The following is a 143,681-nucleotide window of genomic DNA, read 5'->3' as shown; positions in this document are numbered from 1 at the left end:
CAGTAGCGTCCTTCACGCGCCTCCTCCACAGAGGCCGATCTTGACACAGTTGGTACCAGTCATCGGCAAGTCCACTCAGCTCCACGTCCTCTCTTCACAACTGCCCCATCACCAATTGGGAGTTGTGGGGGTGGAGTGTCTGATGGTACAATATATCCAGGCAGGTGCTTAGTTTTGGTGGGGCTGATGGTAAGGCCCAACCTCTTAGTGGCACGCTCCAGGTTCAACAGCAGCACCTCCAACTCCTCTGCTGTAGCAGATGGACAAGGCGATAATCCTTGCCAGGACCTTTCCCGGCACACTGAGGAGTGATATGCCCGCTGTAAACTTAATTTGGAGCTTTCGTGACTGCAGGAATTATTCTTTGGTTCTTGAGTTACTAACAGCAAGTAATACATTACAATTCTACGTCGTAAAAATTATATAATATGCTTCCATCTAAACTTTATTCTCTTACATCACACGAGCATACACCGTACTATATACTGCCATAGATAAACCCAACATTAAATTATATACTGTATTGCTATAAACCACCCTATACCTTATACATTTTAATATAACACTATGTATAATACATAGCTTATTGTAGAGTATAGTAAGTATACTGATGGTGCTATGCAGTTTATACTTTTGTTTTTTATGTAGTTTATACTTTAGTTTTCTACGTGGTTGTTTAGTAACTGCAGCTACATACTATTAACATTCCATTCCTTTGTTAATGCTACTCCCTGCACCCTCCCTTGGTGCTGCTGATCCTGCATAATGCATGGGCATAATATGACTTTGAAACCCCCCCCCGCGCCCACCTCCTACGCATTTGCCATGAATATGCTAAATTCCTCTTCATATGCACATTCTTTTTGTTAAGGCGCTCTTCCACCTCCAACCCAGCTTATATATAAGCTCCTAGCTTGGTAGTGTATCATTCTTCACCTGAAGACGGCTGCTTGCGTTGTAGCCGAAACGTCGTGAGAATTATTTTATTTTATTATGTTTTATTTTTATTATTTTATTACTTCCCTTCTACATGACTTTACCGAAAGAACCAAGAAGATGAATCCCTGCAGTCACGAAAGCTTTAAATCGAAGGGGGTGGACTTCTTCCAATATTTGAGGCACTGCATCATCAGCAGGGTCATCCCCACTCTCATGATGTTTTTCCAGGCTTAGGGATTTCCCTTTCCCCAAGACCTCACAGAAATGCTCAGCAAACCTGCAAACCTGTTTCTGGGGGTCAGAGATTGGATCACTGTTCTTTCCCCTATGATGGTAATGGGTGTGGCGCTGCAGGTTACTTTTTAAATGGAGTCAAAGAGTGATTTGTGATCACGGGCCACTGAGGCAGATTCCATTTCCTCAGCAACCTGTGACCACCACCTATCCTTGCAGTGCCTCACGGCTCTCCGAACCTCCGAGCGAAGGCTGCGGTAAGCCTCCTCATTCTCTGACATGGGATGCTGTCAGTCAGGGCCTCTGGGGAAGTTTGGACCGTGTACCCAAAGCAGCCATTGCAGCTGCATGAGCCACAGTTCTAAACCTCGCCCATTTCCCCTTGGCATCAGGAGGAGTAGGGACGATGCCAACCCCAGCTGCAAGCAATGATGAAATTCTTGCTTGCAACTTTAATCAGCTAGCTGAGACCAGGCCACTGTGGGTTTGAATAGGGTCTTGGGTGTATATCCACCACCAGAGTGGAAGAATGGCAGACGCATCTTACAGATAACAAGTCGATGGTCAGTGGGCAGATCAGCTCCACGGTAGGTCCTGGTGTCAAGGACATGGGCCCGCTGTTCCGTCACTATATAGTCCAGCATATGTTCTTGTTTGGACCCGTCATATATGGGCTGCACAAAAGTCTCCTACCGTTGTTATTGATCTGATCTGGCCCATGCCTTCCAATCACTCCAGACCAGGTGCCAGCATCATGACCAACTCGGGCATTGAGGTCACCCAACAAGATGACTCTATCCCGAGGGGCCACTTTAGCCAGCACCTGTGACAGGTCATAGAAGGCATTTGACTCATCGGCCTTGCCTGCATCCCTCTACGGATGTTCGTCTTCGGTGGGGGCATAAGTAACCACGACCACCACTCCTCACCTCCGGTTGATGGGAAAGCTTCCCACACCTCACCGCCACGCTCCCACGCCCCTTCCATTCTTTTGTTCAGAAGAAGAGCCAAACCCTCACTTGAGGCTGAGTCGACCTGGGAAAGCCCAGCACCAGTTCAGATAATCACCACTGGTGTTGACCGTGAGTGGGAATGGATCTCGGTTCGCCGGGTTCGTACAACACAACCACCACCGCCACCACCACCACGTGTTGCAAATCCCCACTCCACCCAACTCCCCACCCTAACCCCCTAACCCTGGTGATGGCGGTGGCGATGGTGGTTGTGCTAGTAGTGAAGATGGTTGTGGTGGTAGTGGTGATCTTGGTGATGATGATGGTGGTAGTGGAGATGGTGGTGGTAATGATGATGGTGGATAGTGGAGATGGTCATGGTGGTGGTGGCGGTAGTGGAGATTGTCATGGTAGTGGTGATGGTGGTAGTGGTAGTGGAAATGGTCGTGGTGATGATGGTGGTGGTGATGGTGGTGGTGGTGATGATGATGGTGGTGATGATGGTGGTGGTGGTGGTGATGATGGTGGTGGTGGTGATGATGATGGTGGTGGTGGTAGTGGAGATGGTTATGGTCGTGGTGGTGTTGGTGGTTGCAGTGGTGATCGTGTTGATGGTGGTGATGGCGGTGATGGCGGTGATGGCGGTGAAGGTGGTGGATGCGCGCCACTCACGCTGGAGGTAGAAATCGTTGTGGTCACGCCGCACGTCCACCATGGCCTGCAGGATCTGTAGCAACGACCACGCGCAGAGGAGGGGCAACCACCCACGCCACCCATTAACGCTCACCCATGCTCTCCCGCAATGCTCGCCCACGCTCACCTGCAACACTCACCCACGCTCGGCCGCAACGCTCGCCCACGCTCACCCATTAATGCTCGCCAGAAAACGCACGCAATGTTCGCTCACATGGGGGTGGACTAGTTGTGGTTGTCCACTATGTCATGCCCCAAGCCACGTGGCGAGATAATGCCTGGCGATGGCATGGACGTTTCTGTGTGGTGAGTCTATGGGTCTCTGTGTGAGTTTGTGGGTTTTTGTGTGAGTCTATGGGTCTCTGTGTGAGTCTATGGGTCTCTGTGTGAGTCTATGGGTCTCTGTGTGAGTCTATGGGTCTCTGTGTGCGTCTATGGGTCTCTGTGTGCGTCTATGGGTCTCTGTGCGAGTCTGCAGGGGTCCATGTGAGCCTACGGGCGCGTCTGCACTTCGCACCTGCTGCGGCAGCTTGAAGCTGTACGTCACCAGCTGCAGCATGCGTGCCACCTGCGCAGGCGAGCGCGGGATCAGGGAGACGCCGGTGAAATCGCCCGCGGCCTCGGCCGCCCGCAGCTCCCCCACGAAGCGGCTCTCCGTCGGCGCATCCAGACCTGGGGGGGGCGGGGGGACCGCGGCGTGGTGCCGACATGTTCACCGTCACGCTGGTTCCATGGGCACGTCACCGCCACGATGAGCGTGGCGCCCGTCAGTGCGGCGCTGTGAGTGAGCGAGGCTGCGTGTCGCACCATAAGTGTTGTGCTGCGTGTCGCATCATGAGTGTTGTGCTGCGTGTGGCACTGCACCCACCGGCGGGACAAATGAGAGTGAGTGTGTGGACATCCCCGGGGTGGGTGGCTGCGTAGACACCGGCGACGCCGCCACCCATGGACGTGCCCAGGAGATGGAACGGAGCCGCGTCCAGCCCCACCGCAGCCACAAACTGTGCAGGGCAGCGTGGGTTAGAGAGCTCGCGATCGTCACGCACGCTACAAAGGTCCCCCGAGAAGCCTCTTAACAGACTGTAGTGGCAAGTGCCGTCAGCGAGCGGCGCCCATGAAGGCCGGCGCGACACACGAGAGGGTGGGGGGCCAGCACCACGCCCGGCCGAACTTTGTCTTCCCGTTTCAAATATTCGTCACTGTTATTGGCCGTTATTGGGAATCAAACTCGGGTTGCCGGGTCCGTAGCGCAGCGTGCACCACCACGCGCGCACACCCCCACACACCCCACCTGCTTGACGCGGATGACTTGCCCCTGCAGGGAGTAGTCATCACCGTGTGCGCGCGTCGTCCCTTCGTGACCCGGCATGTCCACACACACCACGTGGCGGTCACGTGGCAGGAACTGCGGAGACAAAGACACACCCCCCCCCCCCCAACCATGCAGTGGTCAGTCACCTACATGGTCACTCTTCTAACGCCGCTACCGCGGTCACTGTTCCCGTAAACTTAACGTGCTGATTCCTCCTCCAACTGTTGCTGCCAGACACTTTGCTATCTTATCCACCGTGGTCAACAAGCACCACAAACTCGACACTCATTCACGCACACACTCTACAGAACTTACTGCTGTGAGGCACAAGCGTCATCACTGCGCCACCACCTTGTGCCACCCCGCACCACCGCCTCGGCACTACCACCCTGAGCCACCACCCCAAGCCACCACCGAGCATTACCACCACCCCACACTACCACCACGAGCCACTACCCCTGCATTACCACCCTGAGCCACTGCCCCAAGTCACAACCCCGAGCCACCACCCCCGCACCCCCACCAACCGGCCCCGCACCCTCACCCGCAGCAGGGGCAGCCACATGTCCTTGTTGGCGGAGAACGCGTGCAGGAAAAGGAGGCTGGGCCGTGTTACGGTGGCACCACCACCACCATCGCCACTGCCGGCACCGCCGCCGGCACGCCGGCCCAGCTCCGAGTAGCAAAACGTGAAGGCCCCACAGCGGCACTCGCGTATCTGGAAGCCCAGCTGGGTTCGCCAGTACCTGACAGGGAAAGGGGAACACGGGGCGGGGGGCATGGGGGGGACACAAATGGACACGGAGGGGGTGGGGGGCACACGGAGACACCGTCATGGTGAGTGGTGCAGACACGCGGGGACGCTGTGGCTTAAGAGGACCCCCCCCCAGTGGCAGCCGTCCCTGTGCGGCCTGCAGGGGGCACTCGGCACCACCCCAACAGGGGGGGTGGGGAGGGGTCACATCGCGGGCACGGGGCTCGGGGTAGGGTCAGTGGGGTCAGGGTGGGGTCAGGGTGTCAAAAAGACGAGGGTGGGGTGTGGAGTGAGGGCAGGATGATGACAGGGTGAGTGTGGGGTGAGTGTGGGGTGAGTGTGGGGTGAGTGTGGGGTGAGTGTGGGGTGAGTGTGGGGTGAGTGTGGGGTGAGGCCAGGATGATGATAGGGTGAGTGTGGGATGATGATAGGGTGAGTGTGGGGTGAGTGTGTGGTGAGTGTGGGGTGAGTGTATGGTGAGTGTGGGGTGAGTCTGGGGTGAGTGTGGGGTGAGTGTGGCGTGAGTGTGGGGTGAGGGCGCAAGGGGTCACCCACCAGTCGTGCAGGTAGAGGAATGCCGACGGCTGGAAGAGCCAGTAGTACGCAAAGAGTAGCAGCGGCAGGGACAGGGTCAAGGTCATCGGGTCAAGGGGCAGGGGCAGGCCCGACAGGGACTCCAGCATCCTGATAGACATGGGGACACGGCAGGGGCGGACACATCACGGGGTGAGTGGGTAGATGTGTGGGGGGTGAGTGGGCGAGTGTGTGACTGTGTGGGCGAGTGGGTGTGTGAATGGGTGGGTGGGGGGGTGAATGGATGGGTGTGTGGGTGAGTGTGTGAGTGGGGGGTGACTGGGTGAGTGGGTGTGTGAGTGAATGGATGGGTGTGTGTGTGCCTGTGTGGGTGAGTGTCTGACGGTGTGAGTGGGTGGGTGTGTGGTGAGGGGGGGGAGGTGATTGTATGGGCGAGTGGGTCGGTGTGTGGGGGGTGAGTGGGGGGCATGTGTGTGTGGGTGAGTGGGGGGTGAGTGGGTGGGTGGTTGAGTGTGTGGGTGACTGCGAGTGTGTGGGTAACTGTCTGGGTATTTTGTACCATCGGACACTCCACCCCCACAGCTCCCAATTGGTAATAGGGCAGTTGTGGAGAGAGTGGAGAGTTTCCCAAACCTTGGCAGTGTGCTCATGACCGGCTCCGGTTTAACAGCAGAGGTCTCACTCCAAATCAGTCGAGTGGCATTATGTTTTCATCGGTTGCGTAACGCTGTGTGGAAGCTACCTGGTCTATCGCTCCACACAAAGCTTCAGGTATTCTCGGCCACAGTCATTCCCTCCCTTCTCTACGCTTGCAGAATGTGGATCCCCCTAATGGAACATTTTCGCTGGTTATAAACATTTAGACTGGTCTGCCTACAATCTATCCTGGGTTTCACCAGGCTGGATTGTGTGAGGAGCTCTCAAATCCTTGAAAGATGTGGACAAAGTCCCATCGGTGAGCTGCCCGAGAGGCAAGGCTGCATTGGCCTGGTCATGTAGCCCGCATGCCCAGCCACCGCATGCCTGAAAAGCTTTTGTTTGGCCGGATCGAGGGGGCTAAATGGGCACGGCACGGGCTAGAGAAAAGATGGAGTGATGTGGTACAGGAGGGCGTGGAGCTGAGTGGACTTGCCAATGACTGGTACCAGCGATGTCAAGATCGGCCTCTGTGGAGGAGGCTCGTGAAAGACGCTACTGGGCAGTTGGAGGCAGTCGCCCTCCAACAATGGAGGGCGGATGAGCGACGCTCACAACAACGAGCGGAGCGCCGGGTGGCTAAAGCACAGCAAGTTGGCACAGTAGGGGGCACAGGTGGTGCATCAGCCAGTCATCTCGGTCATCTCGGTCAGTCGTCCCATGGCACCTGGGTCTGCCCCGTGACCTCCTGCCAGCGGGCGTTCGACACTTCACGTGGCCTCAAGGTGCACATGGCCTGGCACAAGCGTCGTGGTGACGTCACCGCCACTTAGTGGCAAATGGCGGTTGTTGTTGTTGTGGGTGACTGTGTGTGTGTGGGTGACTGTGAGTGTGGGTGACTGTGAGTGTGTGGGTGACTGTGTGTGTGTGGGTGACTGTGAGTGTGGGTGACTGTGAGTGTGTGGGTGACTGTGTGTGTGTGTGACTGTGAGTGTGGGTGAGCGGTAGTGTAGCAGTTAGCGCGCTGCGCTATGAACCTGGCGACCCGGGTTCGATTCCCGCTCACGGCTAACACCAGTGACGATTATCTGAACCGGTCCTGGGCCTCCCCTAGGTCGACTCAGCCTTAAATGAGTACCTGGTGCGGTGTGTAAACATCGCCACTGGGGATACAAAGGCGGTCGGGCGTGGTGCTGGCCACCCAAACCCCTCGTGTACCGTTCTGGCCTTCATAGGTGCTCGCTAACAGCACTTGCCCCTACAGTCTGTTAAGGCTATACGGGGGACCTTTGTCTTTATCTTTGTGGGTGTGTGAGTGTGGGTGACTGTGAGTGTGTGGGTGACTGTGTGTGGGTGACTGTGAGTGTGGGTGAGTGTGGGTGACTATGTGTGTGGGTAACTGTGAGTGTGTCGGTCACTGTGTGTGGGTGACTGTGTGTGTGTGGGTGACTGTGTGTGTGTGACTGTGTGTGTGGGTGACTGTGAGTGTGTGGGTGACTGTGAGTGTGGGTGACTGTGACTGTGAGTGTGGGTGACTGTGAGTGTGGGTGACTGTGTGTGGGTGACTGTGAGTGTGTTGGTGACTGTGAGTGACTGTGAGTGTGGGTGACTGTGTGTGTGGGTGACTGTGAGTGTGGGTGACTGTGAGTGTGTGGGTGACTGTGAGTGTGTGGGTGACTGTGAGTGTGGGTGACTGTGAGTGTGGGTGACTGTGTGTGTGTGGGTGACTATGTATGTGGGTTACTGTGAGTGTGGGTGACTGTGTGTGGGTGACTGTGAGTGTGGGTGACTGTGAGTGTGGGTGACTGTGAGTGTGGGTGACTGTGAGTGTGGGTGACTGTGTGTGTGGGTGACTGTGTGTGTGTGGGTGACTATGTGTGTGGGTAACTGTGAGTGTGTGGGTCACTGTGTGTGGGTCACTGTGAGTGTGTGGGTGACTGAGAGTGTGGGTGACTGTGAGTGTGGGTGACTGTGAGTGTGGGTGACTGTGAGTGTGGGTGACTGTGTGTGAATGACTGTGTGTGTGGGTGACTGTGAGTGTGTGGGTGACTGTGAGTGTGTGGGTGACTGTGAGTGTGTGGGTGACTGTGAGTGTGGGTGACTGTGAGTGTGTGGGTGACTGTGTGTGTGGGTAACTGTGAGTGTGTGGGTGACTGTGTGTGGGTCACTGTGAGTGTGTGGGTGACTGTGAGTGTGTGGGTGACTGTGAGTGTGGGTGTGGGTGACTGTGAGTGTGTGGGTGACTGTGTGTGTGGGTAACTGTGAGTGTGTGGGTCACTGTGTGTGTGTAACTGTGAGTGTGGGTGACTGTGAGTGTGGGTGACTGTGTGTGTGTGTGACTGTGAGTGTGGGTGACTGTGTGTGTGTGGGTGACTGTGAGTGTGTGGGTGACTGTGAGTGTGTGGGTGACTGTGAGTGTGGGTGACTGTGTGTGTGTAACTGTGAGTGTGGGTGACTGTGAGTGTGTGGGTGACTGTGTGTGTGTGTGACTGTGAGTGTCGGTGACTGTGTGTGTGTGTGACTGTGAGTGTGGGTGACTGTGTGTGTGTGGGTGACTGTGAGTGTGTGGGTGACTGTGTGTGGGTGACTGTGAGTGTGTGGGTGACTGTGAGTGTGTTGGTGACTGTGAGTGTGGGTGACTGTGAGTGTGTGTGACTGTGAGTGTGGGTGACTGTGTGTGTGGGTGACTGTGAGTGTGTGGGTGACTGTGAGTGTGTGGGTGACTGAGTGTGTGGGTGACTGTATGTGTGGGTGACTGTGTGTGTGGGTAACTGTGAGTGTGTGTGACTGTGAGTGTCGGTGACTGTGTGTGTGTGTGACTGTGAGTGTGGGTGACTGTGTGTGTGTGGGTGACTGTGAGTGTGTGGGTGACTGTGTGTGGGTGACTGTGAGTGTGTGGGTGACTGTGAGTGTGTTGGTGACTGTGAGTGTGGGTGACTGTGAGTGTGTGTGACTGTGAGTGTGGGTGACTGTGTGTGTGGGTGACTGTGAGTGTGTGGGTGACTGTGAGTGTGTGGGTGACTGAGTGTGTGGGTGACTGTATGTGTGGGTGACTGTGTGTGTGGGTAACTGTGAGTGTGTGGGTCACTGTGTGTGGGTCACTGTGTGTGGGTGACTGTGAGTGTGTGGGTGACTGTGAGTGTGTGGGTGACTGTGATTGTGTGGGTGACTGTGATTGTGTGGGTGACTGTGAGTGTGGGTGACTGTGAGTGTGGGTGACTGTGTGTGTGAATGACTGTGTGTGTGGGTGACTGTGAGTGTGTGGGTGACTGTGAGTGTGTGGGTGACTGTGAGTGTGGGTGACTGTGAGTGTGGGTGACTGTGAGTGTGGGTGACTGTGTGTGTGGGTGACTGTATGTGTGGGTGACTGTGTGTGTGGGTAACTGTGAGTGTGTGGGTCACTGTGTGTGGGTCACTGTGTGTGGGTGACTGTGAGTGTGTGGGTGACTGTGAGTGTGTGGGTGACTGTGATTGTGTGGGTGACTGTGATTGTGTGGGTGACTGTGAGTGTGGGTGACTGTGAGTGTGGGTGACTGTGTGTGTGAATGACTGTGTGTGTGGGTGACTGTGAGTGTGTGGGTGACTGTGAGTGTGTGGGTGACTGTGAGTGTGTGGGTGACTGTGAGTGTGGGTGACTGTGAGTGTGGGTGACTGTGAGTGTGGGTGACTGTGTGTGTGGGTGACTGCGACGTTTCGGCAGGGCGCGTGTTCTTCCTCACAAGCGAGGGAACTCACCTTGGCAGGGGCGACGCGTGGCCTCAGGTCTCCGTCTCTCTCTGTCCCCGTGTCTCTGTCCCCGTGTTTCCCTGCGTCCCCGTGTCTCCCTGTGTCCCAGTGTCTCTGCTCCCCGTGTCTCTCTCTCCCCGTGTGTCTCCCCGTGTCTCTCTCCCCGTGTCACCCCGCGTGTCTCCCGGAATCTCCGGCGCGAGCGACTTTTACTCTCAAGCGTCCAGCCCCGCCCCCTCCGCGGGCCCCGCCCCCCCTCCGACTGGTGGCGCGAGGCAGGCAGCCAACGGGAAGGCTGCCTCGGTTGATTGACGGCACCGCGTGAGGGTGAGACCCAAGGTGGTGGGGGTGGTCTCGGCCGTGACGTCACGCAATATCGTATCGCGATGTGGAGATCCACGATATGGTCATTATCAGCTTCGTTGCAACGGCGCCCTTCGCAATTGCGCGCATTGAGTCACCATCTTTGAGTTTGATCGCTTGCACAGTGTTCTCTTGTTGTTGTTATTATTGTGTTGTATATTATTGTGTTGTTATTATTGTGTTGTTATTATTGTGCTGTTGTTATTGTGTTGTTATTATTATTGTATTATTATGTTGTTGTTATTGTGTATTGCTGTTGTTATTCTTGTGTTGTTATTCTTGTGTTGTTATTATTGTGTTATTATTTTGTTGTTATTATGGTGTATTATTGTGGGAAGCGGTTAGTACTTCGCTGCGCTTCTAACCCGGCGATTATCTGAACCTGGCCTGGGCCTCCCCAAGGTCGACTCAGCCTAAAATTAGTACCTGGTGCGGTGTGTAAACATCGTCACTGGGGAGAAAAGGCGGCCGGGCGTGGTGCTGGCCACTCACCTCGTGTGCCGTGCCGGTCTTCATAAGTGCTCGCTAACAGCACTTGCCCGAACAGTCTGTTAAGGCTATAGAGGGATCTTTGTCTTATTGTTATTATTGTGCATTATTATTGTAGATTATTATTGTGTATTATATATTATTGTGTGTATTATTGTGTGTATTATTCTTGTGAATGATTGTTATTATTGTGTGTATTATTGTGTATTCTTGTTATGATTGTGTGTATTATTGTGAATTATTGTTATTTGTGTGTATTATTGTATATTATTGTGTGTATTATTATTGTGAATTGTTATTTGTGTGTGTATTAAAGTGTATTATTGTATATTATTGCGTGTATTTTGTGTGTATTATTGTGTATCATTGCGTGTATTAGTGCATGTATTATTGTGTGTATTATTATTGTGCGCATTATTATTGTGTATTATTGTGTTGTTATGCTTTTGTTTATTATTGTGTATTATTGTGTTGTTATTCTTGTGTTTATTATTGTGTATTGTTGAGTATATTATTGTATATTATTGTGTGTATTATTGTGTATCATTGTGTGTATTAGTGCGTGTATTATTGTGTGTATTGTGGAAGATTGTGTGTGGTATTATGTGTATTATTGTATAGTAGTGTGTGTATAATTGTGTGTATTGTGTATAAGTGTGTGTATTATTGTGTATAGTAGTGTGTATTGTTATGATTGTGTGTATTATTGTGTATTATTGCGTGAATTATTGCGTGTATTGTTATTATTTCGTATTATTGTTATTATTTCGTATTATTGTGTGCATTATTATTGTGCGTATTGGTATTGTGTATTATTGTGTGATTATTATTGTGTATTATTAGTGTGTGTATTATTTGTGTGTATAATTGTTATTGTGTGTATTATTGGGTGTATTACTGTGTATTATTGTATATTATTGTGTATTATTGTGTGTATTTTGTGTGTATTATTGTGTATCATTGTGTGTATTAGTGCGTGTATTATTGTGTGTATTATTATTGTGCGTATTATTATTGTGTATTATTGTGTCGTTATTCTTGTGTTTATTAATGTGTATTATTGTGTATATTATTGTATATTATTGTGTGTATTATTGTGTGTATTATTATTGTGTGTATTATTATGATTGTGATTTATTGTTATTTTTGTGTGTATTATTGTGTATTATTGCATATTGTGTGTATTATTGTGTGTATTATTGTGTATCATTGTGTGTATTAGTGCGTGTATTAATGTGTGTATTGTAGAATATTGTGTGTGGTATTATGTGTATAATTGTGTAGTAGTGTGTGTATTATTGTGTGTACTGTGTGTTATTGTGTGTATTATTGTGTATAGTAGTGTCTATTGTTATGATTGTGTGTATTATTGTGTATTATTGATAATATTGCGTGTATTATTGCGTGTATTACGTGTGTGTTATTGTTATTATTCTGTGTTTTATTGTGTATTATTGTGTGTATTATTATTGTGTATTGTTATAAGTGTGTGTATTATTGCGTGTATTATTGTGTGCATTATTATTGTGCGTATTGGTATTGTGTATTATTGTGTGATTATTATTGTGTATTATTGTGTATTAGTGTTATTATTGTGTGTATTATTGCGTGTATTACTGTGTATTATTGTATATTATTGTGTATTATTGTGTATCATTGTGTGTATTAGTGCGTGTATTATTGAGTGTATTATTATTGTGCGTATTATTGTGTATTATTGTGTTGTTATTCTTGTGTTTGTTATTGTGTATTTTTGTCTGTATATTGTGTATTATTGTGTATTATTGTGTGCATTATTGTGTAGTATTATTGTGTGCATTATTGTAATTAGTGCGTGTATTTTGTGTAGAATTATTGTGTGTATTATTGTGTAGTATTAGTGTGTATTATTGTGCATTATTGTGTAGTATTATTGTGTGTATTATTGTGTCTTCTTGTGTATTAGTGTGCATTATTGTGTCTAGAGTTGTGTATTATTGTTTGTATTGTTGCGTGTATTATTGTGTGTATTATTGTTATTAGTGTGTATTGTTGTGTGTATTATTGAGTAGTATTATTGTGTGTATTATTGTGTATTATTTAGATTACTATTGTGTGTATTATTGTGTATTGTTGTTATTATTGTGTGTATTATTGTGTATCATTGTGTGTATTATTGTGTGTAGTATTATTGTGTGTATTATCACTACTACCGTGCTGTACCGTTCAGTACTTACTGAAAACCGGTTCAGATGGACAGACTAGTAAACTATTTAACAACTCGGCCTTTGCCCGTCCAAGGACGGGCGCATTGCGGTAAATCTAAAACTTGCAAGCGAAAAGCAGAGAGCGACGTGATATATTCACTGTATTAATGTGTGTGCAATTAGTGACACAGACCTATTTCATGTAAAGTTGTAATCCCTTGTTCATCATGACGTCCTTTTTACTCTGATGTCTCAACAGCTTGACGGAGATCGCGTGACGTGAGGGTTCTGACTTTATAGTGAGGGTTGTAAGTTGACGCTGAGGAGGGGGGAGGAGGCGCCTCGCCCCTCCCCCCCATGTGGAGTGACGTCACCCGCTAATTATTATTAATGGGGGGGGGGGGGGGTGTCCATTTGGAGGACGTTACTTCATCATGATTATTAATGTGTGGGGCTGTTCGATGTGGAGTGACGTCACCTGCTCATGATTATTAATGAGGGGGGTGGGAGTCCATGTGGAGGACGTCACCTGTTCATGATTATTAATGAGGGGGGCTGGCCGACATGGAGTGACGTCACGCGCGGGACACACAGACATTCTTGGCTCATTCTAGTAGTGAATATATTTTATTTTACCAGGTAAGGCCCACTGATGTCCTACTTTTTCAGTAGTGACCTGACCACCACAAATGACAGCTCATCGAAGTGGTGCCTTATCATCATCATCATCATAATGTGGAAATTTATAGCAGCAGGAAAATACTCTCTAAACGTGTGATGTTGATTCTAACTGTGGACGCGACCACGGGGAGAGACACGCAAACTCCAAATACACAGTAGCAGGCGTCAGGGTCGGGATCGAACCCACGACCTCCTGCAAACTAGGCGAGGTCGTTAACATCTCATAGCCACCACGAGAGTGGGGGGGCGACTCCGAGGAGGAGCCAGAGACGGGCGCGGAGGAGCCAGGGCTGCCAACAGTTGCCCGATCTCTGCAAACCTCTCCATATGAGCGTATTGGGCGGTACCATTGCGGCGTGGAAGCAGCAGAACAAATATGCACCGGGGTGCTCATGAAACAGTCCAAATTCAACATTTGAATCGGCAAATCTATTTTTATCAGTGTCTTCAACTGACCCTGTCGCCGCCTCCAAAGTTTGACGCAATTCGAAGGTTTATTCGGTCTACTGAAACTTTCTAAAAACAAATAAAGTCCTTAAAAAAAGTTTTTTTAAAAACAACAGTTTTATTTTAAAGTGCACTGAAAAGTGAAGAATATATTTTTTCAGCCGTCACCAGCTGATCAGAATATTTTTCGACATTTGTAACTAAACATAAAACCGTAGGGCGCTCCTTTAATGTGTGTATGCATAATTAGTTACTTTCAAATTTTTTAGTTTCATAAAAGTTTATTTGCGTGATACAATCTATGTCAAAATTATTGTCAATCATTAGTAGTAGAAGGGAAAATGTTGATAATTATGTAATTTAAGTTTGCCATGAAGTGTAGAACATTTGCAAGTATTTTGAGTATAATTACAAATTCCGTATTGCTAGCTATTTCTACTCGTATCCGTGTTGAAGTGTTTTTTTAAGAACAGTTGACTGCAAAGTGATGAAAAGTTTACCAAAGCCCATTATTCTTTTCTCACCTTCCTATGGCAACGTCTATTCTTGGTGAGATTATATTAGTCGAAGGGAAGATAAGTACATAAACGACATGTACATGTAATTGCTATATATAGATAATAAAATATATCTTTGGTTATCCCAAAATATAATAAAAGCGTAGTAGATTTACACTATGAGACATCTCCTTTACCAGTGGCAAAATATAGTAGTAGGTTTTTACCCTTTAAACTGGTACAAGTGTAATAAAGGACTCTTAGGCGATGTTGGTCTCCATCTGTCCTTTATTGGGTTCTTGTCTCGCACCCCGCGATGTCCCCGGTCGGACCCGCACCTCTTCCATCGCGTGCCCTCCGCACGCCGTTCGAGTCCTCTGCTCTTTCTGCAGCCACACCGCTGCCCGTGTGCCCCGCACACTCTGCAGCCACCCCGCTGCTCCGTTTAACTCCGCACACTCTGCAGCCACTCCGCTGCTCCGTGTGCCCCGCACACTCTGCAGCCACTCTGCTGCTCCGTGTGCTTCCGCACACTCTGCAGCCACTCCGCTGCTCCACGTACACCGCTGGCCGACGGTGCCGTGACTCCGACCACGTGGCAATTCGTGCCACTCCTCCGCCAGCACCCCGCGTGGCTTCTCCTATCTTCACTCTCTCTCGACTCCCGATCCCGTTCTGGTTCTCACCCTATATCCTCCTCCTCACGTGACCCTGACTCCTCCTCCTCCTCATGTGACCCTGACTCCGCCCCCACTCACCCCGACGACCAGGCTCCACCTCCCCTAAAACTCCGGCCCGCGTGAGTGGTGCGGAGGCAGCGCCCACCCTGTCCTTGCTCGCATTACACAAGGACAGTGTCTGATCAGCTAGTTGTGCCTCAGGCTTGTTCCATCTGGCCCGGCCCTCTAGCTGCTACCGTAGGCGCACACCAGGCTCAACATCCTTGGTGAGTCGGTACAGTCAGCAGCTGCCAACGCCGAACCCCGGGCGGCGGTTAACTAACCCGGAAAACTCAGCTTGTCTGAGCCTGGGCGTGTGGAATCCCTGGTGGAGGAAATTCCACCAAAACGGGTCTTTGGACCTTCCACTGCAACCAGGACCATCTCCAGTCGTCTTGACTACGTCTTGCCACTGGGTACAGATGCGGCTGGTCGAGAGAGTGAAGTTGAATGCTGCGCAAATCACCCTCACTTAAATCCAAGTTCTCTGCGCAAGTCATGGCACGTTTTTACCATCGTCATTATCCAAGTCCTGTGGCGATGGGTGAGCGACGAAGCAGCAGGCACGGATATGCTGGAAGCTGTAGCCGCAAACCTGCACGCAGGCGGCTCAGGATATTGGTCGTTCCCTCACTGGACCGAAGCAGCAGTGAAGTCCGGCAGCACCCTGAGTGACTGAGCAGCCCTATTCAGGATCACACTGCTCACCTGCGTAGTGAGGAAAGGGTTAGAAAAGGTACCCTAAACATTGTCTGCTACAAAACATCCTGGCCACCCTACTGCAGCTGGCGGGATCCCATACTTGTGGTCGAAAAACAAAAAGAAAAACAAATACAATGAAAAAGACCAAAGTGATACCACTCACTGTTGGCGCCTGGAATGTGCGCACTTTGATGGACACATCTGGATCAAAAAGACCTGAGAGACGCATCGCCCTCGTGGGCAGAGAGCTAGCAAGATACAACGTGGATGTTGCTGCCCTTAGTGAGACCCGACTGGCCGATACTGGACAAGTGACTGAAGTGGGAGCAGGTTACACATTCTTCTGGAGCGGACGAGGCCAGGAGGAGAGACGTGATGCTGGTGTTGGTTTTGCAGTAAAAAACCACGTGGTCAACCAACTGGCAAGCCAACCCAAGGGGATAAACGACCGTTTAATGACCTTACAGCTCCACTTATTGGGTAAAAAGGCGGCCACCATCATCAGTGCCTATGCCCCTACCATGACCAACTCTGACGAGATCAAAACCAAGTTTTATAATGACCTGGAAGTCATTATTGCTGCCACAGCCAGCTCGGACAAACTCCTGATACTGGGTGATTTCAACGCCAGAGTTGGAAGTGACCATCAATCATGGAATGGAGTCATAGGTGCACATTGCATTGGAAAATGTAACAGCAACGGTCTTCTACTGCTGAAAACATGCTCTGAATTTGACCTGCGCATCACCAACACGATATTCCAACTACCAAAGTGCAAGAAAACTTCATGGATGCATCCTCGTTCACACCACTGGCACTTGATTGACTACGTCATCATGAGGAGGAGCGACCGGCACGATGTCAGGGTGACCAAGGCAATGTGTGGTGCTGAATGTTGGACTGACCATCGTCTCATCATCTCCAAACTTAACATCCGGATCAAGCCTAGCAGACGCCCACAAGGAAAAAGACGTGTCAAGCGTCTTAACATCACTCGCCTACAACATGAACACACCAGACTGGCCTTTGTTGAGGCTCTGGACCATCACCTGGAGTCTCTAAGCTTCGAGCATACAGACGCTGAGGCAGACTGGACTGCTCTCAAGACCGTGCTGCATTCTACAGCCCTTGAATCACTTGGTGTTTCATTACGTACACATCAAGATTGGTTTGATGAGAACGATGCAGAAATCCGAGCACTCCTTGGCGAAAAACACCGCCTGCATAAAGCATATCTGAATGACAGCAGCTCAAGTTTAAAGAAAACTGCCCTCCTCAACATTCACAGGATTGTCCAGCAGAGACTCAGAGTCATGCAAGACGCCTAGCTGTGCGCAAAAGCTGAGGAGATTCAATCCTACGCTGACAGTAACAACACCAAGTGCCTCTATTATGCACTCAAGCAGGTCTATGGTCCGCAACACTCAGGAACTGCACCTTTCCTGAATGCAGATGGAACAACACTTCTCACGGAGAAGGACAAAATACTTGCAAGGTGGGTCGAACACTACAGCGCGGTCTTCAACCGACCATCATGCATAAATGAGGAGGCAATTGCGAGACTGCCTCAAGTTGAAATAAACCAGTCCCTGGCTGTTCTACCATCCATTGAGGAAACCAGAAAAGCCATAACACTCCTCTCATCAGGCAAAGCTCCAGGGTCCGATGCCATTCCAGCAGAAATCTACAAGGCTGGAGGGCCTTGCTTAGTCGAGAAACTGACCGACCTCTTCCAGTCTCTCTGGAAATTAAAAGCCGTTCCCAAGGAGTTCAAGGATACTACTATAATCAATCTATATAAAAGGAAAGGCAATCGGCAGGACTGCGACAACCATAGAGGCATCTCCATACTATCAGTCGCTGGCAAAATCTTGGCAAGAATCCTTCTGAACCGCCTAATTGTCCACCTAGACCAGGGTCTGTTACCTGAGAGTCAGTGTGGTTTCAGAAAAGACCGCGGAACCACTGACATGGTATTTACTGCCCGGCAGCTACAGGAGAAATGCTAAGAACAAAATGTTGATCTATATATGGCTTTCGTTGATCTAACAAAAGCATTCGAACATAGTCAGCCGGGAGGGCTTATGGAAAATCATGGCTAAGTATGGGTGTCCAGACAAGTTCATTGGCCTCGTGCGCAATCTTCATGATGGCATGATGGCCAGCGTCAGAGACCAGCAAGAACTCTCTGATCCGTTCCCAATCACAAACGGGGTGAAGCAAGGCTGCGTTTTAGCGCCAACGCTCTTCAGCATGGTGTTTTCTGCCATGCTGCAAGACTTATTCCAGAATCACAACACTGGGATTAACTTCATCTACCGTTTTGACGGTGGGCTATTCAATCTGCGGAGGATGCAAGCCAAAACTAGAGTGGAGGAAGTCACTGTTCGAGAACTTGTGTTTGCTGATGACTGTGCTCTGGCTGCTGGCTCAAATAAAGATTTACAGGACAGTATGGACCACTTCTCCTCAGCTTGTAACAACTTCGGCCTAACAATCAGCACAAAGAAGACTGAAGTCCTATACCAACCTGCTCCTGGGAAACCCTACACTGAGCCAACCATCTTTGTGAATGGGCAAAAGCTTTCAGCCGTTGACAAGTTTATTTACCTTGGTAGTACACTGTCTCGCGCTGTGCACATAAATGATGAAGTTAACATCAGGATTCATCTTCTTAGGTTTTTTCGGTAAAGTCACGTAGGTAAAACATCAAAATGAATGAAAATAAAATAAAATAAAATAAAAATTCACGACGTTTCGGAGGCAACACAAGTCTCCGTCATCAGGTGGGACCGTCACAGCCAGATTAGCTGCATCAAGTGAGGCAATGATTCAAGATGTAATCCCTTAAAAGCGAGTTGAGGGGGGGAGGAGAGGGAGGGGGAGCTCATCAGACTATGGTAGCCAATGAATGGAACGTATCGGGAGGGAGGGGGGGGGCGAGGCCAAAAGGGTGGGCGGCGGCGTGCACGCGATTGTGCGCAAGCGGCTAATTACTGCACACGCCAACACAATGGAGCGATTACGCGCAAGCGGCCGACTGCCGCACACGCCAACACAATGGACAGAGAGGGGGAGGGAAGCTCTAATACACATGATAGACAAAAGAACGAAAATGTCCATGTTTATACCAATGCTGGCTGAACAATGAAGAGAGCACTGCTAAAAAACAACTGGGGATGTTAACACTCGGTAAAGTAAAGTAAAATAGTGCCTGTCAGATAAGATGGTCCAAAAAATTGTAATTAAGTCTTTTTTGCGTGGTTGATAACATCTTTCCAATGATTACTAAGTTTGTACCCATCATCACGGTTGAAATTATGTCTGTGTTTGTATATTTGTATGGCTTCGTGTACAAACCTTTGATGGTAGCCGGGAGGTTTGCAGAGAACCTTGGTCTCGGAAAAGACAATTTCATGAGAGCCCACCGAGTTGTAGCAATGATCGGCAACGGCAGAAGAATCAGTTCTGCCGTGTTTCAGATCTGACTTGTGCTCGCGGACACGATCAGAAACATGAAGTTTCGTTTCTCCAATGTAGCAATCACCACAAATGCAACTCAATTTGTAGACTCCAGGATACTGTAAGTCAGGAACGACATCCTTCACAGATGGAATCAGATCACGGATTTTATGTACTGTACTGAATCGGACTTGGATCTTATGTTTGTTTAGAATTTTGGAGATCTTTTTGGTCACGCCAGCTATGTATGGTAACGTGATGGTTTTGGTCGGAGTTTCATGTGGCTGTTTCTGTGTGGTGGGAGAGACAGCTTGGCGGATAGTACGGTCAGAGTATCCGTTCATCCTGAGGGCCCGATGTACATGTCTTAATTCACCAGTCAGGTGGTGTTTGTCAGAAATGCCATGGGCTCTGTGGTATAGCGTTTTGATGAGAGAATTCTTTTGAGATGGGTGGTGGTGGGAATCCGGTTTCAAGTAGGAATCTGTGTGGGTGGCTTTTCTGTAGACAGAATGTCCCAAGGATCCGTCAGGCCTCCTCTCAAACAGAATATCCAAGAATGGTAGTTTACCGTCTTTCTCCACTTCCATGGTGAATCTGATGGATGGGTGTCTGGAATTGATGTGGTCCAAGAAGTGGTTCAATGCTGGGAGGCCATGTGGCCAAATGACGAAAGTGTCATCCACATACCTCTTCCACAGGGAAGGACGTAGGGTGGATGTCTGGATGGCGTCTGATTCAAACTTTTCCATGAACATGTTGGCTATAACTGGTGACAAAGGGGAGCCCATAGGGGTACCCTCATTCTGTTTGTAGAAGGTGCCATTCCAGGTAAAATAGGTGTTGGTGAGGCAATGCCTAACCAGGCATTGCCTCACCAACACCTATTTGCAATGCCTGGTAAAATATGTGTTGGTGAGGCAATGCCTAACCAGGTAAAATAGGTGTTGGTGAGGCAATGCCTAACCAGGCATTGCCTCACCAACACCTATCATTGGAAAGATGTTATCAACCACGCAAAAAAGACTTAATTACAATTTTTTGGACGATCTTATCTGACAGGCACTATTTTACTTTACTTTACCGAGTGTTAACATCCCCAGTTGTTTTTTAGCAGTGCTCTCTTCATTGTTCAGCCAGCATTGGTATAAACATGGACATTTTCGTTCTTTTGTCTATCATGTGTATTAGAGCTTCCCTCCCCCTCTCTGTCCATTGTGTTGGCGTGTGCGGCAGTCGGCCGCTTGCGCGTAATCGCTCCATTGTGTTGGCGTGTGCAGTAATTAGCCGCTTGCGCACAATCGCGTGCACGCCGCCGCCCACCCTTTTGGCCTCGCCCCCCCCCCTCCCTCCCGATACGTTCCATTCATTGGCTACCATAGTCTGATGAGCTCCCCCTCCCTCTCCTCCCCCCCTCAACTCGCTTTTAAGGGATTACATCTTGAATCATTGCCTCACTTGATGCAGCTAATCTGGCTGTGACGGTCCCACCTGATGACGGAGACTTGTGTTGCCTCCGAAACGTCGTGAATTTTTATTTTATTTTATTTTCATTCATTTTGATGTTTTACCTACGTGACTTTACCGAAAAAACCTAAGAAGATGATTCCTTGCAGTCACGAAAGCTTCAAATCTAGAATTAACATCAGGATTGTCAAGGCCAGTGCAGCCTTTGGACGTCTACGTGACTCGGTATGGGAAAGGAGTGGCATCAAGCAGGAGACAAAACTGAAGGTTTACCGGGCTGTTGTCTTACCAACTCTTCTGTATGGGTGCGAAGCCTGGACAGTTTACCAGCGCCATGCCAAGAAATTGAATCATCTCCACTTGAGCTGTCTGAGAAAACTGCTGAGGATCAAGTGGCAAGACAGAATCCCTGACACGGAAGTCCTCAGCAAGGCGAATATCCCCAGCATCTACACCTTGCTTGCGAAGGAACAGCTTAGATGGACTGGCCACGTGACCAGAATGCCCTACGCGAGACTTCCAAAACAAGTCTTCTTTGGCGAGCTGAAGAATGGCAAGCGAGCACAAGGTGGCCCCAAAAATCGCTACAAGGACACCCTTAAAGCTTCCTTGAAGAGCTTTGGATTCGACCTGAAAAGCTGGGAATCCCTAGCACAGGACCGACCTGCCTGGAGAAGAAAAGTACAGGACGGTGCAGTACTCTGTGAGAGTAGGAGAAGCTCCTGTGCTATCTTGAAGAGGCAGCAGCGCAAATCTACCAAGGAAGGACGTGTGGCTGCACTTCAGAGCTCTACATCCTCCCTTACCTGTCCAGTGTGCCACAGAGAATTCCGGGCTCGGATTGGCCTCTTCAGCCATCTGCACACTCATCAAAACCCAACAAAATGACAAACGTGCCATGGTCATCATCAACTTTGATGGACGAACAAGAAGAAGAAGCATATCATTATGATCATCAGAGTTGTTTCTTTTTGTTTGCATTTTGACTGCTTGTGTTGTGGTTATTGCAAACATGATGCCTTGTATAAAGGTGTCAGTTTTTGTACCAGTTTAAAGGGTAAAAACCTACTACTTAACGTAGTAGATTTGTAACAAATTATTTCGAAGGTATTTGTCAAGTCTTTATAATTGTAATTATTTTAGCTATTTATGCATTTTTAAATTTCCATATCATAATCAAGTTGACATGTGCGTTTCAATTGCTCCAAATACTTATTACTTATGTTGTTAAGTTTTCACTTTGATAAGTAATGATTGCTCGTCAAAATTAGCAGATCAATGGTGAACTTTCTATTATTTCATACGAGGCTTTTTATTATTGATAGGTGATATTCCATATCACGCATATTCTACATTGCCTAGGACCTTACCTTTTTATTGTGAAATCAGATAGCACTGCCTTCATATTGTGAGACTTTAGTTTACAAGGGAACACTAGAAGCTATTTCATATTATAGTTTGTTCGAACTGTTCACAACCTAAAGACTACAATTTTAGCATGGAATAGGTTAGATGATTCCAAACGTGCTACTAACACATCAAGCCATGTCAATCAACTAAGTACCATCATGACATTGTTAATAGCAAATAGAGATATCCGCGATATATTATTAGAAATGTTATAGTATTTTGTTATGCTATTGAGTAACATTTTTTGATAAATTTCTTTAGCAATTCTTGGTCATCGATGAAGATATAACTGATATTAAAGGAGCACCCCACGGTTTTATGTTTAGTTACAAATGTCGAAAAATATTATGATCAACTGGTGACGGCTGAATTTTTTTCACTTTTCAGTGCAGTTTAAAATAAAACCGTTGTTTAAAAAAAAACTGTTTTAAGGAGTTTATTTCATTATTTTAAGTCTTTATTTTAAGAATTAATTTTTCACAAGGAATATTTTGATAGCTTTAAAACATACTTGCAAAAAATTGTCAGTTTAAGGCTATGGTTAGTATGATGGTGAACCTGACACTTTTTAACGAGCTCAAAAAGCTCAGAACTCCCGTCAGACTTTTTTTTGCTGTGCACACTTGATCAATTTGATTGATTGCCTCAGGTATATTGAATGAGGGATGATCTTCTATCCACACCAGCATGTGTAGAGGTGGACTTGCACGATTTTGGAACTCGATTCGCCAGCAGTAATTCTTCAATTGACCACCAAACACTTCATGATTATTTGTCAAGAATTTCATAAGTGCGTTCAATCAAATAATGAAGTGTCGAGTGACTATGACAGGATACTGTTCGATCAATCGTTGTGTGGCATATATGTTGAGTTTATTTGGATCTTCATCGGGTCTTTCATCAGCTATTAAGAGTGACTTTGCGCATAGCAAGGCAATTCAAATGGCTGCAACTGAATGTCGCGAAGTGTGTTGGTGGTCCTATTGAACGTATTTGTCAGATCAATTAATTCAGCACTGTTTGCCAATATGCAGCTGATCCTCGAAGGTTGTTAAGGTAGAGGTGAAGATCTTCTACTCTAGCATCTTGTCCTTGAACCTTCTTTCCACAAGGTGATATGTTAGATTGGATGCGATAATACTCGAACATTGATAATGCGTAGAAGGGGTAGTTGTTTCGTTGAAATCGTGTTTCACTACGCAGAATTCTGAATTGAAATAAGTCCAATGGAGTGATTCTGACAGGTCTTACTTCTTTGATTCCGTTGCTTCATTTTGGGAAGAGGTAGAACCATGCAAACTCTTCAGCTTTCAACTCATGTGCTTCGTTCAGAATGTTGTTGGCTGTTTTACGCCTTATTTCGTGTGTATTATCAGAGACTTCATATTCATCTTCAACATTTGGCTGATCACAATCTATCGAAGCCATGACTGTGTACAGGTGTAGGGGTGTTAGAGAGAGAGCCGTTATGCATGGCAGCTTATGGGAAACAAACACAGTGGGCGGGGCTACGTGAGTGCACGGGGGGGGGGGTGCTCTCAACAACGTCTGCACCAGGCAGCCCGGGGCCCCACCCCTCAGCGGGGGTTGAGTATAAAAAGGGATGTGTCAGAGGGCTCGGGGCAGAATGTTAAAGCTAAACCAGTGAAGACCGAAGATCGTCTAGCTAGAGCCCTGGACTCCCCTGGGACGCCGCCCTTGTCAGGGCCGCGCAGGACCGAGCCAGCGGCGTGGTCCCGAGAACCAGAGCTAGTGCTCTGGGACTCCGGGTACCGTAGCCCGACTTACCAGTGTCGGGCCAGACAGCCTCCCCTAGCCCGTTAGTGGAGGACTAGGAGGTAGGTCAGAGATAGCTAGCAGTGTATTCCCAGCTAGCCGGGTGAGGGGGCCGATACCCCCTCCAGTATTGTATGTCCGCGGTTGTGACAACTGTTGCGGAATAAATACGTGTGCCTCAACCCCGGGTGTCCAAGAGTCCTCAACGGTATTACATCTGGTGTCAGAAGTAAAAATCTATGAACATGGACACGCGCCGGTCAGCTCGGGTCAGGATACCGGGGGCGGAGGACACCGCTGCGGTCGGAGAGCCCGGGACGGGTGAAGAGAGCACGGAGCAGTCGGGGCCAGATACGGCTACGCCGCAGCAACAGGAGGGTGGAGAGGTGTCGGCAGATGGGCTGAGGCAGGCGCACGCCGAGCTGATGGAGCTGCTGCACGCCGCTGCCAGCATGCTGGACCACATCACTCAGCTGGGGTCTGCTGGACCGCCACGGGGCGACGAAAGCCGACGACCACAGCGCCTTCCCGCCATTTCGGCGGAACACCAATTTGAAAATCCCGCCATCACCGCAGCTGCAGTTGAGGGCGTGGCCGGCCTGAGCATCGCGTCCAACGGCGGGCATACAGTACCTGCCGCGTCATCGCCAACGGACGGGACGTCACCACGGGTGCGACCGGCGATGCCATCGGTCGTGCGCGCCGAAGCAGAGCCGGGTGAGGGGGACGAGGAAGGGCGACCTTCTGCGGCAGCCGCTGCGCTACATCAGCGACTGCCTCCACTCAAAGAATTTGTGGGCGAGGAAGGCGACTGGGGCGGCTTCCAGCGGCGCTTCCTCGCTCACCAGGAGATGGCGAAGTGGACGGACGCCGAGGCTCTCCGCGCGCTGCCAGCACTCCTCGACAGCGACGCCCTCGCCACTTTAATATCGGCACCGAAGGAGAGGCGCTCTACGCTGCAGACGGCGATGCAGGTGCTGGCTGCAGTTTACGGTCCGCCGTCAGACTGTCGCCAACTCTTCTACGATCGCCAGCGGGGGGCAAAGGAGTCGCCTCTGGCGTACCGCACAAGCCTCCTGGCACTGGCAAAGGCGGCCTTTCCACGGATGGACAACGAAGGTGTCGACGCCATGGTTACAGAGAAGATACTCCTGCTGGCGGACGACTTGGAGATCGTCATCGTCGCACAGGACGACGCAGAGATGTGCTCCCTCCAAGCAGCACGACTCCTCCACACAAACCTGCTCGCGCAACGACGCAAGGCCAGCAAGGCGGCGAGCGGGCGTACCGTCGCCGCAGCCACCCTCCCGGCGGAGGAGATCTGCGCCATCGACCACCAACGGCGGCAGGGAGCGGGAGTACGGGTGGACCGGGGCGGCTCGAGCCATCCCGATCATCCGTCGTCGTCACCAGCGCTCCCGCGCTGCTACAACTGCGGCATCCGGGGCCATGTCGCCTCGGGGTGCCGCTCTCCTCGGCAGCGCGGGACGACACCTCGACGGGACGCCGGCCCTCTTCCCAAGCTCCATCATCATAACCCGGCGAGTCGCGGCACCTCACATGTTTGGCCCACGCACACACCCGCCACACACTCATACACCGCACCGATTGGGGGGCCAATATCGCGCACCATCGCACCAACACGCACCGCTCTGGGTACTCAGATTGAACCCAGCCAGTGGTCCGTGTTGGCCCATCGTGTTGTAGCCGCGTCGTCGGGGTCGTCGGCCGTTGTGGGGCACATCGACGGGGTCGAGGTGGGCATCCTGGTCGATACGGGAGCATCGGCGACCATTATTTCGGAGTTAATTTACAATATTCTCCCTGCCCAGAGCCGTCCTTTGATGCCTGTTAACGTGCCATTCTTTGCTGCTAACGGGGGCTCACTTGGCATCATCGGACAGATTCGAGCCCTAATTTGTATCGGGGATATTAAATTGTCTGGGCCGATTTTTGTTTCCTCCTCGCTGGCGGTTCCGTGCCTGCTGGGGACGGACTTCCTGGCCAAAATGCCGATTAGGATATTAATCGACCAGGGATGCATTGAGCTCCCGTCGGGCCGACGCATGGCGTTTCTGCCATCCCCCGGTACGAGTCGGACAGCGTTCGCAACGGTGCCGGCGTTTGTAGATAGAACGGTGCGCGTTCCTCCGGGGGCACAAATGTTGGTTCCTTTGAAACTTCGGCGGCCCTTCGCTAAGGGCATTGGGGCCCAAGGGGTTCTGCTGGGGCCATCTAGGGCCGGGGTTAGTGGACCTCATTTACTTCCGGCCCAGACCAAGAGGGGACGGAGACCCCTTCATCGCGTTCCTCAATGTGGGCTCACAGACGGTGGTGGTCCCGCAGGGGACCGTGCTTGCTCATGCGACGCCGGTGTCCTGTGAGGAACCCATCGCGAATCACGTGAGTGCTGTCCCTGCGCCGCGACCACATTCGGACAGCGATGAAGGGTGGCTCGAGGCGCTTTGTGCGGGATCGACGGACCTGTCAAATTCAGAGCGTCAACAGCTTAAAACGCTACTGCGGGAATTTTCCGACGTTTTCAGTTGGGACAAATACGATTTGGGTTGCACTCATCTGCTGCGTCACCATATTGATACGGGTGACAGCGCGCCAATACGCCAGAATCCGTTTCGGTTAAGTCCCGCCAAAAAGGACCATGTGAAATCGGCTATTGATGACATGTTTGCCGCCGACATCATTTCTCCTTCCACCAGCCCTTGGGGACTGCCGATCGTCCCGGTTAAAAAGCAGGACGGCTCGTTGCGGTTTTGCGTTGATTTTCGGCGCCTTAACAAAATTTCGGTTGCCGACGCATACCCGCTCCCACGGATGGACGAATCGCTGGACGCCTTGGCGGGAGCGCGATTCTTCTCCACATTGGATTTACTTTCGGGATTCTGGCAGCTTCCTCTGGACGATGATTCAAAGCCTAAAACTGCTTTCCGTACACCGCACGGCCTGTTCCAATTCAACCGGTTGCCGATGGGACTCCACTCAGCGCCGGCAACTTTCCAGCGTTTGATGGAATTGGTTTTGGCTGGATTGCAATGGGATTCGTGCCTGATTTATTTGGATGACGTTATCGTCTTTAGTAAAACTTTTGACGAACATCTCCAGAGGTTGCGGGCGGTTTTCCTAAAGATGCGGGCTGCTAATTTGAAATTCAAACCCCAAAAATGTCATCTGTTACGCGATTCGGTGCATTATTTGGGACACATCGTGGGGCACTCAGGTATTGCTACCGATCCCGCCAAAACGCAGTGCGTCAGCTCCTGGCCGACTCCCACCTCGGTGGGAGAGGTCAGGAGTTTTATTGGCTTCGCGTCATATTACCGACGTTTCGTCGCAGATTTTGCGACGATTGCGAAACCCCTACACGCTTTAACATCAAAAGGGGTTCGGTTCCACTTGGGTCAGGAGGAGGAGGCTGCTTTCTGCTCCCTTCGGGACGCCCTGGTAAAAGCTCCTCCCTTGAGTTACCCCGATTTTTCTAAGCCTTTTTTGCTCGACACCGATGCGAGCAACACAGGTATTGGGGGCGTGCTTTCCCAGGTGGTTGACGGCATGGAACGGGTGGTTGCGTACGGCAGTCGGGTGTTGTCTCCGGCGGAGCAAAGATATTGTGTCACCCGTCGGGAACTGTTGGCAATTGTCTATTTCATCCAACAGTATCGCCCATATCTGTACGGTCGGCATTTCACCGTCCGCACAGATCATGCGGCACTGCAGTACGCTCTGCGAGTTCAACAGCCATTGGGACAATTGTCCCGATGGTTGGAGATCCTCCAGGATTTTGATTTTGAAACCACCTACCGTAAGGGCGTTCGCCACACAAATGCTGACGCTCTGTCGTGCATGCCAACCACCTCCGAATGTGCATGCCTCCTGGGGTCGGGACGTTGCAGGCCAGCAGGGGACATACCGGTTCCGGTCCTGGCGGCCGCCGGCCATGATGAAACATTGGTTCCAAATTCAATCGCACAACAGGGAAAAGATTCCCTGTTGGGGATGCCCGTCAATGAATGGGGGCGCCTCCAGATGGAGGATACCTCTCTCCTCGGGTTGCGTCGTCGCGTCGGCTGTGCTGGGCAGGGCAGGGGTGATGCCGACGCATGGGAATTGGTGCATGGTCTGCTGATGCACTGGGACGGAAAATCCCATCGACATCGGCTGGTGGTCCCTTCGGGATTGCGGGGCAAGGCGGTGTGGGCCGCACATGAGCGCCTCCTACACCTGGGGACCCAAAAGACCCTCGCCTTACTCCAACTCGATTATTTTTGGCCAGGCATGACGAAGAATGTCGGGGATTTACTGGGGTCATGCCCTCGGTGCGCGCAACGAAAACCGCCAGCACGTGTGTCTAACCCACCCTTGCAGTCAATCAATGTGTCCAGAGTTAACGAACTCATCGCGCTGGATATTTTGGGCCCATTCCCCGCCACACCCAGGGGCAATAGATATTTGTTAACTGGTGTGGAGTATTTTACACGCTGGCCTATGGCCTGGCCCCTTGCCAACCAGTCGGCAGCAGCCATCGTGGAGGCCTTTGTTCAGGGTTATGTCCTGGACAAAGGTGCTCCGGAGCGGCTGCTGACCGACCAGGGCAAAATTTTTTCCGGTAAATTGCTCAAAGAAGTCTGTGAGCTCCTGGGCACGAAGAAAATTCGTACCTCCCCGTATCACCCACAGACTGACGGGATGGTCGAGCGTCTGCATCGGACCATCGCGTCAATGTTGTCACAGCAGGTGTCGGACTCACAGACCGATTGGGACTTGCAAATTCAAGGGGTATTGGCGGCGTACCGGATGGCCCCCCACGCAGCTACGGGATTTTCACCCTTCTACCTCATGTACGGCCGCGAACCTGACCCGCCTGTTCGTGCCCAGCTGCAGATCCCCGCGCCTCAGGGAAAAACTAAATTGGCTGACCATGTAAAATTTAATTTGGCCAAATTGACAGAGGCACGGGATGCTGCCATACAAAACTCTGACCTCCGTCAGAAAGCGAATGAGCGGCTCAGACTGGGTCGGGCGCACATGCTGCAGTGGAAGCCGGGGGACAAGGCATGGCTGCACTGTCCCCAGGTGCCACTCGCAACCTCCTCTAAGCTGGTGTGGCCGTGGCGGGGCCCTGTGGAGGTGGTCGAGGTTTTGCGACCGCAGTGCGTGCGCATCAAATGGGGGAAGCGGCGGTGGTTTGTCCACCCCTCTAGATTAAAACCCTTCGTTGCGGTACACATCCCCACTTCACACACGCGTGGCCAAACATGTGGGGGGTCGACCGACTCACTGGGTCCGTCTCCGTCGCGCTCACCTAATGCCTTGCCGGCTGTGCCACCTCCAGGTGCATCAGGAATGACGAGCTCACGCCCGATCACCCCTCCTGGGGATGCCAAGGGTCACGCGGCGTCGGATGAGGACTCACTCCGAGACGGACAGTTGCCACCTGACGGTCCACCACCCGGGGTTACCCCGTGTGAGGGGCCCGCTGCATGGACACGCGCTAAAATGCGCAGACTGTCGTGAGGCCGGAAGATGTGTACATAGGTTGTGTTCATTGCGTGTTGTGTGTGTGGTGGGTTCCCTGCAAATTGTGTATAGACTGTTTTTACGGAATTCGTATTTAATCGGGGGGGTGCGTTGGGTTGTTTTCTCTTCTTGCTGTTGCGTTCTTGTTGTGTTGTTCTTGTTATTGTTGAAAAATAGTGAGGCACACGCGCGGTCAGGGGGTAAATGCGCTTTTATTGTCGTTTTTTTTTGTATGTTGGCAGCCGGGACGGCTGCAAGCTATGCGGGGGGGGGGGGGGGGTGATGTAGGGGTGTTAGAGAGAGAGCCGTTATGCATGGCAGCTTATGGGAAACAAACACAGTGGGCGGGGCTACGTGAGTGCACGGGGGGGGTGCTCTCAACGACGTCCGCACCAGGCAGCCCGGGGCCCCACCCCTCAGCGGGGGTTGAGTATAAAGGGGGATGTGTCAGAGGGCTCGGGGCAGAATGTTAAAGCTAAACCAGTGAAGACCGAAGATCGTCTAGCTAGAGCCCTGGACTCCCCTGGGACGCCGCCCTTGTCAGGGCCGCGCAGGACCGAGCCAGCGGCGTGGTCCCGAGAACCAGAGCTAGTGCTCTGGGACTCCGGGTACCGTAGCCCGACTTACCAGTGTCGGGCCAGACAGCCTCCCCTAGCCCGTTAGTGGAGGACTAGGAGGTAGGTCAGAGATAGCTAGCAGTGTATTCCCAGCTAGCCGGGTGAGGGGGCCGATACCCCCTCCAGTATTGTATGTCCGCGGTTGTGACAACTGTTGCGGAATAAATACGTGTGCCTCAACCCCGGGTGTCCAAGAGTCCTCAACGGTATTACACAGGCATCGATTCAACTTATGCTGCCATATTTTCTTGCATTGCCTCTCGCAGATGTGCCGATGAATCTTCTTCTTGCATTCCTGGACCGGCAATGTAATATTTCTGATTAACATCTATGTATTACTGTGTATTATTGTGTGTATCATTGTGTAGTATTATCGTGTGTATTATTGTGTTTATTATTGTGTATTCTTGTGTATTAGTGTGTATTATTGTCTAGTGTTGTGTATTATTGTGTGTATTGTTGCGTGTATTATTGCTATTATTGTGTGTATTATTGCGTATTATTGGTATTGTTACATGTATTATTGTATGTATTGTGTATATTACTGTGTATTATTGTGTATCATTGTCTTAATGTGTGTATTATTGTGTAGTATTATTTTGTGTATTATTGTTATTAGTGTGTGTATTATTGCGTAGTATTATTGTGTGCATTATTGTGGTGTATTATTGTGTGTATTATTGAGCATTGTTGTGTGTATTATTGTGTGTATTATTGGTATTATTGTGTGTATTATTGAGTAGTTTTATTGTGTGTATTATTGTGTATTATTGTGTGTATTATTTAGATTACTATTGTGTGTATTATTGTGTATCATTGTGTGTATTATTGTGTGTAGTATTATTGTGTGTATTATTACTACTACCGTGCTGTACCGTCCAGTACTTACCCTGGCGTCTACAAACTAAGTTGCCTCTGTGGTAGCAGTTGCATTGGAGAAACCAAACGACATGTCTCGGACCGCATCCGTGAACATAAAGCAGACCTGAAACACGGTAGGACAAACACCTCAGCCGTGGCAGATCACTGTTACAATTCAGTGGGCTCACATGATATTGACTTCTCCAAGACAGAGGTTCTCTGCAAGCCATCTGGCTACCATGAGAGATTCGTTCATGAGGCGATCCACATATACAAACACAGAGTCAATTTCAACCGAGAAGATGGATTCTGGCTCAGCAATTATTGGAAGGACGTAATAAACCATTTGGGATCTTAACTGATTGTGTTCACGTTTACGGTGACTTCCAGACCGCAGTCCACTCACTGGCATGACTATATATCTTGTATTCTCCGCAGGGAATGGGTTCTTTGCTCCGCTGCAAGTCTCCTACTACCACTCTTCCATTGATATATTTCGTTGCTTCCTCTTAGTATCTTTCACTCGACGGTCAATGGTATAGTGTATAGCAGATTGTATAATAATAAATAGTATAAAATTGTAATGTTTAATACAATGTATAAGGCAATATATAGTATCGTAATTGTATAGTGAATATACAGCAGTGTGATATACAGTAGGGTGGATAGAATAATACATAGTGTAATATTACACTACGTATTATTCTAAGGTATAGAGTGGTGTATAGTAATACAGTATATAATTCAATGTTGGATTTGTCTATGGCAGCATATAGTACGGGGTAGACCCGTGTGATGTAAGGGAAAAAAGTTTAGAATTATAATGTATTACTTACTGTTAGTAGCTCAGCTTATTGGAGAGTATATTTAGTATACTGATGATACTATGTAGTTTATACTTTAGTTTTTTACGTGGTTGTTTAGTTACTGCAGCTACATACTATTAACATTCCTTCCCTTTATTAATGCTACCCCTATCCCCTCCCTTTGATGCTGCTAATCCTGCATAATGCACGGGCATAATATGACTTTGAAAACCCCCCGCCCACCTCCTACGCATTTCACAAGCAGTACTAATCACATATCTGCATTTCCCATAACTATGCTAAATTCCTCTTGGTATGCAAATTATTGTGTCAAGGCGCCCTTCCCCCCTTCTAACCCAGCTTAAATATACGCTGCCAAGCATGGTGGTGCCCATTCAGACGCTGGCTTTCTGACAGACCTGTTCTTCACCTGAGGACGGCTGCTTGCGTTGTGGCCGAAACGTCGTAAGAATTGTTTTATTATGTTTTATTTTTATTATTTTAGTATTTCCCTTCTACGTGACTTTACCGAAAAAACCAAGAAGATGGAGATTAGTACATACACTCTGCTGCTGTAGGAGGGGGAGAGATGGAACAGATGGAGATTCGTCCACACACTCTGCTGCTGAAGGAGGGAGTGAGATGTAACAGATGGAGATTAACCCACACACTCTGCTGTAGGAGGGAGTGAGATGTAACAGATGGAGATTAGTCCACACACTCTGCTGTAGGAAGGAGTGAGATGTAACAGATGGAGATTAGTCCATACATTCTGCTGTAAGAGGGAGTGAGATGGGACAGATGGAGATTAGTCCACACACTCCGCTGTAGGAGGGAGTGAGATGGGACAGATGGAGATTAGTCCACACACTCCGCTGTAGGAGGAAGTGAGATGGAACAGGGGAAAGGAGTTTCACAGCGACCCATCTGTATGTGATCCGCCAACCCTCGTTGCGGCCTATGCCTCTGTAATAATTCTCCGGAGACGGATTCGGAATCGGTCTTCTTTATTTTCACTTCACGGTACACTTGTTCCCACACGCTCCGTTGCTGGCAGACAACGGAGAGCGGCAGACTCCCACAACTCCCACCGCGCACGTGGCACCCGGAGCCCCGTTCGCGCGTGGCCCTCACCCCGTTCAGTTCCTCGTCTCCTCTCGATCATCCCTCTCTCCTCCCTCTTAATCCCTTCGTCACGTGGTCCCCCCAGCCAATCCTCCATGGGCAATCTCGACCGTTCTCGATGGTTCCCTGTCACTCCCGGGACCACGCCTCTTATCCGGATCCCCATTAGCTGGGGCCCCAATGGCTGGGCCAATCACCCCTGATGACATGCCGTGATCACGCCGGCCCCACGCTCCCTATCTCGACCCTTATTGGCTACAAGCAGGACCGGCAAGCCAATCCCCCACGTGAACCCACTATAGCTGTTATTACATCACCCCCCCCCCCGGTGAAAAAAAGTAGCCGTCTCGGCTGGGAAAGGGTGATAAACCAATTCCGAACACATTATTAGGGCACCAAGGTGCATTTAACGATACGAGGGTGAACCGGCGTCCCTGCGCCCAACAACATTTAAAAAAAAGTCACCCATACAACAAGAATCACCACATACATTAGGGCGCCCCTGCAGCGCAGTAACAACAGGGAAATAAACGAACGATCAAACGTTAACGAAACGGAAGAGATTTCGACCGCGTACGCGACGCGGGACCCCCTCCACTTCCAGCGCATGATCCCCTTGCTTCCGGATGGACAGGAGGTGGTAGGCTCGAAGAAGAAGTAGGTTGTTGATGCTTGGTCACGTCCAGGGCAGGTCTCATTGGAGGGGGGGCGGCTGGGGCCGCCTCAGCCCTCAGAACCTGTTCATCTGTAGGAGGCACAACACAGTCCCCCTTGGGATCAATGGATGTGACAATCGGCGTGGTCGGCTCGACGGAACCCGGCAGGTCAACTAGTGGGGATGAAGGTCCGACACGCGCGTCAACATAGGGTTTAAGCCGTGAGGAGTGGACATACCACCGCCGATTTTCGTACTGAACACGGATACTCTGCAAGTTCCGAACATCCACTAGTGTCACAGGCCCTCGCCACGGCCTGTGCAGCTTGGGGGATGTGCCCGCCGGTACCTGGGGGCAGTGGAGCCACGCCCGGTCCCCCACTGACCAAGACATGTGAGTATGCGATTGACGCGCATAACGTTCGTTCCTTGCCTGAGCACGGGCCGTCGCACACCGGGCAGCCTCTCGCGCCTCCGTCACTCGTTCAAGCGAGTCACGCACGTGGTCAGGCAAGGAACGGGACGGTCGCTTACTCGGCTCACCCAATTGCACATCGATGGGTGGAACATTTTCACGGCCATACATCAAAAAGAATGGTGAGTATCCCGTGGACGTGTGTGGAACCATGCGGTAAGCCGCTAAGACGCCTGGTATGTGCAGGTCCCAATCGGTTTGCTTTTCACTGACCGTGTGACAAAGCATTGCCGAGAGGGTGCGGTTGAATCGTTCCACCATACCATCTGTTTGTGGGTGGTAAGGAGAAGTGCGAATTTTCTTCGTACCCAACGCGTCACAAACTTCCTTAAGCAATTTGGAAGAGAAATTCCGCCCTTGATCTGTGAGCAGCCTCTCAGGTGCCCCCTTGTCCATGACATACCCGTTCAAGAAAGCGTCGGTAATGGATGCTGCCGTCTGGTCGGGCAGAGGCCAGGCCATCGGCCATCGAAAAAAATATTCCACCCCGACGAGAAGGTATTTATTGCCCCTCGTCGACGGGGAAAATGGGCCCAGAATATCGAGAGCAACCAATTCGTTAATGCGGGACACCTCAATGGAACGTAACGGTGGTACATAGGGGTTCCGAGGCGGCTTCCTCTTTGCACAGTCCTGGCATGAGCGAATAAAGTCCTTGACGTCTGCCGTCATACCGGCCCAAAAGAAATCCTTCTGCAGCGCGGCCAAAGTCTTTTGGACACCGAGGTGCATCAACTTATCAGCGTGCAGAGCACGAAGCAGGTCGTAGCGAAGCGAAGTAGGCACCACCAAGCGTGGTCGGTCAGACAACCCGTCAGTACACATTAACAATCCCGACTTGCCTCGGAACATCTGCCATTTCCAACCCGCCAATTGAGATTTTTGTTTCCCTATCAATTTCCGTAGCGGAGACAGCGAGGCATCAGCCTCCTGCTCACGTAGCCAGACCGCGTGTGGTAGCCGTAAGATATCATCCGTGTCCACCGACCCTTGCTGGTCGTCCTCCTTCGCTTTCGCCCCTGCATCCTCATCCGCTATCGCCCCCATAACCGGACAAGGCGAGGTGGCTGGTGCCGCACAGCGGTGCGTGCCCGTCAGGCAAGTGCACGGAGGAAGGGGCGGCAGCCGTGAGAGCGCGTCAGCGTTCGTGTGACGGGTCCCCTTCCTGTATGTAATATCAAAGGAAAATTCCTGTAGCGATTCCAACCACCTAGCCAATTGGCCTGACGGTTGATCTAATTTCAAGGAGTATTGTAAAGCCGCATGATCTGAGCGAACTAGGAATTTCCGTCCATACAGGTACGGCCGGTACAATCGGATAAAGTGAACAATTGCCAAAAGTTCCCGTCTTGTCACACAATAGCGTGTTTCCGCAGGGGACAAAACCCGGCTGCCGTACGCCACTACTCGCTCTACCCCGTCCTTACGTTGCGACAAAACGGCCCCAATGCCGATATCACTAGCATCCGTATCGAGGATGAACGGCTGTGAGAAATCTGGGTAATCCAGCGTTGGCGCCGTGGCGAGGTAGTCCCGAAGTGCCATAAAAGATTTTTCCTCTTCCGCTCCCCATTTAAACCTTTGATTTTTGCCAGTCAGAACGTGTAATGGCTTTGCCAACGTCGCAAAATTTTTAACGAAGCGGCGATAATAGGAAGCGAACCCAATAAACCGCCGAACATCTCCCACCGAAGTGGGTGTGGGCCACTCTCGTACACATTTCGTTTTCAGAGGGTCAGTGGATACGCCGTCCGAACTGACAATATGACCCAAGTAACGGACAGAGTGTTGCAGAAGGTGGCATTTTTTAGGTTTAAATTTAAGGTCAGCCGTACGCATTCTTTGAAAAACCGCCTCTAGACGTTGGAGGTGTTCTTCGAACGTGCGGCTGAAAACAATTATATCGTCAAGATATATGAGGCACGTTTCCCACTGCAGTCCCGTCAACACCAATTCCATGAGCCGCTGAAACGTCGCCGGTGCCGCATTCAAGCCCATAGGCAACCGATTAAATTCAAAGAGACCTTGCGGCGTGCGGAACGCCGTTTTTGCCTTCGACTCATCGTCGAGGGGAAGCTGCCAGAACCCCGAGGACAGGTCAAGGGTGGAAAAAAACTTAGCACCCGATAAAGCGTCCAACGAATCATCCATCCTCGGTAAGGGGTATGCATCTGCCACCGAAACTTTGTTTAACCGGCGGAAATCAACACAAAATCTTGTACCACCATCTTTCTTCTTTACCAGAACGACGGGCGCGGCCCAAGGGCTGTTGGACGGCGAAATGATGTCCGCCGCCAACAATTCATTTACCGCTCCGCGCACGTGATCCCTTTCCGCCGGGCTCATGCGATGAGGGTGCATACAGATGGGAGGCGTCGCACCGGTGTGAATATGGTGCGACAAAAGCGACGTGCGGCCGAGGTCCAAATCATTTTTACTGAAAACATCAGTGTACTGTATCAATAATGAACGCAGGGCGTTCCTTTGTTCGTTCGACAAGGAAGAATTTTCTCCGCACAAATCAGCGATCCAACGTTCTTGAGAGCGATCGTGTGGGGGCCTACCAGCGGGCATTCGTGCGCGCGGCGCTGCGTTGCAAGAGGCGAAGTCGGTAGTGGCGTGAGCCAACACCGACCCCTCCGGAACAATAACGCGGTCAGGTCCCCCATTTAACACCTGTATAAAAGGTGCTTGACCCGGTCGCACGATCGTTTGTGCCGCCGCTAAAGAAAAGGATTTAGATGCCGAATTCGATGGGGATAGCAGCACGCCTTCTGCACCCTTCCCCATTCGAAGGGGTTTACGATAACGCAACGGTATTAGCATCTGTGCTCCCGGTGGTACTTCTACCGTAGCAGCAACAACGGCAGTAACTGCGTTACTTGCAGGCGCGCTGGCCAGCAAGGAAGGCAGGAACGCCATTCGACGACCCCCCGGCATTTCCAAACAGTCCTGGTCGACTCGTATTTTCAGCGGCATCCGACGCAGGAAATCAGTACCGAGTAAGCATGGAACAGCTAGCGAGCGAGAGATCAATACAGGTCCTGCGGTGGTAATATTCCCGATAGTGATGCTCACATCTGCCTGGCCACAGATACCCATGCTTCCCCCATTCGCGGCGACACACGCATCATTAACCTTACGTATCTGCGACGCAGGGATGGACAACAAATGAAAAATAACATCAGAAATGATGGTGGCCGACGCGCCCGTGTCCACCAAGATGCGCACATCAACGCTGTCGATGGTACCGCGTACCGTCGACGAGCCCGAAGCCGCAGCTACAACCCTGCGAGCCAATTTTTTCCACTGCGTAGCAGAGCGCGTAACTGTAGCAGGGGAAGTAAATTTTTCCTGAGGAGTGTGAGAATGAGTGCGAATGGATGGGTGATGTGACAGGACCTGCCGGGTGTCCGATGTGTGCCGACTCGCCCGAGGTTGTTGCGGCTCCGCAGTAGGTGGAGGAGATGGAGGTCCCCTCGTCGGAGGAGGCGACAGTAGAGGTCGACAGCGGCAGTCACGGGCGAAATGGCCCCGTCTGCCGCACTTGAAGCACGCCGCCGACGTCGGCCGGCGGTCGGACGACCCGGCCCTTGCACGCGGACGGCCCATGTAGTTGCCACGCTGGTCGCGCAGCCGCCGTCCCGGAATCCCGTGCGAAACAGCAGCAGCCAGCATGTCGTCGTCGCCCGAGTCGTCGGAGCAGTGGGCCACCAGTCGTGGAGACCACCCCAAAGGTGGCCCGTCGATCTCTGGTTTCCCCGTCCACGCCGCCATCTGGTCCCAACGCCTGATATTAAATTTTGCGTCCAGGCAGCGCGCCACCCATCGCGATGTAAGTGGTTTGTGGCCGCAAACTGGCAGCAAAATCTTGAGTTCCTGAGCCAACTCCAGCATACAGGAGAGGATGAGAGGATCCAAATGGTCGGCCGTCGCGTCGGGGTAGGCAGCCATGGCCAGCGCCATCAACGCCCCACGATAGGCCAACGGCGATTCCTCCGATGCTCGGCGACGTAACATAAATTTTCTGGTGGCCGACGTCGGTGGGTCATAGAATTCCGCCATCTCCGCAGTGTCTTCTTCTTGGCCGCCGGGATGGAACGGAAGACCCCCAGAGAAACATCGTCGAGCAGTGTAGGTAGCGCTCCCAGCGCTTCATCCTCCGTCCAATTGACGGATCTAAAAGCCGATTCAAAGCGCCATGTGAAAGCACTCCAATCACCCCCGGCGATGAATTCTTCGATTTGTGGAAGGCGATGCCAGCAGTGGCAAGCGCGCGCCGCGGGCGTCTCCGACTGACGTTCCCGCTCTCCACCCGTATCAGGCAAAATGGCGGCCGGCGGCCGCGTGGTGGTAGGCGCGCCCAAAATGGCGGCCGACGGCTCCGGCGCAGCCGCTCCACCCAGAATGACGGCGTCCTCCCGCGTAGCAGAAGGAATGGCGGACGCAGGTTCTTTCACCGGACTCCTTCCCGCGGCGTCCAGTCGATCGGCAATCTGGCGGCCCGCGGCTGGTGAGGATGCCACCGCGGTCACCAGACTAAGCAGAATGGCGCGTAATGACTCGATCTGCTCCGCCATCAGCCGCCACTCGCCTTTTGTTCCTGCAGCGGTCGCATCTTCCGTCGGTCGACGCTGAGAGACGTCGAGAAGTACATTTTCAGCAGGCGGCATAGGGGCTGTAGCTCCCAACAGCTCATCTTCATCCGTCTCGACCTCCTCCTCTGATAAAGGCACAGGTAGGTTCTTTTTTCTGGGGTGCTTGGACATCTTGACGATCGTCCAAACAGTCGCAGAAGTACTTCTGACACCAATGTAATAATTCTCCGGAGACGGATTCGGAATCGGTCTTCTTTATTTTCACTTCACGGTACACTTGTTCCCACACGCTCCGTTGCTGGCAGACAACGGAGAGCGGCAGACTCCCACAACTCCCACCGCGCACGTGGCACCCGGAGCCCCGTTCGCGCGTGGCCCTCACCCCGTTCAGTTCCCCGTCTCCTCTCGATCATCCCTCTCTCCTCCCTCTTAATCCCTTCGTCACGTGGTCCCCCCAGCCAATCCTCCATGGGCAATCTCGACCGTTCTCGATGGTTCCCTGTCACTCCCGGGACCACGCCTCTTATCCGGATCCCCATTAGCTGGGGCCCCAATGGCTGGGCCAATCACCCCTGATGACATGCCGTGATCACGCCGGCCCCACGCTCCCTATCTCGACCCTTATTGGCTACAAGCAGGACCGGCAAGCCAATCCCCCACGTGAACCCACTATAGCTGTTATTACACCTCCATAACAGTGCTGGATGATTAAAGTCAGCTACATTGCCACCGCCGCCGCCCGGATGCCCGGTTATCGGGCATCGGTAACCGATTTTCAGTAACCAGTTATGGATAACCGGTTATCGGTAGCCAGTTATGCAAACCATTATGATGATGCTGACCATTAGAGGGGCGAGCCCGGCTCGGGATGGGAGTTACACCATCCAGCAGCCGATAGACCACGGCCAATATTGATTGCAGGGCGCTGGTGACCCAGTGAAGATGCCAACGTCAGCCCAACCTTCTTCGTAGCGCGTCCGACGCTTGTTGCAGCGCTTCGCAACCAGTCCTGGGACGCCGCGTCGGCTCGGAGATCTTGACTACCTCGCCTGGTACACAGGAGGGCGTGGGTTCGATCCAGACCCTGACGCCTGCTGCTGCTGTGTATGTGGTGTTTTCGGTGTCTCTCCGGGTTCTCCCTCCACATTTAGAACCAACATCACCGCGCCTTCAGAGTATTCGGCTGGGGTTTTAAATTCCCACGTGATGACGATGACGAACCGCCACTTTGTCGCAGTATCGTTTGTAATAGACAGGTCGCTTCTTTAAAAACACGAGCTGTGTAGCTCCTGGTAACAACAACAAATCGTGTTTGTTTAATTTTTGTTGGGGTATTTTTAGTGCTCCTTACTCCGCGTCGCCACTCGCGGAGGACGGGGAAAAAACGATCCCCGTGGCCTCCCTCACAAGAGCGTGGCCACGGTGTGCCGCACGCCTCGATGGTGGCCTCCGACGCTCACAACAAAACGAGCGGAGCGCCGGGCAGCTAAAGCGCAGCAAGTTGTCACAGCAGGGGGCACAGTTGGTGCATCTGCCAGCCATCTCAGTCAGTGAACCCATGGCCGATCGGCCGAATGATCTCTCTTCCAACCTTCGACGCGTCCCGCTGTTTACCCACCCCTGTGCCAAGAGACCCCCATACCCCCCCCATGTGATCGTCATCGGGCACCGAGCAAAGACATCGCCGACATCATCGCCCGCGTGGCCTCGCGATCGTCGTTATTTGGCCTCGATTCTGTCTGCCGATGTCTCCTCCATCGCCGCGCTCGCACGCCTCTACAACCGGGGAAGGTCCAACTTGTGATTTAAAACGTTGGACCAAACGTCGCTGGCACGCGGTCCGGAACCGTTGGCATAACGTTGGAACTGAACGTTGGGGCGACATTCGATGTTTATCGTTGGCAGGGCTCTCCACCTTCGCTAACCTGCACTGATCTGCGTGGTGAAATATGGTCAAATAGCAATCGCCGCACCGCGCTCTCTACGAAGTGATGCAGCACGTGTCACGAGTCTACTTGCTGTGCTGCCCACTTGCTACAGAGAGGAGATGTCAGGATCAGCTGAGTCAGGGACGCGACGTCACGCATTGAGATCGTGTAATCTCACAATGCACATCAACACCTGAGGCTCTTTGTCGAACAGATCCCTCTGCACTAGAAAATGTACAACAGGCAACGTTTCGGGTAGTGGCCCATCTTCGTGGCACATAGACTGGTCAGGAGAGAGAGTGGATAATGGCTGTAATAGTCAGAGGAACTTTGTTTCGGTAATTACGTAACGATTTTAAACAGAAATCGGTGTAATCAGAGAACATGTTTCAATAAAATTGTCACCTCCAACTCTCATTACGCTCTCCCTCTCTCTCTACGGAGTATCTCAGTCCACGTGCTGTCAAGAAGGACTGTTGCCCGAAACGTTGCCGACGAGATATGTGTTCGTCTTGTTCTCCTTCTTAAGCTACGGCGGTGTTTTGTTGTTGTCGCTGTTGTTGTTTTTGTCGCTGTGGCTGTTGTTGTCGCTGTGGCTGTTGTTGTTGTCGCTGTTGTTGTTATTGTCGCTGTGACTGTTGTTGTTGTCGCTGTTGTTGTGACTGTTGTTGTTGTCGTTGTGACTGTTTTTGTTGTTGTCGCTGTGGCTGTTGTTGTCGCTGTGGCTGTTGGTGTTGTGGCTGTTGTTGTTGTTGTCGCTGTGGCTGTTGTTGTGGCTGTTGTTGCTGTTGTTGTCGCTGTGGCTGTTGTTGTCGTTGTGGCTGTTGTTGTTGTCGCTGTGGCTGTTGTTGTTGGACACGGCGCGTGTTGTGAGGCGACGTTCGCTGTGCTCTGTGCACCACTGCCAAACGCAGCAGCCAGCGTCGTTAAAGCCAGTCTGTCTCTCTATGTCGGTCTCTCTCTCTCTGTCTCTCTGTCTGTCTCTGTGTGTCTCAGTCTGTCTCTCTCTGTCTGTCTCTGTCTCTGTGTGTCTCAGTCTGTCTCTCTCTCTCTCTGTGCCTCTGTCTGTCTCTGTGTATCTCTCTCTGTCTTTCTCTGTCTGTCTCTGTGTGTCTCAGTCTGTCTCTCTCTGTCTGTTTCTGTGTGTCTCAGTCTGTCTTTCTCTGTCTGTCTCTGTGTGTCTCAGTCTGTCTCTGTGTGTCTCAGTCTGTCTCTCTCTGTCTGTCTCTGTGTGTCTCTGTGTGTCTCAGTCTGTCTCACTCTCTCTGTCTTTCTCTGTCTGTCTCTGTGTGTCTCAGTTTGTCTGTCTCTGTGTGTCTTTCTCTGTCTGTCTGTGTGTCTCAGTCTGTCTCTGTGTGTCTCAGTCTGTCTCTTTCTGTCTGTCTCTGTGTGTCTCTGTGTGTCTCAGTCTGTCTTTCTCTGTCTGTCTCTGTGTGTCTCAGTCTGTCTCTGTGTGTCTCAGTCTGTCTCTCTCTGTCTGTCTCTGTGTGTCTCTGTGTGTCTCAGTCTGTCTCACTCTCTCTGTCTTTCTCTGTCTGTCTCTGTGTGTCTCAGTTTGTCTGTCTCTGTGTGTCTTTCTCTGTCTGTCTGTGTGTCTCAGTCTGTCTCTGTGTGTCTCAGTCTGTCTCTTTCTGTCTGTCTCTGTGTGTCTCTGTGTGTCTCAGTCTGTCTCTCTCTGTCTGTCTTTCTCTGTCTGTCTCTGTGTGTCTCAGTCTATCTGTCTCTGTGTGTCTTTCTCTGTCTGTCTCTGTGTGTCTCAGTCTGTCTCTGTCTGTCTCTGTGTGTCTCAGTCTGTCTTTCTGTGTCTGTCTCTGTGTGTCTCAGTCTGTCTCTGTGTGCCTCAGTCTGTCTCTCTCTGTCTCTGTGTGTCTCTCTCTGTGTGTATCTGTGTGTCTCAGTCTGTCTGTCTCTCTCTGTCTGTCTTTCTCTGTCTGTCTCTGTGTGTCTCAGTCTATCTGTCTCTGTGTGTCTTTCTTTGTCTGTCTCTGTGTGTCTCAGTCTGTCTCTGTCTGTTTTTCTCTGTCTGTCTCTGTGTGTCTCAATCTGTCTCTCTCTGTCTGTCTCTGTGTGTCTCAGTCTGTCTTTCTGTGTCTGTCTCTGTGTGTCTCAGTCTGTCTCTGTGTGTCTCAGTTTGTCTCTCTCTATGTCTCTGTGTCTCTCTCTGTGTGTCTCAGTCTGTCTGTCTCTGTGTGTCTCAGTCTGTCTCTCTCTGTCTGTCTCTGTGTGTCTCAGTCTGTCTTTCTCTGTCTGTCTCTGTGTGTCTCTGTGTGTCTTTTTCTGTCTGTCTCTGTGTGTCTCTGTGTGTCTCAGTCTGTCTCTCTCTGTCTGTCTCAGTCTGTCTCTCTCTGTCTGTCTCTGTGTGTCTCTGTGTGTCTCAGTCTGTCTCTCTCTGTCTGTCTCTGTGTGTCTCAGTCTGTCTCTCTGTCTGTCTCTGTGTGTCTCTGTGTGTCTTTCTCTGTCTGTCTCTGTGTGTCTCAGTATGTCTTTCTCTATCTATCTCTGTGTGTCTCTGTGTGTCTCAGTCTGTCTCTCTCTGTCTGTCTCTGTGTGTCTCAGTCTGTCTCACTCTGTCTGTCTCAGTCTGTCTCAGTCTGTCTCTCTCTCTGTCTGTCTCTGTGTGTCTCTGTGTGTCTCAGTCTGTCTCTCTCTGTCTGTCTCTGTGTGTCTCTGTGTGTCTCAGTCTGTCTCTCTCTGTGTGTCTCTGTGTGTCTCAGTCTGTCTGTCTCTCTCTGTCTGTCTTTCTCTGTCTGTCTCTGTGTGTCTCAGTCTATCTGTCTCTGTGTGTCTTTCTTTGTCTGTCTCTGTGTGTCTCAGTCTGTCTCTGTCTGTTTTTCTCTGTCTGTCTCTGTGTGTCTCAATCTGTCTCTCTCTGTCTGTCTCTGTGTGTCTCAGTCTGTCTTTCTGTGTCTGTCTCTGTGTGTCTCAGTCTGTCTCTGTGTGTCTCAGTTTGTCTCTCTCTATGTCTCTGTGTCTCTCTCTGTGTGTCTCAGTCTGTCTGTCTCTGTGTGTCTCAGTCTGTCTCTCTCTGTCTGTCTCTGTGTGTCTCTGTGTGCCTTTCTCTGTCTGTCTCTGTGTGTCTCAGTATGTCTTTCTCTGTCTGTCTCAGTATGTCTTTCTCTGTCTGTCTCTGTGTGTCTCTGTGTGTCTCAGTCTGTCTCTGTCTGTCTCTGTGTGTCTCTGTGTGTCTCAGTCTGTCTCTCTCTCTGTCTGTCTCTGTGTGTCTCAGTCTGTATCTGTGTGTCTCAGTCTGTCTCTCTCTGTCTGTCTCTGTGTGTCTCTGTGTGTCTCAGTCTGTCTCTCTCTGTCTGTCTTTCTGTGTCTGTCTCTGTGTGTCTCAGTCTGTCTGTCTCTGTGTGTCTCAGTCTGTCTCTCTCTGTCTGTCTCAGTCTGTCTTTCTCTGTCTGTCTCTGTGTGTATCTGTGTGTCTCAGTATGTATTTTTCTGTCTGTCTCTGTGTGTCTCTGTGTGTCTCAGTCTGTCTTTCTGTGTCTGTCTCTGTGTGTCTCAGTCTGTCTCTGTGTGTCTCAGTCTGTCTCTCTCTGTCTCTGTGTGTCTCTCTCTGTGCGTCTCAGTCTGTCTGTCTCTGTGTGTCTCAGTCTGTCTCTCTCTGTCTGTCTCAGTCTGTCTTTCTCTGTCTGTCTCTGTGTGTCTCTGTGTCTCAGTATGTATTTTTCTGCCTGTCTCTGTGTGTCTCTGTGTGTCTCATTCTGTCTCTGTCTCAGTCTGTCTCTCTCTGTCTGTCTCTGTGTGTCTCTGTGTGTCTCAGTCGGTCTCTCTCTGTGTCTCTGTGTCTTTCTCTGTCTGTCTCTGTGTGTCTCTGTGTGTCTCTGTGTGTCTCAGTCTGTCTCTCTCTGTGTGTCTTAGTCTGTCTTTCTCTGTCTGTCTCTGTGTGTCTCTGTGTGTCTCAGTCTGTCTGTCTCTGTCTGTCTCTGTGTGTTTCAGTCTGTCTCTCTCTGTCTGTCTCAGTCTGTCTTTCTCTGTCTGTCTTTGTGTGTCTCAGTATGTATTTTTCTGTCTGTCTCTGTGTGTCTCTGTGTGTCTCTGTCTAAGTCTGTCTCTCTCTGTCTGTCTCTGTGTGTCTCTGTGTGTCTCAGTCGGTCTCTCTCTGTGTGTCTCTGTGTGTCTTTCTCTGTCTGTCTCTGTGTGTCTCAGTCTGTCTGTCTCAGTCTGTCTCTCTCTGTCTGTCTCTGTGTGTCTCTGTGTGTCTCAGTCTGTCTCTCTCTGTCTGTCTCTGTGTGTCTCAGTCTGTCTCTGTCTGTCTATGTGTGTCTCTGTGTGTCTCAGTCTGTATCTCTCTGTCTCTCTCTGTGTGTCTCAGTCTGTCTTTCTCTGTCTCTCTCTGTGTATCTCTGTGTGTCTCTGTGTGTCTGTCTCTGTCACTATGTCTCTCTCTCTCTGTCTCTCTGTATCAATCTCTCTCTCTTTTTCTCTACTGTATATATCTTCTTCGAATGCTGGGGAACCGGTAAAGCCCTCCGTACCACGGTACCAGCGTGAATGGCACCCTCACGTTCACCTTCTTAGGCGCTCGCTCGTCACCGTGGCGTGCGCGATGACCACCACCACCGATTGACTTTTCTTTCGTGTTGTGCGCGGTGCATTTAGCGCCACAGAGCGTGAAATTTCGCGGTTGTTTTATTTGTGTTGCTGGTGACTTTGTGTATTTCATATCGGATTCGCCTCCAGTGCTGTTGCTGCTGGCGGCAATAAAAGTGGTTTAAAAGTCAGTCTCTATATCTCTCTGTATGTCTGTATCTCTGTCTCTCTCTGACACTGTCTGTCTGTCTCTTTCTGTCTCTCTCTCTGTCACTGTCTCTGTCTCTCTCTCTGTGTATCTGTCTTTCTCTGTGTGTCTCTCTCTATGTATCTGTGTGTGTGCGTGAAAGCGACCGAGCGACATGGCACGCAGACTCCGGGTCTCTCACTCGCCACGTTCTCGGCTTATTTATTGGGGGGAGACATTCCCCTCTCGCTGTCTTGCACCCCCCATATCCGTCCGTGTGTGTGGGGTTTCTTTTTTTGATATTTACTTCGGCCGGTTAGGGTTTAAAATCTCAGTCCTAGTGTGCACGAGACGACCAGAAAACAACACGCGCGCACACAGACAGACACACACATAAACAATTACAATCAACCATAGTTAGGCCCCGCACCCCTAACCCCCCTTCTCCCCCCCCACTCCTCCTCCCGCCCCCAATCCAGAAAATGTTTGTTTTTTATACTGTTCTGCAATTGAGTGTAAATTAATTCCGATGCACGCCTCACGAGCCAGATGATTGGTACACGCGCTGCCAGTCGCCCAGGGCGAGCGCAACGCGCCGGGGTGGGTGGACGGCCGGCACCACGGGCGCTGGCCGCCTTTGTCTCTCCCGAGTTATGTTGGTGTCTAAACGTCCCGGCGCGTTCTCGTATTATTAAGGGGCCGAGTCGACCTAGGGGCGGCCCAGGACGGGGCTAATCAAATGATCGTTGCCGATGCTTGACCCCCCAGGGGAAACCGAGTTTCGTGTGTTCCTTTGTGCAGCGCGCCAACGACCGCACCACTGCTTCTCCACGCGCGCAAACGCACGATCTCCGTCGACTTTACTCGGTCCTCTCTTCACATTGGCTAACGTCGGACGCGTTTACCAATCATCAGACTCGTGCAGCGTGCATCCGGTTTTCATTTTGCATATGGAAGAGAACCCAAAAAAAACAGTGAACTTGGAGCAGCGGCGGTTCGCAAGGACTGAAGCCAGAATTGGAGTCAGGACTGGAGCCAGGACTGGAGTCAGAACTGGAGTCAGAACTGGAGTCAGGGCTGGAGTCAGGACTGGAGTCAGGGCTGGAGTCAGGACTGGAGTCAGAGCTGGAGTCAGGACTGGAGTCAGAGCTGGAGTCAGGACTGGAGTCAGGGCTGGAGTCAGGACTGGAGTCAGAGCTGGAGTCAGGACTGGAGTCAGAACTGGAGTCAGGACTGGAGTCAGGGCTGGAGTCAGGACTGGAGTCAGAGCTGGAGCCAGGACTGGAGTCAGAGCTGGAGTCAGGACTGGAGTCAGAACTGGAGTGAGAACTGGAGTCAGAACTGGAGTCAGAGCTGGAGTCAGAGCTGGAGCCAGGACTGGAGTCAGAACTGGAGTCAGAGCTGGAGTCAGAACTGGAGTCAGAACTGGAGTCAGAGCTGGTGTCAGAGCTGGAGCCAGGACTAGAGTCAGAACTGGAGTCAGAACTGGAGTCAGAACTGGAGTGAGAGCTGGAGTCAGAGCTGGAGCCAGGACTGGAGTCAGAACTGGAGTCAAAGCTGGAGCCAGGACTGGAGTCAGAGCTGGAGTCAGGACTGGAGTCAGAACTGGAGTCGGCTGGAGACAGGGCTGGAGTCAGGACTGGAGTCAGAGCTGGAGTTAGAGCTGGAGTCAGAGCTGGAGTCAGGACTGGAGTCAGAGCTGGAGCCAGGGCTAGAGTCAGAACTGGAGCCAGGGCTGGAGTCAGGGCTGGAGTCGACCACAGTTCCAGGTTGACCCGCGTGAATGTTCAAAGTGTTTGTTTTGGTCTGGGTAATGAGCATTTACCAAAGTGTAGTCTGAGAAAATCTACCCACCCAAGTGGGCAGCCACCCCACCACACCGCCTCCCCTCCCAGTTCGCAGGCAACCTTGGACAAACCACGTGTCAAAGCTTGGCTGACGTCTGGGTAACGTTGGCATGTGGTGGTAACTGTTGGCCTAACGTTGCGTGTTCGTAGGGACGTGCGCTCCAATGGGCAACCATAGACATGCGCGGCGATCAGAGACCCATCAACCATCGACATCGGTCAGCTCCGCGTGGGCCCACTGAGCAAGCTACTTCCTACGACGCGTACATTATCTCGATTGGTCTGATCACGAATATAGATCTATAACTATCATCAATCATTTATCTATCACCATCATCAATCATAGAGATCTAATGTATCACCATCATCAAACGTAGAGATCAATCATCATCGAGAACTATCACCTGCATAGCCTTAGCTCGATGAGAATGAGTGGAGGTCACGTGAGTTGATGGGTATCTGTGAGGGTGAGTGGAGGTCACTTGAGCTGATGGGTCTCTATGAGAGTGAGTGGAGGTCACGTGAGCTGATGGGTCTCTGTGAAAGTTAGTGGAGGTCACTTGAGCTGATGAGTCTCTATGAGAGTTAGTGGAGGTCACTTGAGCTGATGGGTCTCTGTGAAAGTTACTGGAGGTCACGTGAGCTGATGAGTCTCTATGAGAGTTAGTGGAGGTCACTTGAGCTGATGGGTCTCTATGAGAGTAAGTGGAGGTCACTTGAGCTGATGGGTCTCTGTGAAAGTTAGTGGAGGTCACGTGAGCTGATGAGTCTCTATGAGAGTTAGTGGAGGTCACTTGAGTTGATGGGTCTCTATGAGAGTGAGTGGGGGTCACGTGAGTTGATGGGTCTCTATGAGAGTGAGTGGGGGTCACGTGAGTTGATGGGTATCTGTGAGAGTGAGTGGAGGTCACTTGAGCTGATGGGTCTCTATGAGAGTGAGTGGAGGTCACGTGAGCTGATGGGTCTCTACGAGAGTGAGTGGGGGTCACGTGAGTTGATGGGGATCTGTGAGAGTGAGTGGATGTCACTTGAGCTGATGGGTCTCTATGAGAGTTCGTGGGGGTCACGTGAGCTGATGGGTCTCTATGAGAGTTAGTGGAGGTCACTTGAGCTGATGGGTCTGTATGAGAGTGAGTGTGGGTCACGTGAGCTGATGGGTCTCTATGAGAGTGAGTGGAGGTCACGTGAGCTGATGGGTCTCTGTGAAAGTTAGTGGAGGTCACTTGAGCTGATGAGTCTCTATGAGAGTTAATGGAGGTCACTTGAGCTGATGGGTCTCTGTGAAAGTTACTGGAGGTCACGTGAGCTGATGAGTCTCTATGAGAGTTAGTGGAAGTCACTTGAGCTGATAGGTCTCTATGAGAGTGAGTGGAGGTCACTTGAGCTGATGGGTCTCTGTGGAAGTTAGTGGAGGTCACGTGAGCTGATGGGTCTCTATGAGAGTTAGTGGAGGTCACTTGAGCTGATGGGTCTCTATGAGAGTGAGTGGAGGTCACTTGAGCTGATGGGTCTCTGTGAAAGTTAGTGGAGGTCACGTGAGCTGATGGGTCTCTATGAGAGTGAGTGGGGGTCACGTGAGTTGATGGGTCTAGGGGCGTTTCAACCAGCGGTGCAGAGGTTCTTCTCGTGAGTGTGAACAGTGATGGAGGCGTCCCTCGCAGAACGCGGCCACTCGCGTTCCTGAACTAAGAAAGAAAACACAGCGAATGGCGCTGTACAAAGCATGTTTTCCGCATGCATATGCATGTTATAAGACATGTTAAGAGACATGTTATAAGACATGAATGTTATGAGACATGAATGTTATGAGACATGCATGTTGTTATAACACATGTGAAGTATTGGAAAATGACGGCAGGAAACTCCTTGACGGGAACACACTTCTTTTATTAAATCTTGACTTGTAACAATACAACGCGTGGCCTCTCTTCTTCACAATGCGCTTCTCTTGACTCTGGATTCTGTGCTGCCGGCTCTCTGTGCCTCGTGTAGACTCCGCGCCTCGGCTACACTCCTCTCTCGCCTCGTGTAGACTCTGCGCCTCTGCTACACTCTCCACTCGCCTCGTGTAGACTTTGCATCTCTCTCTCTGGCTACACCGTATGCATACTCGGCTCGTGTAGACCTTCCTCTCTCGCTGGCTACACCGTATGCATACTCGGCTCGTGTAGACCGTTCTCTCTCGCTGGCTACACACTATACATTACTCAGCTCGTGTAGACCGTTCTCTCTCGCTGGCTACACACTATACATTACTCAGCTCGTGTAGACCGTTCTCTCTCGCTGGCTACACACTATACATTACTCAGCTCGTGTAGACCGTTCTCTCTCGCTGGCTACACACTATACATTACTCAGCTCGTGTAGACCGTTCTCTCTCGCTGGCTACACACTTATACCTTACTCTCCTCTACTCTCCATTACTCTCCTCTCCGGGCTCTATCTCTGCACCTTCGTCTTCATTCTTAGATGGTTCCACTTCTGCCCCTGCTCCTCTGTGCATCACCTTATATACCCCTTCTTCCCGGGAGACGGAGCGGATGCGGACCTCAACGTCGGCACCGCTCCTCAGTTACCCAATCCCCACGCGCTATCCCTACGATCCGGTTCCGCTCAGCGCGTGTTTCCACTCCCCGACCAATCACACCGCGCTGCTACCCGATCACTCCCTCTGGGCGCGTCACCGGCACACAGCCAATCAGCAGCACTACCCCCACCCGCGCACTGACGCCTGCTCCTCCCCGTCAGCGCGCGTCACCACACACACCCGTACATACGCGCTGGCACACGACATATACACCCAGCGCGTATCACCACTACATCACCCCCTCCCACATAGCTCGCAGCCGGCCCGGCTGCTAACAACAACCAACCGCGACGATAAAACGACAACCAACAAAAAAAAACCCCGTAACCCCCCGAGTGTGCCCCGTAACATAACACAACAACAACAACAACAAGAATAACTATGTACAGATTGACAATGAACCCGAAAAGTCAACAATAACACGATACGAGCAAATTCGAAACGAACGCGCCCCACGTCCCTGCGACTACACGCAGTGACGAGGCGCTCCAACTGCCCCGACTCCTCACGAGGCAGGTCATGCAAAGTAGCACGACCTGGCGCGAGTCCGTCTGGCTGGTCCATCGTATGGGGCGGGACACTGACGACCGTCCGGCGGTTCCGGCTGCTCCAGACGGCGCGGAACGGGCCTGAAAGGGCCGGCCCCGCCGCGGAGATCCGGCCGCCGGTGATCGGCAGCTGTCAGTTCCGAGACACCTGGGAGCAGATCAGGCGAAAATACGTGTGGATCAGGCAGAGACATTTCCCCCTCTGGGTCGCCGGTCACGTCACACGCCCGGCCATCACGACACACGGGGAGGCCATATGGAGGCGAGAACGGTTTCAGTCGGGAGGGGTGAACGTACCACCGGCGCTTTCCCCACTTTATCTGAACGCACTGGGGCCGTGCAACGCGCACGACCTCCACGGGTCCCCTCCACGGTCTCAACAATTTAGGCGACGTAGCCAAGGGTGCCTGAGGGCAATGCAGCCAGGCCCTGTCACCTGGTTTCCATTCGTGCATGGACACCTTCCGTGCCCGCAACCGTTCATTAGCAATTTGGCGAGCCCGCGAATTAAGCCGCGCGGCCTCCCTCGCCTCTGTCAGCTTGTGAATATTAAACTTAATATGTTCTGCCAAATTAGAATTAGTTCGTGGAGCGGACAGGCCAAGTTGCGTTTCTATTGGCGGGTCAGCTTCCCGACCGTACATCAAATAGAATGGGGAAAACCCCGTAGCTGCATGGGGGGCCATTCTATACGCGGCAAGGACTCCCGGGACCTGCAGGTCCCAATCTACATGTGCCTCGCACACCTGCTGGCACAGCATGGAAGTCAAGGTTTTGTGGAGTCTCTCCACCATCCCGTCAGTCTGCGGGTGGTACGGGGAGGTACGCACCTTCTTGGTACCCAACAGATCGCACACCTCTTGCAACAATTTACTCGAAAAATTTTTACCTTGGTCGGTCAGCAGGCGTTCGGGAGCCCCCTTGTCCAGGACATAGCCCTGGACGAAGGCATCCGTCACAGCCGCTGCCGACTGGTTAGCGAGAGGCCACGCCATAGGCCATCGGGTAAAGTATTCGACCCCCACTAACAAATATTTATTCCCTCTCGGCGTGACTGGGAAGGGCCCCAAAATATCGAGTGCAACGAGCTCGTTGGTACGCGAGACCTGAATAGATTGCAGCGGTGGATTAGCTGCCACGGCCGGTGGTTTACGCCTGGCGCACTCAACGCACCCCTTCAGAATATGCACCACATCACTTCCCATTCCCGGCCAGTAATAGTCACGCTGAAGCAGGGCAAGCGTCTTGTTAACTCCCAAGTGCAAGAGGCGTTCGTGTGCCGCCAAGACAACCCTCCCCCTCACAGCGGAAGGCACCACGAGTGCGTTCCGCCGGGACAAACTGTCCCATTTCAATAACACGCCCCGCTCAAGTACATAGGAGCCGGTACGCTCCTGGTCCCCCTCGGGACCCCCAACCTTGCGGCGCAATGCTAGCAGCGAGCTGTCCGCCATCTGGAGGCGGCCCCATTCGCTGAGCGACAGCGAGAGCAGCGAGTCCCGACCCTGAGAGGCAGTGGAATCATCCCCGATCGGTGCGCCCGCTGTCGCAGCCAGTGCCCCCATCTCCCCCGCAAGCGTCGGTTTACAGCGCGCCGATCCCGACAAACACGCGCATTCATCACAAGGCAACAACCGCGACAAGCAATCGGCATTCGTGTGTCGCAACCCCTTACGGTACGTAGTCGTAAACTGATAGTCCTGGAGGACTTCCAACCAACGCGACAACTGGCCCGAGGGCTGGGTGACCCTCAATGAATACTGTAGCGCCGCGTGGTCCGTTCGGACTGTAAAGTGACGACCATAAAGATATGGCCTAAACTGCTGCACAAAAAAAACAATGGCAAGCAGCTCGCGACGGGTGACACAGTAGCGCTGCTCCGCCGGAGACAACACCCTACTACCGTAGGCGACAACTCTTTCGACACCCCCAACGACTTGAGATAGCACCCCCCCAATGCCCGTGTTGCTAGCATCCGTGTCCAGCAAAAAGGGACTGGCAAAATCGGGATAACACAAGGGTGGGGCACCCACCAAGGCGTCCCGGAGGGAGCGAAACGCGGCCTCCTCCTCCGGTCCCCATTTGAACTTCACTCCCTTCGCCGTTAGAGCGTGCAAGGGTTTTGCAATAGTGGCGAAGTGCTCAACGAACCGCCGATAATAAGAAGCAAACCCGATGAAACTACGCACGTCGGAAACGGACGTAGGTGTCGGCCACGAACCGACACAATCCGTCTTCGCGGGATCGGTGGAGATCCCCGAAGAATCGACAATGTGACCCAAGTATCTAACGGACCTACGAAGGAGGTGACATTTGGCCGGTTTAAATTTCAACTTAGCCGATCGCATTCGCAAGAACACCCCTCTCAATCGCCGGAGGTGTTCCTCAAACGTTTTACTGAAAACAATGACATCGTCCATATAAATCAAGCATGTATCCCACTGCAAGCCCGACAAAACCAGCTCCATAAGTCGCTGAAACGTCGCTGGAGAGGAGTGAAGTCCCATGGGTAACCGGTTAAACTGGAACAGCCCCCCTGGAGTCCGAAATGCTGTCTTAGGTTTCGACTCTTCGTCGAGCGGCAACTGCCAAAACCCCGATAACAAATCAAGAGTCGAAAAATATCGCGCACCAGACAATGCATCGAGGGACTCATCCATCCTGGGGAGCGGATACGCGTCAGCCACAGAGATCTTATTCAGGCGACGGAAATCAACGCAGAATCGCAGGGACCCGTCCTGCTTCTTAACCAGCACAATAGGCGCTCCCCACGGGCTAGAGGAGGGCGAAATAATATCGGCTTCTAGCATATCGTTAACAGCCGACTGAACATGTTCCTTCTCCACGGGACTCAGTCGGAAGGGATTTAGCCTGACCGGCGCCGCATCGCCCGTTTCAATGTGATGGTGCAACAAATCCGTGCACCCAATGTCATACTTATGTTTACTGAATACATCAGAGAATTCAATGAGCAACTCGCGCAGCGCACCCAACTGCGCCGCCGACAAATCGTCCGAGGCGGCACATAACGAATGGACCCACTCAAGGTCTTCCCTTGGCTCAACGTTCCGCGCGGGGCTCGAGCCCACCTGCGCAACCAACCCATCATCCCCAGGGACCTGCGCCGCGTGAGCCAGCACGGTGCCCTGCGGAATGACAGCTGGTCGCGACCCCGCGTTCAAAACCATCACAAACGGATCCCTGTCAGCCCGCACCAAAGTGTGAGCCACCGATAAATCAAGACCCCCGACAGCCTTGTTAGAAGGACCCAAAAGCATACTCTGTCCCGAAGCCTCCCTCACCCATGGTTTCCGCAACCGGAGGGGAATCAACATCTGTGAACCCGGGGGCACTTGCACTGTCTGCGTCGCCACCGCTTGTATCGTAGCGCACGCCGTCCGAATGTCAGTAGGGCCCGTCAAAAATGAAATCCGGCGACCCGATGGCAGTTCAATGCATCGTTGATCGATAAGAATTTTAATGGGCATTTTAGCCAAAAAGTCAGTGCCCAAAAGACACGGAACTGCCAAAGAAGACGAAACGAAAACGGGTCCCGACAATTTGATATCTCCAATGCAAATGGACGCCCTAACCTGACCGATAATGCCCAACGATCCCCCATTAGCGGCGTAAAATGGCACATCCACTGGAAGCAGCGGACGACATTGGACCGGAAGAATATTATAAATGAGGTCCGATATAATAGTTGCCGATGCCCCCGTGTCCACTAACACCCTAATCTCAACCCCATCAATAGATCCCGTAACAACGGACGAACCCGCCGAAGCAGCCACAATTCTATGCCCCAATTCCGCCCATTCAATGTCTCCCTGGTCCCGGCCGAACCCCCCTCGCCGAACCGAATCCCCGAACCTTAACCGGCCCTCCTCCGCCGCAACGCGGCGTCCCATGTGTGCCGAATAAACAGGCCGAGCGTGTGAGGTGCCGCGACTTGCCGGGGATTGTAGAGATGACTTGGGCTCTCGGTCGTCGTCCAGCCGAGCTCCCATGGCGCGCTGCCGCGGAGCGCGGCACCCGGACGCCACGTGGCCCCGGAGGCCGCAGTTATAGCACGTGACGAGGGTCGGAGTAGATCTTGGTTGCTCCGACTTTCGGCCCGATCGCAGAGGCGACCGGGCCCCCGGCCTCCAGTCCCCTGGTCGTCCCGTGGCGAACGCCTCCTCTCGTGGGCTGACGACTTGGGGTTCGGCGACCACCAAACCCGGGGCTGCGACGACAGCAGCGTTGCAACCAACGCCTTGCTTCCGTTGCAGGGCCTCGTGCGCTTGAATACTCGTGGCGACTCTCAAAGAAGAAATATCAATCTCGTCAGCTGTGTTGATAGGGACCCCCAGGTCCTGCGCCAACTTGAGCAGCTGCTCCAAAACCATCGCGTCTTGGCCCTCCTCGTCCATCCGAGGGAACGCAGCATCAGCAAGAGCCAGCAACGCCGTGCGATAGGCCAGCGCGGTCTCCGTGGCCGCTTTCCGTCTTGCGTAGAACTGATGGCGGCACGTAGAGGGAGGCCCGTAGACCCTGGCCAACAAACCCAGCGCATCCTTCAGCGTGGAGCGGTCCGACTTCCGTGCAGCCCTGAAGGCCGCGAGCGCATCGTCGTCCAGCATGGCGGGCAATGCCCGCAGCGCCGTAGCATCGGACCACGCTGACATCTCTTGATGCGCCAAAAACCTTCGCTGAAATTGGCCCCAGTCTCCGCCTTCCGCCTTGAAGGCTGACAACGTGGGCAGGCGCTGCTGAAAAATGAAGTCATCCGCCTCGTGGTTCCTCTCCGCCTGTCCGTCGGTGTCTAAGATGGCGGCTCCAGCAGCAGACGTAAGATGGCGGACCCCCTCGCGCGCTGATGACGTCGATGCGCGCGCTTGGGAACCCACCACCACGTGGCGCTCGCCGTTCCCGCCAAAAGTAGGCCCAGGCGCAATGGCGGGAATCCCCCATTCGTTTTGGCGGGAAACTGCGGGGCGACCTTGTAAAATGTCCCCCACCGTCCCCGCTCCTCCCGACGAGCTGATCTCCGCCAAGATGGACGCGGCGGCGAGCAGCAGCTCCGCCAGTCGGGAGTGCGCCTCACGAAGCCCGGCGTCTGTCCCCGGTCGCTCGGCCGGCGCCGTCGACGGACCCTGCAGCGTGGGCAAGTCCTCTTCCTCACCCCCCGCCACCAGCGGCCCCGAGTCGTCCAGGTCTTCCTCGCGGTCAATCCCGTGGGTCCTACGGGTCTTCCTCGTCTCCATACTTGGAAGCCCGTTTCACTTCTGACGCCAGATGAAGTATTGGAAAATAACGGCAGGAAACTCCTTGACGGGAACACACTTCTTTTATTAAATCTTGACTTGTAACAATACAACGCGTGGCCTCTCTTCTTCACAATGCGCTTCTCTTGACTCTGGATTCTGTGCTGCCGGCTCTCTGTGCCTCGTGTAGACTCCGCGCCTCGGCTACACTCCTCTCTCGCCTCGTGTAGACTCTGCGCCTCTGCTACACTCTCCACTCGCCTCGTGTAGACTTTGCATCTCTCTCTCTGGCTACACCGTATGCATACTCGGCTCGTGTAGACCTTCCTCTCTCGCTGGCTACACCGTATGCATACTCGGCTCGTGTAGACCGTTCTCTCTCGCTGGCTACACACTATACATTACTCAGCTCGTGTAGACCGTTCTCTCTCGCTGGCTACACACTATACATTACTCAGCTCGTGTAGACCGTTCTCTCTCGCTGGCTACACACTATACATTACTCAGCTCGTGTAGACCGTTCTCTCTCGCTGGCTACACACTATACATTACTCAGCTCGTGTAGACCGTTCTCTCTCGCTGGCTACACACTTATACCTTACTCTCCTCTACTCTCCATTACTCTCCTCTCCGGGCTCTATCTCTGCACCTTCGTCTTCATTCTTAGATGGTTCCACTTCTGCCCCTGCTCCTCTGTGCATCACCTTATATACCCCTTCTTCCCGGGAGACGGAGCGGATGCGGACCTCAACGTCGGCACCGCTCCTCAGTTACCCAATCCCCACGCGCTATCCCTACGATCCGGTTCCGCTCAGCGCGTGTTTCCACTCCCCGACCAATCACACCGCGCTGCTACCCGATCACTCCCTCTGGGCGCGTCACCGGCACACAGCCAATCAGCAGCACTACCCCCACCCGCGCACTGACGCCTGCTCCTCCCCATCAGCGCGCGTCACCACACACACCCGTACATACGCGCTGGCACACGACATATACACCCAGCGCGTATCACCACTACACATGCATGCGTTATCACACATGCATGTTACCGAAAATAAATGAAGTATCGTTTCACGTCATTACTTTAGCCCCGCCTTTACAAAACACGTATACATTTAATAACTTAAATATGTGCATCGCGAGGTAGTTTAATACCTAATGATAATAATAAAAAATGTTTAAAAAAGGAAGTTGACTACTTACTTGGGGGCTTCGTGAAGGCTGCAGCACGCGGCACCACGTGACGCAGGGCACTACCGTGACGCGGTGACGACGTCAGAAATAATGTTTTTTCCCATTAACTTTCGACAATTTACTTATTTTTTTAATCATCGAAAGTTATTTTTGGTTTATTGAGGGGAAATCGTGTAAATGTGCTATTCTTTTTTTAGACTCCATGGGCCCGGACCAGGACAGGCTATCAGCGAGAATGCGTCACTCTGCTGGCCTGGGAACGCCTGGGAATTCTCCAGGAAGAGCTGGAGTCTCTGTATAGCAGTGTATAGTAGTGTATAGTGTAGTGTATAGCAGAGGTGGGACAAAGTCATTGTTATGCAAGTCCAAGTCGAGTCGCAAGTCATCAAATTCATGACTCGAGTCTGACTCGAGTCCAAGTCACATGACTCGAGTCCACATCTCATAGGTGGGACAAAGTCATTGTTATGCAAGTCCAAGTCGAGTCGCAAGTCATCAAATTCATGATTTGAGTCTGACTCGAGTCCAAGTCACATGACTCGAGTCCACACCTCTGGTGTATAGTGTAGTGTATAGTAGTGTAGTGTATGCACAACAATACTATACACTACATTACTATACACTCTCTCTCTCTCTTGTTCGTCCATCATAGTTGATGATGACCATGGCACGTTTGTCATTTTGTTGGGTTTTGATGAGTGTGCAGACGGCTGAACAGGCCAATCCGAGCCCGGAATTCTCTGTGGCACACTGGACAGGTCAGTGGAGCTCTGAGGTGCAGCCACAAGTCCTTCCTTGGTAGATTTGCGCTGCTGCCTCTTCAAGATAGCACAGGAGCTTCTCCTATTCTCACAGAGGACTGCACAGTCCTGTACTTTTCTTCTCGAGGCAGGTCGGTCCTGTGCTAAGGGATCCCAGCTTTTCAGGTCGAATACAAAGCTCTTCAAGGAAGCTTTAAGGGTGTCCTTGTAGCGCTTTTTGGGGCGACCTTGTGCTCGCTTGCCATTCTTCAGCTCGCCAAAGAAGACTTGTTTTGGAAGTCTCACGCAGGGCATTCTGGTCACGTAGCCAGTCCATCTAAGCTGTTCCTTCGCAAGCAAGGTGTAGATGCTGGGGATATTGGCCTTGCTGAGGATTTCCGTGTCAGGGATTCTGTCTTGCCACTTGATCCTCAGCAGTTTCCTCAGACAGCTCAAGTGGAGATGATTCAATTTCTTGGCATGGCGCTGGTAGACTGTCCAGGCTTCGCCACACCCATACAGAAGAGTTGGCAAGACAACAGCCTGGTAGACCTTCAGTTTTGTATCCTGCTTGATGCCAGTCCTTTCCCATACCGAGTCACGTAGACGTCCAAAGGCTACACTGCCCCTGACTATTCTAATGTTAACTTCATCATCTATGTGCACAGCGCGAGACAGAGTACTACCAAGGTAAGTAAACTTGTCAATGGCTGAAAGCTTTTGCCCATTCACAAAGATGGTGAGCTCAGTGTAGGGTTTTCCAGGAGCAGGTTGGTATAGGACGTCAGTCTTCTTTGTGCTGATTGTTAGGCCCAAGTTGTTACAAGTCAAGGAGAAGTGGTCCATATTGTCCTGTAGATCTTTATTTGAGCCAGCAGCCAGAGCACAGTCATCAGCAAACAAAATTTCTCGAACAGTGACTTCCTCCAACTAGTTTTGGCTTGCATCCTCCGCAGATTGAATAGCCCGTCAAAACGGTAGATGAAGCTAATCCCAGTGTTGTGGTTCTGGAATGAGTCTTGCAGCATGGCAGAAAACACCATGCTGAAGAGCATTCGTGCTAAAACGCAGCCTTGCTTCACCCCGTTTGTGATTGGGAATGGATCAGGGAGTTCTTGCTGGTCTCTGACGCTGGCCAACATACCAGTAGTATAAGACCATTGCTGTTACATTTTCCAATGCCATGTGCACCTATGACTCCATTCCATCATTGATGGTCACTTCCAACTCTGGCGTTGAAGTCACCAAGTATCAGGAGTTTGTCCGAGCTGGCTGTGGCAGCAATAATGACTTCCAGGTCATTATAAAACTTGGTTTTGATCTCGTCAGAGTTGGTCATGGTAGGGGCATAGGCAATGATGATGGTGGCCTCATTTTTACCCAATAGATGGAGCTTTAAGGTCATTAAACGGTCGTTTATACCCTTGGGTTGGCTTGCTAGTTAGTTGACCAGGTGTTTTTTACTGCAAAACCAACACCAGCATCACGTCTCTCCTCCTGGCCTCGTCCGCTCCAGAAGAATGTGTAACCTGCACCCACTGCAGTCACCTGTCCAGTATTGGCCAGTCGGGTCTCAATAAGGGCAGCAACATCCACATTGTATCTGGCTAGCTCTTTGCCCACCAGGGCGGTGCGTCTCTCAGGTCTTTTTTATCCAAATGTGTCCATCAAAGTGCGCACATTCCAGGCGCCAACAGTGAGTGGTATCATTTCGATTTAAAGCTTTCGTGACTGCAGGGATTCATCTTCTTGGTTCTTTCGGTAAAGTCACGTAGAAGGGAAGTAATAAAATAATAAAAATAAAACATAATAAAATAATTCTCACGACGTTTCGGCCACAACGCAAGCAGCCGTCCACAGGTGAAAACCAGGTCTGTCGAGGCGACAGCGTCTGAATGAAACAGCACACGTGCTTGGAGCATATATATAAGCTGGGTTGGAAGGGGGGGAAAGGGCGCCTTGACAAAAGAATTTGCATATCAAGAGGAATTTAGCATATTTATGGGAAATGCAGGTATGTGATTAGTACTAATTATGCCCGTGCATTATGCAGGATTAGCAGCATCAAAGGGAGGGGATAGGGGTAGCATTAATAAAGGGAAGAAGTGTTATTAGCATGTAGCTGCAGTAACTGAAACCACCACGTAAACAACTAAAGTATAAACTACATAGTATCATCAGTATACTAAATATACTCTACAATAAGCTGAGTTACTAACAGTAAGTAATACATTACAATTCTAAGTCGTAAATATATAATATGCTTCCATCAAAACTGTTTTATCTTACATCACACGAGTCTACCCCGTACTATATACTGCCATAGACAAACCCAACATTAAATTACATACTGTATTGCTATAAACCTATGTATTATTCTACCCACCCTAATGTATATCACACTGCTGTATATTCACTATACAATTACGATACTATATATTACTTTGTACATTGTATTAAGCATATACATTTTTATACTATTTGTTATTATACACTGTACCATTGACCGTCGTGTGAAAGATACTAAGAGGAAGCAACGAAATATGTCAATGGGAGAGTAGTAGCAGGAAAACTTTCAGCGGAGCAAAGAATCCATTCCCTGCGGAGAATATAATGCCAGTGAGTGGAACGCGGTCTGAAAGTCACCGTAACTGTGAACACAATCAGTTAAGATCCGAAATGGTTTATTACATCCTTCCAATGATTGCTAAGCCAGAATCCATCTTCTCGGTTGAAATTGTCTCTGTGTTTGTATATGTGGATCGCCTCATGAACGAATCTCTCATGGTAGCCAGATGGCTTGCAGAGAACCTCTGTCTTGGAGAAGTCAATATCATGTGAGCCCACTGAATTGTAACAGTGATCTGCCACGGCTGAGGTGTTTGTCCTACCGTGTTTCAAGTCTGCTTTATGTTCACGGATGCGGTCCGAGACATGTCGTTTGGTTTCTCCAATGTAACTGCTACCACAGAGGCAACTTAGTTTGTAGACGCCAGGGTACTATATGTCTGGAACCACATCTTTTACAGACGGGACCAGATTACGGATTTTATGTACTGTGTTGAATCGGGCCTGGATCTTGTGTTTTATCAGGATTTTGGAGATCTTTTTTGTGATCCCTTCTACGTGACTTTACCGAAAGAACCAAGAAGATTAGTGGTATCACTTTGGTCTTTTTCATTTCATTTGTTTTTCTTTTAGTTGCGGTAGGCTGGCCAGGATGTTTTGAAGCAGGCAATGTTTAGGGTACCTTTTCTAATCCTCACTACGGAGATGAGCAGTGTGATCCTGAATAGGGCTGCTCAGTCACTCAGGGTGCTGCCAGACTTCACTGCTGCTTCGGTCCAGTGAGGTAACGACCAATATCCTGAGCCGCCTGCATGCAGGTTTGCGGCTACAGCTTCCAGCATATCCGTGCCTGCTGCTTCGTCGCTCACCCATCGCCACAGGACTTGGATAATGACTATGGTAAAAAGTGCCATGACTTGCGCAGATAACTTGGATTTAAGTGAGGGTGATTTGCGCGGCGTCAACCTCACTCTCTCGACCAGCCCCATCTGTACCCAGTGGCAAGACGTAGTCAAGACGACTGGAGATGGTCCTGGTTGCAGTGGAAGGTCCAAAGACCCTTTTTGGTGGAATTTCCTCCACCAGGGGTTCCACATGCCCAGGCACAGAAAAGCTGAGTTTTCCGGGTTAGTTAACCGCCGCCCGGGGTTCGGCGTTGTCAGCTGCTGACTGTAGCGACTCACCAGGGATGTTGAGCCTGGTGTGTTGGCAGCTGCTGACTGTACCGACTCACCAGGGATGTTGAATCTGGTGTGTTGGCAGCTGCTAACTGTAGCGACTCACCAGGGATGTTGAGCCTGGTGTATTGTCAGCTGCTGACTGTAGCGACTCACCAGGGATGTTGAGCCTGGTGTGTTGTCAGCTGCTGACTAGCGACTCACCAGGGATGTTGAATCTGGTGTGTTGTCAGCTGCTGACTGTACCGACTCACCAGGGATGTTGAGCCTAGTGTGTTGGCAGCTGCTGACTGTACCGACTCACCAGGGATGTTGAGCCTGGTGTGTTGTCAGCTGCTGACTGTAGCGACTCACCAGGGATGTTGAGCCTGGTGTGTTGTCAGCTGCTGACTGTAGCAACACACCAGGGATGTTGAGCCTGGTGTGTTGTCAGCTGCTGACTGTAGCAACTCACCAGGGATGTTGAGCCTGGTGTGCGCTTACGGCAGCAGCTAGAGGGCCGGGCCAGCTGGAACAAGCCTGAGGCACAACTAGCTGGTCAGTAGTGTTTAGTAGTGTATAGTAGTGTTGTGCATAGTAGTGCAGTGTAAAGTAGTGGTGTATTATAGTATATAGAAGTGGTGTATAGTATTGTGTATAGTGTATTAGTTTATTGCAGTGTAGTGTGTAGTGTATAGTAGTGTGTATTGTATAGTATATAGTAGTGGTCTATAGTAGTGTATAGTATAGCATAGTAGTGCATAGTGTAAAGCAGTGTAGTGTATAGTAGTGTATTGTATAGTAGTGTATAGTAGTAGTGTATAGTAATGTATAGTAGTGTATAGTATCGATTTAAAGCTTTCGTGACTGCAGGGATTCATCTTCTTGGTTCTTTCGGTAAAGTCACGTAGAAGGGAAATAATAATATAATAAAACATAATAAAATACAATTCTCACGACGTTTCGGCCACAACGCAAGCAGCCGTCCTCAGGTGAAGAACAGGGCTGTCGGAAAGGCTGCTTGCGTTGTGGCCGAAACGTCGTGAGAATTGTATTTTATGTTTAATTTGTATTATTTTATTATTTCCCTTCTACGTGACTTTACCGAAAGAACCAGGAAGATAGTGTATAGTAGTGTATTAGTGTACAGTAGTGTATAGTAGTAGATAGTGTATAATAGTCGATAGTGTATAGTAGTGTATAATAGTAAATAATGTATAGTAGTGTATAGTGTATAGTGGTGTAAAGTAGTGGAAAGTAGTAGATAGTGTATAGTAGTGTTTAGTAGTGTATACTAGTGTATAGTAGTAGATAGTGTATAGTAGTGTACAGTAGTGGAAAGTAGTAGATAGTGTATAGTAGTGTTTAGTAGTGTATAGTAGTGTATAGTAATGTATAGTAGTAGATAGTGTATAGTAGTGTACAGTAGTGTATAGTAGTGTATCGTCGTGTTTAGTAATGTGTAGTAGTGAATAGGAGTGTATAGTCGTGTATAGTAGTGGAAAGTAGTAGATGGTGTATAGTAGTGTATAGTAATGTGTAGTAGTGTATAGTAGTGTTTAGTAATGTGTAGTAGTGTATAGTAGTAGATAGTAGTGTTTAGTAGTGTGTAGTAATGTATAGTAGTGTATATGTAATGTGAGGATATATCCGGGTTGCTGATGGATCACACCTCGTTACGATGATTGGCTCTGCCGGTCCTGGCCCATAGCCAATGGGGGGAGGTCTAGGGGCGTGGTCCTGACGTAATGGGAAGGTGACATCTGTAAGTAGAGGATTGGTTCTGCTGGCTTTAGCCACAGCCAATGGGGGGACGAGTCAGGGGCGTGGTCCCGGGAGCATACGATGGAGTCTAGAAGATTCCAGAGGTTAACCAGGATTGGTGGAAAGGTACCACGTGACCCGGGTATTAAAAGGGGTGGAGACGAACAACACGTGGTCAGATCTGGAACGAACGGAGGGAGAGGCTACGCTGGAGCGGGGTCCAGGCTGCCACGTGGCCGCGCGTGTCTCTCTCTATCCCTCTCACGCTGTCTGTCAGCAGCGTGAAGGAGTAAGATAGGAGTGTTGTGAACGAAAGAAAAATAAAGACCGGATTCCAGAAGTCGCTTCCACGACCTTTATTACATATAGTAGTAGATAGTGTATAGTGTATAGTAACGTAGTGTATTAGTGTACAGTAGTAGTGTTTAGTAGTAGATAGTGTATATTAGTGTTTAGTAGATAGTGTATATTAGTGTTTAGTAGTAGATAGTGTATATTAGTGTTTAGTAGTGTATAATAGTAGTGTTTAGAAGTGTGTAGTAGTATATAGTAGTAGATAGTGTCTAGTAGTGTGTAGTAGTATATAGTGTCTAGTAGTGTGTAGTAGTGTGCAGTAGTGTATATGAGTGTATAGTAGTGTTTAGTAATGTATAGTAGTGTATAGTAGTAGATAGTGTGTAGTAGTAGTGTATAGTAATGTATAGTAGTAGTGTATAGTAGTGTTTAGTAGTAGATATTGTATAGTATATAGCAGTGTACAGTAGTGTATAGTAATGTATAGTAGTCGTGTATAGTAATGTATAGTAGTAGTGTATAGTAATGTATAGTAGTAGTGTGTAGTAGTGTATAGTAGTAGATAGTGTATAGTAGTGTCTAGTTGTGTGTAGTAGTGTAGAGTGCAATAGTGCTAGAGTCTGTCGCCAGGGAAAGGGAGATATGGACTGAAAAATGAACCAAACGAAGGAAAAGCACGAATGTTTTTAGTTTTTCTTGATTTTTTTTTGTCTTGAGCACGTAACTGTGGAAACACGTAATCGCAAGTGTGAAGTCTGCTCCTAAAATATTCATCGCTTAACTGCGGATTTGCGCTATGGGGGGGGGAGAGGGGGAATGGGGGGGGGGAAGCGTTAGACGAGGGACGTCTGCAGGAGTCTCTGGGTTCTCGGCGGTACCTGAACCAAGACCTCAATACACCCGGAGACGACTCGGAGACGATGCAGGGACTCAGCGGACACCGCACAGAGCTGCTGCCGATACTGATGATGGTGGTGGTGATGCTGATGCTGGCGGTGATGATGGTGGTGGTGATGGTGGTGGTGAGACACGGGCTGTGTGGTTCTACTTCTGCTGATGGTGAGACACGGGCTGTGTGGTTCTACTGCTGCTGATGATGATGAGACGTGGGCTGTGTGGTTCTACTGCTGCTGATGATGATGAGACACGGGCTGTGTAGTGCTACTGCTGATGGTGATACACGGGATGTGTGGTTCTACTGCTGATGATGAGACACGGGCTGTGTGGTTCTACTGCTGCTGCTGATGATGATACACGGGCTGTGTGGTTCTGCTGCTGATGATGAGACACGGGCTGTGTAGTTCTGCTGCTGATGCTGATGATGAGACACGGGCTGTGTGGTTCTACTGCTGCTGATGATGATGATGAGGCACGGGCTGTGTGGTTCTACTGCTGATGATGAGACACGGGCTGTGTAGTTCTGCTGCTGATGCTGATGATGAGACACGGGCTGTGTAGTTCTGCTGCTGATGCTGATGATGAGACACGGGCTGTGTAGTTCTACTGCTGATGAGACACGGGCTGTGTGGTTCTACTGCTGCTGATGATGATGAGGCACGGGCTGTGTGGTTCTACTGCTGATGCTGATGAGACACGGGCTGTGTGGTTCTACTGCTGATGATGATGATGATGAGACACGGGCTGTGTGGTTATACTGCTGATGATGATGATGAGACACGGGCTGTGGTTCTACTGCTGATGCTGATGATGAGACACGGGCTGTATAGTGCTACTGCTGATGATGATGATGAGACACGGGCTGTGTGGTTCTACTGCTGATGAGACACGGACTGTGTGGTTCTACTGCTGATGCTGATGATGAGACACGGGCTGTGTGGTTCTACTGCTGCTGATGATGATGAGACACGGGCTGTGTAGTGCTACTGCTGATGATGATACACGGGATGTGTGGTTCTACTGCTGATGATGAGACACGGGCTGTGTGGTTCTACTGCTGATTATGAGACACGGGCTGTGTGGTTCTACTGCTGCTGCTGATGATGATACACGGGCTGTGTGGTTCTACTGCTGATGCTGATGATGAGACACGGACTGTGTGGTTCTACTGCTGATGATGAGACACGGGATGTGTGGTTCTACTGCTGATGATGAGACACGGGATGTGTGGTTCTACTGCTGATGATGAGACACGGGCTGTGTGGTTCTACTGCTGATGATGAGACACGGGCTGTGTGGTTCCACTGCTGCTGCTGATGATGATACACGGGCTGTGTGGTTCTACTGCTGATGCTGATGATGAGACACGGACTGTGTGGTTATACTGCTGATGATGAGACACGGGCTGTGTGGTTCTACTGCTGATGATGATGAGACACGGACTGTGTGGTTCTACTGCTGATGATGAGACACGGGCTGTGTGGTTCTACTGCTGCTGCTGATGATGATACACGGACTGTGTGGTTCTACTGCTGATGATGATGAGACACGGACTGTGTGGTTCTACTGCTGATGATGAGACACGGGCTGTGTGGTTCTACTGCTGATGATGATGAGACACGGACTGTGTGGTTCTACTGCTGATGATGAGACACGGGCTGTGTGGTTCTACTGCTGATGATAATGAGACACGGGCTGTGTGGTTCTACTGCTGATGATGAGACACGGGCTGTGTAGTTCTACTGCTGCTGATGAGACACGGGCTGTGTGGTTCTGCTGCTGATGATGATGAGACACGGGCTGTGTAGTTCTACTGCTGATGCTGAGACACGGGCTGTGTAGTTCTGCTGCTGATGCTGATGATGAGACACGGGCTGTGTGGTTCTACTGCTGCTGATGATGATGATGAGGCACGGGCTGTGTGGTTCTACTGCTGATGATGATGATGAGACACGGGCTGTGTAGTTCTGATGCTGATGATGAGACACGGGCTGTGTAGTTCTGCTGCTGATGCTGATGATGAGACACGGGCTGTGTGGTTCTACTGCTGATGCTGATGAGACACGGGCTGTGTGGTTCTACTGCTGCTGATGATGAGGCACGGGCTGTGTGGTTCTACTGCTGATGCTGATGATGATGAGACACGGGCTGTGTGGTTCTACTGCTGATGATGATGATGAGACACGGGTTGTGTGGTTCTACTGCTGATGATGATGAGACACGGGCTGTGGTTCTACTGCTGATGCTGATGATGAGACACGGGCTGTATAGTACTACTGCTGATGATGATGATGAGACACGGGCTGTGTGGTTCTACTGCTGATGAGACACGGACGGTGTGGTTCTACTGCTGATGCTGATGATGAGACACGGGCTGTGTGGTTCTACTGCTGATGATGATGAGACACGGGCTGTGTGGTTCTACTGCTGATTATGATGGTGGTGAGATACGGGCTGTGTGATGGAAGCAATTTGCATAGTCGTGATGGGCACACCGAGAGAGCACAGCAAGACACCGCCACTTCGCTCGGTTCCCCAACAATGAACTCCCCCCTCCCATAGCCCCGCAACAACAACAGCAGTAACAACGACGACGACGACGACCACGTGAGGAGTCACGCAGCTCTGGCGTGACAGTCGGTCGAGATTAATTCGGTGAACACTCTGCCGAGAGAAAGAAACGAACACCCGAAGCAAAACAAACAAACCAACCAACCGATGTACACGCAACAAAACACTCACAAATCATAACGAGGCAACACGTGGCGTGACGGTGGCGGTCGGTGGGGAAGCAACGTCACAGTGGGGCCGTGCACGCCGATTCGCGAGATGAGTGACGTCACAATTAAGCCATTCTGGTGATTCCACGTGTCACACGAGTGGCCAATCAGTCAGAGTTCATTACATAAACACCCCCCCACCCACCATCACAACCCACACCGCGTTTCCGGCAGCGTTATTCGCCTGTACGGATTTCCTCACGAAGTGGATCTAGGCGCACCAGCGCCGCACGGGGTCCAGCCACTCGCAATTGGCCAATCCAAGCGAAGCCGGCGAATAATTAATTCGTTAATTAGTTAATTATAAGTCGCCAGTCCGCGACAAATTGCCGCGTTGATCGAAACACCGACCACGAATCCGCGATCGACTCGGCGAGGCCGAATGGCAGGGAGAGCACCGATGAAGGGACACCCCCCCCCCCCTCTCTTCCCCCCTCTCAGTCCCCCTTTCTCATACAACTCCGCAGCACCGCGACCATATGAAGGAATTCGAAAACTGGACTCGAAACTCAATCGGGGCTCGGGGAGGGGTCGTGGGGGGGGGTCGTGGGGGGGTCAGAGTCCGATTTTAAATTGGAGTAGAAGGGTGGGGGGGGGGTAGAATGGAATCGGATTCGGGAGAATTAACATCGGAGTCGAACTGGATCTAATTTCGCCTACGAGCCGATTCGGAAAGCAAACACCAGTGGGGGGTTAGAGGGGATAAAGGAGATACCCCGAACACCCCCCTCCCCTCCACCCAGGCTGAAGGGGACCAGTTCCGGTTCCTGTCTAGTCCCTGGTCAATCCAAGAGTCCCTTCAGAACCCCCTTGATGGACGTGTCCATCCCTTTGGAACCCACCCCCTGGATATCTGGGAGATACTTTGAGGTCCCCTCCAGTGACACCCTCATTCCCTTGGCATCCCACTTGAGGACCACATAGGGGGGTCCACACATCCCCTTGCAATCCCCGTCGTAGAGTCAAGACGATGTCCCTTTGAACGCAACATGGGGGGGGGAGGGGCTGCACACCCCCAGGAACAGCAGCGGCAGACCCCCGGGTTTCCAGTGTGGGGGCCCCCCTCCCCACACCCGGGCCACGTGGTGAACTCATCCCCTTCCATCATCGTGGTCGTCATCGTCATCACCACGTGGGGCCCAACAAGGCCTGGAGGTCACGTGATGCACGACCACGTGACGCACGACCACATGTCCTTGGAACGGCGTCTGAGGAACACGCGGATCCCAGCGTGTTGACGCCTGTTTACCGGTCCGACTTGTTTACTTGTTTATGTTGACTCGTTTTTGTTTACTTGTCTGTTTGCTCGTCTTTGTTGACGTGTCTATTTGTCTCCTCGGTTGACTCGTTTTTGTTGACTTGTCTTTGTTGACTGATTTGCGTCGTCTCAATTCGTCCGTTTGCGAGTGTCGTGTACCCGTTGCTCTACCTGGTTGTTGTTGTTGTCCACACCACGTGTAAAATAGTCCACCAGCTGGGAGGTGACCCCGACTCCTCGGCTCCACCCCCTCGTCCACCCTCTCTCGTAATCGTTACAACATTTTCCGTAACAATATATTTTTTCTTCTAAGTTTGAATTTTTTGTTGTCATTTATTTCTCAAAGTCAAAAAAACCCCCCACCCGAAAAAACTCGAACATCATCATCATAAACATAATAATAATCATAATAATAATTAAAAACGTGTTAAAACGTTAACAAGCAAAAGGCAAACAGAAGCGAAAGGAGCCCCACCCCAATCGGGGATAAAACCCCGTCACGCGGAACACTCCAGGCAGGGGACTGGGCGGGTGTGTGTCAGTGTGTGTGTTAATGTGTGTGTCAGTGTGTGTGTGTGTTAATGTGTGTCAGTGTCAGTGTGTCAGTGTCAGTGAGTGTGTCAGAGTGTCAGTGTGTGTGTCAGTGTGTGTGTTAATGTGTGTGTCAGTGTGTGTGTGTCAGTGTGTGTCAATGTGTGTGTCAGTGTGTGTGTCAATGTGTGTCAGTGTGTGCGTGTCAATGTGTGTGTGTCCGTGAGTGTCAGTGAGTGTCAGTGTGTGTCAGTTAGTGTCAGTTAGTGTCAGTTAGTGTCAGTGTGTGTGTCAGTGTGTGTATGTCAGTGTGTGTGTGTCAGTGTGTGTGTGTCAGTGTGTGTGTGTCAGTGTGTGTGTGTCAGTGTGTGTGTCAGTGTGTCAGTGTGTGTATGTCAGTGTGTATGTGTGTCAGTATGTGTGTCAGTGTGTGTGTGTCAGTGTATGTGTGTCAGTGTGTGTGAGTGGAGCGGTAGTGTAGCGGTGAGCGCGCACTGTGCTAATGAACCCGGCGACCCGAGTTCGATTCCTGCTCACGACCACCACCAGTGACGATTATCTGAATCGTTCCTGAGAGCCTCCCCTAGGTCGACTCAGCCTCAAATGAGTATCAGGTACTAAACATCGCCACTAGGGAGATAAAGGCGACCGGGCGTGGTATTGGCCACCCAACCCCCTCGTGTGCCGTGCCGGCCTTCAAGGGTGCTCGCTAACAGCACTTGCCCTAACAGTCTGTTACAGGCTATACGGGGGATCTTTGTTTGCGCGTGTCTTTGTGGGAGTGTTTGTGAGCGTCTTTGTCTTTGTGGGAGTGTTTGTGAGCGTCTTTGTCTTGGTGGGAGTGTTTGTGAGTGTTTTGTGAGTCCTTGTCCGAGTGTATTTGTAGCGTTACAGCCGCACCTACAGCCGGCGGCTGGGTGCTTCAGCTCATCATCCTGCCCTCCTTCTCAGGGTCGATAACATGAGTACCACTTTGTGTGTGTGTATGTATAGGTGAGTTCAAAAGATATTTACTCGGCCCCGTCATAGGAATGTGGAATTTCCACCACTGGACCTCTATGGATTCGTGCTTTTGTAATCGATCAGATAAATTAGCCAATTAGCTCACTCGCCAATCAGTGAGCCCACCAATCAGTGAGTCCACCAACCAGTGAGTCCACCACTCAGTGAGTCCACCAATCAGTGAGTCCACCAATCAGTGAGATGATGCGAAGAATTCAAACAAAACCAGAACAGTGGAGAGCAGAGACAACACCAGCGGCAACAGCGCCCTGCAGTGTCCCAGCGTGCATGGTTGACGGGTGGTGGAAGTACAGCAAGGGGGTTGGGTGTGTACCTGTGTGTGTGTCCGTCCGTGTGTGTGTGTCCGTCCGTGTGTGTCCCTGTGTGTGTGTGTCGCTGGCCACCAACCCCCGCGTAGGGCCCCTCGAACCGTGTAGGGCTCCGCTCATCCACTGCTGGATGAGTCGCCTCGGACATCTCGCCCGAGGCGACTGCCATCTGAGCGCACTAAGACCCCGTTGCCGGTCGGCGTCGGTGGTTGCCACCCCCCACTCTGCAAGCCGATCTGAGCTGCCCACGTGCACTCTGGGAGACGAAGTTGGTCAAACAAAGGCGTCATATCGTCATCGCTGTTGAAGTTTATTATAATTAATAACTTCATTGTTATCGTCGTCGTCATAGACGGTGATGGTGGCGGTGGCAACGATGCACAAAGCACGGCCAACGACACCCGGCCGCCACCGTGTCCATGGACACTGCTCCCCCCCCCCTGTGCCATGGAGAAAGGACATTGCCTGAAACGTCGCTCGAGATGTTTCCCTTGTTAAGGTCGCCCGGTGTCGCGTGGTTGATGAGCACACGGCGGGGGGAGATGGGGGAGACGTCGGGGGGAGGGGACGTGGGGGGGGGGGGGGGAGACGCGGGGGAGACGTGGGGCATGGAGCAGCGTACAGGCAGCAGGCAGACGACTGCGCGTGGTGTCAGGATTGGAGTGACACGGAGACTCGGGCCGGCATGCAGCAAGCAGCGGCATGAGCGTGGCCGCCTCGACCAATCACACGAGCAAATGTCCTGTCGTGTGTGCGGTGTTTGGCGTGTGCGTGTGGTGTGTGGTGTGTGTGGTGTGCGTATGTGTGGTGTGTGTGGTGTGTGCGGTGTGTGGGGTGTGTGGTATGTGCGGTGTGCGGTGTGGTGTGTGTGGTGTGCGGTATGTGTGGTGTGTATGGATGACAAACTGGCGGCTGAATGCGAGTGGGGGCCATGAGGGGCCCCCACCAGAGCCTTGCGTGGCGTTGCCAAGGGGACCAGGGACCCCAGAGAGACGCCAAATGCCCCCAACTCTAACCCCCAACCCCTAATCCCGAACTCTAACCCCCAACCCCTAAGCCCCAACTCTAACCCCTAACCAAGGTGGGACTAAACTACCACATCACACACACACACAGTGGGTACACACACACACTGGGTACACACACACTGGGTACGCACACACACAATGGGTACACACACACACAGTGGGTACACACACAGGGTACACACACACAGTGGGTATGCACACACACAGGGTACACACACACAGTGGGTACACACACACACACATATACTGCATATCCTGTGAGTGCGACGCATGCACGCCCCTGTGCACCAGGTGCCTGTGTCGAACTCTCACCCCACAGCTCAGAGCTCAGGGGCGATCGTACCCAGACCACGGCCGCCCCAACCTGCAGGTCCCCACAGGGCTGCACCCCCGCCCCCTGCTTAGTGGTGGCAATTAGGGTTAGGGGTGGCAATTAGGATTAGGGGTGGCAATTAGGATTAGGGGTGGAAATTAGGGTTAGGGGTGGAAATTATGGTTAGGGGTGAAGGGGTGGCAATTAGGGTTAAGGGTGGCAATTAGGGTTAAGGGGGGCAATTAGGGTTAGGGGTGGCAATTAGGGTTAGGGGTAGCAATTAGGAATAGGGGTGGCAATTAGGATTAGGGGTGGCAATTAGGAATAGGGGTGGCAATTAGGGTTAAGGGTGGCAATTAGGGTTAGGGGTGGCAATTAGGGTTAAGGGTGGCAATTAGGGTTAGGGGTGGCAATTAGGGTTAGGGGTAGCAATTAGGAATAGGGGTGGCAATTAGGATTAGGGGTGGCAATTAGGATTAGGGGTGGCAATTAGGGTTAGAGGTGGCAATTAGGGTTAGGGGTGTAGGGGTTGCAATTAGGGTTAAGGGTGGCAATTAGGGTTAGGGGTGGCAATTAGGGTTAGGGGTGGCAATTAGGGTTAGGGTTGTAGGGGTGGCATTTAGGGTTAGGGGTGGCAATTAGGGTTAGGGGTTTGTGAGTGTAGGCCGTGTAGTGGACGTAGGGGCTATAGGGGACGTAGGGGATGTTGGGGCTTGAGGGGGGGGGGGGGGTGTTTGGGGTGTGGAGTCTGCGTCTGTTGCGCCCCCTGGCGGCTGCAGGACGCCCGGACACGCGAGGAGCCCAACCTGGGGGGGGCGCTCGCCACCTCCAGCGGCCGCAGAACTAACAAAGGGGGGGCGCTCACGGTTTGAAGGTACCACCACCATCATCATCATCGTCGTCGTCATCATCATCGTCGTCGTCATCATCATAGTCACCGTCGTGGTCGTCATCGTCACCATCATCATCATCATCCTCCTCGTCGTCTTACCACAGTGGGGGGGAATGGAGCAGTGGAAGGAGGGATGGGGGGGAAGGGGGTGGGAGGGGGGGAGGGGCGCCCACCGAACACGACCACCATGGCGACCGTGACCGACCCGGCCGCTCGCCCGCTCGGCCAAACTCAACCGTGACCCCGCCGTGGTGACCCCGCCGTGGTGACCCCATAGCCCCCACCGACACCCTTGGGGGGTGTGCGGGAGGTGGGCTGAGAGGTCAAAGGCATAGGGCCACGCAGCCGTCGTCGCCCGGCCGTGCCGGCGACCTTGAGAACGTTCTGTCGCCGCGTGGCCGCTGCGCCGGACAGCCGCCGATACGGTGGGCGTGCGGCGACGGCGGTCTGCGGCGGCAGGGGCCGGACGGGGTTAGGCCGACGCCGGGCGGACCTCACGAGAATGACTCGCTGGTGGCCAGCGGTGCCGGCTGGCCCGAGCCGGGAGCGACGGTGACTCCGTTGCTGGCGCCGCCACCGTCCCCGGCGGCGTCGTGGTGGTTGTGGTGGTGGTGGCGCGCCGTCGGCTCCGCGTCCTCGTCGGCATCCGAGCCGTCGATGGAGGGGATGTCGGCCATAATGTCGAAGTCGGGGTGGGGCATGAAGTCGTCGATGGAGCCGCGCGTCTCGGGCCGCCCCACGTCCTCGTACAGCGAGCTACGAAATGCTTTGACTACGCGGATCTGCACGGCGGGTAGGGGACATGGGGGGGGGGGGGGTGGGGACACGGGGGGGGGGGGGGGGCAGCACGATGGAGTGGCGGTTAAGACATTGTGGAGGTGCGGTTGTGAAGGGGACGGAGGAGGGGTTTGTGGGGTTTAGGGGTGGACTTGTAGAGGTTTGGGGTTATGGGTTAAGGTTTAGGGAGATAGCGGGGAAGTGTTGGGTTTAATGATTAAGGAGTTAGGAGTTAATGGGATTCGTGTTAGGGGGTAGAGATTAATGTTAAGGGTTATAGGAGTATGGGGTTAGTGTTATGGGTTCAAGGTTAGTGTTTGGGGTTCAGGGTTAGTGTTAAGGGTTCAAGGTTAGTGTTAGGGGTTCATCGTTAGGGTCACGGGTTCAGGGTTAGGGTCACGGGTTCAGGGTTAGTGTTAGGGGTTCAAGTTAAGGGTTAATGGTTAGTGTTTGGGGTTTAGGGTTAGTGTTAGGGGTTCAAGTTAAGGGTTAATGGTTAGTGTTAAGGGTTCAGGTTTAGTGTTAGGGGTTCATGGTTAGGGTCACGGGTTCAGGGTTAGGGTCACGGGTTCAGGGTTAGTGTTAAAGTTAGTGTTAGTAGTGCGAGGGTTTAGGGGTCAGGGGTCAGTTTAGAGACCAGAGTGACCATGGTAGGTAGCGTCACGGATCAGGGGGTTGTGGGTAATGCGTGTATAGGGTTGTAAAGGGATTACAGTTCGGGATCGTGGGTTTGGTTTATGGTAAGCGGGTATGGGTTATGGGTTTGGAATTGGGGTTATCAGTTAGAGGTTAGGGATTGTGGATTATGCACAGGTAAGGTTAGGGGTCATGGTTCGTGGTAATGCATGACTCGTACACCAATTCATGCCAACCAAAACCAGCGCGATGGTGGTGATGGTAGTGGTGGCGATGTGAGTGATGGTAGTGATGGTGGTGATGTGTGAGTGTTGGTGGTGATGTGTGAGTGTTGGTGGTGATGTGTGAGTGTTGGTGGTGATGTGTGAGTGTTGGTGGTGATGTGTGAGTGATGGTGGTGATGGTAGTGGTGGCGATGTGAGTGATGATAGTGGTGATGTACGAGTGTTGGTGGTGATGCGAGTGATGTGTGAGTGATGGTGGTGGTGATGTGAGTGATGATGGTGGTGATGCGAGTGATGTGTGAGTGATGGTGGTGGTGATGTGAGTGATGATGGTGGTGATGGTGGTCATGTGTGAGTGTTGGTGGTGATGTGTGAGTGATGTGCAAGTGATGGTGGTGATGGTGGTGATGATGGTGGTGATGTATGAGTGTTGGTGGTGATGTGAGTGATGTGTGAGTGATGTGTGAGTGATGTGCGAGTGGTGCGAGTGATGCGAGTGATGGTAAAAAAAAACACAAAACAAAAAGTGCAAGAGCTAAACAACACGCACACACGCATGCACACGCACACACGCACGCATGCACACACATGCAATGGCAACACACAGTGACGCACACACAATCCACCCTACACACAGATACGATGATTGCATCATGCTTGCTCCACTGCTGCAGGAGAGAGAATGAGACAGAGAGAGACAGAGAGAGAGAGAGACAGAGAGATCGGACTCCGTGCAAATGTCCCGAGATGTCTGTCGGAACGAGGGGAACTCAAACCGAGGGGAACTCAAACCGAGGGGAACTCAAACCGAGGAAGGAGGAAGGAGATTGACGCATTGGGGGGAGGAGAAGAGGAGGAAGAGGGAGGCACGAGGGTGTGGGGAGAGAGGGGCATGATGGGAGGTTGGCAGGGGAGGGAGGCGCTGTGAGAGGAGGGGGACGGTGGGAGTGGAGTGGAAGCGAGGTGAATCGAGTGGAAGCGAGGTGAATCAGCACTCGATGGTTGGGGCCAGAGGGAGCGAGAGTGAGGGGAGGTCCCTAGAGAGCACGAGACAAGCGAGGGGGGAGCGAGGGGGGAGCGAGGGGGGAGCGAGGGGGGAGCGAGGGGGGAGCGAGGGGGGAGCGAGGGGGGAGCGAGATGCAGTGAGACGGAGAGTGAGGGGATGACCCAGGGAGCGCGGCAGGCAGAGCGTCCACAAACGGCAAAGACGGAGAAGCAAGGAGGAAGCGAGAGGAAGCACTCACACCCCCCGGAGGAGAGGAGCGGGTGGTGTGGGGTGGAGCCGCCCGCGTCGTGCGTGCGCGAGTAGTGACACGCCACCGTCGCCTGCCTCCGCAGGGTCCCCTGGAAAGGGGGTCCGCCCTGAAACGCCGTCACCACCCCCATCTGGGCCGGAGAGGGGGGGGGGGGGGGCGGACAGCAGCAGCGATAGCAGAGGGGGGTACCGGAGAAAGGGGGGCCATCGGGAGAGAGTGGGGCAGGACGGGGGGGGGGGGGGAGTGGGGGTCAGCGGCGGGGAGGAGCCGGGGTTGCTGTGACGATCGTCTGGCCAACCGCTCTCGTGGTAAGCCCCGTGCTTCCGCCCTCGCTCTGCGCTGCGCCAAATATCCCAAAAGTTTTGTATCATGAGGCTCGTCCCACTTTCAAACTATTTAAACTATTTTTTTTACTCTACCAGTTAAGGCCCCCAACTTAGCTGCTAGGTAGCTTTTTGTTATTTTATTTTCATAAGCGACCCCAGCCACTCGCAAGCGATAGCTCTGACGGAGCGGCTCGTCATCACGTGGGAATTTATAGCAGGAGACGAATACTGTCCAAACCTCGCAACGTTGATTCTCAATGTGGAGGATAAATAAACCGGGGGGAGGGGGGAGAGATGCAAACTCCAAATATACAGCAGGCATCAAGGTCGGAATTTAACCCATGACCTCCTGTACACCAGGCGAGAGAGTTAACATCTCACCGCCACCGCCGCTGGTCTAGAGCATCAACCGTCGTGACATGCGGGAGTCCACAGCTGACTGCCGAATTTGGCTGTGAGAGTCAAGTGAGTGAGTGGGTGGGTGGATGGGTGAGTGAGTGAGTGGGTGGATGGGTGATTGGCTGAGTGATTGGGTAAGTGGCTGAGTGGGTGAGTGAGTGGGTGGATGAGTGATTGGCTGAGTGATTGGGTGAGTGAGTGGGTGGGTGAGTGAGTGGGTGGGTGAGTGAGTGGGTGGGTTAGTGATTGGGTTAGTGATTGGGTGAGTGGTTGGGTGAGTGGTTGGGTGAGTGGTTGGGTGAGTAAGTGGCTGAGTGGGTGAGTGAATGAGTGAGTGAGTGGGTGAGTGAGTGGGTGAGTGAGTTGGTGAATGAGTGAGTGGGTGAGTGAATGACGGTGCCCACGGTCATGACATTGTACGACCTGTCTCAGTGTCATCGCAGCAACCCCAACACATTGGGGGGGGGGGGGGGGACGGTGGAGGGGGGACGGTGGAGGGGGGGGGGGGGAAGGTGGGAGGGGGGGGGGCAAGACAAAAATGGCCGCATCGGCCTAGCGGAGGATGAGGCCTAAGGGGGGCAGCAGTGTTGCCACGGAGACAGGAGTTGCGTTTCCATGACGACGGGCATGGCATCATGGCCTCCGTTTCCGACAAGCAGCAAAGAGAAGGCTTCGGGGCAGCACGAGTAGAGAAGCTCGAGGGGGGTGGGGTCGATTGGCTAGGTACGGTGTGAAAGAAGTTCAACATACAGTTCAACATATACACTCACGTGAGAGTGTGTGAGAGAGTGGGGAGTGGTGGTGTAGCGGTTAGCGCTACGCTGTGCTACGAACCCGACGACCCGGGTTCGATTCCCGCTCGCGGCCAACACCGGTAACGATTATCTGAACCGGTTCTGAGCCTCCCCTAGGTCGACTCAGCCTTAAATGAGTACCTGGTGTGGTGTGTAAGCATCGCCACTGGGGAGACAAAGGCGGCCGGGCGTGGTGTTGGCCACCCACCCCCTCGTTTGCTGTGCCGGCCTTCATAGGTGCTCGCTCACAGCACTTGCCCCAACAGTCTGTTAAGGCTATAGGGGGGATCTTTGTCTTTGAGTGATAGTGAGTGTGTGAGTGATAGCGAGTGTGAGTGATAGTGAGTGATAGTGAGTGTGAAAGTGATCGTGAGTGTGTGAGTTAGTGTGTGGGTGGGTGTGTGAGTGATAGCGAGTGTGAGTGTGTGAGTGAGTGTGTGGTTCGGTGGGTGATAGTGAGTGTGTGAGTGAGAGTGTATTTTAGTGTATGAGTGAGTGATAGTATGTGTGAGTGATAGTGTGTGATAGTGAGTGTGTGAGTGATGGTGAGTGTGTGAGTGATAGTGAGTGTGTGAGTGTGAAAGTGATCGTGAGTGTGTGAGTTAGTGTGTGGGTGAGTGTGTGAGTGATATTGAATGTGAGTGATAGTGTGAGTGATAGTGAGCGTGTGAGTGATAGTGAGTGTGTGAGTGAGTGTGTGAGTGAGTGTGTGAGTGAGTGTGTGTGTGAGTGTGTGAGTGATAGTGTGTGTGTGATAGTGAGTGTGTGAGTGAGTGTGTGAGTGATAGTGTGAGTGATAGTGTGTGAGTGATAGTGAGTGTGTGAGTGATAGTGAGTGTGTGAGTGATACTGAATGTGAGTGATACTGTGACTGATAGTGAGTGTGTGAGTGATAGTGAGTGTGTGAGTGATAGTGAGTGAGTGATAGTGAATGATATTGAATGTGAGTGATACTGTGACTAATAGTGAGTGTGTGAGTATGTGAGTGTGTGAGTGAGTGTGTGAGTGATAGTGAGTGATAGTGAGTGAGTGATAGTGAGTGTGTGATAGTGAGTGTGTGAGTGATAGACCCAGGTACCATTGGTTGATGACTGGCCAATGCACCACCTGTGCTCCCCACTGTGATCTCCCACTGTGCCAACTGCGTATTAGCCACCCTTGCGCTCCACTCGTTGTTGTGAACGTCGCTCCTTTGCCCTCCGCTGTTGCTGGAGGGCGACTGCCTCCAACTGCCCAGTAGCGTCCTTCAAGAGCCTCCTCCACAGAGGCCGATGTTGACATGGCTGGTACCAGTCATCGGCAAGTCCACTCAGCTCCACGTCCTCCTGTACCACATCACTCCATCTCTTCTCTAGCCCGTGCTGCGTCCGTTTAGCCCCCTCGATCCGGCCGAACAAAAGCTGTTTAGGCATGCGGTGGCTGGGCATGCGGGCTACATGACTCAGCCAACGCAGCCTTGCCTGCCAGAGGAGCTCACCGACGGGACTTTGTCCACATCTTTCAAGGATTTATGAGCTCCTCACACAATGCAGCCTGGTTAAACCCAAGATGGATCGTAGGCAGGCCAGCCTAAATGTTTCTAACCGGCGAAGATGTTCCATTAGGGGGGTCCAAGTTTCGCAAGCGTAGAGAAGGGAGAGAATGACCGTGGCCGAGAAGACCTGAAGCTTCGTGCGGAGTGATAGACCAGGTAGCTTCCACACAGCATTACGTAACCGATGAAAAGATAATGCGGCTCGACTGATTCAGAGTGAGACGTCTGCTGTTAAACCGGAGCCGGTCAGTAGCACACTGCCAAGGTATGGGAAACTCTCCACGCTCTCCACAACTGCCCCATCACCAATTGGGAGTTTTGGGGGTGGAGTGTCGGATGGTACATAGACTCACACACACATTGACCTACACAAACACACATATGGACTTACAAAGACACACATATCAACTAAGACACACACACACAGGGACTTAGACACACACATGGAGCCACGCACACACATACATAGACTCACACACACATATATCGACGCACACACACACATGGACTCTCACACACACACACATTGCCGTACACACATAGACTACCACACAAACATACATGGACTCACACACGCACATAGAGCCACACACACATTGACTGACACACACACATGTATGTACAGACATGCACACATGGACCAAAACACACAAACAAAGAAATGGACTTACAATGACTCACATGGAGCCACGCACACACAGCGACTAACACACACACACACCGACTGACACAAACACACATACATATCGAGTCTGACACACAGACACATGGACTGACACACACACACACACATTGACTGACACCCACAGACACATCGACCCACACGCACACATGGACTTAGATGCAGGCATTATAATTGTGAAAATAAGTAACCTAATTAAAAATTGTAGTTGTCTACACACGCACACCACGCACACACATTGACATAGTGACTGTGGTGGTACCTGCTAGCACTACAGTAGTACATACTGACTGTATATATATCGAATCTATAGCACAAAGTAGTAAGCAGACAAAGTGCCGTGGTGAGGCCTAGTCCCGTGCAGAGCCTCCGGCCTCGCCTAGATTTCCCAGCCCGCCGAGGTGTGACCTTGGCAGGCTGGGGGCTGGGCCGCTCGCCCCGGCCACGCGACAATAATGGCATGTAAGCGCTATAATAATTATATGTAGGGGCTCTATAGTAGTTTCAGGACGCATTGGGGTATCATTGGGGTGGAGTGGGGAGAAGAGGACATCGCACAGTGAAGAATGTACGTGTTTCGTGTGTTTTTGCTGCATGTGTAAGGTAAATGAAAATTAGTGCCGATCGTGTGTGCGTTGCTAGGGGCAACCCATGTGAGCAGTGCAAAGTGTAATTATATAAATGCTTATAAGACTAATGCGTGCGACTTACGGCCTATAGAAATGCATATAATACAAAAGTGTGCGACTTACCTTGGGCGATGGTGCGTGTAGATTGCTAGGGGTAAGCGAGTGGGCATTGTGCGCAAGTGCAGCTGGCTGCGTTGTCACCCAGCGCGCGGCGAAGGGAAGTAAATAAATAACAGATAAACTAAATAATTAAATAATACAAAATAAAAAACGCTAATTTTACTAATTTAAAGGTGAGGGACGTGAAAAAGGAATAACCTATTCCCACCGCGTGGCTTAGGGCGTGCTGGCTGGCAAAAAATCTTCAACTTGAACCCCACCGCTCGAGAGCCAAATCCCTGGCAAGCGCGCGTGCGCAGAGACTGTATAAAAAATATGTGGGTGTTTGATGATTGAGTTGAAGGTGGAGAGGGTAACCAGCCCCCCGGCTCCTGTGAGTGTGTGTGAGAGTGGAGACGTGTGTGAGGGTGGGCCGTGTGTGAGAGGGAGACGTGATTTTTTTTTTAGATCGCTGTTGTTGTTGAGAACGCTGTTGTCCTGTGTGTGGTGGGGAGCGCGCGTGGTGCGCGTGGTGTGTGTGTCACCCAGCGGTGTCGACGGCGTAGGTGATGGGTGTGTGTACGTGTGGTGGGTGTGTGTACGTGTGGTGAGTATGTGTACGTGTGGTGAGTGTGTGTACGTGTGGTGAATGTGTGTACGCGTGGTGAGTGTGTGTGCGTGTGGTGAGTGTGTGCACACACGCGGCTCAGGGGCGCCGGGCTGAGCGCGGGGACCACCACCACAACCACGGCCACCGCCGCAGCAGCACTAACCACAACCACCTACACCACCACAACAACAACAACGACCGCAGCCACCCACACCAACAACAACCACCCAAACCACGTCGGGACCTGCGTCGAGGCCTGCTTCGAGGCCTACTTCGAGGAGGCCTACTTCGAGGAGGCCTACTTCGAGGAGGCCTATTTCGAGGAGGCCTACGTGTGGGCCTACGTCGAGGCCTACGTGGAGGCCTACATGGAGGGGGGGCGAGAAGCCGTACATGTGCGACGAGTGCGGCAAGACATTACTCGCGCTCGGCCTACCTGTACGTTTTCACGTGTGTGTTTAACTGTTGTGGTTCTTTGTTATTTTAAAGATGGCAGTTCTGCTGTGTATTTTACTTCTGTCCCTCCCGGCCATATCTAGTGCCAAACACAACTCCACCACTGGCAGCCCTCGTTATTTCGAGTCCATAGTTGATGCTCCATTTGCCACTACACCTGCTAGTGAAACAGCTTATAGCCACTTCTACACTCCATCATTGTATCCTTTTAAACCCTATCTCTGTCCTATTACTTCACCAGCACTCCTTCCTAACTTCATTCTACTCTTAAAAATGTCACCATACGTAAACAGCTGCTATTCGTCCAAGGTTCGTCGCTCGCCAATCCATTCACAGAAAATACTTGTGCAAACTATTAATTCTACTTTTCTTATTTCTGGGAGGTATTGAGCTTCACCCTGGCCCAAATGTAAAGAACTCATTTAATTCTGTAGATTTTTCTGGCAGAAAAGGTGTTGGTGTTCTACACGTCAACATCAGAGGGCTTGTGATTAAATTAAGTCAACTAAAACTAGAAGTGGCAAATCTGGACCCGGACATTTTCTGCCTTACAGAAACATTTCTCACTCCGGCCGTCAATGACTTGCAGATTACGATTGACAACTACAACCTTTTTCGACTTGACCGAGGGCCTAAAGGAGGTGGAATTGCTATATATGTTCGTAGTACTATTGCATGTTCACCAGCTCATTCCTTGTTAAAGAAATATTGCTTTGAAGGTCTGGCTCTCAGAATCACTCTCCCTAAAAATCAACAGATATTGGTAGTGTGCTGCTATAGAACGCCTAGTGGTAAGAATGTTGAAGCTGGGAACGCACTGAGGGAGCTTCTTGTGGGCCTTCCTAAAGGTGAAATCATATTAATGGGTGATCTCAATTGGAATTGGCTAAACCCGCCGGCCGTGGCCACAAATTTTACAGATGAATTTAACCTGTTTCAATTAATAAATGTCCCCACAAGACCCAACCTAAAAAACCCGGGACAGTCATCTCTGCTTGACGTCCTATTAACAAATGCCCCTCACAATTTCGCGCTGACTGGTGTTCTGGGTAATAACCTTAGTGATCACTCCTTCATATTTGGGGTGAGATCATCAGCCAGACCCAAAGCCCCCCCTAAATTGGTTGAGAAGCACTCCATGAGACACTTCAGCATTCAGGCATTTACTAATGATGTGCTTCACTCGGATATTGACAAGGTCTGTGATATCCCAAACCTGACTACGGCTTGGGAGACTTTCAGGTACACGTTTCTCCAAATTCTTAACAAACATGCTCCGTTGGTTAGATTTAAAACTAAAGGCAACCGTCCACCATGGTTTGATCCCTTGATTACTAAGCTCATGAAAACTAGGGACAAGGGGCTTGGGCATGTGCTCAGAAAAGTAATTTGGTCCATGACTGGCTAGAATACAGGATTTTAAGGAATAGATGCGTCAAAAAAATACGGCATGCAAAAAATGCATACTTTTCCTCCACTCTCCTGAAATCACATGGAAATGCCAGGATCTTCTAGAAAACAATCAAAAGTATCGAAAAGGCATCTAACACAGATAATCTGCCCGTTGAGCTTAACCGAAATGGGGAATATTTTTCTGAGCCCCAAAAAACAGTTGACAATTTTAACCTTCATTTTTCTGAAGCTGGTGACCTTTTTGATAATGTATTGGGAGTCACCCCTGCGCATGCAAATTCCTACACCCCTGTCCAAACATTAAACGAATTTAGTTTCCAGCCAATCCACGAAAGTAATGTTCTGAAACAACTGTCCTACCTCAAAGGGTCCTCCTCTACCGGAGCAGATAGTATTCGCGTCTTTGCTCTGCTAACTGTTGGTCACCTAATATATAAACCTATAGCCCAAATTTTCAACCTGTCCATCAAAGAAGCATCAATACCTCTAGAATGGAAATATTCATATGTTCGTCCACTTCACAAAGGGGGCCCTAAAGATGATCCAAATAACTACCGACCTATCTCAATTTAGTCCCCGTTGATGAAACTTTTTGAAAAATTATTGAACTACCAAATTAGCAGTTTCCTGTCCGACAACAATCTATTACATCGAAAACAATCTGGGTTCCGAAAAAAATACAGCACCACATCTGCTGCATTAGACTCTCTGAATCACATTTACAGTAGCCTTGATAATAAGCAGTACTGCGCCAGTCTTTTTCTTGACTTGTCCAAAGCCTTTGATACAGTCGACCACAACACCCTGCTTAGTAAACTAAGTTGCCTCCGTTTCTCCAAACACGCAGTAGAATGGTTAAAAAATTACCTCTCTTTTCACACCCAAACTGTACTCACAGATGGTTGGAGGTCAAACAGTGTTAAGATAACAAAAGGGGTTCCACAGGGTTCAATCCTCTGCCCCCTCTTGTTCTCTCTTTATGTCAATGAATTGGGCACTGACCTGGATCATTCCAGGGTAAATCTTTTTGCAGATGACACGATACTGATTACTGCTGGCCGCTCTCCGGATGACGTGATTGCTAAGCTCCAGGGTGATTTCAACAAACTACAACATCAGCTAGTTGCTCTTAAACTAGTCCTGAATACCTCCAAAACCAAGGTGCGATGCTTCTCACCAGGACTAAAGCAGGAAGTTATTTTTCCCCAATTACATTCCTTAAATAATTATCAAATAGAGCAAGTCAAGATCTATAAGTATCTTGGGGTCATTCTTGATTCAAAACTGAAATTTGAAGATCACATTGATTATATTGGTAAAAATACAAAAATAAAAATTGGTTTTCTGTATCGACACAAGCACTGCTTCCCCCCTATGTTCCGTTTGGAATTGATAAAAGTTACCATACTGCCTCTACTTGATTACTGTGACATCGTGTATAAATCAGCCCCAAGTACTGTACTGAAGAAGCTTGACTCAATGTATCACTCGGCCTTAAGATTTGCATTGAACTGCCCATATAGGACTCACCACTGTGATCTCTACATTGGGTCAAACTTAACATCTCTCAATGTTAGACGGCTTGTGCATCAGATCTTATTTATACATGATGTACTTACAAAAAAATCCGCAGATTACCTGCTGGATCTCCTCTCTGTTTCAAAGAACAAACTTGACCTAAGGTCTTCGCTCATTTACCAGCTTCACATTCCCTATTGCCGTACAAATACTGAAGGGCCTTTGCTATTGATGCCCCCAGGGTCTGGAATGCTATTGCCAATAAACTGCAACTTGAATCACTACCTATGAGATCTTCACTCAAAACTGCTCTAGAGGAGTTGTACACACCTAGCTGCCACTGCAATTTAGTGGCCTAAAATACAATGTTTCGCTCCGGATGATCGCTGCAAAGTATGATCTGTGTTTTGATTTAGTGTGCGGATCTTAAAGGTGCATTGAAAAATGTTGATACTCAGACTGATGCTCCTACTGTTATGGAGTGACTCATGCAGCCAGCTATGGCTGCAGAGTTTGGTAGTACATGTTGTTTACGTCGTTTATTGTGAAAATTCGGTCACAGTTCCTATGACCACTGTTTCATTGCTTTTATGGCTTTATTTTGGCGATTTTCGAAAAGTTTTTTGGTTTGGCCATGTTTGTTTGTTGTAGTACAGAGTTAGAATGATGGCATTAATCTAAGTTGTCTTGTGGTTGTTGTTGTTGTTTGACTTGCATCCCACTGGGATTTTTGCACATTTTTGTGTACGGTGCTTTTTCTGCAATATTTTACTGTCTTTTCTTGGATTTTCTGTTTGCACTCAGTCACATATTCACTTTAAGATGTTTTTTGTTCGTGTTTTTGTTTTTGTTTGTTACGGTTGCACCCGATTCAAGAGCCGAATGGCTCACAGGGCTATACCTAATAAATGAACTTGAACCCAGAGCCCCCATTGGCCACCGTGGCGGCTGTGAGCGCCATGTGGGGAACAGCTGATTGGTATCACCCCCCCCACCCCCTAACGTCATTGCTCACAGCCACGGCACCACCAAGGAGGTGGTGGTTGTGTTTGTATCCAAGTGACCGCACTTGGATAGAACCGTGATAATTACACCTCCGATTAGTACAGTTGGCTACGTATGGTGCGAAAGAAGTTAAACATACATACATGTACACACACGTATACACGTGTACAGACACGCAAGTATATACACGTGTATACACATGTATACACATGCAAGTGAACACACACACGTATACACACACGCGTGTGTACACCAGTACATACTAGCATACACGCGTACACACACACACGCGTAAGCGTACGCACGTACGCAGGTGCACACATGCACACACCCACGCAGCACCTGAGTCTGGATGCGGTTGAGGCCACGGAACCAGAGGATCTGTCCGCGCCGCAGCTCGCGCTCCGCGTGGTCGATCTCCTCCTCATCCTCCTCGCCCGGCCGCTGCTCCTCCTCCGTGGAGCCCTTACCAGCCTCACGCAGGAACTTGAGGCGGTGAGACGGGACCGACGCGATCAGCTGTACCGCCACGGGGGAGATGCACAGAGTGGACTACATGGGTGGGGAGTAGTGGTGGAGAGGGTAGTAGAGAGGAATTGGAGGACCGAGGGGGAGGGGATGAGGGAGATATGGGGAGATATTGGGAGGCACGGGAAGTCATGGGGAGACGCTCGGGGAAACGCACGAGGAGAGACGCGGTGAGACACGTGGAGAGACACACGGAGAGACACGGGGGAGACACGCGGAGAGACACGCGGAGAGACACGCGGAGAGACACGGAGAGAGACACGCGGGGAGACACACGGAGAGACACGCGGGGAGACACGCGGAGAGACACACGGAGAGACACACGGAGAGACACGGGGAGTCGTGGGGAGGCAGCGTGCAGAGCTCACCTGTCCCCAGAGCAGCTCCCCGAGGCCCAGGAAGACACACCAGAGCCAGTGCTCCAGCGACAGGCCCGTGCAGCTAAACGGCTTCCCCCCAAACTGCACGATCATTATCTGCACAATTGCCACAACCACCAACACAAGTGTTAAAATAACCACAACACACCACCACGCGTGTCACAACCACCGCAACAACCATACCGCCACGAGTGCCACAACCAAACACAATCACAAGAGTGTCGCAACAACCACAACAACCACCACACCACAATGCATACCACAACCACTACAACCACAAGAATGTCACTGCCACCATGACAACCAGACCACCACGCGTGCCACAACAATCACAACCGCACCGCTACACTTGACACCACCACCACGCGTGTGAGTTGGCTCCCCCCCCACACTGGGGGGGGGGGGCGGGGGGGGGGCAGCAGCTCGCTCCTCACCCCACCGCCATGGGGCATCCACAGCGGCAGCTGTCCCTGTGTGGCTACGAGGCGACGCTAAACCAAATGAGCTGCTGCGTAGCTCTTGTTCAGAAGCGACCTGGCTATCACAAATTACAGGTGAATGAAGCGCTGGTTTATCATCTTCATCATTATCATCACGGTGACATGTATAGCGGTTAGCCAAATACTCGAAACGCTTGATGTTGATTCTAAATGTGGAGGGAAAAACCAGAGGACCCAGAGAGAAATACACGCGATCACAGGGAGAGAGACGCAAACTCCAAATATACGGCAGCAGGCGTCAGGGTCGGGATCGAACCCACGACCTCCTGCCTACCAGGCGAGGAAGTCGACATCTCCTAGCCACCATGATGATGATGAGAGAGAGAGAAAGATGCAAACTCCAAATATAAAACGGGCATCGTCAGGGTCGGGATCGAACCCACGACCTCCTGCCTACCAGGCGAGGAAGTCAACATCTCCTAGCGTGGCGCCCCCGCAGCGTTAACCGGGGCCGGGCCCTTCCACCAGCCGAACTTTTGGAAGGGTGGAGACGGGAGGAGGGGGGTACCCCGACACTCCCCCCCGGGCCCACCCCCTCCCCGACCCCCCCCCCCCCCAACCCCCCTCCAGGGGGCGTCTACCTGCAGGATGAATGTCCCCATCACGATGGAGCAGAAGATGGGGTTGCGGAAGACTCCGTGGAAGACGTTGCGCTCGCCGTGGATCTTGCGCGCGTTGATTTCGTTGAAGAGCTGCATCATGACGAAGGTGTTGAACACCACGGTGTAGTGCTCCGAGGGCGGCGCGTGCAGCGGGGCGTTGCGCCCGTTGTCCACGTCCATTATCAACTCACCTGGGGGGCACGCGGGGGGGGGGGAGGTTGCCACGGGGGACGAGTGACGGTCGTGGACCCTCGCGTGGCCAGAAGTCGCTCCGTCTGCTCTGTTGCTACCACACTCTGCCCCCCCCCCCCCCCACACTCTGCCCCTCCCCCCCCACACTCTGCCCCCCCCCCCCCACACTCTGCCCCCCCCACACTCTAACCCCCCCCACACTCTGCCCCCCCCCCACACTCTGCCCCCCCCCCCACACTCTGCCCCCCCCCACTCTCACCCCCCCCACACTCTGCCCCCCCCCCACACTCTGCCCCCCCCCCACACTCACCCCCCCCCCCAGACTCTGCCCCCCCCACTCTCTCACCCCCCCCCCACACTCTCACCCCCCCCCCCACTCTGCCCCCCCCCCACTCTGCCCCCCCCCCCACTCTGCCCCCCCCCCACTCTGCCCCCCCCCACTCTCATCCCCCCCCACTCTCACCCCCCCCCACACTCTGCCCCCCCCCCCCACTCTCGCCCCACTCTCTCCCCCCAACCCACTCTCTCCCCCCAACCCACTCTCTCCCCCCAACCCACTCTCTCCCCCCAACCCACTCTCTCCCCCCAATCCACTCTCTCCCCCCAACCCATTCTCACCCCCCCCCACACTCTGCCCCCCCCCCCACTCTCACCCCCCCCAAACTCTGCCCCCCCCCCCCACACTCTGCCCCCCCCTCACTCTCACCCCCCCCACACTCTGCCCCCCCCCACACTCTCACCCCCCCCCCCCCACTCTCTCCCCCCAACCCACTCTCTCCCCCAACCCACTACTCTACTAGTACTACTATCACTAGTACTACTACCGATGCTACTACTGCCGCTACTTCTACTACGATTGTCGCTACTACTACCGCTCCTACTACCGCTACTACTACTGCCGCGACTACTACTGCTACCATTGCCGCTACTACTACTGCCGCTACTACTACCCGCTCCTACTACTGCTACTATTGCCGCTACTACTACGACCGCCACTTCTACTCCGACCGCCACTACTACTACTGCCGCTACTACTACTAGCGCTACCACCATTACTACGACCGCTGCTACTATTGCTACAACTACCGCCTCTACTACTACCACCACTACTACTGCCGACACTACTACTACTACTGCTACTGTCACTACTACGACTAATATTACTACTACTGCCAATACAGCTACCACTACGACTGCCACTATTACTACTATTGCTGCTACCACCGTTACTGCTACTGCTGCTACTGCTACTACAGCGACTACTACCACCGCTACTACTACTATCGCTACGACTACAACTGCTTCTACCACCGCTACAACTACAACTGCTACTACCACTGCTACTACAACTGCTACTACCACCGCTACTACTACTACTACAACCGCGACTACTACCACTGCTACTACCGCTACTACAACTGCTACTACCGCTACTACTACCGCTACGACTATCACTGCTACTACAACTACCGCAACTACTGCTACCACTGCTACAACAACTACTGCAACTACTACTACCACTGCTACATCTACTACTACCACTGCTACATCTACTACTGCAACTACTACTACAACCGCTACTACTACTACTGCTACTACCGCTACTACTACCACTGCTACTACTACTACCACTGCTACAACAACTACTGCAACTACTACTACCACTGGTACAACTACTACTGCAACTACTACTACAACCGCTACTACTACCGCTGCTACTACCGCTACTACTACCACTGCTACAACTGCTACTACCGCGACTACTACCGCTACTACTACCACCGCTACTACCGCTACTACTACCACTGCTACTACAACTACTGCAACTACTACCACTGCTAAAACTACTACTACCTCTACTATCGCCGCCGCTCTCTCCAGGCCTGGCCGCCTCACCGGCAAAGAGCAGCGTGAAGATGACGGTGAGCTGGTAAACGGCGTGGCCCAGGATGTTCTTCATCATGGTGCGCGAGATGAGCGGCTTGTTGCGGCCGTACGGCCGGCGCAGGAGCAGCGCCTCGGTGGGCGGCTCCGTGGCGAGCGCTAACGATGCCAGCGTGTCCATGATGAGGTTCACCCACAGCATCTGCACCGCCTTTAGCGGGGAGTCCTGGGCACGCACACCGGGACGGTGGGGGGGAGAGGGGCAGTGGGCAGAGAGCAGAGAGGGGGGTACAAGTTGCAGCAGCAGCGGTATTAGCAGCAGAAGTAGTATCTGTAGCAGCAGAAGTAGTAGTATCTGTAGCAGCAGTAGTAGTAGTCTCTGTAGCAGCAGAAGTAGTGGTATCTGTAGCAGCAGGAGTAGTGGTATCTGTAGCAGTAGCAGCAGTGGTATCTGTAGCAGTAGTAGTCTCTGTAGCAGGAGTAGCAGTAGTCTCTGTAGCAGCAGCAGCAGTGGTATCTGTAGCAGAAGCAGCAGTAGTAGTAGTCCCTGTAGCAGGAGTTGTCGTGGTATCTGTAGCAGTCACAGCAGTAGTAGTAGTATCTGTAGTAGCAGTAGTCGTGGTATCTGCAGCAGCAGTAGGAGTCTGTAGCAGCCGCAACAGTGGTCTCTGTAGCAGCAGTAGCAGCAGTTGTCGTGAGTGCAGCATGGAGCCCCCCCCCCCCCCCGCCCCCACCTGCGTGATGCAGGCCCCGGTGAAGGCGACGATGACGGCCACCACGTTGACCGTGAGCTGGAACTGCAGGAACTTGGAGATGCTGTCGTAGACGTTGCGCCCCCACATCACCGCCTTCACGATGGAGCTGAAGTTGTCGTCCGTCAGGATGATGTCCGACGCCTCCTTGGCCACATCCGTGCCCGCGATGCCCTGCGGAGTGGGCGGGCCGGCGAGTGGGTGAGAACGAACAAGTGAGTGGATGAGTGGGTCAGTAGGCGAGCGAGTGGGTGAGCGAGTGGATGCGTGAGTGAGTGAGTGAGTGGGCGAGCAGGTGAATGGATGAGAGGGAGCAAGTGAGTGGGTGGGTGGGCGAGTGAGTGGGTGAGTGAGTGGATGAGCGAGTGAGTGAGTGAGTGGGTGGGTAAGAGCGCGAGCGAGTGGGTGATTGAGTGGGCGATTGCGTGAATGATTGAGCAAGCGAGTGAGTTGGTAGACAGACATGTGAGTGAGAGAAAGGGAGAGTGAGGTTGTTTATAAATGAGGGAGTGAGCATGGTACGTGATTCATTGGGTAAATGGGTGAATGAGTCAGTGGATGAGTGAGTAGGCTATTGAGTGGGTGATTGAGTGAGTGTGTGCGTGAGTGAGTGAGTGCATGAGCAAGTGAGCGAGTTTGTATACAGACATGTGAGTGAGCAAGTTAATGAGTGGGTGAATGTGTAATAAAGGACTCTTCAGACGGTGTAGGTCTCCGTTGTCCTTTATTCGGGTTCTTGTCTCTCTCGCCCCTGCGGCGTCCTCACTCAGACCCGCACCTCCTCCACCGTGCACTCTGCAACCACACCGCTGCTCCGCTCCGCAGCCACACCGCTGCCCTGCTTTGCAGCCACACCGCTGCTCCGCTCTGCAGCCACACTGCTGCTCTTTGTGCCCCGCACACTCTGCTAGCTCTTCACACCCGGCTAGCTTCCCACACTCCACTAGCTCTCCTCCCCTAGCTCGACTCCACTAACTCTATCCCACTAGCTCTGCTGTGCCCCACGTACACCACTGGCCGACAATGCCGTGGCCTCCCACCACGTGGCAAATGGCGCCACCCTCTCGCCACTGCCCAGCGTGGCCTCCCCCTATTTCCACTCCTTCCCAACTCCCAGATCGCTTCCGGTTCTCCCCCTAAATCCTCTCTCTCACGTGACCCTGACTCCTCCTTCTCCTCACGTGACCCAGACTCCGCCCCCTCTTTCCTTGCTCGTATTACAAATGAGTGAGTGGATCAATGGGCGGTGCGGTGTTTGTGTGGTGGTGGTGCCGTGTGGGTAAGCGGGGTGGGGTATGGTGTGGGTGTGCGGTGTGGGTGTGCAGGGGTGGGTGTGGTGTGGGTGTGGTGTGCGGTTGTGCGGTATGGGTGTGTAAGTGTGTGTGTACGGCAAGTTGGCACAGTAGGGGGCACAGGTGGTGCATCGGCCAATCATCTCAGTCAGTCGACCCATTGCATCTGGGTCTGCCCCGTGACCTCCTGCCAGCGGGCGTGGTGACGTCACTGCCACTTAGTTGCGAATGGCGGTTGTCGTTGTTGTGTATCTGTGTGTATGTATGTGCGTGTGTGCAGTGGTCACCATGGCGAAGCCGACGTCGGCCTTCTTGAGTGCGGGGCCGTCGTTGGTGCCATCCCCGGTCACCGCCACCACCTGGCGCTGCTCCCCGGTCTGGCTGTCGATGATCCCTGTCGCCACGGCAACCGCACCACCACAACCGGTGCCAACACAACCGCATCAGCGCTACACACAGCGTGAGTATAACGGACAGCTGTGTGTGTGAGTCTGTGTGTGTAGCTGTGTGGGGAGCGGTAGTGTAGCGGTTAGCGCGCTGCGCTATGAACCTGGCGACCCGGGTTCGATTCCCGCTCACGGCTAACACCAGTGACGATTATCTGAACCGGTCCTGGGCCTCCCCTAGGTCGACTCAGCCTTAAATGAGTACCTGGTGCGGTGTGTAAACATCGCCACTGGGAAGACAAAGGCGGTCGGGCGTGGTGCTGGCCACCCACCCCCTCGTGTACCGTTCTGGCCTTCATAGGTGCTCGCTAACAGCACTTGCCCCTACAGTCTGTTAAGGCTATACGGGGGATCTTTATCTTTGTAGCTGTGTGTGTGTGTAGCTGTGTGTGTGTGTAGCTGTGTGTGTGAGTCTGTGTGTGTATCTGTGTGTGTAGCTGTGTGTGTGTAGCTGTGTGTCGCCGCGTGTGTGTAGCCGTGTGTGTGTAGCCGTGTGTGTGTGTGTGTAGCTGCGTACCCTTGACGAGTGTGTGTTTGTCCGTGGGCGAGGACCGCGCCAGAACGCGCAACTTGGGCCACACCTTGTCCAAGCGCTCCTGCTCAATCTGAGACACAAAGACAAAGATCCCCCGTATGGACTTCACAGTCTGTTGGGGCACCCCACACCCTCACGCTCACAGCAGCCGCCATTCGATTATGCTAGGAGCACCTTGAGGCCACATGAAGTGTCGAAGGCTCGCTGGCAGGAGGTCACGGGGCAGACCCAGGTGCTATGGGTTAACCGACTGAGATGACTGACCGATGCACCACCAGTGCCCCCTACTGTGCCAACTTGCCGCATCTTAGCCACCAGGCGCTCCGCTCGTTGTTGCGAGCGCCACACCTCCGCTCTCCATTGTTGCTAGAGGGCGACTGCCTCCAACTACCCGATAGCGTCCTTCATGAGCCTCCTCCTCCTACACAGAGGCCGATCTTGACACTGCTGGTACCGGTCATCGGCAAGTCCACTCAAAACCACATCCTCCTGTACCACATCAGCTCCATCTCTTCTCTAGGCTGTGTCACGCTTGTTTAGCCCCCTCTATCCAGCCAAACAATAGCTACTTGGCATCAACTCGCCTGACTGGGCATGTGGGCTCCGTGACCCAGCCAACGCAGCCTGGTCTGCTGGAGGAGCTCACCGATGGGACAGTGTCCAGATCTTTCAAGGATCTGTGAGCTCCTCACACAATCCGGCCTGCTCGTCATACACCACCCCCAGCACCCCAGCGAGCTCCTGTCTCCCCCCCCCCGCCCGCCCTTCAGCCTTACCCCCCACCCCCCGCCTCCCCGCCCACCTCCCCGCGTTCGTTGCGGATTCGCCGGTTGAAGTCCTTGCCCTCGATACACAGGAAGTCTTCGCCGGGCGCCAAGATGCCGCACTTGATGGCGATGGCGCGCGCCGTGTTGATGTTGTCGCCTGTCACCATGCGCACCGTGATGCCCGCACGCTGGCACATCCGGATCGCGTCCGGCACCTGGCACGGGACGGAGGGGGCGGGTGGGGCGGTGGATCGGTAAGCGGGTCAGCGGGTGGGTGGGCGAGCGAGACTTAGTGGGTGGGCAGGTGGGTGTGCGAGTGGTCGGGTGGGTAGGCGAGAGGGTGGATGGGCGAGCGGATGGGCGGGCGAGCGGGCGGGCGTGCGGGCGAGCGGGTGGAGCGGGCGAGCGGGCGGTAGGGTGTGTGGGGATGGTCGACAATGGGCGGGTCGCGGAGAGGTGGGGGTTGCGGCGGCTTCTGCGGCAGTCACCTCCGGGCGCACGGGGTCCTCGATGCCGACGACGGCCACGCAGGTGAGCTCGCAGACGATGGACGCCTCGTCTTCCCAGCTGGGCTCGGTACCCTGCGGGAAGTCACGGAGCGCCAGGCAGATGGTGCGCAGGCCGTCGTTGGCCATGGGCTCGATGACGCGGCGAGCCATCTCCTCACGCTCGCGCGCCTTGAACGGGCCCGGGGAGCCACTCGCGTCCAGGATCTGCGTGCACCTAGCCGGGCACCGCCGCCGAGAGGAAACGGGGGAGAGTGGTTAGGTGAAGGTGGAGGCGATGGTGATGGGAGCGTGATGATGGCAATCTGCGTGCATCTAGCCGAGCACCGGTACCGGCCCGCGGCCTGTTAGGAACCGGGCCGCACGGCAGGAGGCGAGCGCCGAGTCCGAGCGTGGCCCCTGCCCCCTCTATTGTTTCATTATTCACCACTTCCGTCCGGGCCTCCTTCCCGCACTGCGCACTTGTCTCCGTCACCGTTTTGGTGAGCCCACAAGCTGCTAACCCCGAGCCAAAATGAGTAAAAAGCAAACGTCGCTGGAGAGCTTCTTTGAAAAGTGGGAAAGACCCAATGATGACCCCCCACCCGGGTCCATGAAAAAAATGTCTTCCACGAAACCGGTCCCTGGTGCCAAAAATGTTTGGGAACCACTGTATTAGACACTGATGGAGAAGGCGTGGGTGATGGTGGGGGTGTGTGGAGGAGGTGTGAAGAGCAGCAGCAGGAGGAGGAGCAGGAGCAGGAGGAGGTGAGGGCTCACTTCTTGAGGAGGATCTCGGAAGCCCCCTTGCTGTAGAGACGGTATCCCCCTTCGGGCGTGCGCAGGACGGTGCTCATGGACTTGCGCGCCGAGTTGAAGGTGTAGACCTTGAAGAGGTGCTCCTCCGTCACCTCGTCCCGCACCGCCTGGTAGTCTCGCTTCAGCTCCAGCAGCAGCCCCAGCAGCGAGCACTCCGTCTTGTTCCCCACCTGCCGCGGCAGCCCCCCCTCGCGCTCGGGGGGCTGAGGGGGGAGAGGGATTTGGGGGAGAGTGAAGGAGGGGAGATTGGATGGAGGGAGTCGAAGCGATGGAAAAATGGGTGGGTGTTGTCACACAGAGTGAGTGAGGGAGTGAGTGAGGCATGGAGTGAGTGAACAAGTGAGCGAGTGAGGGATGGAGTGAGTGACGGAGTGAGGGAGTAACTGAGTGCGTGAGGGAGTAATGTCGGGAGAGAGTGATGTCGGGAGGGAGTGATGTCAGGAGGGAGCGAGTGAATGTGGGAGTGAGTGAATGTGGGAGTGAGTGAGTGAGTGAGGGAGTAACTGAGTGAGTGAGAGAGTGATGTCGGGAGGGAGTGATGTCGGGAGGGAGTGAGTGAGTGAGGGAGTGAGCGAGCGAGGGAGTGAGTGAGTAGGTGAGGCATGGAGTGAGTGAGCAAGTGAGCGAGTGAGGGATGGAGTGAGTAACTGAGTGAGTGAGGGAGTGATGTCGGGAGTGAGTGAGTGAGAAATGGAGTGAGTGAGCAAGTGAGCGAGCGAGTGAATGCGTGAGGGAGTGAGTGCATGAGTGAGGGATGTGGAGGTGGAGTGAGCGAGTGAGGGGCAGCAGCAGCAGCACCAGGATCTTGGTGGTGTAGGCCGAGTTGACGGCCACGCCGGTGGTCAGCGTGTCCAGCGTGGACGCCGCCACCTCCTCCGCAGCGGGGATCTTCTTGTGGTGCTTGCCCCCAATAAACAGCTGCACGCACGTACAGACACGTACACACACACAAGCACGCACAGACACGTACACACACACACAAGCATGCCCACACGTACGAGATATGGCGCAGTTGTGGAGAGAGTGGAGAAGCTTCGGTACCTGGGCAATGTGCTTATGACCAGCTCCGGTTTGGCAGCCAAGGTCTCACTCTGAATCAGTCGAGCGGCATTATTTGTTAATCGGCTGCATAACGCTGCTATGTGGAAGCTGCCTGGTCTGTCGTTCCGCACAAAGTTTCGTGTCTTCTCGGTCACAGTCATGCCCCTCCCTTCTCTATGCGTGCAAAACGTGGTACCCCCTAAAGCAGGGGTCGGCAACCAAAATAACAAAAAGAGCCATTTCTTTCCAATTCGGTACAAAATTCAGTATTTCAAGAGCCGCAATGCATCTATGTACATACGTACATATCGTCAAGAAGCAGCCCGTAAAGAGCCGCATGCGGCTCCGGAGCCGTAGGTTGCCGACCCCTGCCCTAAAGGGACATCTGCGCTGGTTTGAAACCTTCAGACTGGTCTACCTATGATCCATCCTAGGTTTAACCAAATTGGATTGTGTGAGGAGCTTACAGCTCCATCAGTAAGCTACCCTGGTAGACGATGCTGTGTTGGCTGGGTCATGTAGCCCGCATGCCCAAGCAGCTTCTGTTTGGCTGGATAGAGGGAGCTAAATGGGCACGGCATGATCTAGAGAAGAGATGGAGTGATGCGGTACAGGAGGATGTGGAGCTGAGTGGACTTGCCGATGGCTGGTACCAGTGGTGTAAAGATTGGCCTCTATGGAGGAGGCTCGTGAAGGACGCTACTGGGTAGTTGAAGGCAGTCGACCTCCAGCAACAGCGGAGGGCAAAGGAGCGACGTTCACAACAACGAGCGGAGCGCAGGCTGGATAAAATGCAGTTGCCACAGTAGGGGGCACCGCTGGTGCATTTGCCAGTCATCTCAGTCAGTCAACCCATGGCACCTCGGTCTGTCCCGTGACCTTCTGCCAGTGAGCTTTCGACACGTCACATAGCCTCAGCCTGGCGCAAGCGCCGTAGCGACGTCACCATCACTTCATGGCGGTCGTTGTTATTGGTGAGCATAGTGGTCAGCGAGGCTCGCCTGCATGGCCATCCTACGATTAGTGGTGAGTGTGGTGGTGGTGAGCGTGGTGGTAAGCGTGGTGGTGAGCGTGGTGGTGGTGGTGAGCGTGGTGGTAGTGGTGAGCGTGGTGGTGGTGGTGAGCATGGTGGTGGTGAGCGTGGTGGTGACGAGCTTGGTGGTGAACGAGGTGGTTAGCGGCTGACCTGCACGGCCGTCATGCGGTTGGTGGTGAGCGTCCCCGTCTTGTCAGAGCAAATGGCCGTGGCGTTGCCCATCGTCTCGCACGCGTCCAGGTGCCGCACCAGGTTGTTGTCCTTCATCATTTTCTGTCGTTACAGCAACGCGGAGGAGGAGCAGCAGCGCAACCGGGACGGTCGTCACGGCGATGCGCAAAGAACGGCCCACTCATACCTTCCCCTCACATCCTCCCACAATACACCTCACCGCTAGAGCAGCCCTCCCTCTCCCACAATGCACCTCACCGCTAGAGCAGCCCTCCCTCTCCCACATTGTACCTCACCGCTAGCACAGCCACCCCCCTCTCTGTCTCCCACAATACACCTCAACGCGTACGGCACCCCGTCTCCCACCACACACCTCAATGCCGCCCCCTCTCCGTCTCCCACAATGCACCTTACCACGAGCGCCAAACCCCCCCCCCCAATATTTTGCGGGTTCCCACAATGCACCTTGACGGAGTAGGCAAGGGCAATGGTGACGGCAAGGGGCAGCCCCTCGGGCACGGCCACGACGAGCACGGTGACGCCGATGATGAAGAACTTGACGAAGTACTGCACGTAGACCGGCGTGCACTCGGCCAGCCAGGGCAGGCCCTGCACCCAGAAGGTGTCGATCACGAAGTAGAGCACCAGGATCACCACGGTGATGGCCGACATCACCAGACCTGCGTGCGGTGGTGGGGGTCGGTGGTGGGGGGTCGGGGGGTTACGTGGCGGTGGGGAGCGGTTCACGACGCAGCCGTCGCACAGCCCCCGGCAAGTCACCCGTGGCTCCAACGCACCGCTCACTGTGGCGGGCATCTCCCCCTACTCCCCTCTCTCCCCCCCCCCCATCTCCCCCCTCTCCCCAACCCCTCTCCTCAACCCCTCTCCCCAACCCCTCTCCCCAACCCCTCTCCCCCCCGCCTCCCTCCAACTCCCCCCATCTCCCGCCCATCTTCCTCCATCTCCACCAGTCTCTCTCCACGTCTCCTTGTCTCTCCCCCCGGCCGATCTGCACCGCGAGCTTGGTGAGCTTCCCCTGCAGCACCGACTTCTCTCCATCGCCCCTACCCCCCTCCCCCCATCTCTCCCTGTCTCTCTACATCTCCCCCCATCTCTCACAGTATCTCACAGTCTCTTCCAGTATCTCACAATCTCTCCTGGTCTCTCTACATCTCCCCCCATCTCCCCCATCTCTCACAGTCTCTCACAGTCTCTTCCAGTATCTCACAATCTCTCCTGGTCTCTCTACATCTCCCCCCATCTCCCCATCTCTCAGTCTCTCACAGTCTCTCACAGTCTCTCACAGTATCTCACAATCTCTCCTGGTCTCTCTACATCTCCCCCCATCTCTCACAGTCTCTCACAGTATCTCACAATCTCTCCTGGTCTCTCTACATCTCCCCCCATCCCCCCCATCTCTCACAGTCTCTCACAGTCTCTCACAGTCTCTCACAATCTCTCCTGGTCTCTCTACATCTCCCCCCATCTCCCCCCATCTCTCACAGTCTTTCACAGTCTCCTCCAGTATCTCACAATCTCTCCTGGTCTCTCTACATCTCCCCCCATATCCCCCCATCTCTCACAGTCTCTCACAATCTCTCCTGGTCTCTCTACATCTCCCCCCCCCATCTCCCCCCATCTCTCACAGTCTCTTCCAGTATCTCACAATCTCTCCTGGTCTCTCTACATCTCCCCCCATCTCCCCCCATCTCTCACAGTATCTCACAATCTCTCCTGGTCTCTCTACATCTCCCCCATCTCTCACAGTCTCTCACAGTCTCTTCCAGTATCTCACAATCTCTCCTGGTCTCTCTACATCTCCCCCCATATCCCCCCATCTCTCACAGTCTCTCACAATCTCTCCTGGTCTCTCTACATCTCCCCCCCCCATCTCCCCCCATCTCTCACAGTCTCTTCCAGTATCTCACAATCTCTCCTGGTCTCTCTACATCTCCCCCCATATCCCCCCATCTCTCACAGTCTCTCACAATCTCTCCTGGTCTCTCTACATCTCCCCCCATCTCCCCCCATCTCTCACAGTATCTCACAATCTCTCCTGGTCTCTCTACATCTCCCCCCATCTCCCCCCATCTCTCACAGTCTCTCACAGTCTCTCACAGTCTCTCACAATCTCTCCTGGTCTTTCTACATCTCCCCCATCTCTCACAGTCTCTCACAGTCTCTTCCAGTATCTCACAATCTCTCCTGGTCTCTCTACATCTCCCCCCATCTCCCCCCATCTCTCACAGTATCTCATAATCTCTCCTGGTCTCTCTACATCTCCCCCATCTCTCACAGTCTCTCACAGTCTCTTCCAGTATCTCACAATCTCTCCTGGTCTCTCTACATCTCCCCCCATCTCGCACAGTCTCTCACAGTCTCTTCCAGTATCTCACAATCTCTCCTGGTCTCTCGACATCTCCCCCCATCTCCCCCCCCATCTCTCAGTCTCTCACAATCTCTCCTGGCCTCTCTACATCTCCCCCATCTCCCCCCATCTCTAAGTCTCTCACAGTCTCTTCCAGTATCTCACAATTTATCCTGGTCTCTCTACATCTCCCCCCATCTCTCACAGTCTTTCACAGTCTCTCACAATCTCTCCTGGTCTCTCTACATCTCCCCCCCAATCTCCCCCCATCTCTCACAGTCTCTCAGTCTCTTCCAGTATCTCACAATTTCTCCTGGTCTCTCTAAATCTCCCTCCATCTCTCCCCATCTCCCCCAGTAAATCTCCAAATCCCCCCGTCCCTCTCCATCTCTCCCAGTCTCTCTCCATATCGCCCAGCCTCCCCCTTCCCCCCCGATCTCACCGGCCTTGCCAATCTGCACCGCGAGCTTGGTGAGCTTCCCCTGCAGCACCGACTTCTCCTTCTTGGGTGGCGATGGCTTCTTCTTGCGAGCCGCCTCCTCCCCCTCCCCCCTCCCCCTTCTCCGCCCCCTTCAGCGGCTCCATCTCCATCTCCATACCGTCCACGCCGTCCGCCCTGCCTACACAGCGCCGCTCGGTGAGTGACGGGCGGTTACCGCGGTGCCGGTCGGCTACCGTGGTACTGGCCAGTGAGTTACCGTGGTGATGCTGAGTGAGTTACCGTGGTGATGCTGAGTGAGTTACCGTGGTGATGCTGAGTGAATTACCGTGGTGCTGGTTGGAAAGTTACTGGGAAGTGGTAGTGTAAAAGTGGTGGTGTAGAAGTGGCAGTGTAGAAGTGGCAGTGTAGAAGTGGCAGTGTAGAAGTGGTAGTGTAGAAGTGGCAGTGTAGAAGTGGCAGTGTAGAAGTGGCAGTGTAGAAGTGGTAGTGTAGAAGTGGTAGTGTAGAAGTGGTGGTGTAGAAGTGGTGGTGTAGAAGTGGTAGTGTAGAAGTGGTAGTGTAGAAGTGGTAGTGTAGAAGTGGTGGTGTAGAAGTGGTGGTGTAGAAGTGGTGGTGTAGAAGTGGTAGTGTAGAAGTGGCGGTGTAGAAGTGGTAGTGTAGAAGTGGCAGTGTAGAAGTGGCGGTGTAGAAGTGGTAGTGTAGAAGTGGTAGTGTAGAAGTGGTAGCGTAGAAGTGGTAGCGTAGAAGTGGTAGCGTAGAAGTGGCAGTGTAGAAGTGGCAGTGTAGAAGTGGCAGTGTAGAAGTGGCAGTGTAGAAGTGGCAGTGTAGAAGTGGTAGCGTAGAAGTGGCAGCGTAGAAGTGGTAGCGTAGAAGTGGCAGCGTAGAAGTGGTAGTGTAGAAGTGGCAGTGTAGAAGTGGTAGTGTAGAAGTGGCAGCGTAGAAGTGGTAGCGTAGAAGTGGCAGCGTAGAAGTGGTAGTGTAGAAGTGGCAGTGTAGAAGTGGTAGTGTAGAAGTAGCGGTGTAGAAGTGATAGCGTAGAAGTGGCAGCGTAGAAGTGGTAGCGTATAAGTGGTAGCGTAGAAGTGGTAGCGTAGAAGTGATAGCGTAGAAGTGGTAGTGTAGAAGTGGCAGTGTAGAAGTGGTAGTGTAGAAGTGGCAGCATAGAAGTGGTAGTGTAGAATGGTAGCGTAGAAGTGGTAGTGTAGAAGTGGCAGTGTAGAAGTGGCAGCGTATAAGTGGTAGTGTAGAAGTGGCAGCGTAGAAGTGGTAGTGTAGAAGTGGCAGTGTAGAAGTGGTAGTGTAGAAGTGGCGGTGTAAAAGTGGTAGCGTAGAAGTGGCAGCGTAGAAGTGGTAGCGTAGAAGTGGTAGCGTAGAAGTGGTAGCGTAGAAGTGGTAGCGTAGAAGTGGCAGCGTAGAAGTGGTAGCGTAGAAGTGGCAGCGTAGAAGTGGTAGTGTAGAAGTGGAAGTGTAGAAGTGGCAGTGTAGAAGTGGTAGTGTAGAAGTGGTAGTGTAGAAGTGGCAGTGTAGAAGTGGTGGTGTAGAAGTGGCGGTGTAGAAGTGGTGGTGTAGAAGTGGCGGTGTAGAAGTGGCGGTGTAGAAGTGGTAGGGTAGAAGTGGCAGCGTAGAAGTGGTAGCGTAGAAGTGGTAGCGTAGAAGTGGTAGCGTAGAATTGGCAGCGTAGAAGTGGTAGCGTAGAAGTGGTAGCGTAGAAGTGGCAGTGTAAAAGTGGCAGTGTAGAAGTGGCAGTGTAGAAGTGGTAGTGTAGAAGTGGTAGTGTAGAAGTGGTAGTGTAGAAGTGGCAGTGTAGAAGTGGCAGTGTAGAAGTGGCAGTGTAGAAGTGGCGGTGTAGAAGTGGCGGTGTAGAAGTGGTAGTGGAGAAGTGGCGGTGTAGAAGTGGTAGTGTAGAAGTAGTGGTGTAGAAGTGGTAGTGGAGAAGTGGCGCGTAGAAGTGGCGGCGTAGAAGTGGCAGCGTAGAAGTGGCAGCGTAGAAGTGGCAGTGTAGAAGTGGTAGCGTAGAAGTGGTAGTGTAGAAGTGGTAGTGTAGAAGTGGTAGCGTAGAAGTGGTAGCATAGAATTGGCAGCGTAGAAGTGGTAGCGTAGAAGTGGTAGCGTAGAAGTGGTAGCGTAGAAGTGGCAGTGTAAAAGTGGCAGTGTAGAAGTGGCAGTGTAGAAGTGGTAGTGTAGAAGTGGCAGTGTAGAAGTGGCAGTGTAGAAGTGGTAGTGTAGAAGTGGCGGTGTAGAAGTGGTAGTGTAGAAGTAGTGGTGTAGAAGTGGTAGTGGAGAAGTGGCGGCGTAGAAGTGGCGGCGTAGAAGTGGCAGCGTAGAAGTGGCAGTGTGGAAGTGGTAGTGTGGAAGTGGTAGTGTGGAAGTGGTGGTGTAGAAGTGGTGGTGTAGAAGTGGTGGTGTAGAAGTGGTGGTGTAGAAGTGGCAGTGTAGAAGTGGCGGTGTAGAAGTGGCGGTGTAGAAGTGGCGGTGTAGAAGTGGCGGTGTAGAAGTGGTAGCGTAGAAATGGCAGCGTAGAAGTGGTAGCGTAGAAGTGGTAGCGTAGAATTGGCAGCGTAGAAGTGGTAGCGTAGAAGTGGTAGCGTAGAAGTGGTAGCGTAGAAGTGGTAGCGTAGAAGTGGCAGCGTAAAAGTGGCAGTGTAGAAGTGGTAGTGTAGAAGTGGTAGTGTAGAAGTGGTAGTGTAGAAGTGGCAGTGTAGATGTGGTAGTGTAGAAGTGGTAGTGTAGAAGTGGCAGTGTAGAAGTGGCAGTGTAGAAGTGGCAGTGTAGAAGTGGTAGTGTAGAAGTGGTAGTGTAGAAGTGGCGGTGTAGAAGTGGCAGTGTAGAAGTGGCAGTGTAGAAGTGGTAGTGTAGAAGTGGCGGTGTAGAAGTGGTAGTGTAGAAGTAGTGGTGTAGAAGTGGTAGTGGAGAAGTGGCGGCGTAGAAGTGGCGGCGTAGAAGTGGCAGCGTAGAAGTGGCAGTGTGGAAGTGGTAGTGTGGAAGTGGTAGTGTGGAAGTGGTGGTGTAGAAGTGGTGGTGTAGAAGTGGTAGTGTAGAAGTGGCGGTGTAAAAGTGGTGGTGTAGAAGTGGTAGTGTAGAAGTGGCGGTGTAGAAGTGGTGGTATAGAAGTGGTAGTGTAGAAGTGGTAGCGTAGAAGTGGTAGCGTAGAAGTGGTAGTGTAGAAGTGGTGGTGTAGAAGTGGTGGTGTAGAAGTGGTGGTGTAGAAGTGGCGGTGTAAAAGTGGTAGTGTAGAAGTGGTAGCGTAGAAGTGGTAGCGTAGAAGTGGTAGTGTAGAAGTGGTAGTGTAGAAGTGGTGGTATAGAAGTGGTAGTGTAGAAGTGGCAGTGTAGAAGTGGCAGTGTAGAAGTGGCAGTGTAGAAGTGGTAGTGTAGAAGTGGCGATGTAGAAGTGGCAGTGTAGAAGTGGCAGTGTAGAAGTGGTAGTGTAGAAGTGGCGGTGTAGAAGTGGTAGTGTAGAAGTAGTGGTGTAGAAGTGGTAGTGGAGAAGTGGCGGCGTAGAAGTGGCGGCGTAGAAGTGGCAGCGTAGAAGTGGCAGTGTGGAAGTGGTAGTGTGGAAGTGGTAGTGTGGAAGTGGTGGTGTAGAAGTGGTGGTGTAGAAGTGGTAGTGTAGAAGTGGCGGTGTAAAAGTGGTGGTGTAGAAGTGGTAGTGTAGAAGTGGCGGTGTAGAAGTGGTGGTATAGAAGTGGTAGTGTAGAAGTGGTAGCGTAGAAGTGGTAGTGTAGAAGTGGTGGTGTAGAAGTGGTGGTGTAAAAGTGGTGGTGTAGAAGTGGCGGTGTAAAAGTGGTAGTGTAGAAGTGGTAGCGTAGAAGTGGTAGCGTAGAAGTGATAGTGTAGAAGTGGTAGTGTAGAAGTGGTGGTGTAGAAGTGGTAGTGTAGAAGTGGCAGTGTAGAAGTGGCAGTGTAGAAGTGGCAGTGTAGAAGTGGTAGTGTAGAAGTGGCGATGTAGAAGTGTCAGTGTAGAAGTGGCAGTGTAGAAGTGGTAGTGTAGAAGTGGCGGTGTAGAAGTGGTAGTGTAGAAGTAGTGGTGTAGAAGTGGTAGTGGAGAAGTGGCGGCGTAGAAGTGGCGGCGTAGAAGTGGCGGCGTAGAAGTGGCAGCGTAGAAGTGGCAGTGTGGAAGTGGTAGTGTGGAAGTGGTAGTGTGGAAGTGGTGGTGTAGAAGTGGTGGTGTAGAAGTGGTAGTGTAGAAGTGGCGGTGTAAAAGTGGTGGTGTAGAAGTGGTAGTGTAGAAGTGGCGGTGTAGAAGTGGTGGTATAGAAGTGGTAGTGTAGAAGTGGTAGCGTAGAAGTGGTAGTGTAGAAGTGGTGGTGTAGAAGTGGTGGTGTAGAAGTGGTGGTGTAGAAGTGGCGGTGTAAAAGTGGTAGCGTAGAAGTGGTAGCGTAGAAGTGGTAGCGTAGAAGTGGTAGCGTAGAATTGGCAGCGTAGAAGTGGTAGCGTAGAAGTGGTAGCGTAGAAGTGGTAGCGTAGAAGTGGTAGCGTAGAAGTGGCAGCGTAGAAGTGGCAGCGTAGAAGTGGCAGCGTAGAAGTGGTAGCGTAGAAGTGGTAGTGTAGAAGTGGCAGTGTAGAAGTGGTAGTGTAGAAGTGGTAGTGTAGAAGTGGCAGTGTAGAAGTGGCAGTGTAGAAGTGGTAGTGTAGAAGTGGTAGTGGAGAAGTGGTGGCGTAGAAGTGGTAGTGTAGAAGTGGTAGTGGAGAAGTGGTGGCGTAGAAGTGGCGGCGTAGAAGTGGTGGCGTAGAAGTGGCAGCGTAGAAGTGGCAGCGTGGAAGTGGTAGTGTAGAAGTGGTAGTGTAGAAATGTTTGTGTAGAAGTGGCGGTGTAGAAGTGGCAGTGTAGAAGTGGGAGTGTAAAAGTGGCGGTGTAGAAGTGGTAGTGGAGAAGTGGTAGTGTAGAAGTGGTAGTGGAGAAGTGGTAGTGTAGAAGTGGTGGCGTAGAAGTGGTGGTGTAGAAGTGGTGGTGTAGAAGTGGTAGCGTAGAAGTGGCAGCATAGAAGTGGCAGTGTAGAAGTGGTAGTGTAGAAGTGGTAGTGTAGAAGTGGTGGTGTAGAAGTGGTAGTGTAGAAGTGGTGGTGTAGAAGTGGTGGTGTAGAAGTGGTAGTGTAGAAGTGGTAGTGTAGAATTGGTAGCGTAGAAGTGGTAGTGTAGAAGTGGTAGCGTAGAAGTGGTGGTGTAGAAGTGGTAGTGTAGAAGTGGTAGTGTAGAAGTGGCAGTGTAGAAGTGGTAGCGTAGAAGTGGTGGTGTAGAAGTGGTAGTGTAGAAGTGGTAGTGTAGAAGTGGTGGTGTAGAAGTAGTGGTGTAGAAGTGGCGGCGTAGAAGTGGCGGCGTAGAAGTGGCGGCGTAGAAGTGGCGGCGTAGAAGTGGCGGCGTAGAAGTGGCGGCGTAGAAGTGGCGGCGTGGAAGTGGCAGTGTGGAAGTGGTAGTGTAGAGGTGGCAGTGTGGAAGTGTGGAAGTGGTAGTGTGGAAGTGGTAGTGTGGAAGTGGTGGTGTAGAAGTGGTAGTGTAGAAGTGGTGGTGTAGCGGGTAGCGCGCTGCGCTACAAACCCGCAACCCAAGCTCGAATCCCGCTCACGGCCAACACCAGTGACGATTATCTGAACTGGTCCTGGGCCTCCCCAAGGTCGACTCAGCCTAAAATGTATACCTGGTGCAGTGTGTAAACATCGCGACTGGGGAGACAAAGGCGGTCGGGTTTGGTGCTGCCCATCCAGCCCCTTGTGTGCCGTGCCGGCCTTTACGAGCGCTGCTCGCTACCAGTAGTGCGACAGGGGTGCGAGTACCTTTGATGCGGCCTGCCTCGGCCGCTGCGGCTGATGCATCCTGCTTCTTGCCTGGAGGACAGAGGGTTAGGATATGGAGATCAAGGTCAAGAGGAGAGGGTGGGAGGATGTGTGGGGATCATGGTAGCGTTTATATATTGGCTGTGAGCGCGAATCGAACTCGGGCCACAGTATAGTTCGCTAACCGCTTTGCTACTGCGCACCCTACAGAGGCACGCACACATGAACCCCCATACACGCGCCCACAACCGCTGATTACCACTAAGTGGAGCTGATGTCACCGCTTTTGCCAGGCTAGATGCGGTGTGTAGTGGTGCCATGTGCAGTGCTCCTATGTATAGTGGTGTATAGTGGTGTGTGGTGGTGTGTAGTGGTGTGTAGTGGTGTGTGGTGGTGTGTCGTGGTGTGTGGTGGTGTGTCGTGGTGTGTCGTGGTGTGTGGTGGCGTGTGGTCGTGTGTGGTCGTGTCTGGTGGTGTATAGTGGTCTGTGGTGGCGTGGTGGCGTGTGGTGGCGTGTGGTGGCGTGTGGCGGCGTGTGGCGGCGTGTGGCGGCGTGTGGCGGCGTGTAGTGAAGTCTGGTGGTGTGTGGTGGTGTGTGGTGGTGTGTGGTGGTGTGTGGTGGTGTGGTGGTGTGTGGTGGTGTGTGGCGGTGTGTGGCGGTGTGTGGCGGTGTGTAGTGAAGTCTGGTGGTGTGTGGTGGTGTGTGGTGGTGTGTAGTGGTGTGTAGTGGTGTGTAGTGGTGTGTGGTGGTGTGTGGTGGTGTGTGGTGGTGTGTGTGGTGGTGTGTGTGGTGGTGTGTCGTGGTGTGTGGTGGTGGTGTGTAGTGGAGGCGTGCATGGTGCCCCCCCCCCCCCGTGCCCACCCCCCCTGTGCCCACCCTTCTTGTCCTTCTCCTTGCTCTTGCTCTCCTCCTCGCTGCTGGCGCCCAGCAGCGTGAATATGATGCCAGTCTGGGAGTTGACGCCCACGGCCGACACCAGCATCTTGCCCGACCCCTCCATCACGTGCGTGCCTGCGGGGCCGGCAGTCACCGTGACGTTGTTACCTCGTCACCTTGGACACCGCGGAGCAGCCTCCGAGGTCACCACAAACGTCGTTTCTCCTTCGTCGGGTGACGTCGCACATACTGCAGGGGGCAGCACTTGCCCAGCCCCCCCGGCGAGAGGAGCGCTCGGCACGTCCCAGTCAACGCGATGCGTACACATGTAAAGAGGTCAGTGTGAGTCTACTGGTCTCTGTGTGAGTCTACGGGTCCCTGTGCGGGTCTCAGTGTAGATCTCTGTGTGCGTGTGTGGGTGTCTGTGTTTGAGTGAAGGGGGCGTGGGAGCGAGGCGGTGAGGTGTGGGAAGCGGTAAGTCCCAGACTACTTTGGGCTCGCCTTCCCTTCAACCGGAATCGAGGAGTGGTAGATGTGGTTACCTATGCCCCTACCGAAGACGAACATACGTGGAGGGATGCAGGCAAGGCTGATGAGAGTCAGATGGCTTTAATGACCTCTTGTCACAGGTGCTAGCTAAAGTGGCCCCTCGGGATAAAGTCATCCTGTTGGGCGACTTCAATGTCCGAGTTGGTCATGATGCTGGCACCTGGTCTGGAGTAATTAGAAGGCATGGGCCACATCAGCTCAATACCAACGGTAGGAGGCTGCAATATTTTTATGCAGCCCATGTGCTTGTAATTACCAACACACTGTTCCTGCATCGGCGCATCCACACAACATCATGGATGCATGCCGGGTCCAAGCGTGAACGTATACTGGACTACACAGCGGATGCGGACCCATGTCCTTGACACCGGGACCTACCGTGGAGCTGATCTGCCCACTGACAATCGACTTGTCATCTGTAAGATGCGCCTGCCATTCTTCCATTCCCGTGGTGGGTGGACACCCAGGACCCCATTCAAACCCTTAGTGGCCTGGTCTCAGCTAGCTGATGAAAGTTGCAAGCAAGAATTGAATCATCGCTTGCGGCTGAGGTTGGCATCGTCCCCCACTCCTCCAAATGTCATGGGGAAATGGGCGAGGTTTAGGACTGTGGCTCATGCAGCTACAATGGCTGCTTTGGGTACACTGTCCAGACCCCCCCAGAGATCCTGGCTGACAGAGGATGTGTTCATTCAGGCTGGCTGATAAAAAGCGACAGGCCCACTCGCATCGTCTACAGCAGGGGTCCTCAAACTTTTTAAACAGGGGGCCAGTTCACTGTCCCTCAGACCGTTGGAGGGCCGGACTATAGTTAAAAAAAACTATGAACACATTCCTATGCACACTGCATATATCTTATTTTGAAGTGAACAAACAAAACGGGAACAAATACAATATTTAAAATGAAGAACAAGTAAAGTTAAATCAACAAACTTGCCAGTATTTCAATGGGAACTATGGGCCTGCTTTTGGCTAATAAGATGGTCAATGTCCGGTTCCATATTTGTCACTGCTAGTCGTAACAAGTGATGCAAGTGTGCATCCGTTAGTCTAGATATGGTTGTAGATTTCAAATGTTTCATTCTGGAAAAAGTCTGTTCACAGACATAAGTGCTGCCAAAGATGGTTGCCATTTTGAGTGCATGGTTCCTGAGATGAGGATATGTCTCAGAGGGGAGAGATGCATAGAAATTATGAAGGCTGCTTGACTTAAATGCGTCTTTCAGAGAGTCACAATTCTGCTGTTCAGCCAGTTCCATTTGGTAAATTGTATCCACATTTTCAATGTCAATAGAAAATGGGTTACGGAAAAGCTGTATGTCCTGTTCATGGAGATGAAGCTCTTTAAATCTAAATTGGAACTCCTTTTGCAATGTTTCCAGTGAATCCACACATGTTTTGTTTGGGAATGCAACCAATGGTTTTTCCGCTAACCGATTTTGAGTTGTGGGGAGATGGCAGAAGTTTTCCTCCTTCACTTGTTTGATGAGGAGGCCTAATTTTACTTCAAATGCTTTGACATGTGATTGCATATCACATATGAGCTTCCCCTTTCCTTGAAGTTGCACATTGAAACTGTTGAGTAGCTCTGTTACATCTGTCAGAAAGGCAAGGTGCCATTTCCATTCTGCATCATTGAGCTCTGGTACTTCTTTGTTTTTTGAAAGCATAAAAGCTGTAATCTGTGGAAGTAAGTCATAGAAACATTTCAAAACTCTCCCTCGACTCAGCCAACGGACTTCTGTGTGGTACAGAACATCTTCATAGTCAACATTTAGCTCAGACAGAAATTCCTGAAATTGTGGTTGAGTGCATGAGCTCTAATGAAGTTAACAGAGTCCCACTTCAGTGATTTACTACACAGCGCTTGTTGGTGGATGAGGCAGTGTATGGCTATTGGATGAGAATGGTTATGTTTGTCCATCTCTTGGTTAATGCGAGCAATTACTCCTTTCTTAGACCCCACCATGCTAGGAGCACCATCAGTTGTCACACTGGCTAGTTTAGCCCAGTTCAGCTCCAAACCATTCACAGTTTGGCAAACCTTTTCATAGATATCCTCTCCTGTAGTTGTTCCTTTTATGCTTTGCAGTGCAGCAAGCTCTTCTATGACTTCGAAATAGTCATTTGTCCCACGAATAAAAATTAGAAGTTGTGCAAAATCACGAACATCATTGCTTTCGTCGAGTGACAAGGAAAAATAGGAAAGTTTTATTGTGGAGTTTTGCAAATGCTGATGCAAATTGTCTACCATTTCTTCAATCCTCCGTGTAATTGTAGGTCCTGAAAGACTCACTGTACTAAATAAATCGGCCTTCTCTGGACACATCTCTTTGGCAACAGAAAGAAGGCATTCTTTAACAAATTTTCCCTCCACGAATGGTCTGCCAGTGCACGCTATTAGCTTGGCAACTTGAACACCCGCTCGCAGTGATGAAATATTTAGCTGCTTCTGCTTCACACAAGTATTTTGCTGAGTTGTTAATGTATTTTTCAGTTTTAATATTTTATCTTTTCTCACTTCTCCGACCAAACAATCATATTTATCTTTATGTTGAGTTTCATAGTGTCGACGTAAATTGTATTCTTTGAACACAGACACTATATTCTGGCATATCAGACACACAGCTCTTTCCTTGTACTGCATGAAAAAGTAATCATAAGTCCACTGTTCTTTGAATATCCTACACTCCGAGTCAATTTTTCTCTTTCTTGACATCATTGTTTCCTAGGGAGTCAAAATTGCTATTAGTAAAATTCCAATATATATACAGCGCTACAAAAACAATATACCAGCAATAACTTTGCCCACACAGAGACATACAGACTGCACTGCCCATCAATGCAGTCTGATTGGGGGAACTCCGCTTTTACCCCAGGCTCACACTGGTGCGGGTGCCATTAAAAAGTTAATTACACCTGCAGTTTTGTTCACAGATCGCAGTGCGATCTGCGAACTCGCATAGGAATCTGATCGCATGGGGGAGAAGACCCATGCGATCCGATTCCACTGCAGGAAAAAAGAAGGCACATGTGCCTTTTTTCTTCCGAATCTGATGCAAGTTCAGCCATACAAGCATATGGCTGAACTCGCACTGCTCAGAGATCGCAACAGTATGAACCGGGGCTTACACAACATACAACATATAACCTCATACAACTGAATAGCAATCAGAATATAAATGCACTTACTGTCATTTAAATTGGGGTTCCTACTCCTCGGCTGTCTGTCACTGACCAGCACGGGAAAACAGCAGACAGCCCTTCCAGAGATCAGAGATCACTCTGTTATTACCCCTCTATCATTTACTCAGCACACAGGAATATCACTGGGAGTGGAGCCGAGGGGCAAGTGAGGGAGCTGAGGGAAGGAGAGCCAGTCAAGCGCAGCCAGGGGAGGGCTGGCAGCCTTAGGCCTGGGGGGCAAGTCCAGTCAATTGGCCCATTGAACCATTCACCAGCGCAGCCCGAGTGCCCACCGCCGCAGCTCAATCAGTGCCCACCGCCGCAGCTCAATCAGTGCTCACCAGCGCAGCCAAATCAGTGCTCGCCACCGCAGCCCAATCAGTGCCCACCACCGCAGCCCAATGAGTGCTCACCAGCGCAGCCCAATTAGTGCTCACCAGCGCAGCCCAATAAGTGCTCACAAGCGCAGCTAAATTAGCAATCAGTGACCATGGGCCGGATAAATGTCCTCGGTGGGCCGCATGTGGCCCGTGGGCCGTAGTTTGAGGACCCCTGGTCTACAGCATCCAACGTCAGAGAATGAGGAGGTTCGGAGAGACGTGAGGCGCTGCAAGGTTGAGTGGTGGTCGCGGGTTGCTGAGGAGATGGAGTCTGCCTCAATGGCCCGCGATCACAAATCTTTATTTAACTCCATCAAAAAAGTAACCTGCAGCATCACACCTATTACCATCACTAGGGGAAAAACGGTGATCCAATATCCGACACCCAGGAACAGGTGTGCAGATTTGCTGAGCATTTCCATAAAGTCCTGGGGGAGGGGAAATCACTCGGCATAGAAAACATCATGGGACCAAGTGGGGATGACCCTGCTGAGGCTGCGGTGTCTCAAATATTTGAAGAAGTCACCTCCTGTGAGGGGCTGGCTGAGATGCCATCTGTTGAGAAAGTACTAAAGGCGATCCAGAGTCTGAGACCAGGAAAGGCACCGCGCAGAGATGATCTCCCAAGCGAAATGCTGAGGGAGGGTGGCGTTTGTGCACAGAATGCCCTACATGACATCATAACAACAGTCTGGACCACTGGACGGGTTCCGCAGGACTGGAAGGATGCCCTGGTGGTCCCCCTCTTTAAGAAGGGGGAACGCACAGACTGTAACAACTACAGGGGAATCTCACTCCTCAGTGTGCCGGGAACGGTCCTGGCAAGGATTATTCAACATCGCCCTGCCAGGCACGCTGAGGAGAGGCTTGTGGAGCCCCAATGTGGTTTCAGGAAAGGACGGTCCTGCACATATGCCATATTTTCCGTCCGTCTCCTACAACAGAGGTGTAGGGAATTGCAATAAGACCTACATCTCTGCTTTATTGACCTGGTCAAGGCCTATGATACCATCAGTAGGCCTGGGCTCTGGGTTATTCTTCGTGCTTTCGGAGTCCCTGACCCTCTGCTCATGATCATTAAGGACCTTCCTTAATGATCATGAGCGGGGCCCGGCTAAAAACTACCTGGCCGGGAGTCGGAGCCATTCCCTGTTCACCTTGGGGAGCGACAGGGATGTCCTCTGGCTCCCACATTACTTTACATCTTTTTCGACCACGTAGTTCGTGAAGACTTTGATGGCTGTACCGGAAGAATTTCCATCTGGTACAGATACTATGGGAGGCTGACCGATGCCCGGGTGCGGTCAAGGGATGGCTCCCTATTGCTCAACCACGTTATGTATGCCGATGATCTGGTAATTGCCGCTCACTCAGAGGAGGAGTTGGAGGCGCTGCTGCTGAACCTGAAGCGTGCCACTAAGAGGTGGGGCCTTACCATCAGTCTCACCAAAACTAAGCATCTGCCTGAGTATTTTGTACCATCGGACACTCCACCCCCACAACTCCCAATTGGTGATGGGGCAGTTGTGAAGAGAGTGGAGAGTTTCCCATACCTTGGCGGTGTGCTCATGACCGGCTCCGGAGGTCTCACTCCGAATCAGTCGAGAGGCATTATTTTTTCATCTGTTGCGTAACGCTATGTGGAAGCTACCTGGTCTATCACTCTGCACGAAGCTTTAGGTCTTCTCGGCAACGGTCATTCCCTCCCTTCTCTACGCTTGCGAAACGTGGACCCCCCTAATGGAACATATTCACCAGTTAGAAACATTTAGGCTGGCCTGCCGACGATCCATCTTGGGTTTAACCAAACCTAAGAGTATGAATCCTTGCAGTCACGAAAGCTTAAAATCTAGAATTAACCAGGCTGGATTGTGTGCAGCAGGCAAGGCTGTGTTGGCTGGGTCATGTAGCCCGCATGCCTAGCCACCGCATGCCGAAATAGCTTTTGTTCGGCCGGATCGAGGGGGCTAAACGGGCGCGGCATGGGCTAGAGAAGAGATGGAGTGGTGTGGTACAGGAGGACGTGGAGCTAAGTGGACTTTCCGATGACCAGTACCAGCGGTGTCAAGATCGGCCTCTGTGGAGGAGGCTCGTGAAGAACGCTACTGGGCAGTTGGAGGCAGTCGCCCTCCAACAACAACGGAGGGCGGAGGAGCGACGCTCACAACAACGAGCGGAGCGCCGGGTGGTTAAAGCACAGCAAGTTGGCACAGTAGGCGGCACAGGTGGTGCATCAGCCAATCATCTCGGTCATCTCAGTCAGTCGACCTGTGGCACCTGGGTCTGCCCCGTGACCTCCTGCCAGTGGGCGTTCGACACTTCACGTGGCCTCAAGGTGCATATGGCCTGGCTACAAGTGTCGTGGTGACGTCACCACCACTTAGTGGCGAATGGCGGATGTTGTTGTTGTTGTCTGTGAGTCTCCCCAGTGTGGGTGTGTGTGTGTGTCTGTGTGTACAAGTCTCGCCAGTGCTGGTCTCCGTGTGTGTGTGCATACCGGAGAGCAGCATGGGGTCGCGGTCGACGGCCTTGCGCACGTGGTCCGACTCCCCGGTGAGAGAACTCTCATCGATCTTCAAGTCGTTGCTCTGGATGACCACGCCGTCAGCCGGGAGCAGGTCGCCTAGCAACCACGGCAACAGGTATAGCACCGGAGTGGGGAGGAGGTAACGTTAGTGGTGGCATCAATGAGATGGTGGTGGTGGTGGTCGCTATGGCGATGGTGTTGGTAGCGATGATGATGATGGTGGGTGTTGGTGGTGATAATGGTATTGGTACCAATGATGGTGTGAATGGTGGTAGCAACGATGGTGGTAGCAACGATGGTGGTAGCAACGATGGTGGTAGCAACGATGGTGGTAGCAACGATGGTGGTGGTAATGATCATGGTGGCAGCGATGGTGGTGGTGGTGGCAGCGATGGTGGTGGTTGTGGCTGCGATGATCAAAATCAATATCATAATCTTTATTTTGGCTGGATGAAAAACTATGAGCTATTAAGCTCTTTTTCACAGATGTCCAGATCGTGGTGGTGGTGGTGGTGGTCGTAGGAGTAGCGATGACGATTGTCATGGTTGATGGTAGTGGTGATGGTAGTGGTGATGGTTGTGGTTTTTGTGATGGTTGCGATGGTTGCGATGGTGACGATGGAAGGTAGAAATTATGTTGGTGGTGATGGTGTTGGTAGCAATGATGATGGTGGTGGCGAGGGTGGTGGTGAAGGTGATGGTGGTAGTAGTGATGGTGGTGCTGATAGTAGCAATGATGTTGGTGGTGGTGATGATGATGGTCATTGTGTTGTTGATAATGATGATGATGGTGGTGGTGGCGGTGACTGCGGTGGTGAAGTGACCGCCGCACCCCCCCCAACCCTACACCCGCCCCCTCTCACCGTACTTGACCTGTGCCACATCCCCCACCACAATGTCAGCCACGGGGATCTGGATGACCTGGCCCTGGCGGATAACGGTGAACTTCTGCTCCTGCTCAATGCGGTTCTGCAGGCCTCGGAATTGTCGCTCCTTGCTCCAGTCGTTGAAGGCCGTGACAAGCACCACGACGATGACGGAGAGGAGGATGGCCGCTCCTTCGATCCAGCCGGCCTCCGCCTCGCCCTCCTCGCCGCCGCTGCCCGCCGCATTCCCGCACGCTGCGCACGGGGACACGGAGACGGGGAGAAAAGGGGAGACATGGGGACAGTGGGACACGCACGGGGACGGGGTGACACGGGGAAGGGGGGGACACACACGGGGGGGGACACACACGGGGGGACACACACGGGGGGACACACACGGGGGGACACTCACGGGGGTACGCCCGGGGGGAGACATGGGGGGGACATATGGGGAGGCACCGAGACACAAGGGGACACACAGAAACAAGGACATACACAGACAAACACACGGACACAAACACCACCACCACCACGGTTATTAACAGAGCCGTCCCCACCCCCGTCATGGCCCCGTCTCGGTCCCGAGCTCTCCCCGTGCGCTAACGGCCGACGACTCGGCGCCTCCCTTTACTGCAGCTGCCACTTCAAAGCCACCGCCGCCTTCAAACGTCTCCCCTCGTCACTGTCCCCCTCCCGTCACCCCTCCCATCATCCCCTCCCCCCTCCCGTCTCCCCTTTCGTCTCCCCTCGTGTCTCCCCGTGTCCTCATGTCCCCGCAACCCCACGTCTCCACGTCCCCATCTCTCCGGGTCTCCATCGTTGTCCCAGTGACGTCAGTGTCCCCCCCACCTGCCCCCCCCCCCCGTGTCCCATCCCGTCCTGGTAGATACTTTACTGCACCTTTTACTGCGTTACATTTTGACTTAAAACTTTCGTGACTGCAGGAATTAATATTCTTTGGTTCTTTCGGTAAAGTCTCGTAGATAGAAAAATAATAATAATAATAATAATACAAAATTAAGTTAATAGAAATAAAATAAAAAGAATAAACAAAAAAAATACTAATGTAGACTTTAACCTGGTTATTAAGCTGGTGAGTGTACTGGCAGTCGATAATGTCGACTTTAACCTGGTTACTAATCTGAGTGTACTGGCAGTCTATAATGTAGACTGTAGCATGGTTATTAAGCTGAGTGAGTGTTCTGGCAGTCTATAATATAGACTGTAGCCTGGTTATTAAGCTGGTGAGTGTACTGGCAGTCTATAATGTAGACTGTAGCCTGGTTATTAAGCTGGGTGAGTGTACTGGCAGTCTATAATGTAGACTTTAACCTGGTTGTTAAGCTGAGTGAGTGTACTGACAGTCTATAATGTAGGCTTTAACCTGGTTATTAAGCTGAGTGAGTGTAATGACAGTCTATAATGTAGACTGTAGCCTGGTTATTAAGCTGAGTGAGTGTACTGGCAGTCTATAATGTAGACTTTAATCTGGTTGTTAAGCTGAGTGAGTGTACTGGCAGTCAATAATGTAGACTTTAACCTGGTTATTAAGCTGAGTGAGTGTACTGACAGTCTATAATGTAGACTGTAGCCTGGTTATTAAGCTGAGTGAGTGTACTGGCAGTCTATAATGTAGACTGTAGCCTGGTTGTTAAGCTGAGTGAGTGTACTGGCAGTCTATAATGTAGACTTTAACCTGGTTGTTAAGCTGAGTGAGTGTACTGACAGTCTATAATGTAGGCTTTAACCTGGTTATTAAGCTGAGTGAGTGTATTGACAGTCTATAATGTAAACTGTAGCCTGGTTATTAAGCTGAGTGAGTGTACTGGCAGTCTATAATGTAGACTTTAACCTGGTTGTTAAGCTGAGTGAATGTACTGGCAGTCGATAATGTAGACTTTAACCTGGTTATTAAGCTGAGTGAGTGTACTGGCAGTCTATAATGTAGACTTTAACTTGGTTGTTAAGCTGAGTGAGTATACTGGCAGTCTATAATGTAGTCTTTAACCTGGTTATTAAGCTGAGTGAGTGTACTGGCAGTCTATAATGTAGACTTTAACCTGGTTGTTAAGCTGAGTGAGTGTACTGACAGTCTATAATGTAGACTTTAACCTGGTTATTAAGCTGAGTGAGTTTTCATGTAGACTTATTATTGGTTCTTTCAGTAATAAAAATAAAATAAATGTTAAATAAAAAACAAAAACCACGACGTTTTGATTGCAACACCAGCGGTCGTCACCAGGAAAAGGGGGGTTAGCCTCTAAAGGCAAACTGTTGAAAAGGTTTCGGGATGGGCGTAGCCCCAGTATGTCAGCAGCATGCAGCACACTTGTGTTGCGATCGAAACGTCGTGGTTTTGTTTATTTTATTTTTATTACTGAAAGAACCAATAATAAGTCTACATTATAGACTGTCAGTACACCCACTCCGATTAATAACCAGTACATTAATGTTTTTTTGTTTTTATTATTTTTTATTTATTTTTTATTTTTATTCACTTTATTTTTTATTATATTTCTATCGTCGTGACTTTACCGAAAGAACCAAAGAATACTTTTACTGCGTTATTGGTCAGGTGATATCACATCTCTATCCGAGCGCAAGCGTCCCCACGTGTTCCCCTGCATCCCCATGTCCCTGTGTCTCCCCCGTGTATCCTCCCCCATGTCCCCGTGTCTCCCCCGCGTCCCCATGTCTCCCCCGTGTCTCCCATGTGTACCCCCCCCGCATGTACCCCCCCGCGTGTACCCCCCCTCACACTCGTCGTTGCCCTCGGGCGGGTGGTAGAAGGAGAGTCCCAGCGACACGAGGGCCGCCACCTCGAGGATGATGAGCGTCACGTCTTGCAGCGCCTCCCACACGAGTGCCAGGAACGACTTGGGCTTCTTGGGGGGGATGAGGTTCGCTCCGAACACCGCACGCCGCTGCTCCAGGTCCGCCTGGCTCCCACTCAGCCCTGCCCACGCACGCACGCACGCGCACCATGTACACGCGCGCACGTGTACGCGCAACCTGTACGCGCAACAAGCACGTACACAAGTACGCGCACGCACGGCATGTGCACGCATGTGCAAGTCTGCACACGCAGCATCCAGATGCACGCACGTTTTACACGCTGCACACGCACCCACCCACCCCCGTGTAAGCAAAGGCCCGCGCCCCTCCCTCCCCCCCCTCCCCCCTCTCACCGTCGGTGGGCGAGGTGCCGAGCCTGTGGCACAGGCCGTGTACGCCACCGTAGGCCTCCGCCACCTTGGCGATGGCCTCCGTGCCGCGCACCTCCATGAGGTCGCGCAGCTCCTGCAGCGAGCAGCCAAAGGGGCCCCCCCCCGGCGGCCCCAGCGCCGCCCCCCCGCCCTTCGGCAGGAAGTCCACGGTGGTGCTGTTCCCGTCCGCCATGTCGGCCGGCGTGGTGTCGCCCGCCCCCAGCGATCGACGAGCTCCCGTAGATCTCTCGTCGTCCCGTTCCCGATCGCAGCCTCACGTCGCCGGCCAGTCGCAGCAGTCAGCGGTGGTGGATGTAGACGTGGAATGAATTTGCCAACTGCGACTAACTGGGCTGGCAGCTGCTGCTGCTCTTCCACCCTACTCCCTTCTACTCCCTCCCGCCCACCCCTCCCCTCCTCCTCCTCCCCCCCCCTCCTCCTCCCGTCTCCTCCGTCCTGCTGCTCCCCCTATATGCTCCCCCCTGGCTGCTCCCCCCTTGGCTGCTGCTGCTGATGAGGCCACAAGGAGCAGGAGGTGCAGCAGGAGTCGGTGGCGCAACGACGCCGGGCGAGTGACGCGGCCGCTAGCCGCGGGCAACTTCGGCGGCCGAGGGGCGAGCGGCCATCGTCGGGCCCCGTGAGGCGAGCGCAGCGGCCCTGGGGGGGTGGATGGAGTGGGGGGGAGAATGGAGCGAGTTAACCGCTACGGTCGGAACACGTGCAACAACATCGTCGTGGTCATTAACCTATCAACCGCTTGCAAGCCCATCTCCTGGTTACAGGCACGACTGGAAATTCCACATTCCTATGGTGGAGGCGAGTTGACTCAAAGGACAACCACTGTTGTTGTTGTCAATCTTCTCCACAAAGTGGTGCTCGTTTTATCGACCCCCAGAGGGAACGATGGATGATAGGCCGAGTCAGGATCAATCCACTGCTGGATGAAGCATTCGTGAGCCATCGCCATCTCTCGCAGTGCCAGGAACACAAAGACATGGAGACACGGAGATACGGGACAGAGGGGACATGGAGACACAGGGCCACAGAGACACAGAGACACGGGGCCACAAAGACGCAGGGCCACAGAGACACAGAGACACAGAGACACGGGGCCACAGAGACATGGAGACACAAAGACACGGAGACACGAGGCCACAAAGACACAGGGCCACAGAGACACGGGGCCACAGAGACACGGTGCTACAGGGACACAGGGCCACAGAGACACAGGGCCACAGAGACACAGAGACACGGGGCCATGGAGACACAGGGCCACAAAGACACAGGGCCACAGGGCCACAGAGACACAGAGACACAGGGCCACAGAGACACAGAGACACGGGGCGAGTCAGGATCAATCCACTGCTGGATGAAGCATTCGTGAGCCATCGCCATCTCTCGCAGTGCCAGGAACACAAAGACATGGAGACACGGAGATACGGGACAGAGGGGACATGGAGACACAGGGCCACAGAGACACAGAGACACGGGGCCACAAAGACGCAGGGCCACAGAGACACAGAGACACAGAGACACGGGGCCACAGAGACATGGAGACACAAAGACACGGAGACACGAGGCCACAAAGACACAGGGCCACAGAGACACGGGGCCACAGAGACACGGTGCTACAGGGACACAGGGCCACAGAGACACAGGGCCACAGAGACACAGAGACACGGGGCCATGGAGACACAGGGCCACAAAGACACAGGGCCACAGGGCCACAGAGACACAGAGACACAGGGCCACGGAGATACAGAGACACAGGGACATGGAGACACAGGGCCACAGAGACACAGAGACACGGGGCCACAGAGACACAGAGACACAGGGACATGGAGACACAGGGCCACAGAGACACAGAGACACGGGGCCACAGAGACACAGAGACAAAAAGACACGGGGCCACAGAGACACAGAGACACAGGGCCACAGAGACACGGGGCCACAGAGACACAGAGACACGGGGCCACAAAGACACAGGGCCACAGAGACACGGTGCCACAGAGACACAGGGCCACAGAGACACGGGGCCACAAAGACACAGGGCCACAGAGACACGGGGCCACAGAGACACGGTGCCACAGAGACACGGTGCCACAGAGACACGGGGCCACAAAAACACAGGGCCACAGGGACACGGTGCCACAGAGACACGGTGCCACAGAGACACGGTGCCACAGAGACACAGGGACACAGAGACAAGGCGGGGGCGTTTGGTTCAACTCCCCCCCTACGACCCCCCCACTCAGGACGTGATATGCGATGCCTCTGTGGCTGGGGAGGTAAAACCGGCGCGGACCGAACCAGTGGCAAGGAAATTGGAGACGCGCGCATGCACACACACACACACATGTACATACACACACGTACATACACACACACACGTACATACACACACACACGTACATACACACACACATGTACATACACACACGTACACACACAAATGTACATACACGTACACATACACACACATGTACATACGCCCACGTACACACACACACAAGTACACACAAACGCACACACTCGCGCGCACACACAAAGATAAAATCCCCCGTATAGCCTTCAACAGACTGTTGGGGCAAGTGCTGTTAGCGAGCAGCACCTACGAAGGGCGGCATGGCACACGAGGGGGTGGGTGGCCGGCACCACGCCCAACTGTCTTTGTCTCCCTCGTGGTGATGTTTACACACCGCACACCAGGTACTCATTTGAGGCCGAGTCAGCCTAAGGGAGGCCCAGGACCGGTTCAGGAAGTCGCCGGATTTGTAGCGCAGTGTGCTAACCATTGTGCCACCGCTCCCCAAATACGTACACACGCACACACACACGCACAATAAACTATTTTTTATTTTACCAGGTAAGGCTCACGGAGCTATATAGCTCATGTTCAGAAGCGACCGGGCCACAAATTTATAGCTCAACGAAGTGGCTTCTCATCACGTGGAAATTTATAGCAGAAGCCACACTCTCTAAACGCGTCGGTGTTCTTTCTAAACGTGCAGGGGAAAATCGGAGGAGCCGGAGCAAAAAATCCACGTGATCACTGAGAGAGAGACGCGCAAACTCCAAATAGACAACAAGCGTCAGGGTCGGGATCGAACCCACGACCTTCTGTATACCGAGCGAGGTAGTTAACATCTTTCCACCATAGCGAGTGCCCACACACGCACACATGTGCACAACAACAAGAAAAATATCCCCCGTATAGCCTGAACAAACTGTTAGGGCAATTGCTGTTAGCGAGCACCTATGAAGGCCGGCATGACACACAACGGGGTGGGTGGCAAACACCACGCCCGGCCGCCTTTGTCTCCCCAGCGGCGATGTTTACACACCGCACCAGGTACTCAATTGAAGCTGAGTCGACCGAGAGGAGGCCCGTGACCGGTTCAGATAATCGTCACCGGTGTTGGCCGTGAGCGGGAATTGAACTCGGGCCGCCGGGTTCGGAGCGCAGCGCTAACTGCTACACCACCGCTCCCCACCACCACACGCGCGCGCACACACGCGCGCGCGCACACACACACACAAGCGTGTAGTTTCCATGATGTAACCGCCACGCCACGCCACGCCCCCCCCCAAACCGCCACCATCCCCCCACCCCCACCTGCACACACCTGTGTGTGTGTACCTGTGTGTGTGTACGTGTGTGTGTGTACGTGTGTGGGTGTGTGTACATGTGTGTGGGTGTGTGTACATGTGTGTGGGTGTGTGTACATGTGTGTGTGTACCTGTATGTGTGTACCTGTGTGTGTGTGTACGTGTGTGGGTGTGTGTACGTGTGTGGGTGTGGGTACCTGCGTGCTGGTGTGTGTACCTGTGTGGGTGTGTGTACCTGTGTGGGTGTCTGTACGTGTGTGTGTGTACATATGTGGGTGTCTGTACGTGTGTGTGTACCTGTGTGTGTGTACCTGTTTTACCTGAGTCCGGCAAAACAACCTCCTACCTCCTCGCGGTGCCGGACGGGCAACACTGTCGTGGGCAGTGCTGTGGGGGGAGGGCCAATGCCCATTGGCTTCTCCCCTCATGGCGTCTGTGACCACCACAGTGGCTAAACGGGGGCTCTGGACGGGTGCGAGGGGCTGGTAACCCCTCCACCTTCAATTAACCACCACTAAACTACGAATTAAACATAAACCTGTAATTAATAAGCTTGTGCCGGAGGCCCCGGGGGGTCAGGCTTTTATGACGTCTCCTGGCCAAACCCCATTTGGCGGAGCCAGGAGATTGAATTTTAACCCTCGGGGCTCCTCCAGAAACAACGAAAAACCATTGCGGATGGCCACGTGGAATGTTCGAACGCTCACTGCGGAGGAGAGGCTGCCACTCCTCTGTCGGGAGCTGGACCGGTACCGCCTGGATCTCTGTGGCATTCAGGAGGTCCGGTGGACCGGTTCTGGCTCCTGCCACCATGAGGGGTGGACAGTCCTCTACTCGGGGCAGGAGACTGCCAAACAACAGGGTGTGGCTCTTCTTCTGAACAAAAGAATGAAGGGGGCGTGGGAGCGTGGCGGTGAGGTGTGGGAAGCTGTAAGCCCCAGGATACTTTGGGCTCGCCTTCCCATCAACCAGAGGCGAGGAGTGGTGGTCGTGGTTACTTATGCCCCCACCGAAGACGAACATCCGTGGAGGGATGCAGGCAAAGCCGATGAGTCGGACGCTTTCTATGACCTCCTGTCACAGGTGCTGGCTAAAGTGGCCATTCGGGACAGAGTCATCTTGTTGGGTGACTTCAATGCCCGAGTTGGTCATGATGCTGGCACCTGGTCTGGAGTGATTGGAAGGCATGGGCCAGATCAGCTCAATAATAACGGTAGGAGGCTGCTAGATTTTTGTGCAGCCCATGGGCTTGTAATTACCAACACGCTCTTCCGGCATCGGCGCATCCACACAACATCATGGATGCATGCCGGGTCCAAGCAAGAACATCTGCTGGACTACGTAGTGACGGACCAGCGGATGCGAGCCCATGTCCTTGACACCAGGACCTACCGTGGAGCTGATCTGCCCTCTGACCATCGACTAGTCATCTGTAAGATGCGCCTGCCTTTCTTCCACTCCGGTGGTGGGTGTACACCCAGGATCCCATTCCAACCAAAAGTGGCCTGGTCTAAGTTAGCTGATGAAAGTTGCAAGCGAGAATTTCATCATCGCTTGCAGCTGGGGTTGGCATCGTCCCCCACTCCACCTGATGTCGAGGGTAAATGGGCAAGGTTTAGGACTGTGACTCATGCAGCTGCAATGGCTGCTTTGGGTACGCGGTCCAGACCTCCCCGGGAACCCTGGCTGACGGAGGAGGTGTTCAGGTTAATTGAGAAAAAGCGACAGGCCCACTCTCATCGCCTACAGCATCCCACGTCAGAGAATGAGGAGGTTTACCGCAGTCTTCGCTCGGAGGTTCGGAGAGCCGTGAGGCGCTGTAAGGATGGGTGGTGGTCGCGGGTTGCTGAGGAGATGGAGTCTGCCTCAGTAGCCCGCGATCACAAATCACTATTTAACTCCATCAAAAAAGTAACCTGTAGCGCCACACCTATTACCATCATTAGAGGAAAAAACGGTGATCCAATCTCCGACCCCCAGGAACAGGTTTGCAGATTTGCTGAGCATTTCTGTGAGGTCCTGGGGGAGGGAAAATCTCTCAGCCAGGAAAACATCATGGCACAAAGTGGGGATAACCCTGCTGAGGCTGCGGTGCCTCAAATGTGGAAGAGGTCACCCCCTGTGAGTGGCTGGCTGAGGTACCGGCTGTTGAGGAAGTACTGAGGGCGATCCGGAGTCTGAGACCAGGGAAGGCACCGGGCAGAGATGATCTCCCAGGCGAAATGCTGAGGGAGGGTGGCGTTTGTGCACAGACTGCCCTATATGACATCATAACAACAGTCTGGACCACTGGACGGGTTCCGCAGGACTGGAAGGATGCCCTGGTGGTCCCCCTCTTTAAGAAGGGGGACCGTACCGACTGTAACAACTACAGGGGCATCTCACTCCTCAGTGTGCCGGGTAAGGTCCTGGCAAGGATTATTCAACATCGCCTTGCTAGGCATGCTGAGGAGAGGCTTGCGGAGCCCCAATGTGGTTTCAGGAAAGGGCGGTCCTGCACAGATGCCATATTTTCTGTCCGTCTGCTACAGCAGAGGTGTAGGGAATTCCAAAAAGACCTACATCTCTGCTTTATTGACCTGGTCAAGGCCTATGATACCATCAGTAGGACTGGGCTCTGGGTTGTTCTTCGTGCTTTCGGAGTCCCTGACCCTCTGCTCACGATCATTAAGGACCTTCATGATGGTGAGCGGGCCCGGGTAAAACTACGTGGCCGGGAGTCGGAGCCTTTCCCTGTACACCTTGGGGTGCGACAGGGATGTCCTCTGGCTCCCACATTATTTAACATCTATTTCGACTGCGTAGTTCGTGAAGCCTTCAATAGCTGTACCGGGGGAATTTCCATTTGGTACAGATATAATGGGAGGCTGATCGACGCCCGGGTGCGATCAAGGGATGGCTCCCTATTGGTCAACCACGTTATGTATGCCGATGATTTGGTAATAGCTGCTCATTCAGAAGAGGAGTTGGAGACGCTGCTGCTGAGACTGGAGTGTGCCACTAAGAGGTGGGGCCTTACCATCAGCCCCACCAAAACTAAGCACCTGCCTGGGTATTTTGTACCATCGGGCACTCCGCCCCCACAACTCCCAATCGGTGATGGGGCAGTTGTGGAGAGAGTGGAGAGTTTCCCATACCTGGGCAGTGTGCTCATGACCGGCTCCAGTTTATCAGCAGAGGTCTCACTCCGAATCAGTCGAGCGGCAATATCTTTTCATCGGTTGCGTAACGCTGTGTGGAAGCTACCTGGTCTGTCGCTCCGCACGAAGCTTCAGGTCTTCTCGGCCACGGTCATTCCCTCCCTTCTCTACGCTTGCGAAACGTGGACCCCCCTAGTGGAGCATCTTCGCCGGTTGGAAACATTTAGGCTGGCCTGCCTACGATCCATCCTGGGTTTAACCAGGCTGGATTGTGTGAGGAGTTCACAAGTTCTTGAAAGATCTGGGCAAAGTCCCATCAGTGAGCTCCTCCGGCGGGCAAGGCTGCGTTGGCTGGGTCATGTAGCCCGCATGCCCAGCCACCGCATGCCTAAACAGCTTTTGTTCGGCCGGATCGAGGGGGCTAAACGGGCGCGGCACGGGCTAGAGAGGAGATGGAGTGATGTGGTACAGGAGGACGTGGAGCTGAGTGGACTTGCCGATGACTGGTACCAGCGGTGTCAAGATCGGCCTCAGTGGAGGAGGCTCGTGAAGGACGCTACTGGGCAGTTGGAGGCAGTCGCCCTCCAACAACAACGGAGGGCGGAGGAGCGACGCTCACAACAACGAGCGGAGCGCCGGGTGGCTAAAGCACAGCAAGTTGGCACAGTAGGGGGCACAGGTGGTGCATCAGCCAGTCATCTCGGTCATCTCGGTCAGTCGACCTGTGGCACCTGGGTCTGCCCCGTGACCTCCTGCCAGCGGGCGTTCGACACTTCACGTGGCCTCAGGGTGCACATGGCCTGGCACAAGCGTCGTGGTGACGTCACCGCCACTTAGTGGCGAATGGCGGTTGTTGTGTACCTGTGTGTGTGTACCTGTGTGTGTGTGGGTGTGTGTACCTGTGTGTGTGGGTGTGTGTACCTGTGTGGGTGTGTGTACCTGTGTGTGTGTGTACCTGTGTGTGTGTACCTGTGTGGGTGTGTGTACCTGTGTGGGTGTGTGTGTACCTGTGTGTATGTACCTGTGTGTGTGTGCGCGTGTGCTGGGAGCGGTGGCGCAGTGGTTAGTGTCGTGTGCTACGAACCGGGCTACCAGAGTTCGATTTCCGCTCACGGTCAACACCGCTAACAATTACCTGAACCGGCCCTGGGCCTCTCCTAGGTCGACTCAGCCTTAAATGAGTAGTACCAGGTGCGGTGCGCTGTAAATATCTACACTGGCCAGACGAAGGCGGTCGGGGCGTGGTGGTGGCCATCAACCCCCCTCGTGTGCCGTGCCGGCCTTCATGGGCCGCTGCTACTCGCTCCGCACAGCACTTACCCCAACAGTCTGTTAAAGGCTGTACGAGGGATCTTTGCCATTGCATTGGACAAGCAACCTTTGCTCTCTACAGCGCGATAGCCCCGCCACTACGGTGACCAGGCACGAGTGGGGGGGCGGGCTAAAATAGGAGATTGGGTAGGTAAGTGATTGAATGGGTGGGCGAGAAGGGCGGGTGGATGGGTGGGTGAGTGGTTAGAAGGGTGGGAAGCCAGGCGAGTGGTATGTACGCGATTGGATAGGTGGGCGAGTCGCTATGTAGGTGGGTAGGCGTGTGACTAGGTAATCAGACAGGTAGGCAGGCAGGTAGGCAGGGAGGCGGGCGTGGAGGTACACACGGATACTGTCAGAGACCCCAACTCCGACCCCTCCCCCCGTCACTGCCCGCCGCCCCTCCCCCAGAGCCCTGGTAAGGAGCCCCGAGTGCTGAATCAGTGCCCAATCAGCTGAGGGTGCCCAGCAGGGCACTTGGGGGGGGGCACGTGGGGGTCATGGGGACCACGGGGGGCACGTGGGGGGCACGTGGGGGGCACGTGGGGGGCACGTGGGGGGCACGTGGGGTCACGGGGAGCACGGGGAGCACGTGGGAGGCACGGAGAGCACGTGGGGGGCACGGGTAACCGCCGCTTCGAGCCCTCCACGGCCAGCACGCGCCCCGCTCACGTGCCACGCGACGGGGCCGGGCAAGTACCTCAGGAGGCACGTGGGCAGACATGCCCGTGGGGAAGTGCGTGGGCAGGTGGGTGGGTCTGTGGATAGGTGTGTAGATAGGCACGTAGGTAGGTTGGTGTGTGGGTGGGCAGGTGGGGGGGAGGAGTATTTGGCTGCTATAAATGTCCACGTGGTGATGATGATAAGCCACTTTCGTTGAGCGACCACTTGCGATAGCTGGGTGGCTTCTGAAGAAGAGCTACGTAGCTCAGTGGGCCTAACCTGGTAAAATAAAAAAAACTGTTTATCTTCAGGTGCGTAGAGAGGCAGGCAGGCAGGTGTGTGGGTCAGTGGGTAGCAGCAGGAAACAGGAGAAAACGATTCAGTGGAATAAATAAATAAATGCCATGGAAAGGGAACGGCGCGGAGATGAAAAGGGCATTTCATCTTTGCGCACACAGACAGATACACAGACACACACACAGATATACACAGATACAGACAGATACACACACAAATACACAGATACACAGACAGATACACAGACAGATACACACACAGATACACACACACAACAACCGCCATTCGCCACTAAGTGGCGGTAATGTCGCTACAGCGCTTGTGCCAGGCCAGGTGTGCTCCGAGGCCACGGAGCACACCTGGCAGGAAGTCATGGAATAGACCGAGGTGCCATGGATTAACCGACTGAGATGACTGACCGATGCACCACCTGTGCCCCCCACTGTGCCAACTGCATTTTATCCACCCGGCGCTCCGTTGTTGTGAGCGTCGCTCCTCTGCCCTCCATTGTTGGTGAAGGGCGATTGTCTCCAACTGCCCAGCGTCCTTCTCGAGCCTCCTCCACATAGGTTGATCTTGACATCGCCGGTACCAGTCGTCGGCAAGTCCACCCAGCTCCACATCCTCCCGTGCTGCATCAACCCATCTCTTCTTCAGCCCGTGCCACGCCCGTTTAGCCTCCTCTATCTGGCCAAACAGGAGTTGCTTGGGCATGCGGTGGCTGGTCATGCGGGCTATATGACCCAACCAACGCAGCCTCGCCTGCCGAACGAGCTCACCGATGGGACTCTGTCCAGATGTTGAAGGATCTGTGAGCTTCTCAAAAAATCCAGCCTGGTTAAACCCAAGATAAACTGTAGGCAGGCAAGCCATGAATGTTTCAAACTGGCACAGATGTATCTCTAGAGGGCTCCACGTTTCACAACCAAAGAGAAGGGAGGGCATGACTGTGGCCGAGAAGACTCGAAGCTTCATGTGGAGTGATGGACCAGGCAGCTTCCACACAGCCAAACGCAGCCGATGAAAAGATAATGCGGCTCGAATGAGACAGTGAAATCGCGGCTGCAAAATCGGAGCTGGTAATGAGCACACGGCCTCGGTACTGAAGCCTATCCACTCTCTCTCCAACTGCCCCGTCACCAATGGGGAGTGCAGGGGGCGAGGTGTTGTGTGACTCAAAATAGCCAGGCAGGTGCTTAGTTTTGGAGGGGCTGATGGTAAGGCCCCCACCTCTGAGTGGCACGCTCCAGGTTCAGCAGCAGTGCCTCCAACTCCTCCTCTGAGTGAGCAGCAATCACCAGACAATCAGCATGCATAACATGGTTGACCAATAGGGAGGCATCCCTTGACCGCACCCGGGCATCGATCAGCCTCCCCTTGTAAAGCTTTTGGGGCCATCCGTTTAGTAAGTACGCATGGAGGGGGGAGGAGGAGGGTTAACCCAAATGTGTACGCTTGCGTATGGGGGGTCTACTGACAATGTACGTACACATAGGAAACGGGGGGGGGGGGGTGAAGCCTCGATAATAATTTGTCGACATTGCCCTTCAAATGAGTTAGTCCCACGGTGGACTGTTTGCTTAAACACGTGAATATTATCAATCCTTCATCGTTTCTGCGTGCATTAAATATCGGCCGTTCTATATGATTCAGGGGGGGGGGGGTGTAAAAAGTACGTGTGCGTACAGGGAGGGGGGGGAAGGGTCAAGTTTTGATAGATTTTAGCGTACCTACTAAATGGATGGGCCCATTCCTGACTTTTAGGGCAAGTGCTGTTATCACTCCCGACCTTCCCCCCTCCCACGGGTTCACAGGGGGGGTGTGGGGGGGTGACAGGCAGTGACCACACACGTTGGCAGTTGGCCCATAAAAGAGAGCGAGTGTATGGGGACACGTGAGTGTGTGTGAGGGCACGTGAGTGAGTGTGTGTGGTGACACGTGAGTGTGTGGAGTGTGTGGTGACACGTGTGTGTGTGAGGACCCGTGTGTGTGTGTGGGGACACGTGAGTGTGTGTGGAGTGTGTGGAGTGTGTGTGGGTGGAGTGTGTGTGGGTGTATCGAGTGTGTGGTTGTGTATGTGGAGTATGTGGAGTGTGTGGGTATGTGTGGAGTGTGTGGGTGTGTGTGGAGTGTGTGGAGTGTGTGGAGTGTGTGGAGTGTGTGGGTGTGTGTGGGTATGCGTGTGCATGGGGTGTATGGGGGCGTGTGGAGCATGTTGGCGTGTGTGGGTGTATGGCTGAGGTGCCATCTGTTGAGGAAGTACTGAAGGCGATCCAGAGTCTGAGACCAGGAAAGGCACCAGACAGAGATGATCTCCCAAGCGAAATGCTGAGGAAGGGTGGCGTTTGTGCACAGACTGCCCTACATGACATCATAACAGTCTGGACCACTGGACGGATTCCGCATGATTGGAAGGATGCCCTGGTGGTCCCCCTCTTTAAGAAGAGGGACCCGCACAGACTGTAACAACTACAGGGGCATCTCACTCCTCAGTGTGCCGGGAAAGGTCCTGGCAAGGAATATTCAACATCGCCTTGCTAGGCACGCTGAGGAGAGGCTTGCGGAGCCCCAATACGGTTTCAGGAAAGGGGCGGTCCTGCACAGATGCCATATTTTCTGTCCGTCTGCTACAGCAGAGGTGTAGGGAATTCCAACAAGAGCTACATCTCTGCTTTATTGACCAGGTTAAGGCCTATGAAACCATCAGTAGGCCTGGGCTCTGGGTTGTTCTTCGTGCTTTCGGAGTCCCTGCCCCTCTGCTCACGATCATTAAGGACCTTCATGATGTTGAGCGGGCCCAGGTAAAACTACGTGCCCGGGAGTCAGAGCCATTCCCTGTACACCTTGGGGTGCGACAGGGATGTCCTCTTGCTCCCACATTATTTAACATCTATTTTGGCTACGTAGTTTAAGAAGCCTTCAATAGCTGTACCGGAGGAATTTCCATCTGGTACAGATACAATGGGAGGCTGATCGATGCCCAGGTGCGGTCAAGGGATGGCTCCCTATTGCTCAACCATGCCCATGATCTGGTTATTTATGCTCACTCAGAGGAGGAGTTGGAGGCACTGCTACTGAACCTGGAGCTTGCCACTAAGAGGTGGGGCCTTACCATCAGCCCCACCAAAACTAAGCACCTGCCTGGGTATTTTGTACCATCGGACACTCCACCCCCACAACTCTCAATTGGTGATGGGACAGTTGTGGACAGAGTGGAGAGTTTCCCATACCTGGGCAGTGTGCTCATGAACGGCTCCGCTTTAACAGCAGAGGTCTCACTCCGAATCAGTCGAGCGGCATTATTTTGTCATCGGTTGCGTAACGCTGTGTGGAAGCTACCTGGTCTCTCGCTCCGCACGAAGCTTCAGGTCTTCTCGGCCACATTCCCTCCCTTCTCTACGCTTGCGAAATGTGGACCCCCCTAATGGAACATCTTCGCCGGTTAGAAACATTTAGGCTGGCCTGCCTATGATCCATCCTGGGTTTAACTAGGCTGGATTGTGTGAGGAGCTCACACATCCTTGAAAGATCTGGACAAAGTCCCATCGGTGAGCTCCTACAGCAGGCAAGGCTGCATTGGCTGGGCCATGTGTAGTAAGTATTCAGGAGGCTTGACGACGGGATCGGAGGCACACTTATTTATTAACACCAACTTGTGTACAGTAGCGGGTACACACAGTACTTAAGGGGTTAACGTCCCCTTTACTCGGCTAACAGGGAGACACAACATCTAACCCCGCTAACCTAAGCCCAAGTCCTCCACTACGGAGCTAAGGGAGGCTACCTATCCCAGCCCTGGTCAAGCTGGGATCCCGGCACCCTGAGTCTGGGCTCTCGGGGCCACGCCACCGGCTTGCCCTGGTCGGCCCTGACAAGGACAGCGAGCCAGGGGAGCTCCGGGGCATATGCTAGCTGGTCTTCGGTCTTCGCTGGTTAAAGCTGATACCCCGACCTCGAGCCCTCCGGCTCACCACCTTTTATAGTACTCGGCCCCCGGGAGGGGCCCGTGGGGGATGCAGGTGCGGACGTCGGTGTGAGCACCTCCTCTGTGTACGGCCCTAACCACGCCCCCTGTGTTTGTTAGCCATCCGCGCCCATACACAATTACACCTCTACACATGTAGCCCGCATGCCCAGCCACTGCATGCCTAAACAGCTTTTTTTCGGCCAGATCGAAGGGGCTAAACGGGCGCGGCACGGACTAGAGAAGAGATGGAGTGATGTGGTACAGGAGGACGTGGAGCTGAGTGGATTTGCCGATGACTGGTACCAGCGGTGTCAAGATCGGCCTCTGTGAAGGATGCTCGTGAAGGACGCTACTGGGCAGTTGGAGGCAGTCACCCTCCAACAACAACGAAGGGCGGAGGAGTGACGCTCACAACAATGAGCGGAGCGCCAGGTGGCTAAAGCACAACAAGTTGGCACAGTAGGGGGCACAGGTGGTGCATCAGCCAGTCATCTCAGTCATCTCAGTCAGTCGACTGTGGCACCTGGGTCTGCCCCGTGACCTCCTGCCAGCGGGCGTTTGACACTTCACGTGGCTTCAAGGTGCACATAGCCTGGCACAAGCGTCGTCGTGACGTCACCGCCACTTAGTGGCGAATGGCGGTTGTTGTTGTTGTGCATGGAGTGTGTGGTGTGTGGAATGTGTGAAGTGTGGGTGTGTGGAGTGTGTGCGTGGAGTGAAAGGGTATACAATGTGGAGTGTGTGGAGTGTGAGTGTTCTAAAAGTGCTATAAAATTCCACGTGATGATAATAAGCCACTTCGCTGAACTATCATTTGTGGCAGCCAGGTCGCTTCTGAACAAAAGCCATATAGCTCAGTGGTAGGCCTTATCTGGTGACGTAAAAATAGTTTAGCTTAGGGTGTGGAATGTGTGTGTGGCGTGGGGAGCGGTAATGCAGTTGTCAGCGCGCCATGCCTGCCCTCATAGGTGTTGCACACTCACAGGATACACGGGGGATCTGATTCTGGGTGTGTAGGTATGTGTGGGTGTGTGTGTGTGGAGTGTGGGTCTCTGTGCGAGTCTACGGGTCTCTGTGCGAGTCTACGGGTCTCTGTGCGAGTCTATGGGTCATGTGACTGACCAGCAGGGCGCGAGTTGGTTCTGCCCAGATTTCCAGATCCTTCCCTTTTTGGGCGAAGCCGGATTTCCGCAAAACCTGCTCTTCAAATCTGTGTCATTATGCCCTCCACCACCCGGCTGAGCCCAAACGAATTGTCGCACGTACACAACATACGCGTCGATCTACTGTGAGGGTCGCTCTCGAACCAACCCATGGTGATTGGGTGCGTGGGTAAGTCGTTGGGTGCCTGGGTGAGTGAGTGGGTGGCTGGCTGCGTGAGTGGGTGGGTGGGTGAGTGAGTGGGTGGGTGAGTGGGTGGGTGAGTGGGTGGGTGAGTGGGTGGGTAAGTGGGTGGGTGAGTGGATGGGTGGATGGGTTAGTGGGTGGGTGAGTGGATGGGTGGGTGGGTAAGTGGGTGAGTGAGTGGGTGAGTGGGTGAGTGTGTTGGTGAGTAGGTGAGTGGGTGGGTAGGTGAGTGAGTGGGTGGGTGAGTGAGTGAGTGAGTGGGTGGGTGGGTGGGTGGGTAGGTGAGTGAGTGGGTGGGTGGGTGAGTGGGTGGGTGAGTGGGTGGGTAAGTGGGTGGGTGAGTGGATGGCTGGATGGGTTAGTGGGTGGGTGAGTGGATGGGTGGGTAAGTGGGTGAGTGAGTGAGTGAGTTGGTGAGTGAGTGGGTGGGTAGGTGAGTGAGTGAGTGGGTGGGTGGGTGGGTGGGTGGGTGAGTGAGTGGGTGGGTGGGTGGGTGGGTGAGTTGGTGGGTGGGTGAGTGGGTGGGTGAGTGAGTGGGTGGATGAGTGGGTGGGTGGGTGGGTGAGTGAGTGGGTGGGTGGGTGGGTGGGTGAGTGAGTGGGTGGGTGGGTGAGTGGGTGGGTGAGTGGGTGGGTGGCTGGCTGCGTGAGTGGGTGGGTGAGTGGGTGGGTGAGTGGGTGGGTGAGTGGATGGGTAAGTGGATGGGTGGGTGGGTAAGTGGTGAGTGAGTGGGTGGGTGGGTGGATGGTTTTGTGGGTGGGTGAGTGGATGGGTGGGTGGGTAAGTGGGTGAGTGGTGAGTGGGTGAGTGGGTGAGTGGGTGAGTGGGTGGATGGGTTTGTGGGTGGGTGAGTGGATGGGTGGGTGAGTGGGTAGGTGGGTGGGTGAGTGGATGGGTGGGTGGGTGAGTGAGTGAGTGGGTGAGTGGGTAGGTGGGTGGGCACGTGAGTGGGTGGGTGGGTGGATGAGTGGGTGAGTGAATGAGTGGGTAGGTGGGTGGGCACGTGAGTGGTTGAGTGAGTGAGTGGGTGAGTCGGTGGGTGGGTGAGTCGGTGGGTGAGTGGGTGGGTGAATAGGTGGTTGGGTGAGGCCCCACTCACACACCCAACCACTTACCCGCAGCACTGCAGAGGTCACCCCTCTCTCTGCCTCGTCCCTCCCAATAACTTCGCTCAACCCAAGAACGGCGCCAACTCTTATTCAATGACACTTTAGAGAGTGATGTTTATTGCTGTTCGTTGCACAATGCTAAACAAATACACAGAGACACACAAGTACACTTAAATGTACACACACACAAACCAAAGATCCCATCATAGCCTTAACAGACTGTTGGGGCATGTGCTGTTAGCGAGCACACGAGGTGGGTCGTCAGCGCCATGTGCGGCCGCCTTTGTCTCCCCAGTGGCGATGTTTACACACCGCACAAAGTTCTCACTTGCGGCTGAGTCGATCTAGCGGAGGTCCTGGACTCAGGACCGGTTCGGGCCGCCCGGTTCATTGTGCAGCATGCTAACCACTACACCACTGCTCCCCATGCACACAAAGGCAGATACACACAGTCGCACTCACACACACACTCAACAGACAGTATGCACACACACACACTCACTCTCACCTCTCAGTCACTCGTACAGTAAGCACACACGCAATACACACACTCATAACCCTGTCTCCTAATCTCTCACACACTGCAACCCCCACACACAGAGATATACGCACACCAATACACACACACTCACACACCGTAACCCCACACACACACACAGATACACTCACACAAATACACACACATATACTCCCATACCACAACCCCCACACACACAGATACACTCATGCCCCAATACACACACATACACTCCCATACCACAACCCCCCCACACACACAGATACACTCATGCCCCAATACACACACATACAATCCCATACCACAACCCCCCCACACACACAGATACACTCATACACCAATACACACACATACACTCCCATACCACAACCCCCCCACACACACAGCTACACAGATACACTCATACACCAATACACACACATACACTCCCATACCACAACCCCCACACACACAGATACACTCACACACCAACACACACACACACTCTCATACCACAACCCCCAAACACACACACAAATACACTCACACACTAATACACACTCGTACCACAACCCCCCCACACACCAATAACGACAAAGATCCCCCGTGTAGCCTTCTAAAGACTGTTGGGGCAAGTGCGGTGGCCAGTACCACAGGTACGCGGATTGAGTCGGCCGAAGACCGGTTCAGATATTCGTCACCGTAATCGGAAATCGAACTCGGGTTAATCGAACTGCTCCCCCCCACACGCACTCACACACATGGACTAACACGTACACACACAAAATCCCTACACACACGCTCACACACAACCTACACACACAACTCTCACACTCACACAGCCTACACACAAACCTACACACACACACAACTCTCACACACACACAGCCTACACACAACTCTCACACACACAACTCTCACTCACACACAGCCTACACATAACCTACACACACAACTCTCACACACACAGCCTACACATAACATACACACACAACTCTCACACACAGCCTACACACAACCTACACACACACAACTCTCACACACACACAGCGTAACCCACACAGATAACGATCCCGTGTAGACTTCAAGAAACCTAGGAAGACACACACAGACAAAGACGCTCCGTGTAGCCTACACACGTTGTTGGGTCAAGTGCTGCTCACGAGTAGCACCAACGAAGGGCCATTGTGGTTAGAACCAAGCCCGGCCACCTTTGTCTCCCCAAATCTGGTGTTTACTATACCCCCCGATTCAGATACGATCAATAAAAGCAGTGTGCTAACCATTGCGTCACCACTCCCCCTCTGCCATCAATGCAAAGACAAAGACCCACCGTATAGCCTCAACATATTTTTGGGGCAAGTACTGTAAGCGAGCAGCACCTATGCAGGGATGATGGGCTGAGTCAGCCTCAGCCTGCCCCCACGACCAGGGTTTGAGTCACCCACAACACCGCTGCTGAGTTAGTGATGCAAAGACACCAGGTACTCATTTGACGCTGAGTCGACCTAGGGAAGTCCCAGAACCTATTCCCTACACACATCCCACCAAAGATCCCCCTTAAACAAACTTTCGTGGCAACTGCTGTGAGCGAGTGGCACCTGTGAAGGCCGGCACGGCACATGAAGGGGTCGGTGGCCAGCACTACGCCAGGCCGCCTTTGTCTCCCCAGTGACGATGTTCACACACCGCACTCGGTACTCATTTGAGGCCGAGCCGACCTAAGGGAGGCCCAAGACCAGGGCCGGCTTAGATAGTTGCCACTAGTGTCGGCCATGAGTGGCAATCTACTCGGTTTGTTGGGTTCGTCGTCCAGGGCGCTAACCACTGCGCAGCCGCTTCACACACACATCCACACATACCACACCCACACACCACACACCCACACACCCACACACACCACACACACCACACACACCACACACACATCGACACCCACATCGACACCCACATCCACACACACATCCACACCCACATCCACACCCACATCCACACACATCCACACATACCACACCCACACATCCACACACATACCACACCAACACCCACCCACACATCCACACACACACATACATACCACACACCACACCCCACACACCACACCCACACATACCACACCCACACATACCACACCCACATCCACACATCCACACACACACACACCCACATCCACACACACATCCACACACACACACACCCACATCCACACACACACACCCACATCCACACATACCACACACACACACCACACCCACCACACCCACACACACATCCACACATACCACACCCACACACACATCCCCACACACACCCCCACACACACCCCCAGTGTCATACCTACACACCCCCACACACCCACAGTGTCATACCTACACAAAGAGCCCCCGTGTATCGCCTTAACAGACTGTCGGGGCAAGTTATGTTAGCGAGCACCTATGAAGGCTGGCACGGCACACGAGGGGGTGGGTAGCCAGTGCCACGCCCGACTGTCTTTGTCTCCCCAGTGACAATGTTTATACACCGCAACAGGTACTCGTTTGAGGCTGAATCGACCTATGGGAGGCCCAGGACCGGTTCAGATAATCGTCACCGGTGTTGGCCGTGAGCGGGAATCGAACCCAGGTTTGCAGCCCAGCGCGCTAACCGTTCCACCACCGCCCCCCCCATACCTACACAGCCACCAAGTGACGTACAACACAGAGACACCTCCCCCCAGCCCCCACTCCCCCCCCCCTCGTGTCGCAATCACTTGACGTCGTGAGTCCACTGGGAGGGGCTACGCGGGGCGGTGGGATGAGTGAAGTCTTCCATGCGACTTGCACAACCCTCACCCAACCACCCTCACCACTCCTTCCCCTTCCTCCACTGATGTGCACACAAAAGATAAAAGATCCCCCCCCCACGATTTGGATACACGGGGTGTTGCGGGCCAAGTGCTCGTTAGGGAGCGCCTCCTCCCTCCCACTCCCTCCTCCTCCTCCCTCCTCCTACTCCTCCCTTCTCCCTCCTACTCCTTCCTCCTCCTCCTACTCTCCTCTCTCGAGGACGGCACAGGCGGTGGTTGCCAGGCGGTCTCGTACCCAGCGCTGACCCGACGTCGTCGATGGGGCAACTTTCGGTTCCCGTGGTGACCTCGTGGCACCAGAGAACACTCGCGGGGACTATTTGGTGTCTCAGCTGGGCACATGCATTTATTTAGTTCCAGTAGTTTACAGTTAAGATTAAACACTAATTATGGAATCGTGTGTTCCTATGTTTTTTCGGTAAAGTCACGTAGGTAAAAAAATAAAATTAATAAAAGTAAAATAAAAATAGAATAAAATCACGACGTTTCGGAGGCAACACAAACTTCCATCTTCAGGTGGAACCGTCACAGCACGATAGCTGTATCAAGTGAGAGAAATTCCAAGAAAACAATCCTTGTATATATACTGGTTGTGGGTGGGAGGAGCCAAGGTAGGCTCTGGATATTATTTTTGTGAGGTTCGGTGCGGCTGAAGCACGCTGTTAGGAATAAGCCTTTGTTGTGTAAACTAGACACGGATGATGTAAAGGTGCGTTCAAATGGGACTGAGCCTTTTATTATGTAGAAGTGATGCGGCTGAAATCGCTGCCAGGAAATGAGTCTTTGTTGTGTAGAATGGTTGACTGAGCCTTTGTTATGTAGAGGTGGTGCGGCTGAAATCACTGCCAGGAATGCTCCAAATGTGTAGTTAAATCTTTTTTGCATGATTAATAACATCTTTCCAATGATTACTAAGTTTGTACCCATCATCACGGTTGAAGTTATGTCTGTGTTTGTATATTTGGATGGCCTCGTGTACAAACCTTTGATGGTAGCCAGGAGGCTTGCAGAGTACCTTGGTCTCGGAAAAGACAATTTAATGAGAGCCCACAGCGTTGTAGCAATGATCGGCAACGACGGAAGAATCAGTTTTGCCGTGTTTCAGATCTGACTTGTGCTCATTTCCTGGCAGCGATTTCAGCCGCATCACTTCTACATAACAAAAGGCTCAGTCCCATTTGCACGCACCTTTACATCATCCGCATCTAGTTTACACAACAAAGGCTTATTCCTAACAGCGTGCTTCAGCCGCACCGAACCTCACAAAAATAATATTCAGGGCCTACCTTGGCTCCTCCCACCCTCAACCAGTACTGTATATATACAAGGATTGTTTTCTTGGAATTTCTCTCACTTGATACAGCTATCATGCTGTGACGGTTCCACCTGAAGACGGATGCTTGTATTGCCTGCGAAATGTCGTTTTTTTATTTTATTTTACTTTTATTAATTTTCATTTTTTACCTACGTGACTTTACCGAAAAAACCTAAGAATATGAATCCTTGCAGTCACGAAAGCTTCAAATTTAGAACTAATTCTGTGGACCTGCGATTCATGTGGGGGGAAATGCGAACCCCTGCCCCCCCCATATAGAAGTCAAACTCCGCCTGTAGGTGCAGTGGGTGATACCCGAGGTGAACCAACTCGCACATCCAAGGTGATGTTCAAGCCACTGCATTGGGCGATTTATTGTGGCCCAGGTCGCTTCTGAAAATCAGAGAGCTACGCAGCTCAAGTGGGGCCTTACATTGATAAAACATCAAATACAAAGTAGTTGGGTTAGTTTGATGGCACTGATGGTACTGATGGTACAGATGGTACTGATGGTACTGATGGTACTGATGGTATTTGTGATTCCCCCACGGTTATCACTGTGGTTTTATCCTGCACGACACATCTCCCTGCATGCCACCCCCCCGCACCCCGTGCCCCCCCCCCCCGCACCCCGTGCCCCCCCCCCGCACCCCGTGCCCCCCCCCTAATTCCATCTCATCCCAATTAGGGCCAATTACGCAGCGGCGGAATAGACGAGACGCAGCGGAGGATGCAGCAACAGTCGCAGCAGAAGCAGCAGCAGTTGTAGTAGCAGCAGCAGTTGTAGTAGCAGCAGTAGTAGTAGCAGCAGCAACAGCAACAACAGTAGACGCAGCAGGAACATCAGCAGTACCAGCAGGAGTAGTAGCAACAACAGCATCAGTAGCAGCAGCAGTAGCAGCAGCAGCAACAGTGGGGCAGCAACAGTGGGGCAGTGTTAACACTCGTTAACACCCCCCGCACCCCACCCCCCCGCACCCCGCGCCCCACCCCCCCGCACCCCGCGCCCCACCCCCCCCGCGCCCCGCGCCCCACCCCCCCGCGCCCCGCCCCCCCCGCGCCCCACCCCGTGCTCCCCCCGCGCCCCACCCCGTGCCCCCCCCGTGCCCCACCCCGTGCCCCCCCCGTGCCCCACCCCGTGCCCCCCCCCGTGCCCCACCCCGTGCCCCCCCCGTGCCCCACCCCGTGCCCCCCCCCCGTGCCCCACCCCGTGCCCCCCCCCCCGTGCCCCCCCCCCCGTGCCCCACCCCGTGCCCCCCCCCCCGTGCCCCACCCCGTGCCCCCCCCCCCGTGCCCCACCCCGTGCCCCCCCCCCGTGCCCCACCCCGTGCCCCCCCCCCCGTGCCCCACCCCGTGCCCCCCCCCCGTGCCCCACCCCGTGCCCCCCCCCCGTGCCCCACCCCGTGCCCCCCCCCCGTGCCCCACCCCGTGCCCCCCCCCCCGTGCCCCACCCCGTGCCCCCCCCCCGTGCCCCACCCCGTGCCCCCCCCCCGTGCCCCACCCCGTGCCCCCCCCCCGTGCCCCACCCCGTGCCCCCCCCCCCGTGCCCCACCCCGTGCCCCCCCCCCCGTGCCCCACCCCGTGCCCCCCCCCCGTGCCCCACCCCGTGCCCCCACCCCCGTGCCCCACCCCGTGCCCCCACCCCCGTGCCCCCCCCCGTGCCCCCCCCCGCACCCCGTGCCCCCCCCCCGCACCCCACACTCCGTCCTCCCGACACCAGCTCCATAATTAACGCGCCGCTAACGAGCACGTGCGAGCATCAGGGATCGCTCCTAATTCCATCTCATCCCAATTAGGGCCAATTACGCAGCGGCGGAATAGACGAGACGCAGCGGAGGATGCAGCAACAGTCGCAGCAGAAGCAGCAGCAGTTGTAGTAGCAGCAGTAGTAGTAGTAGCAGCAGCAATAGCAACAACAGTAGAAGCAGCAGGAACATCAGCAGTACCAGCAGGAGTAGTAGCAACAACAGCATCAGTAGCAGCAGCAGTAGCAGCAGCAGCAACAGTGGGGCAGTGTTAACACTCGTGCTTTACATAAACGAGTCTGTGGGTTCAATCCCCAACTCGTACGAACTTGTGTGTGTAGATTGTGTGTGTGTCAGTGTGTGTGTAGATTGTGGGTGTGTCAGTGTGTGTGTGTGTGTGATTGTGTGTGTAGATTGTGTCAGTGTGTGTCAGTGTGTTTCAGTGTGTGTGTAGATTGTGTGTGTGTATATATTGTGTGTGTCAGTGTGTGTGTAGATTGTGTGTGTGTAGATTGTGTATGCGTAGATTGTGTGTGTCAGTGTGTGTGCAGATTGTGTGTGTGTAGATTGTGTGTGTCAGTGTGTGTGTCAGGAACAGGTTTGCAGATTTGCTGAGCATTTCTGTGTGGTCCTGGGGGAGGGGAAATCCCTTAGCGAGGAAAACTTTATGGCACAAAGTGGGGATGACCCTGCTGAGGCTGCGGTGTCTCAAATATTGGAAGAAGTCACCCCCTGTGAGTGGCTGGCTGAGGTGCCATCTGTTGAGGAAGTACTGAAGGCGATCCGGAGTCTCAGACCAGGAAAAGCACCGGGCAGAGATGATCTCCCAAGCCAAATGCTGAGGGAGGGTGGCGTTTGTGCACAGACTGCCCTACATGACATCATAACAACAGTCTGGACCACTGGACGAGTTCCGCAGGATTGGAAGGATGCCCTGGCGGTCCCCCTCTTTAAGAAGGGGGACTTGCACAGACTGTAACAACTACAGGGGCATCTCACTCCTCAGTGTGCCGGGAAAGATCTTGGCAAGGATTATTCAACATCGCCATGCTCGGCACGCTGAGGAGAGGCTTGCGGAGCCCCAATACGGTTTCAGGAAAGGGCGGTCCTGCACAAATGCCATATTTTCTGTCCATCTGCTACAGCAGAGGTGTAGGGAATTCCAACAAGACCTACATCTCTGCTTTATTGACCTGGTCAAGGCCTATGATACCATCAGTAGGCCTGGGCTCTGGGTTGTTCTCCGTGCTTTCAGAGTCCCTGACCCTCTGCTCACGATCATTAAGGACCTTCACGATGGTGAGCGGGCCCGGGTAAAACTACGTGGCCGGGAGTCAAAGCCATTCCCTGTACATCTTGGGGTGCGACAGGGATGTCCTCTGGCTCCCACATTATTTAACATCTATTTTGACCACGTAGTTCGTGAAGCCTTCAATAGCTGTACCGGGGGAATTTCCATTTGGTACAGATACAATGGGAGGCTGATCGATGCCCGGGTGCGATCAAGGGATGGCTCCCGATTGGTCAACCATGTTATGTATGCCGATAATTTGGTAATAGCTGCTCATTCAGAGGAGGAGTTGGAAACGCTGCTGCTGCGACTGGAGCGTGCCACTAAAAGGTGGGGCCTTAGCATCAGCCCCACCAAAACTAAGCACTTACCCGGGTATTTTGTACCATCAGACACTCCACCCCCACAACTCCCAATCGGTGATGGGGCAGTTGTGGAGAGAGTGGAGAGTTTCCCATACCTGGGCAGTGTGCTTATGACCAGCTCCAGTTTAACAGCAGAGGTCTCGCTCTGAATCAGTCGAGCGGCAATATATTTTCATCGGTTGCGTAACGCTGTGTGGAAGCTACCTGGTCTGTCGCTCCGCACGAAGCTTCAGGTCTTCTTGGCCACAGTAATTCCCTCCCTTCTCTACGCTTGCGAAACGTGGAACCCCTTAATGGAGCATCTTCGTCGGTTAGAAAAATTTAGGCTGGCGTACATACGATCCATCCTGGGTTTAACCAGGCTGGATTGTGTGAGCTCACAAATCCTTGAAAGATCTGGGCAAAGTCCCATCGGTGAGCTCCTCCGGCAGGCAAGGCTGTGTTGGCTGGGTCATGTAGCCCGCATGCCCAGCGACCGCATGCCTAAACAGCTTTTGTTCGGCCGGATCGAGGGGGCTAAACGGGCGCGGCACGGGCTAGAGAAAAGATGGAGTGATGTGGTACAGGAGGACGTAGAGCTGAGTGGACTTGCCGATGACTGGTACCAGCGGTGTCAAGATCGGCCACTGTGGAGGAGGCTCGTGAAGGACGCTACTGGGCAGTTGGAGGCAGTCGCCCTCCAACAACAACGGAGGGCGGAGGATCGACGCTCACAACAACGAGCAGAGCGCCGGGTGGCTAAAGCACAGCAAGTTGGCACAGTAGGGGGCACAGGTGGTGCATAAGCCAGTCATCTCGGTCATCTCAGTCAGTCGACCTGTGGCACCTGAGTCTGCCCCGTGATCTCCTGTCAGTGGGCGTTCGACACTTCATGTGGCCTCAAGGTGCGCATGGCCTGGCACAAGCGTCATAGTGAACTCACCGCCACTTCGTGGTGAATGGCGGTTGTTGTTGTAGATTGTGTGTGTGTCAGTGTGTGTGTAGATTGTGCGGAGCGGTAGTGTAGTGGTTAGCGCGCTGCGCTACAACCCTGACGAGCCGGGTTCGATTCCTGCTCACAGCCAACACCAGTGAAAATTATCTGAACCGGTCGTGGGCCTCCCCTAGGTCGATTCGGCCTCGAATGAGTACCTGCTGCGATGTGTAAACACGATGGGGGTGCGTGGCCAGCACCACGCCCGGCCGACTTTGCCTCCCCAGTGGCGATGTTTACACGACGCACTGGGTACTCATTTGAGGCTGACTCGACCTAGGGGAAGCCCAGGACCAGTTCAGATAATCGTCGCTGGTGTTGGTGTCTGTGAGCGGAAATCGAACTCGGGTCGCTGGGTTCATAGCACACTTAACACACACACCCATACTGCACTCACACACTCACCCACACTGCACTCACACACTCACGTAGCTCCACACGACCCACACACACCCACACACTTCTACTGAGAGCACAACAAGTGAGGGAGGCCTTTCTGGGTAACCAGATCCACAGTAATAATAATGCAGCTACAGCAGCAGCTTCCAGCACCAGGGACTGACTGACACACACACAAGCAGACATGGGAACACACCAATGCTTGCCACTTTGCAGCGGTGACGTCAACACAGCACTTGTACCAGGGTAAGTGCACTTTGAGGCCACGTGGAGTGTGGAAGGCTCTCAAGCAGGTCACGGGACAGACTCAGGAGCCATCGGTTGACTGACTGAGATGACTGGCAGATGCACCAACTGTATTCCCTGCTGTGCCAACACGCTGCGTTTTAGTCGCGCGTCGCTCCTCCGCCCTCCACTATTGGTGGAGGGCGACTGCCTCCAACTGCCCAGTAGCGTCCTTCACAAGCCTCCTCCACAGAGGCCGATATTGACACCGCTGGTACCAGTCATGGGCAAATCCACTCAGCCCGACATCCTCCTGTACCGAATCAGTCATTCTCTTCTCTTGCCCGTGCCGTTTAGCCCCCTCTATCTGGCGAAACAGAAGCTGCTTGGGCATGCGGATTTCATAACTCAGCCAACGCAGCCTTGCCTGCCGGAGGAGCTCACCGATGGGACTTTGTCAAGATCTATCAAGGATCTGTGAGCTCTTCACACAATCCAGCCTGGTTAAACCCAAGATGGATTGTAGGCAGGCCAGCCTGAAGGTTTAAAACTGGCGCAGATGTTCCATTAGGGGGGTCCACGTTTTGCAAGCAAAGATAATAGAGGGCATAACCATGACTGAGATGACTGGGAATTTCATATAAAAAATATAATGCGCTCGACCGATTCAGAGTGAGACCTCCGCTGCCAAACCGGAGCTGGTTATAACCACACTGGCCAGGTACGGAAGCTTCTCCACAAATGCCCAATCACTCATGGGGAGTGGAATTCTTCTGGTAGAGCTATACAAAGGATCTTTAACTATATGGTCAGATAAGATAAAATAATGTCGAGAGCCAGAGGACATCCCTGTCGCACTCCAAGGTGAACAGGGAATGTCGCTCACAACCGGCTTCATAGCTTGGCCCAGGGCCTGCCCACCATCATGAAGACCCTTAATGATTGTGAGGAGATAGTTAGAGAAACTTGAAGCACGAAGACTAAACCAGAGCCCTGGCCTACTAATGCTATCGAGGGCCTTGACCAATGCGGTGCCTCCTTTTTTTTTAAAGGGAAACACCAGGGCGTCCTTCAAATCGTGCAGAACCCATTCCTGCGGTCCAGGCAGTTGAAATTATTTAATCTAGGGCAGTCTGAACACAGAGTTCTCGATCGCCCTTTGCACTTCCTCAAGCGTTTGAGGCAGGGGCAGCCCCAGCAGGGTCAGCCCCCACCCTGCCCCTTGATTTCGTCAGAGCTGAGGGGTCCCCCACCCCAAGGCATCACAGAAATGTTCAGCAAGCCTGTTGATGGGTTTCAGAGATCGGATCACCACTCCTTTCCCTAAAGGATGTCATAGGGGTGTGGTGCTGCAAGTTACTTTTTTGATGGCATTAAATAGTGATTTGTGATCGTGGGCTACCGAGGCAGGTTTCCAACTCTTCAGCAACCTGCGACCACCACTCATCCTTGCAGCACCGCTCGAATCTCTGAACCTCCGAGCGAAGGCTGCGGTAAAGTCAGAGTCTCTGGGGAAGTATGGACTGCATACCCAATGCAACCATGGCAGCTGTATGAGCCACAATCCTAAACCTCACCCATTTCCCCGCGGCATCAGGCGGTGGTGGAGGGGGGGGGATGCCAATCTAGCTGCAACCCATGATGAAATTCCCGCTTGCGAATATCAGAGCCGAGATCAGGCCACTGTGGGTTTTGATGGAGTGCTAGGTGGATGTCCACCACCACAGTGGAAGAACGGCAGGCGCATCTTACAAATGACAAGCCGATGGTAAGTGGACAGATCAGCTCCACGGTAGGTGCTGATGTCAAGGGCAAGGGCCTGCATCCGCTGATTCGTTACTTTCTTAAACCTGGCGTGAATCAATGATGTTGTGTGGATGTGCTGATGCTGGAACAGCGTGTTGGTGATTACAAGCCCATGAGCTGCACAGAAGTATAGCAGCCTCCCCCTGTTATCATTGAGCCGATCTGATCCATGCATTACAATCACTCTGACCCTGGTGCCTGCGTCATGACCCACTCGGGCATGAAAGTCACTCAACAGGATGACTATCCCGAGGGGCCACTTTAGCTCGCTCCTGTGACAGGAGGTCAAAGAAGGCATCCGACTCATCGGCCTTGCCTGCATCCCTCCACTGATGTTCATTTTCGGTGGATGCGTAAGACACTACCACCACTCCTTGCTTCCGATTGATGGGGAAGCGAGCCTATAAATGTCAAGGACTCACAGCTTCCCACACATTGCCCACACTCCCACACCCCCTTCATTATTTTGTTCAGAAGATGAGCCACCGCCCAGTTGTTTGGCAGTTTTCTTGCCCCGAGCGGAGGACTGTCCACCCCTCAC

At 52.8% G+C, this 143,681-nt stretch overlaps 2 protein-coding genes and 1 long non-coding RNA gene across 3 annotated transcripts in view; 1 reads left to right on the top strand and 2 right to left on the bottom strand.

The window, feature by feature from the left end:
- Positions 1-9,967, bottom strand: part of LOC144731189 (monoacylglycerol lipase abhd6-A-like) — an 11,341-nt gene extending 1,374 nt beyond the window's left edge. Inside the window, exons 1-7 of the mRNA XM_078612159.1 lie at positions 9,791-9,967; positions 5,441-5,569; positions 4,676-4,877; positions 4,111-4,224; positions 3,688-3,820; positions 3,337-3,491; positions 2,799-2,853 (exon numbers count right to left, since the gene is read on the bottom strand). Of these exons, the coding sequence (XP_078468285.1) occupies positions 2,799-2,853; positions 3,337-3,491; positions 3,688-3,820; positions 4,111-4,224; positions 4,676-4,877; positions 5,441-5,568 (787 nt within the window). The 5' untranslated portion in view covers position 5,569; positions 9,791-9,967. The remainder of the gene's footprint in view (positions 1-2,798; positions 2,854-3,336; positions 3,492-3,687; positions 3,821-4,110; positions 4,225-4,675; positions 4,878-5,440; positions 5,570-9,790) is intronic.
- Positions 9,968-33,607: 23,640 nt separating this feature from the next.
- LOC144731188 (uncharacterized) lies at positions 33,608-35,365 on the top strand. The gene is made up of 2 exons (XR_013587926.1): positions 33,608-33,745; positions 34,870-35,365. It is a non-coding gene; the product is annotated as an uncharacterized LOC144731188 (long non-coding RNA).
- A 27,930-nt stretch (positions 35,366-63,295) lies between these two features.
- LOC144731187 (plasma membrane calcium-transporting ATPase 2-like) lies at positions 63,296-116,638 on the bottom strand. The gene is given in 22 exon segments (XM_078612158.1): positions 63,296-73,060; positions 84,979-85,155; positions 85,533-85,640; positions 86,626-86,837; positions 88,735-88,948; positions 89,457-89,648; positions 91,054-91,160; positions 91,730-91,817; positions 92,550-92,729; positions 93,003-93,237; positions 93,780-94,021; positions 94,617-94,736; positions 96,046-96,168; positions 96,532-96,746; positions 98,877-98,985; positions 98,987-99,054; positions 104,647-104,697; positions 105,524-105,658; positions 112,136-112,261; positions 113,029-113,286; positions 115,790-115,987; positions 116,220-116,638. Coding segments are annotated over 22 exon segments (3,657 nt in total). The 5' UTR covers positions 116,431-116,638; the 3' UTR covers positions 63,296-72,772.
- Between the last annotated feature and the right edge of the window lie 27,043 nt (positions 116,639-143,681).

The sequence above is a fragment of the Lampetra planeri genome, chromosome 38 (genome assembly GCF_965212315.1).
Source record: "Lampetra planeri chromosome 38, kcLamPlan1.2.h2, whole genome shotgun sequence".
Taxonomy (NCBI): Eukaryota; Metazoa; Chordata; class Hyperoartia; order Petromyzontiformes; family Petromyzontidae; genus Lampetra; species Lampetra planeri.
Note: the sequence above shows the minus strand (reverse complement) of the source record. Positions and strands in the feature narration are given on the sequence as shown.